A 144,179-nucleotide genomic window follows, 5' to 3' on the forward strand; every position below is an offset into this window, starting at 1 on the left:
GTGAAGTAAGATTTGTGACAGAGGATGAAAGCTCTATTATTTTTCTCTAGACTTTTCTTTCCTTTGCCTCTCTTCACTCTTTCCTTCCCTTTGCTTCCCCTCCCCTCTCCTCTTTTCTCTCCCCTTTCCTTTCCTCCTTTCTGGATATAAACAAAGTCAAAATTTTGTTACTATAAATTTTACATCACAGCTAAGTCAAACGATGTTTTGCCTGAATGTATATCTACGCACTATGTGCATGCCTGATGCTAACGGCCAGAAAAGTTCACTGGCACTATGGACCATTGTCAGCTGCTATATGTGTGTTGGAAACTAAAACTGGGTTCTCTGGAAGAACAACCGGTGCTCTTTACCACTAAGTGATCCCTCTAGCCCCTAAAGCAATTAAAAACAACAGCAGTCAACTGAGTCAAAACCTTCTACTCCAGATCCAATAGCTTCTTTGAAGGTGCAATTAACACTAAGATACAGTTGAGATTCTAATGTAGAAATGTGAATGGCTGGAAAGCATATTAAGCTACCAACTTCCTAAAGTAGAATTATAAAACACGAAAACTGTATTTTTCATTGAAATGCTGGGGTCGCTAACACTGGATAGTTGTTTAAAGTTCTCTGCTGAGATAGTAAGCAATCCAGGCATCCATAGAAAACTTTCTTGGTCTTTTTTTCTCAGTCAGAAGTTGGGTGTGCGGGGTGACCATCAGCAGTGACTGCAATCTCATGAGAGCCTGCATCTTCATCTACATCTATGGATAGCAAAGCATGCAGTGACTTTACTGTAAGGCTTCCGGGCATTTTCTGTAAATTCAAGTATCTGTTCAGTACAGCAGTCCCAGATGGCTGAGCTGAAACAGCTTTCTTGCCCAAATAGTCTGTAGCTAGTTGTTCTTGATATCAAGTGTCCATGAATATAGTTCACAGGGAACAGGAAACCACATTGGTCTTAACTTTTATGGAGCATTTTCCTGTTTTCATCATCAGCCATTTAAAATTCTGAAGAAGTTCACACAAGAAAGGCCTATTGGATACACGGCAAGATCCACCTGGCTCACTGTGATTCAAACTGCCATCTGGACTGTCATAACCTCTGATCTATAGCTAGAACCCTCAGTTCTTTTTTTTTTTAAAATATAACCAAATGTTCATTATTTATTCATGATGAAACAGAAACACAAACATGCAAGATATTTATATGGACTCTAGGACTAGAAATCAACAGTCTAGGTATTTATATAATTTCCTTCTGTTGATATTTTTACTTCATGATAATTTTTTTTTTCAATGCAGTTTATTCAGGAACCTTGAACAATCCTCGGACCCTGGGGAAAGCCAGCCCACAGCTTAAATAGCCTCTGGGTAGCCAGCCCCAGCGTGCCACGTGGGCAATGCAGATAGGTCCACATACATGGAAGCAAGCCAGATCCTCAGCCTTAGCCAAATGTGGAATTGTTCGTGACAGAGAGCACTCACCATCGGGAAGGTGGAAGGCGGAAACCAGCTCCATCTTTAAGGCACAGCATTCCGCAGCTCTCTACAGTTCCCCCTTTTTGTTTTAGACGCATCAGGCAAGAGTGGAGGTCTGATCTCTGATATTAGAAATAAATTGGGACTTTGTACCGATGTTCATTTAGGTGTCATCCATCCAAAGAGCATCAGACCCGTCCGATACCTTTTTCTCAGAGGCGGGACCTGGGGCATCAACCCGCATGCAACCAGACATGCTCTTCTCTGGGTCGAAAGTGGCTGACCCTGAGTGCAGTGCTTAGCCTCGCATCCTGAGCGTAACATTTTAGCTTTTTATGGTATCCAACCATGCTTGGGGAGAATGAAAACAAAGCGACCACCTACAGATTGGGAAAGAATCTTCACCAACCCTTATCTGACTGAGGACTCATATCCAGTATATATAAAGAACTAAAGAAGCTGAAAAGCAACAAACCAAGTAATCCACTTAAAAAATGGGGAACAGAGCTAAACAGAGAATTCTCTGTAGAGGAATACCGAATGGCAGAGAAGCACTTAAAGAAATGCTCAACCTCACTAGCCATTAGGGAAATGCAAATCAAAACAACCCTGAGATTTTACCTTACACCCATGAGAATGGCCAAGATCAAAAACTCAAGTGACAACACATGCTGGAGAGGTTGTGGAGAAAGGGGAACCCTTCTCCACTGCTGGTGGGAATGTAAACTTGTACAACCACTCTGGAAATCAATCTGGTGCTTTCTCAGACAACTAGGAATAGCGCTTCCTCAAGATCCAGCCATACCACTACTGGGCATATATCCAAAAGAGGCTCAAGTACACAAAAAGGACATTTGCTCAACCATGTTTGTAGCAGCTTTATTTGTAATAGCCAGAAGCTGGAAACAACCCAGATGCCCCTCAACTGAAGAATGGATGCAGAAATTGTGGTACATCTACACAATGGAATATTACTCAGCAATGAAAAATAAGGAAATCATGAAATTTGCAGGTAAATGGTGGGATCTGGAAAGGATCATCCTGAGTGAGTTGTCCCAGAAGCAAAAAGACACACATGGTATATACTCACTCATATAGACATACAACATAGGACAAACCCACTAAAACCTGTGCATCTAAAGAAACTAAGCAAGAGAGAGGACCCTAACTAAAATGTCCAATCCCCATCCGGAAAGGCAAAGAGGATGGACATCAGAAGAAGAAGAAAACAGGAAACAACCTAGGAACCTACCACAGAGGGCCTCTGAAAGCCTCTGCCCTTCAGACTATCAAAGCAGATGCTGAGCCGGATGGGCAACTCTTGGGCAGATGAACGGAATTTTAGGTAAGAACTAGGAAATAGTAAGAGCTGGAGAGGACAGGGTCTCCACAAGGAGAGCAACAGAACAAGAAAATTTGAACACAGGGAACTTCCTAGAACCCTCAGTTCTAACTCAAGTAGTATCTAACTTGGCTGGCTTCAGCATTTTCTTCTCTTTCAGCTTCTGGTGGACCAGGAACAGCCTTGGGAGGAATAATGGTCACCTCTTTTTCTTGTTGCCCTTTCTTTTCCAATGTGCCAGTCACAGCTCTGGCCCTTCATGTTCACAACACAATTCATAGGTTAAAAAAAAAAAGAATAATTTTTACTTAAATGAGCCTCTCATAAGATGGTTTTGATGATTCCTACTTTCTGTATCGGTGTTATTCCATCTCCCAGGTAGCCTAGGCAGTACCCACAGTAGCTTTCTTATGGAACTCACTCATGTACTCTTGCCCTGCTGTTTGCAAGAAGTTTCATTACTCACACAGGGCCTCTCCTTTACCTCACTAGCACCTGAGGTCAAGAACCATGGCTTTTGTGTCCAGATTTCTCAGAAATACTGAGGACACACTCAAGACCTCTGTAGTGGTCTAGCTGAAGCACCTTTGTGAGAGGCTGTCTCCATTTCAACCTTCAGGTCCCTGTACTAAAATTAACTATTGAGCCCCTCTGTACCCCTCTCCAAATACCTTCTTACAGACCGTCTTTCCAAATCTTTTAAATAGTCTTTGGGAGTTTTTGATGTCACTGTGGCATTTCTGATTGGGGGATTTGTACCTTGCCTTAACTTTCTGTTACAGCACAGACAGGAACACTGATCAAACTTTCAATGCTTCAGTCAGTTATACACAGGTCTGGGAAGACATAGGGGTTGTGCTTGGTGCCCTTTTAAAGTCTAGATTTAGCAGAGTTCCCATTTCAGGCTTATGCTTTGTCATTTTTTTTCCAGAAATTCGATGTCCATGCATTCTCCCTCCCTCCTTTACTACTGTGATAAAATACTTGATAAAGGTGACTTGAAGGAAGGAAGGAGACATGCTAAAAAGTATGTTTCCCAAGTGATTCTAGGTGCTGTCAAATTGATAACTACCATGCTACTCTTACTCTCTGAGATAACTGTTGAGTAAAAGTGGACTATTTGAACAAGCATTGCTATGGTTGTTCTGGTAACTAAGATGGCAGATAAACGATGAATTGGCAAGTAGTGTATACAGCACGAATTCACTAGATATGAATGGATGATTGAATCCTGTGAGAGACGGAGAGGAGCAGTAAGAGATTTTGTTATACTATTCAGAATAATGATCAATTTAAATTTTAAGGTTTATCTATGTCTTTCCTTTTATTTCTTATTTATTTTTTCACGCCAGGGTTTTTCCATGCAACCCTGGCTGTCCTGGAGCTCAGAGAGGTTCCCCCTGCCTCTTCCTCCCAAGTACTGAGATTAAAGGCATGCACCACCAGGACCCAGCTCCTTTTTAATATTTTCAGACTGTGGTTGACTGCAGATAACTGAAACAGTGAGGGCAAACTGCCGTGCTTTATAGAAATAGCAGTTCAGAATTTGAGTCAAGGTACAGGTACACACATATGCCCATAAACGCACCCCTCCACACATGCAGCCCTCACTCATGTGAACATGCATGCGTACGTATATACATGCAAAATAAAAAAAAAGAATTCAAGTTGAATGAGGTCAGGAAAATGAGTGCTATGTTTGATAACATGGAGCTCACTGTTGACTCACAAGAAAAGTTTACATGTATGTGGAAGGAACAAAAGTCAGATTAGAGACTGGGGGATGAAGAAAGGGAGAAGGTGGTCATTGCCAACTATTTAGTGAAATGAGTGCAATAGTTGGCCAGAATCTTGGAATCAATGAGAAGCTATTTTTATTATTTCATATGGAAATTTTTACCTTCTGAGCTAGTCACCCTTTGAGTAAGGAAGGCGAACAGTTCTTGAGACAGCACCTGCTATGGTTTAATTCTTATGTTTTCCAAAGCTTATATTGAAATCTGATTTGTCATTGTGGCTGTGTGGGGAGGTGGAGCCTCAAGGAGGTGATTAGACCCAGAAGAGAAATTTTTTCCTTTCTCACAGCAATGAGTGCTCGTTCTTTTTGAGCTGGATTTGTTACTAAAGAACAAGTGAATTTAGAGCGAGCCTGCCTTCCCACTTGCCCTCAGCTTTCTGCTATGAGTTGAACGGGCATAAGGCCCTTGGCAGCATTGTCCTTGCAACTTCCCAGCCTCCGAGAGCCACGGGCTAAAATAAAGTTCCTAGAAGTTAGTTTCTAAGTGTTTTGTTAAAGCAACAGAAAATAAACATCTGAAATATCTGTGTTACACGCTCTTCTGAGACATGCTTTTTACTGGATGAGAAAGTGGTTAGGGGAGACAGAGGCAGGTGGATCTCTGGGGTTGAGGCAGCCTGGTCTAGAAAGTGTTTTCCAGTACATCCAGAGCTACACAGAGAAACCCTGTCTTGAAAAACAGACAACCTAAGGGCCCCACTCCCCAAACCAAAAACCAAACAAGCAAGTAAACCAACCAACCAACCAACCAACCAACCAAACGTACGTGATTACCTGTTTCTCAAGTGACTGCACATTGTCTCATTTCAGAAATGCTTAAGACCATTTCTGCTTTCCATTACAAGGTTTAAGTCTTAACATGAAATGATTACCTGCAGTGTTGTGTGTTCTACTCATAGCCGGCCCCAAGAACCTAAAGCTTTGAAGAAAGTAACAGGTCCAATATTTCAGGGACTAAGCTAAAGGTGGGAAAAATATTTTGATAGTTGAAGGACCCTTGATTCCATCCATAAAGCCCTGGTGAGCTAGTGGTTACTTTGTCTAGTAATTCTGGGTTGCCAAGGGAAGCTTTTACATGTGTCTCAACGAAATGTAGGGCTATGCAAAGAGTAGTGTGCTGGACTGAGGTTCTCCCAAAAGCCGTGCCTTGAGTGCCAGTGGAGACTTGAAAGCTCATTTTTAGAAGACTATTTCTAAGATAATTCATGCCGGCAAAAAAAAAAAAAAAATATATATATATATATATACACACTAAGAGAAACATATATGTATGAATATGTATATATATGTATGTATATATATTTATACTAAGAGAAACATATATATGTATGTATATGTATATGTATATATATGTGTGTATATATATATATATATATATTAAGAGAAACATCACCATCACCACTGGTGAGTGGATAACCTGGCTTTTCCAGAACAAGCAAAGGTGGACAGCTTCTAATCTATTCTCTGCTGAACTGAGTTTTGTGCAGCAAACTGGAATTAGTCAAGTTCCCCCATACAGTCCGCACAAGGTGAAAAGTCGGTATAGGAAATCCTTATTGACTTGATGGTACAGCTGTGTGAGGCAAGCAGTAATCACGTTCAGCCTAGCTATGAAACAGAAAGCAATCCGCATGGTCTCCCACTGCCCGTGATAGGATTATATTCTGATTGACTGAAAATGTGGTCAGCGGGAGGATCACTCAGCAGCCAAAGAGGCCGATTTTTCTGATGATCCAGAAATCAGATTTTGATTCTGATGATTAGATATTTTATTATAGTGTTCTCACTCTCAGAGAATGCTACCAAGGTCAGTCTGTCTTATATACTTGGGAGAATAAATGAATAATGCTTTATTATCACAACAAATAAGACAACTAAAGCCTCATGCCTCATTGTGGTTATCTGTTGGCAGCCAAATTCAGCCCTCCTGTCTGGGTGGGTGGTTCAGGATTATGGATGCAGGGAGCTGCTTTTTGGTTTCATTATTTGAGGAAAGACTACAGGCATTTATCTAGAGGGGAATTTAACATGGAAAATATGACGAATACTCAGGGAAGAGTCTTTTTAAATTGATCTCTGAAATGACTCTTTAAGTTTAAACTGAGAAATTTTTTATTGAAGGAGTAATAATGTGCTTGAGCTGAAAATCAAACAGCGTGGAAAAGTGTAAAATAAGTTTGAGGTGAGCCATGGACTGCTCTGCTTCCCAGAGACACACTGTGAATGGGTGGGATTGTGTCCTTATTGTGAATCAGGGGGTGCGAGTAGGGTTTTATAGACTATTGTATTTAATCCTCACAGGAACCTCAAATAGGATATGCTCTTATCGTTCTCATTTTATAAATGTAGAATCAGGCACAAAGAGGTCAAGAACCTCCCTGAAGATCATGTAGGCTGTCAACCGAGGCAGGCCATTTTCAGATGTCATGCTTTCTATCCAGAAGGACACTGACTCTCCTGCTCTGAAATTAGCTGCCTCTGTCCAGACAGTGTGTAGCCAGCGGTTCATAATGGCTGTCATGCACCTACCTGTGGATCTACTTTGCTCTTTCTCAAAGTTGTACTATTGGGTGGTATGGATAGTGTACTGGCTGATTTTGTGTGTCAACTGGACACAGGGTAGCCTCATCAAAGAGGAAGGAGCCTCAGTTGTTGGTATAATGTTCTTTTAAAATGTATATGCCTTACCCTTGTTAATTCAAATACTGATTTCCCCACCCCCAACTCTCTGGTTTCAATCTGGATATTGCATTGTGATACTCACTATAAGCATCCTGTCTCAACTCTTGTGTAAACAGGACACAAATAAAGCAACTAGATACAATGTTGTGCAATGGGAGGAGCCAGAGGACAGGAAAGAGGGGAGGAGCTAGAGAACAGGAAGGGGCGAGAAGGAGGAGGAGCTCGAGGAGAGGAGAGCACGAGGAGAGCAGAGCTGGAGGAGATCTTGGAGGTCGTACAAAACGCAAGTATAATGTGGGAAATCTAAATGTTAGGAAACTGAGGGCTTGGAGGTTTAGGAGGGAGTAAATATTGCCCAGCATTGTGTTCTAGGTTAACTAAAAACCCAGTCTCTGTGTGGTGATTTGGTTATACAGCTGCTGAGGATTAACAGCAGCATTACAAGAAGATAAAACAATAGTAAATATTAATCACCGACTACAACACTCAGTTGAGGAATACATCCATAAAATCCAGTTGCAAGACATTTTCTCAACGAGAGAACAATGGGGCAGGACCCAGTCCATGGTGTGTGGTGCCATTCCTGGACTGGTCGTCCTGGGTTCTATCACAAACCAGGCTGAGCAAGCCAAGGAAAGGCCAGGAAGCAGCACCTCTTCATGACTTCTCATCAGGCCTGCCCCCAGGATCCTGCCCTACTCGAGTTTCTGCCCTGACTCTCCAACCCTTTCCTCCCCAACTTGCTTTTTAGTCATGTTGTTTTTGTTACAGCAAAAGAAACCCTAAGACAGATGGTAAATCACTTAACAGGGTTTCTATTGAAGGTTGTATTTAGATTTTTGACATTAAAATAATAAATCCCTGTATCTGTAATCTAGTGGTTAATGGGCATAGAATATTTCACTTGTGTTATAATGAAGGATCAGTAACAAAAGATTCCTGTTAATTCGTAATATCACCAAACAATGTGTGGGAATTAAGTATAATAAGTCTCCTAAGTGTGTTGCTGGTTTCTAAAGTGGCATCCTATTCTTTGAAATTAGTATTTAATTATTGGAAATGTTAAGCATTTCATGTATTTATAGTTTCTTTAACATAAGTGGTTAGGGTATAATCTTTCTCATTTTTTTTGCAATATTTTCTTTTTTATTCTGTTTAAGCTTGTTCTATGCAATATTTTTTCCAATGACAAAATTTCTATTGCTATCTTTGTCAAAGGAAATGAAGTTTTACGTATTCAAATTTTGAAATCCCTTTGTGGCTACTGGGTTTTGTTTCATATTTAGAGAAGTCTTTACCATTCTCATTTGATAATTAAAGAGTACATTCACCTGCTCATTATTTGTATCTTTTTTTAAAAGAAAATTTGCCTCAGTGAAGTTGAGTTTTACATTATCAGAGTTTTTCATTTGGTGCTAATTGTTATTCAGATGATTTAACACTATTAAATATTTCCTAAACATTTATATACATATAAGAAAATTTATTCAATACATTAGTTTCTCCCTTATAAAATACCTAATATCTGTATATATATCTGTTCTTGTTACAGTCTCATTCTGTTGGCATCCATAACAAAAGTTTAAATTATTGCCTTGATATTGTATCCTTGTATTTGATAAAGCTACAGTCCTCTCGGTTTGCCTCTGCAGAGGCTCATGCTTATTTTTTTTTTCCAGATATGCTTAAGCATCATTTTGTAAACTTCAAAGTATTTCTGGAACAACCGAGGGACAGCCAGATTATTGTAATGCTGCCTTCCTAGTTAAGAATCATTCAAGAATGTGTGCTTTCTACTGACCAAAATTTTCCAGTCTCTCCAGAGAATGTGAAGTTTCTTTCAAAGAGATTCTGCTTGTTTTGAATTGTCTGAACTATAATTCCTGACACAGCCACTGGTGAGGACCTTGTGGCAATGATCAGATGCCCCCTTTTTCTGTGCCATTTCCTTCACTTCTGGCTCCCTGCTTCTCGGTCTTCCCCCTGCTCTACTCAGATTGTGTCCGGGGTAGAAAGACAGATTAGAAGCTAACGTCTGTTTTCCTTCGACTGTTATTCATCCTCTAAGAGGCAGAAATGCTCCTTTCCTCTGTTTTCTTTTTCTGCTGCTGCTTCAAAAATCCTGGAAGATAAGAAGCTGTGTCAACTGTTACTGAAGAAGCTACTGAAATAACCTCTCAGTATTTTAAGGTGTGATTCTGCAGCCCAGCAAATCAAAATGGTCAGGTACACACGGTAGTTTGTAGATTCCTGAGCCCATTTTAGACTTAAAACATCCGAGTATTCAGAGGCCCTGTCTGAGAATCTTTATTTTCAATAAATAGGCTAATGAGTGCTTCATCACCTGTGATCAGCTTGTTAAGAATGTGGCATCAGGTCCTGGTTCCCTATATCTGTGGTGAAGGTGAGCCTGTTCATTTGAAAAAGCTCATAATGGTCTGTAACTCTAGCTTTGTGAATTTCAACACTGGACTCTAAAGATACTTGTGTATTTGTGCATACATGCACACACACACGTACACATGCAAATAAATGATAAAATAAGTCTTTAAAAAATAAAAAAGAATCAATAAATGAATGGATGAATGAATGAATGAATGAATGAAAAGAGTTGAGGCACATCTCCTGTCATACTGAATTTCAATGAGGATGTTCTTCTATTGAAGTATAACTTGAGGTTTGCAAAGAACCCAAAAGATTTCTCCCATTGTTACCCCTGGTGGCAGAAACTCTGGTGCTAATTCCCTTTCCACTTGGACTGAATATACTCTCCCAGTAAGTGTGCGTGGTGGAAGCATCTGGAATATTGTGTAGACTACTGCTAATAAGCAGACTCACAACAAAGACAAAGCCTCCTCTCTATCTCATTGACAGTACTGGCTGCAGGCTGAGAACTTTAGCAACTGATTAACCTCTTCCTGCTCTAGCTTTTTCTAACTTTCTGTGCACTTCATTGTCCCACAGGTCTTGATAAGCACTTTTGTTTTTTGACCTTGACACCCTATTATGTTGACATGGTTGGCCCATGCCACAGTGTCAAAAAGGTCCGTGGTCTTGGAGAATATTTTCTGTTTTATGTGTCAACACTGGTTCATGTGCAGACCATGTGTGCCTTCTTTTTTTTTTTTTAATCGATAAATACAGGACCAAGTTGGTTAGGTATAAAAAAAAATCCTTAATGGTTATCAGCAGGGGGTGGGGGGGTTGGATTTAAATGCTGTGAGCCCAGGGAATTCGAATTATGGGTACACTTGTTAGGTCTGTTTCTAAGGCAAATGTTGTGAAGTTGAAATGCTAATCTCAGAAGTAAGGAGACAGATGTTGGTCAGAGCAAAGACAATGGGAAAAAAAAACAAACACATCATAATAATGTCAGTTTCTATGCAAAATAGTTGAGACACTGATGAAGGCAAATGTTAAAGTTCTATTAGTACTTTTAGATAAAAACGACAGAAGCCAAATTAGACAAATGAAGTATTGTTGTCCTAGGAAATCCAAGAGAGGTTTGGGAGGGCAGTGCTGAGCCCAGGAGCCAACTGTCAGGAAGGCTATGTGTGCTTTTGTCTCTCTCTCTTGAAGGCTGCTATCTTTTCTGTGACAGAGAGCATAGTCTACTGTGAACTCTTAATATGTTTCTGTCTTCCCATTCTTAAATTCTGCTTCTTTCCTGGTTGTAAGCAGACAAAATCCTGAGAGAAGGTTCCAGCTGGTTCACCAGAGAGGCAGGATGTGATAACTAATCTTGATTGTCAGTTTGACTGGATCTGGAACCAACTAAGAGGTGAGCTTCCGGGCAGGTGCCTGAGGGGATTTTCAGGAAGGATTAACTGAGGGGGAGAGACCTTCTGCAGGGTGGGAGGCACCTTCCAGCAGAGGGCAGTACCGAAAGAGGTCTGAGGAAAAGGCTGCTGCCTGCCTGCCTGCCTGCCTTTGCTTCTTGCTAGTGAGCACATCTATCCTGATGCTGCTGCCACTATCATCTGGTGTTGACATCGGAACCCAGCCCCTTTGTCCTACCAGTGTGGGCGGACCAGCAAGAATCCTGCAGATGCTCCACCAGACTGTGAGGGCCGTGTCTTCAGTTGCCTGGGCAGAGCAGCTACCAGCTTCTTAGCCACTCTATCGTACATACAACTACTGTTGGACTCCCTGGCTCTATCGTGCAAGGCAACCTAATTTGATCCTCCTTTGTACTATATATTAATTCTCTCGGATCTGTTCCTCTAGATCGGTGGTTCTCAGCCATCCTAATGCTGTGATCCCTTAACACAGTTCCTCATGTCGTGGTGACCCTCAGCCATAAGATCACGTCTTTGCTACTTCATCACTGCACTTTTGCTACTGTTATGAATCAAAAGGTGAAGAGAGAGGTCTTGCAAAGGGGTTGCAGCCCACAGGTTGAGAACCACTGCTCTAGAGAACCCAGACTGATAACCCAGGATGACATGTAGAAATGACAATTTCTCCAGAGGAGTGAGAGCGAAGTCAGGGTGAGAAAGCGTTCCTGGATGGGAGCCTGCTGGGAGGGAAAGACAGAAGATAGAGAAACATGCAGCTTCAGTTGCCATTCTGCCTGAACTGAATGATGGCTGGTGGTGGCAACAGGAACACCGCTCTCTTCTGGGCTACGGCTCCACTAAAGGCTTTACCCTAACGCTGTTAGGAGGGCAGCTGCGTTACAGCAATGGCTGCTTATTTATTCACTGTAGTGACAGTTACATTTCACGGAGCAGCTGCTGGAGCCAAAAATGTTCAGCAAGGGCAAAATGTGATAAAAGCTCAATGCAGTTTGCTTGCACATTATTAAGTTTTAATTTCTGGTTCAGGAATAAATTTTGTTTTCTGTAGCTATTTTCAACTTGTTTCTACGGTTGAAAAAGAAGTGAAGTATTCCCAACCCACCAATTAAACTGGTTAGAAAACCCTCTTGGATTTAAGACCTGTGTTAACTCTGAGTTGAAACACAGGCAAAGTAGAGTTTATTTGGGGGTGAAGGTGGGGTGTGATGTGCTAGGGAATGAATTTACAATGGGGTTTGAGAGAATATCCATGCTAGCTTCTCTGTACCACGATTTCTTTTTGGTGAAACAGAAAGAAGTTAACACCTTAATGTGTGGATCAAATGAGTTAAAGAAACACAGGACTTGAAGCAGACAGACTGGGTGTTAGCTGTTGCTTTATCGCTTAAACATTGTTTTGTGTTAGGTAAGGGATTAGTCAACAATGGCTTTGTAGACAGCCAGACACTAGTTCAAACAGGAGGGCTTATTTAAGGCTACATTGTAATTGTAGTATCTCAACAAGGTGGACCCTGATGAAGGACAGGTAGCCTGAAGGGACAGGAATTAGGAACGGAAACTGTTTCTTTCCTCAGGCATGTGGCCTGTTTCTCTGTTTCTGTTCATTCTCTGCTCTGTGGGTTTTTTCTTTTGTTTTGTTGTTTGTTTGTTTGTTTTTCTCTCTGTTTGTATCTCCTGTTCTCAGAGCTTTAACTCTATACCAGATCCAAGCCCACGGCTTTGGATTGCAGAGCCTGTTGGAGTATTAGCCTACTGGTGTTTTACCTGGCATTTTATTACATAATAGCTAACTGGGCCACCCTGGGACATCCATTGAGCTATGATTAATGGACTGAGGGATGACATCAAGCCACTTAGGACTGCTCCCTCAGCAGGGGCTGAGGGCCAGACAGCTGCAAGCGAGACTGCGCAAGAAGAGCATCTGAGATCATGTCTGCTTTGGATGCTACGTGTGAATGATGAAACTCCAAGACCCTTCTGAAAATCAATCCCAGGGAATGGATGCTCCAGTCAGCCTCGTGCCCAGAGCGTTTATGGTGTCAGGAGTGCTTAAGAGGCTGTCAAGCTAACTTCTTGACATGAACAACCCAGGGAGGAATGCCAAAGAGGAGCCGCTGAGGAGACCATGTTGAGCCCCAGCTCAGTTCCATCTAGAGCAAGGAGGTAACAGCGACTTTGTGAGGTGTTCAAGTTCCATGTTGAAAAGCATCTTGTGCTAGATCTAAGGTACCTGGAACATAGTAGGTTCTCAATAAACAGCCCTGACTCTCCTTTACTTTCTTTCCCTCTTACACACTGACTGCCATGGGAACACGTCCTTAGGAGGGAAGCAATTAAAATGATTTCCTGTTTTGTTTTGCTTGAGAATAAATGAGAGTAATTGCAGGCAATTGATGGCTATCCAACCAGGTTACTGAAACTTTCCCGTTTCTGTGGGTAAAAGGAAAACCAGGGCCATTTAATACTTTCAATTGATTTCTTGAGATAAATGTTGGCATGGCTTTGCAAATAGCATCTGTGTATTGGACTTGGGATAACGGCAATCTTCGGGATGCTTTGCTGGTGTAGAGGTCTCTGAGAGGTGGTGGTCATGGCAGTGGTGGTGGAGGGAGGGGCTCAGAGGTGCTCATTCGTTATCTGAGCTGCTTCTTGACCTTCTTCAGTATTTAGGAAGGGCACCTGGTCATTCTCCCTGAGTGGCTCCTAACCACACACTTTGTGCTCCAGCTGCAGCCCCCTTACTGTCATCTCTGGAGGCTCCACTAACCTCTGCTGTCCCTCCTCTGTCTCTTTCCTCCAGGCTGTGTCCATCAACAGTGCACTTCCCTGGCTGCGTCTTTAACCTCTTGCCTGTAATCATCTTTCTTCCTTAGTCCTCAATGAAGTTGCTACACTTCACCTTCCCTTAGAAAAGCCTCCTCATAACTTCCTTTCCAAGCTGACTTCTAATTTATTTCCTTCCTTTTGAAAAATTGAAAAAGGATGGTCTTGGTTGATTTTCCCAGCTTCCCTGACCTCATTCACTTTTGACCCAGCTCACTTTGGTCTGGGTACAAAAATCTGCTTTTTGAAGTTATTGGTAGCCACCTATAGGCTAACTTCCACCGTTCCTTGACTAACCCTCAGAACCTAGGTTAACTCACACAGCGCCTAGGCTAATTCACACATCATCTATGTTAACTTACATCGAGCTAGGGCCTTGATGTCTGATGTCTTGAGCGCATGTCTAAGGAAATTCATTGCTTCCTCAGATTTCTGTGGTAAAGATCCTATTGCATGTTTTCCTACCTCTAAGAAGACCTACTTTCTATTTTATGCATTGGTTTCTATTTTATTCTTTTTCTCCACCGGGATACATAAGGTCATTTTCACACAAGTGTCTGATGGACTTTGGGCAAACTTTCTTTTTCTAGACCGAGACAGATGCTATGAGCTTGCTTTCTGATTATGTTTTAAGAATTGATGCTGCAGGGAGGCAAGGCCCATTGCCACCATGTCCACTGTGGCCACCTGGTGATCTCGCCATCCTTCTGTTCGTCTACACATTCTGAAGAAGCTTTGTCTCCTGCTTTCACAGATCCTTACCTAACCAGACACAAGGGTGGATTCTTCTCCAAATCTTCTCTCTCGTCTGTCAGCAGGTTTCCATTCCACTGCTCAACTGAGGTACGACCCAGCAGGACAGGGTGACCGTGACAAGTGGATATCCCTGCTTTCATCCCATCTCAAGAGCCCGGCTTTCCTCAAACACAGCTGGGCTCACCTGCCACCTTGCTGGGATCCCCTGTCCCCTTGTTTCTGAACTTCTTGATCAACTGTGATTCTTGCTTTCTGCCTCTGCCTCAATACAGTCCTCCATTCTTTTCTTCATCACTCCCTTTCCTGTTAACAGGAAGCATGCAGGGAACCGAGCTGCCCTTAGGCAGGACAGTTACTTCATTTTTCTCTAGGGATACAGTCCTGGTCCCTTTAAAGTTCCAAAGGACACTTAGATTGGGGACATGAGACAATTAAAAATTAAATATATTAGTACTTGTAGGAAAAACTAAGAAAAAACAAAAACAAGAGCAAACTAAGAGCGATATACAGCCCACTTGATCCAACAGGCAAAGAATGTGTCCTCGCTCTAGAGGGTATCATAGCTACTGAGTACTGAACTCTGCAGCCAGATGGCTTAGCTCTGAGAAGCAGTTGTATCACTTACTAGCCTTGTGACTGTGAGTAAGTTGCTTTATCTCTTTGTGCTCTGGTTTCTTAATCTTTTAAATGGAATGATAACACTTTTTGTGGCTTGAACTCATGGTGAAACCTGATACCTTTGAGGGGTGATTAGGGTGGACAAGCGGAAGCATCACCATTGAAAAGGCCATTTGCTCATTGGCCTCTGATGTGGGATGATATGGCAAGGAAGTACTGGGCAGATTCTAACCCTCTAGTGGACTTCGTGGCCTCAAGAATGATAAAGAAATACATTTTTGTTCTTTATAAATGATTTCATTTTCTGGTATTCTATCATAGCGACACAAGACCTATTAACATTTGTGAATATTACTAATGCGTGGGAAGTGCTGGGAAGAGTTTGTAGTATAGTAAGAATTTGTTGGCAGATGTTAGCTGCTACTGTTAGTCAACAAATATTTATGATCTAGGTACAAGTGGGCATGGTACTATAATGGCTGTTCAGTGAGGTACAAGGGAGAGAAGGAGGAATGAGGGGCAAAGCTGGGGAAGGGAAGTCTAGAGTGAATCATTTTTCTGAGGCAAACACTGCATGAAATGAAAACAGAGAAGCCAGATTAGACGCTTTTGTGCTCAAGTTTATGTGAAATGGCCATTGGTTTATTTTTAGGCTCTTTCAAGTAGCCTTTGCCTCTCAAAATACAGAGTCCCCAAATATGCATTATTTTTGACAACTTTAAGAGGAAAGAAGAGCAGATCTTAAGATCAGAAAGTGCCTTTGGGGATTATCATCATTTATCGGTCCAGATTGCTAGTCTAAACAGTTCCTAAAGAAACCTGCTGAAATCAGGAAACGCAGTGAGGATGACTCCTGCGCCTGCATCCTGTCATTGAGGCAAGAAATCGAGCATGCTTTTTCATGGACCTCTGCTGGGTCAAGTTCTGGGTCTGAGCTTATCCCAGTTGCCCTTCAGACAAGGGTTTGAAGAATTCCTGCCTGGCATCAATGCCAGATCTGGGAAGTTTTTTATTATTAACAATAACATCCACCATTTACTCATCACTCATGCATCTGACATCACATTAAGTAGTTTATATGTATTACTAAGGTAGGTGGGCTTCATGGATAGTAGGATTTTAGAGTAAGAAGGGGCCTCCGAGTCAATATGGGCTCATCCTTTCATTTGACAAAACAGCCAGCTGAAGCTGTGAAGATTGGGCAGCATGCCCAAGATCTTAGGGCAGCGAATTGTCACCCTCACGCTGGCAGCCTGATAAGGCTGACAGGAATCCATGTGGACAGTATGAAATTACTCAAGCCCCCTCAATCTTCTTCAGCTATTGAGAAAAACAAGTAATTTCTATGCCGTTGCCTTCGCCTGGCCACTGAACAGCCCTGTACCTGAAAAACATTAGACAAAAGAGAAAGCATACCTCCTAAAACAGAGAAGCACGCTTCTTTGTGTTTTATGAACCCAGACTACCAAGGTTTTTGGAAAAACATGACTGCTACAGTGAACAGAATTACCCCCTTTCCTCTATTTTATTGCCATTTATAAGGCAATTATAATGCCCTAAGAACTCAGATACAATAACTGTGATAGCATTTCGTCTGTGTGTTTTGAAGAGAGAAATTCAATGGAAACTCCTGGCTCCTGTAAAACCTAGCTCCTTGTAGTTGCTTCTCACTTGGGTACAAGAAAAGAAAAAGTCACATGGTTTGGGGTGGGGGTGATCTCCCCCTCTGGCTAAAAGGATCTGGAGAACATCCTGAGCACCCCTTCGTTTTTTCCAAACCACTCACCCGCTCTGCTTTTTGCTTGTTGAAAATCCAGATGCTCTGGGCTCGGGTTAGCTCGCTGACTAACATCAGGTCTGAAACACGACTCTGAGCCATCTGCTGCATTTGGGGAATTCAGGGTGGGGTGAGTAATGCATTTTACAAATGTGTCCAAATGGGGCAATCAAGGGAAGGGTAATAAGACTTGGAATGCCTGGTTGGAGCCGAGGGCTCTGGTCGGCTACTCAGTGGCTTTCTCCGAATATTCGCGTTTTCTGCCTCACACTGAGCTTGTCTCAGCTTGCACATCTTACTGTTTTGTCTTTTTTGTGGTTTTGGCAGTAAGATATCTGCTAAATGCTCTTACAGAAACGAATGTTTTAATGGCAACCTGAGGATTCTGAAGCTCAGAAACAGCCCATGATGGATTGAAAAGTTACTATTCTTGAAAGATGCCGTTTGAGCCCCTCAGCATTCTTTGTAACTAACACATCTGGAGCAGCCTTATTGTGATTCTTGTTTCTCTCCTCACTATGGACCCATTTCCAGCCAAGCTGGATGAGTTAGTTCCTTTCCAGCTCAGTGCAGGGGTTTTGCTGTGCTGTGTCTCTATTTTATTGAACATCTGTAAATTCCCAGCTTGGATATGATTCCAGCTATTACTTTAATCTCTTTCTGAGATGCAGTGCTCTAGGTTTTGAGCAGGGAGGGCTGCAGAGGTGTTGGTCTCACTGTTGCAAAAGAAGGGCTGACTAATAACCTGGGGGTTTCCATGCATTCTGGAACGGGGAACTGTTAGGGGTGCTTTCTACCTTAGCACAATGCACCCCCACCAAGAGAAGTGAAATGATTTCAAGTTATGACTGACAGACCACAGAGGGCTGCATATGGTAGGTAAATTTACATTAATTCACCAAATATTTATCCTTTCTGAGAGGCAAGTCTGAGCATACAGATGCTTCTGTGGGGGACAAGGGAGATGCTAGGTAAAGGTGCACCTAGCAGGTGAAACAGAATGTCAGGGCTGACAAACAAACATTTGTGCTGTGGTCTCCATACAGAGTCTCGATGCTAATGTCCGTGGAAGCTGAATCCTTGTGTAGTCCTGTGTTTGGTCTTCCCGTGGTGCATCTGGGCTTTTGACTCATGCCTACTCCTGCTTCTCCACAGGGCATGCTATGACTATAATCAAAAGACCTCCACCCCCTTCCCACCAGCTGCTGTCCCTGTGCTTTCCTAGAACCTTCTGGAGTCTATACCTTGCAAATCTGCTAACTCCAGCCAGGTTTTCCTGCATGAATTCCGTCTCCCAGGAGGGTATCTTCACTGAGACTTTTCCCCTTACCTTTTCTCACAGATGTGTGAAATAATTTCACCCATTCTTACACAATCTGGAATGTTCAAATCTTCTTTTCTTTTTAATTTAAATTTTTTTTCTTTTTCTTCTTTATTTTAAAATTTATTACGATTTATTCACTTTATGTCCCAATTGTAGCCCCCTCCCTCACCTCCTCCCAGTCCCACCCTCCTTCTCTCAGGCCCCTCCTCCTCCCCTGAAAGGGGGAGGTCCTCCTCCCCTACTATCTGACCTTAGCCTATCAGGTCTCATCAGGACTGCCAGGATCCTCTTCCTCTGTGGGCTGGCTAGGTCACTCCACCAGGGTGAAGTGATCAAGGAGAGGCAATGGAGTTCATATCAGAGACTATCTCTTCTCTCCTTTCTAGGGAATCCACATGGAGACTGAGCTGCCTGTGGGCTACATCTGAGCAGGGTGTCTAGGTCCTCTCCACTCATGGTCTTTGGTGCAGGCCCCCCAGGCCCAGATTTGTTGGCTTTGTTGGTCTTCTTGTGGGGCTTCTGTTTCCTCCAGGTCTTTCTATTCCTAATCTTTGAAGACATAGATACTGAATTTAGAATGTTCAAATCCCCAAATTTGAAGTCAATAGGAAAGTCTTTCTTCCACTAAATCTCAAAACAAAACAAAACCAGCACGGTGCTGGCACAAAACCCAGACCTTTTGAACAAGGGAATAGAACTGAAGACTCATATATTAGTCCAGACACCTAGAGCCACTTGATTTTTTGATAAATAAGACAGAAATACACAGTGGAAAAATCTCTTCAATAAATGGTACTGATCAAACTGGAAGGCTTCGTGTGGAAGAATCCAAATAGAACCATATTTATTACCCAGTACAAGATGTTTTTGGATCACTTCCCCCTGGTAGGGATGCCTTGCCTGGTCTCAGGGGATGAGGATATGCCCAGTCCTGATGTGACTTGATATGCTGGGAAGTGTTGATTTGGGGGAGGGGGAGCGGAACTTTCCTTTTCTGGGGGAAAAGAAGACGGAGTAAGGAAGGGAAAGGGGACTGGGAGGAGAGGGTGGAGGGGGCACCATTGGAATATAAAGTAAATAATCTGAAATTAAAAAAAATAAAAAATATAAAAAACCACTAAACCAAACAAAAGAACCCTCCCCCCCCAATTTCAAATGGTTCAAAGACTTCAATATAAAACTAGATGCACTGAACCCGATAGAACGGAAAGCGGGGAATAGCCTTAAATGCTGTGGTACAGGAAATGTCTTTCTGAACAGAGCACTGTTAGCACAGTCACTAAGAATAATTAATAAATGGGGCCTCATGAAATGGAGAAGCTTCTACATGGCAAAGGGCACAGTCATTTGGGCAAAATGGCAGCCTGCAGAATGGGATTTTTTTTTTAACCAAATACACATGTGATAGAGGACTGATATAAAAACATATAAAAATCTAGAAAAAAAATGAACATCAAGAAAACAAATATCCCAAGTAAAAATGGATTACAGGTGTAAACAAAGAACAAAAGGATTATAAGAGGAAGCACACATGGACGAGGAACACTTAGAGAAATGTTCGGCACCCTTAGCCAGCAGGGGAATGCAAATCAAAACTTGGAGGTTTCATCTTACACCACTCATAAAGGCTAAGATCAAGAAAACAAATGACAACTCGTGACGGCAAGGATGTGGAGTAAGGAGAACAGCTATCCATTGCTGGTGGGAATGCAAACTTGTATAGCCACTGTGGAAGTCAGTGTGGTGTTCCTCAGGAAGCTGGGAATGAGATCTGTTTTAGGATGCAGTTATACTACTCTTGGGCACGTACTCAAAGGATATATATATATTTTTTTTTCTAGAGAGATACTTGCTTAACTACATTCATTGCTGCTCTGTCCATAACAGTCAGAGACTGGAAACAGCCTAGCTGTCTGCCAACAGATGAATGGATAGAGAAAATGTGGTGCGTTTGCACAGTGGAATTTTACTAACCTGTTGGAAAGAAGAAATTATGAATTCAGATGGTAAATGGCTAGAAAAAAGTTGTACTGAGCGAACTAACCCAGAACTAGAAATACAAATATGGTATGTATTCACTTATATGTAGATGTTAGCTGTTAAGTCTTTAATAAGCAGGCTATAATGTGTATAATCACTGAGGGTAAGTGTGGAGTAAGGGAAAAGGGATGAGGGATGGACACTCCTAGGAAGGGGAAATAGGACAGATAGTTATAGAGAGGAGGACAGGAATGAGAGGCTCAGAAGCAGAGGAAAGATGCTGGTGAGGGAAGGGAACACAGGGAGAGGCAACTAAAACTAAAGGCTCTTTGAAGGGTTATGTGGAAACCTGATGTATTAGAAGATTCCCAGAACATATACATGTATGCGGGTGATATAAATGAAATCGCCAAATAATGGGAAAATGGAGCCCCTACTGAGTATCTCTTACTACTTAATAAAGCTTCCAGTACTGGGAATGGATTACACTTTATCAAGTTGTTGGCCAATGGGGCCTCATGGAGTGCCCAAAAAACTCAAGCTATTACCAAAGCTATTAATTGCTCTCCAAAAACTGATGGTAAGGCCCTGTTGCTAAGACAACAGCTATAGCACTCAGTGGACTCAGATAAGTCAAGCTAGTGCCTACCCAGAGCCTTCACTCCTATGGACCATTGTTCATGGTATTGGAAGGGACTCTGCACAATACGAAACGTAAGCACCAGCGCAGGATCAAATTCTGTCTGTGATGATGACCCGCCTGCAAGATGAACTAGTGCACTAGTGAGACAGAGCTTTAGGGACTAAATAACTAATATCTGATGGAATCTAAGCTCTATTCCATGAGATGGAACCCATCTGTGACACGTTTTAGGTGGCCTAGAACCTGAAATCAGATAGGCCAGGGACTTAGGGGAAAACCAAATGCTACTGTTCTGCTAAATGAATGTAGGAAAAAAAAAAAGACCCTTAACAACATTCTCCTCCACTAACAACAGATCAGTGCCTTGCTCGACCACCAGAGATATTTCCTCCTGCAGTAGATGGCAGCAAACACAGAGACCCACAGCCAGATAATATGCAGAGAGTGAGAGGCTTTGGAAGACTCAGTCCTAAAACAGGATGTTTCCATCAAATCTCTCCCCTCAGGGCTCAGGGAACCAGGTGGGAGAGGAAACAGATTTTAAAAGCCAAAGGATATGGAAGACTCTAAGGAAGCAAAGCCTCGTAGATGTAACAGGGCTGACACACATGCAAATTTACAGAGACTGTGGCAATATGCAGAGGGCCTACACAAGTCTGTGCCAGATGGGGATCTGTGATAGACTGAATAAGAGTGGCCCCCATAGGCTCATATATTTCAATTAGTCACCAGGGAGTGGCACTATTTGAAAAGGATTAGGAGGTGTGGACTTGTTGGAGAAAATGTGTCACTGAGGGAAGGCTTTGAGGTTTTAAAAGCCCATGCCAGGTTCAGCTTCCAGCTTCTCTCTCTCTCTCTCTCTCTCTCTCTCTCTCCCACACACACGTCTCTCCCTCCACCCCTGCAGATCAGCTCTCAGTGACTTCTCTAGCACTGTCTATACCTGTGTGTTGCCATGCTCTCCACCATGCTTTCTGCCATGATAACAGTGGACCAAACCCCTGGAATTGTAAGCAAACCCCCAGTCAAATGCTTTCTCTGATAAGAGTTGCCTTTCTCATGGTGTCTCTTCACAGCAAAGCAACAGTGACTAAGACAAGGTCCCCGTGCTGAGAGTGGAGGTGATCAGAAACCCTCATCTGTAACGCAGAAGCTATCTTCAATTAATAACCACTAAGAAAGGAAAAGTTAGCTTCCACTAACATAATTGCTAGGGTTGCAAACTGCCACTCTTATGTCCGTTCCAGGCCTAGCAGTAGATGGCTGACATTAAAAACAAAAAGCAAACAAAACAGCAACAACAAAAACCCCACAAAACCTCAGCAGCGTCTTTGCAGGTTCTTTGTCTTGGCCTCCTCCATGCCCCCTTTCTACTTACAGTCCAAGTTATGCCTTCTGGTTTTCTGTTTTATGGGATTCCTGTGTTTGTGTCTCTGCTTCTATATGTGTTTCTTGCACTTTTTCTTTGCCTCTTTTTATTCGTTTGTTTGTTTTATCCTATGTGGGTTTGTTTGTATTTGCTTTACCTTATTTTATTTTATTATAATTTTTAGATACCACTTTGTTTTCTAAAGAGAGACAAAAAGGGTGTGGATTCAGACTGGAGGGGAAGTAGGGAGAATCTCAGAGGAGTTGGGGGAGAGTAATTGTAATGAGAATTGTGATCAAAATAAATTGTATGAAAAATTAATATTCAATAAAAAACAGGGTGGGGGAGACAACATTTTTGTATATTGAAACAAAAAGTATTAAATTGCCAATAATCTAAAAAATCCTGTTATTCATAGACTTTCAAGGCAGATAATATTGTCAGAAGTTATCATTACTTCAGAATGTCTGTTTACCATTGATTGGCTTGTGTAAACTTATTAGGAGTAATAAAAACCGAGTCTGCTTTTAATATGTGGGGAGTATGGAATTTTAACTTCTCAGTTTTCTCTTAGGTCATATGATTTTAACAATTTAAGTAATCAGAGTAGTGGATTATTATTGTTATGCACTGGGTATGTAGATTATTTGTATAACATGTGCTTAGCATGTGACTGGCCCAGATGTCTATATACCCAGCATTAAAAAAAAAATAGTTTCCTAGCTACATTGTCTTCTTTGAGATTTGTCAGGTCAGTGCTGAAATGGATATTTCTTGTGAAGATGTTTCTTTGTTTATTTATTGTTTGCTTATTTATATTAAAGATGGTAATTTTTCACTTAATAAAACCCTCCAAAACAAACAAAAAGTTGACTTCGCTCTGTATTTTAGCCTCTTTGCTAACATGAAAACACAGCACAAGTGAACTGAAGTTATATTCTAGTGGTGACCCTGGCGTTTACCATCTATCATCAGAATAGTCTCAAATTAGATGTTGTTGGATTTAAATGATAAAGAATCTTTTTTTATGCCCAAGGCAAAGTGGTTCCTAGGATGCAGTCTCCTTCAAAAAGCCCCAAATGTAACAGTTTGGTAATAAAAAACAATGTCAGCAAAAGTGGCATTTGTTGACTGTCTTTGGTCCAGGTCCTGTATACATTCTGCCTTCAATATCATCACGTCCTTCCCAGCTATTCTTATTATCCCCTTTTTAGAGAACAGAACAATCAAGGCTCAGCATTAAGGGAATTAACCAAGCACACGGCGCTTGCTGAGTGGGGCAGCTGGGATCTGAACTCATTTCTGATTTCTGATCCCTTTGCCCTCGTTATCATCAGTACCTCTCTCCAGACTTAACTGTAGTCTCTGAGAGAAGGAGCGCTGAGGTACTTATAATTAAAGGGCAGTCACATGGTAATCATGGCTACAGTTCAGTGCCAGAATGGCACAAAACTTTACAGACACCATTTTACTTCTAGCAACTTGGGAATGTCCCTTCTTCAGTCTTCAAATCATGTTAGGTGTGTCATTCACACTAGTGTCACCAGTAAGCACAGATAAAGTCAGGACACGTCACAACTATCTACTGCCAGCAAATACTGCATTCCTGGTAGGCTTCTGCTTGGTTCTGGTCTCTTAGCCCAAGAATCAAAGAGAACAACTTTTCACATCCAACTTTGCTTTTATTTTATTTATTTTTGATTTGTTAACTGCCAACCTACAGCCCCTAGCCAGAACCACAACGACGAAGATTTTGGCTGCCTGACAGTCTTGTGTTATTTAGCTGATCTAATAGGACAGCCCACACAGAACCAAATTAAATTGGAAGACCAGCTCAGCTGTGCAGTTAGCAGTGAGGAAAAAACCTTTCTAGAATTAGTTTAAATAGGGATATCGGCTGGGTGTTCTCCTGTCGTGCCAACAATGCTATATTTCAGAGCTCAGGGTCTTAACTTTAGAAATATGAAGCAATGGAGAAAAGTGGTATTTGTAGGACTCATATCAGGAGCTTAAAGTTTTTGTTAGTGTTCATTCCTGTGCATAGTGATGGATTTCACAAAGACATTTCGCCCAGGCATACCATGCATTTTGGCCAATATCACTTGTATACCCTCCTCTCCTCCCCATCCCCCTGACAGTTGCCTCTCTTCCTCCATTCTTACTTCTGCTCTCTTGTCCTATGCTCATCTCTCTCTTCTCTGCCACGCTCGTGTATAGTTATATGACTTTATCTAAATGAAATCTAAAATTATTAAAGGAAAGGCCCATAAATGGAGTATTTGTCTTCTCAACCTGACTCATACTCACGTTTTTAAATACAGAGATCTCCAGTTACATAATTTCCTGCAAAAATATAATTTTATTCTTCTTTATGGCTGATAAAACTCAATTATGTGATATGCGCCACATTGCCAATCTGTTGACACACTTCTTATAGTATAAGAATAATGCAATTAAATTGCCGTGGAGTAGAGCAGGAAAAGATGCCTGGGTAAATTCTTGAGCAGCAACAGTTTCCCGGGCAAGATCTATATTGCAAGGAGAACAGGGAAGACATGGTCCAGAGATCCATCACCTAAAATGCTCTTTTCCATTTTAGTACTCAACAGTGCCTGCAAATAACTCTGAACAATCACTTAGAAAACAGAATGGAGATGGCATCTACCTGTGAGCCGCCAAGTTGTCGCAATGAGTCTCTGTCTGACCCTGAGCCCACCAGTCACAGGGTGTAAAGGCTGCAACTAACTTTTCTGGCTAACGTTCTAACACTTGCTCTTTTTCTCCTGAAAGTGGCTTGAGATTACGTAAGCCTCACTACTGTCGTCATTATTGCCGTACTGCATTTTCAGGTGAGGATTTCTGATAAGTTAAGTGAAATACCTTGATGGCTTCGGAAGTATCACCTTGATGGCTCTCTTCAGTCTTTGAAAAGGAAACTAACCCTATGTAAAAAAAAAAAAAAAAAAAAAAAAAAGTCTAACAGTGGCTGTAGAAGATGAGGTCTCATCTAATTGCGTCCACTTCCTCTCTAATGATTTCCTCTGCTTGCTAACTGTTGTATTGGGGGATGCTTATTTCTTAAAAGCATCCAGCATCCAGCTTCTGCTTAGAGGAAGCACAGGATATTAGTACTCACTCCTCATTCTGCGCTGCATTCTCAGTGACTGCTAACAAACCCTTAAGTGTCTTTAGTGGCTGCATTTAGAAGATGCATTGACAATCTTTCTCGTTACAGTATTTCCACTGTGCTTCCTGCTGACCAAAAGTTCCCTTAACTAGAAGCATTTCTGCTGAAGGTGTTTTGGAGGTTTTTTTTTTTTTTTCTTTCAATTCTTTTGGGGCTCTTCAAAAGTTTAGGGGAGAAGACAAGATAACATAGGAAAGAAACCATTTCTACATGTCACAGGAAGAGAGGACTTAAGTTAAAATTCATCATCAAATTCAGACTATCTGTAGAGCGTCAGGGAGGCACAAAGGACATTGTTGAAGTCCTAAATCAACAGTGGTGTGAGAGTGGTGATGTCTTAGCCAAATTCTAGCCGCCTTCTTTTGTTGGCCTGGTTTATCTGACTAGAACTGTCCACTTTTTTAGTTAAAGTTGATTTTCTTCCTAAAATCCTTTTTGTTAATTTTTAAGTTAGCATACAGCGTGAAAGGTTTCTTCCTGGCATCTCCTTATATGTATCATTATTCTTTTCTCCCATTCATTCCTCTCCTTATTACCTTCTCCCTAACTCCTAAGATTCCCTTGGTTTCCCAGTTAGTCTCAACATGCACTCTTTCGCTCTCTCCTCTCCCTCTTTCTTCTTTCTTTTCTTTTAAAAATTATTTATTTTTATGCGTTTATGTGTACTCCTGCGTGAAGTTATGAACACCACAAGGAGCCTGAAGAGAGTGTCAGATCCACTGGAGCTGGAGTTTCAGAAGTCGTGAGTTGCCGTGTGTCTGTGCTGGGAACAGAATCTGGATCTCTGCAAGAGCAGCCAGTGGCTCTTAACTGCCGGGCCATCTCTCCAGGCTCCACTTCTGCTTTCCTCTTCCGTTATCCTTTCTATTTCCCACCTCCCTAAAGGAAATTCATAACATGTAATTTCTGTGGAATTTTAGAGAGGTTAGAATTCAAGACAAAAGTGTTTTCTGCCACAACCACCCATAATTTAACTACTCTACCGATTTTTTTTCCATGTCTAAATCCTACTGCACAAAAGTGTACAGGGTGAGACTGACTCTCTGGGACTTTTCTTTGTGGTCCAAATTGTGCAGGGAATGTGTGTTTAGAGCTTTAGCGTGTGAGCTTTCCTCACGCAGTCTCATTTTGTACATCTTGGCAGTACTTTCTTCCTCATCGCATACTCTTCGACCCTTAGCCTCAAGGCATTGTTCTGGAGCCTTCTTCAGGAGCGTTGCTCCTTGTTGTTAGTTGACTCCTGGGCAGTGTGGATGGTTTCGTAAGAAGTCCATAGTGGGCTGTGCGCTGGCTGGACAGCCATGACCCCACTGATGACCGTGAAATCTCGCTTTCTTGACTTTCTGAATGGGACAGCCACATAGAATCTGAAGGAGCAGATATCTCTTCTTGTCTTAGTTGTTTGAAACTAACAAAGTGAATCTCGGGAAAGACCATAAAGTGATGTAAAGAGAAGAGAAAGCAAGCTGAAGAGAAAGAAGACCCCAAACTGTTGCCATTTTACCAGCCAGAGCTGCTCATTGACAAAAAGAGGCTGCTACAAATTAAAAAAAAAAGAAAAAAGCAAACCATCTATTTTGTCATTCTTCATTAAGATGAGTAAACTGTGCTATTGGGAGTGGGTATTAATAACTAGGAAGTATCAGAAATCCTGCCTATTTTATTTTCGTTGTTTTAAATTGGTAAAATCCATTTCTGGCTATCATGCTGACCTATGGTCTGTGATCATCTACATTTGCCCTAACTTTCCGGAGAGTACTATTCCCATCCTTTGGCAGCGGTGCTCAGTCCCCTTGAGACAGACAAGGGACATTCTTTGGGAATAGTGTCTTCCCTCCTTCAAAATGTTTCATGTACTGCAAAGTTGTCGCCATATGGTTCCCACAAAGGTTCTGCCAAAACTCCCCGGGTTCTCACGAGAGCTCCTTCTTCCTCTGTTCTTTTAAGCTCCTGCTGCGGTGGCAGACATGGGAGAGACAGGCAAGCTGCAAAGGGAAGCGAAGTCAAATTAAAGCCTCACCGCCACGCTCGCTCGTGTAGTTGTGGATGGGGGGGTCCCTTCCTCCGCTTGATGAGGTGGGTGTGAGATCCCACAGGACTGCCTGGAAGAGATCCCGTGGAAGTCACTGTATTTTGCTCAGAAGCTGGAGGCAAAGCAGAAGGCAAGTTAAATTTTGTCTGTTGCAAGGCCCCGGGCTGGGTGATGGGAGGGGTACTGAGAGTTCTGAGGGAGAAGTCTTCGGGGGTTTTGAGTGTATAGGGAAAAGGGCGCAGTTCCCAGAAGTGACCCTAAGTCCACAGAAACAACCGACCAGCACGCGGAGCAGAATGCCACTTAGGGATACCACCACTCTGGTTTCGTGTTCTGGCTGGTGGGAGTCGGGGAACAGGCTTTGTGCCTGAGTGGGCGCTGGACCGGCTTCTTGTCTCCTTTACACTACTAAGATTGCTTGGAGTCGCTTCTGTTTCCCAGGGAGAAACAGCGGCTTTTCCCACTCACCACCCTACAGTCTGTATACTTAAGTGAGGGGCAACTTTCTTCTTTTGAAACTTGTAAATTCCTTTTGAGGGTGAACAGCAGCCTCTCATGACAGGCTTGTGGTGTTCCTGCATTATATGCTATCGCTTGCCAGTTTTTGAGTGTACATCCTGAAACTGATTCCTTGAGATCAATGAGTACTTATTAGCAGTGTTGGAGAGGGATTTGCGTTTTTAAAACTTTATGTGTTAGTTTTTTCTTTTTTTAAATCTTTATCAACAACATACACAAATCACCTATCTACATTTTCCTATGACTGTTGAATATAGGTGAGGGGAATTTGTACTTTTCTATTCATTTAAAAATTACACTAAAGATATAAAATCTTTCCATCTAGTCTGGTCTTTCAGACTAGATGTAGCTTCTAGCTTTGACCCGATGTCACTCCTTCCTTGGTTATTGTATTGTTTGGTTCATCCAGAGAAAATTCACCACATATGTCAGAGAGTGACAAAGCCAGATAAAGGTCGCCAAGGAATAGCATTCACACTGGCCCTCACGGTATCTGTGCCGGCTCCTAGGGTGACCTTTCCCTTCTCTGGGAGATGCTTATCATTGCACTCAGCTATGGGGTAGAATTGGCACGTCCTTCCTGCCCCCTCTGCTGAGAGTCCTGTTACTAGCTTGGAGCGTGTCTCTGCTGCAGGTGGCCTGGGGCTTCTACTTGATTTGACTAGACAGTGAATAGCTCTCAGTTCTCGCTCCCCCTCCCTTCCCCTATTAGAACTGTTTCTGCATGTGTGAAGATGAGATAATTAAATACATCCTTGAAGGAGATAGAAAACAATAACACCTTCTGCCTTGACTTCTTCTGGGGAGTGCAATCCCTTGAACCACCAGGTTGTCTTGTCGAATGAGTTATTGTTTTTCAAAATATAGCCTGAATGGCATCCTTTATAATTAAGGCTTCTGGCTTTCAGTTTAAAGTGATATTTGCCAGTAAAAGCCTGCCAAAAAATAAATAAATAAAAGCAGACTTACCGTTAAATATTGATTTAAGCTTGGAAACCGGCTCCAAATTTTGTTATACCAGTCTTGATCTCCACGGCCTCTGGGCATCTGTTTCAATTTGGTCAAATTGAAATGGGGAGGGACAGTGCCAGGCTAACAGCAAGGTGATCCAATATAGCAGGATGAGTCACATTTGATGAAAAAGAGCCAGGCATAGCCATCTATAGGTCCTGAGGACACATGACCTGGCCTCAGCCATCCTGTGGGCTGACCTGAGCCGGTGATTATTTTTATTTTTGAAATGTAAAAACCATGTCAAGTTATCTTGGGAGAGTAGTATGGTTTGTCTGTTTTTCTTTCATCGTCTCTTGCTCTGGGTAAGCTTTTTTCTCCACCTGGTCTGAATGAACTTTTTTTTTTTTAATCCTGTGATGTAGGAAGGGATTTTGTTAAAAGATCGGAGACAATTTCTTCCCTGCTATGAAACAAATTTCTCAATCACCACTCCAAGCTTTTTCTTCACCTATCGAGGGAGCACATGGGTCACCCAAGACTATGCTCCTGAATGCACATGCTTGTGAAATATTATTGTGGGTCTGACACAAGAAGGCAAATAAGAAAAGGGAAGGCTAAAGTTTCCTGAAAGAAAAAAAAAAAAAAACAAAAAAGAAAGAGGGCATTAGAAGAAACTGAGCTCCTCTATTGGGGCAAAGTGCCCGAGATCTATTAGTCTTGACAACCCCACTTATTCCAGTGTCTCTGTGAAGCAAATAAAGGCTGATAAGCAGCGATGAGGAGGGGCACTCGGTTGTATTTCCAGACTCATAAATATTTCACAATACCATTTTCTTACAGCCAGTTATGTTAGTTTGCCAAATGTAGATGCAACTGGATGTTTGAGCAGCGTTAGCGTTTAACAAAAGCCTTCGGAGGCAGCAGACTCTGAGGTGGGAAACACTGAGGTGTGCCTCTGGCTTGCTTGACACTCTACCTGGCTTTCAAACGCATGTTCTGATTCTGGCAAAAGACTTGGTGTTTGACCTCTGGGAACTGCTGTTGTCTAGTTGGAGAAATATATTGTTAGACTCCATCGTGGCTGCAAGGGGTGTGGGTGGGGAAATCATCAATCTTAACTACATACTCCCATTTCTCCTCATTCTCTTGCCTTGGCAATGCCCTTGTGTTTCTTTGTACTTCATCCCGTGGATACTGGAACCAGGCACCAAATAGGAATTTTAATTTGCACTAGAGAGCTGTCTTGAGAGAACTGCCTTTACTCACACTCAAGCACAGCCATCTGCAATTTCCAGAGGCTCAGCCTCACCTACCCGTATCACAGTCTCCAAATATTCAGCATCCTTAGCATCTAACCCAGGTACAACAGGAAGAGGGCAGCAGGCTGTCTCCCCAATGTAATCAAGCCAGAGTGTGCAGACACGACCTGATTAACAGCTCCGGTATTAATTTCTCTTTTTGGTTGCTTGACTCACAGCAAGAACCATGTCAAGGCAGCAGAGAAGCAATTAAATTGATTTTAATCTTTGTCAGAGTAGATAACGTGCTTCTCTCTCTTCTCATTTAAATAATTAGAGTTTCAGTAGGTATTATTTCTGGCTTTAAAAAAATCGGTATCTTAATGTAATAAAACCCTTGTAATTATAAACTTAATGGCTCTTAATAAGTTAATCATGGCTTTTTCACTTAACATGTATTTTTTTTTCGTATTAAACTTTTATTTGTCAGTGTTTTGCTTTCATTAATGACAGGGAAACACAAAGAGTGATGGATAGAAAACAATTCTATCATTTCTCATCATGAAATCTTTTCAACAATTACCTCTTCCTCCCTTTGCGATGCCCTGGACTTAATTTAAGCAATATTTTCAAATTTAGGGGCATTAAAGAGATAAACAAACAACATACTTGCCTTGGTGGTGATAGACTATTTGGCTCTATGAGAATATCCTTCTAGGACAATACATGTTATTAAACTGTGTGGAATGCCTTGAAAAAGAATATTCCATCAAAGTCATAGAGAAACACTTTTTAAAATTACCAGTGGAAAAATTGTAAATTATTTTATTTTCTTTGCTAGTCAGTCAGATACTGGGAAGTTATCTTCTTTCTCCTGGTATTATTATAAAACATATTTCATGTACATTTCAGAGAAAAGGAAATAAGGGCAGAATTCACAGATCCGGGGGCCTACTTCATTACATGTGGAACTTGGGCAGCAAAGCATGTGTAGCTCCCAGATCCCTGTATCACAGAGCTGTGATTAATACCCAGGGCTGGCAAGGGATGAGTGACTGCTGAGTCTTGATGAAGAGCACTCAAGTCAGACTCTGGTGAAGTAGCAAGTTCTTCTCCCAAATGCTTCAAAGATGCTGAGCATTTCTAAGAGGTGAGAGAACATAGCACACCAGACACTGAGTCCTGGGCCGGAAATGCTGACCTTAGGGAGAGACTGCCAGTCCAGAGCTGGCCCCTTCCCTAGTATTGAAGGAATGCAGCCCTCTGGAGAAATTAACTGGTGAAGACTTAACTCTTAAGTTAGAATTTTGAGAAGAGAGCAACCGGTGTACCAGAAATTGCAAAATGCTACTTTGTTTGGGTAGACAGATGACAAAGAGGTATTTCTTGGGATGGTCAGCAATAAAGCAGGCTGTAGCCTCTCTCTTCCCTTGTATTTCTCACGATTTGTTTTATGCCCTTAGCTGCATGCTGTATGAAACACTCAGTAGCCAATTCCAACTACTCCCCAAGGAAACTCAGAGGCACAGGCTGAGCCTGTTATTGGCCGGGACAGAACAGGTCATCAGCATTGATGGAAGCATCTTTGAGGTGGGAAGAAGGACCCTTTAAATCAGCTGCTAGCCATTTGCCATTTGACAGGATTGACAGTATGCCTGAGAATGCACTTGGAAATATACTCCCACTAGAAAGGTAGTGGGAACTGAGAGCAGGGCTGTTACTGAGGACATGTGTGCAGCTCTCTCAAAGGAATGTATCTTCAGTCATTCCTGGTGGAGATATTGGTTATTATTAGGCCCCTATCTAAGTGAGGCCTCTGGGGTCAGCACATTCAAGCCCAACATTTCTTGGAGAAAAAGGATTTTTATAAGAGCATGAAGGCAGGCCAAAGTAGATGTTTCAAGTGTTATCAAGGTGGAGCTTCTGAGGTCCTATTTGGACTGAGGTTTGCGTGTCAAAATTCAACTACATTGACTAGGGAGATGATTCAGTGAGTAAATAGCTTTCTGTGCAAGAGTGAGGAGCCCATAGAATCCATGGAGAGCCAGAGGCATCAGTGTGGGTCTGAACTCTCAGTTTTCTCAATGAGATGGACGATAAGATAGGAGAATCCTTGGAAGCCTGTCAGAGAGCTGGTTTGGCATCTGCAGCGGCAAGCAAGGTGGAAGGTGGGGATTAAAACCTGAGGTTGTCTTCTGATCTTTTTCACCTGTGCCTGGATTTTTTTAAACATACAATTCAGGGAAAAGGAGATACAGAAAAAACATATTCGGTGGCCTTCTTCATTGGCTACAGAATCTCAGCTAGAAGGCATGTGTACAGAGCTCATAGTACCAAGCACTGCCTCATCACAGAATTATATTAAATACCCAGTGCTGTCAAGGGATGCGTGGCTGGTGAACATGCACAGACGCACACCTATCACTCCCTCCCATACTTACACAGAGATAATAAATTCAAACAGGAAAGCCTGCTGTGCTTGAAAAACAGAAAACCAAACCAAACCAAACCAAAAACAAGTGAGTCAAGGGCAGATGGGCATATGCTGGGGTGGATGTGGCGATGAATAGCTGTTTCTGAGATGGTCACGTCACAGGATGGGGTGAGGGCAGTCTCATATTTAGCTCACACTGTGATGGGGTCCCAGCAAACATCACTGCTGGCAGGCACACGATCCTCATGAGGTGAATTATGAGACCCGGGTCAGCACTACGTTAGCAGGCGCTGGGCCAAACACTTCTCGTGTCCCACCAAGCAGTCTATTTTTGTTACACATTTAAACAGAGTAGAACTCCGGAAAAAATATTTCCATGTGGCAATCATCACAACAGAGCTTCAGGGATGGCTACATCAAAACTCCCTTGCAAAGTCTATCTCTACAGCAAAGCACCTGTGATCTTCAGAATAAGGATGAGTTCTACTGACCAACAGCACAGTGCAGGGTAAGGGCCTGTGAGGGAAAATCTGTGGTAAGCAGAAGGATGGATTCTATTGATGGATGATGCAAAGTCCATGGGGCCTCGTTCATAGGGTTCCATTCACTGAGAGATAAAGCTCAGAATTGGGGTCTAAACCATGCTCAGAATTTTGGGGAATTCAGGTGAAGGTTGGCTCTGTAGAATAGCAAAAGATCTCTAGGATGCTGGACAACATCAGTTCCAGCCTTCTGGGTGAATAGGTGTCACTCATTTCCTTCCCTTGAAGGAAAAAGCCTGCATGTTTAACATGTTCTCCATTTTCTGATGCTTTCTGTGAGCTGTGCTTTCTACAACACGGCCAGGGTATTAAAATACCACACAACAGAGGTTATCTAAAAACTTTTCTTGGAATTAAAACCGTCTGCACTCTAGGGACACACACGAAAAGACAGCCTGCAGGATGAGCGGGAATGTTGACAATTCATGTGTCTGATTCTTTTGTACAGAATATATAAAGATGACCAAATATAAGACTGGGATTACAAAGTAAATGAACAGTAATTAATATAAAAAATTAGAAATTAAAAAAAAAAGAATGGGTAAAGTATCTGGACAGACATTTCTCCAAGGAGAAGCTGGCTATTCGTGGCCAATAAACACATAGAAAGATTCTCTTTGTCCCTGGTATTTGGAGAAATACAACTAAAAATCTGATGCCCTTTCATCCTCACTAAGATAACAGAACAAGAAATGTCAAACAATAAGAAGTGCTGATAAGGACACGAAGCATAGAGATTCTAATACACCCGGAATGATAATATTCATTAATAATTGCCACCCAAAATTTGCATCTATGCAACATTAGTCACAACACCAGAGAGGCAGAAACAATCCACCATACATAGAATGACAAGTGGATAATTTGTGGTATATACATTTAATGGAATTTTATGTGAGAAGGAACAAACTATTGGCTCATGCTACAACATGGATGAACTTCAAAAAGGTGCTGAGTGGAAGAAGCCACTCACAAAAGACTCCACGAAACTCCACCAATATTGAATTTCTGGGCTAGGGAAATTCAGAGGGAAAGAAAGGAGATTACTCTCAGGAGACAGGGAAGTGGGAAGATGAAGGTCGAGGTTTAAAGGGTACAGCACGTGTTTTTTGAAATAATAATGTTCTAAAGCTGGCTGTGGAGATGGTACCACATACTCAAACCAACAGAAATGTGCACCCTGTAAAAGCACACTCTGTAGCACTTGGATTATGTTTTAATAAAGCTGTTGGGGAAAAAAAATCCACCAAAAATCCCCCAGAACCTAGGGGTATACTTTGTATTGACAGAGAGTCCCAGGGTCTTCAGTCAAAACGCATTATATCTAGATTTGAGTATTTTCGTGCCTAAGCAAAGATCATCGAATAGGAGATTCTTAGAACGTAAAGCTTTCTTTCCTCAAGTACTGGAAAGGAACAACACCTTAAACACCGCAGGATACCCATAAATATCTAATTTGCACCGCTGCATGAAAAAAAAAACAAAAAACAAAAAACAAAAAAACTTGTTTCTTCCACTCATTAGCAACATTCAAAAATATCGTGTGGCTCTTTGCCTGTGAGTAAGGATATTTACATACGCTCTGGACACCAACTGAGCAAACCCTATTTGTGCCCACAGCATCTCTGTGGCTTTGGTCTACCTGAATTGTGCTTGGAAAGCAGGCACAGGGGGAGATGCTCAGGGACAAACACAGTGGTGGGAGGTGTGAAGGCTGTGTGAAAATTCATTTAATTAGTGCATTTGGAAGTATGGATTTCTGACTGAGTCTAGAAATCAGAATTACTTCAGTTTTAAAACAATACTGTATTCTACTGACAGTAACGTGCTTTTTGTTTTGCAGGGGAATTAGTTATTTGCTGAGGAAAAAGAAAAAACTCAACAAAGCAGAGCCAAGTAAAACAAGCAAAAACAAAGTGCATAGTTATTTGTCTCTGCAATCTTGAACTGCTGATACTTGCGCTTTAGCTCTCCAGTGCTGGGATTGCAAGTCTGTGGCACCAGATCCAGCCAGAGGCAAATGTTAAGTCTTTTTAAGGCAAGAAATATTTTAGCCACATTGGTGTTCTACTACTTAGTAGTTTTCCATGTCTGTTCTGTAAATTCTTATTGAACTTTGACTGATGGACTACCAGAATTTAAGATGTAAATCGGGACAAACTTTCAGTGATCAAAACTAAGACACTCAAACACATAATGGGTGAGATTTGCTACCTGCAGGCCTGACTTACCCTGAAAGATAGTTTCTCAGTGTGGTGCTGTTTGTTACAGGACCTTTCCGCCTGCCCCAAGAAGAAAGCCGGGGGATGTGAGGGTGGTATGGCAAATGGCTCTGAAGAAGAAATGGAGAGTCAGGTGTTCCTAGTATTTTTCGGCGAAGCCTAAGACTGCATTTGGGTGGGTTGAATGCGGAGTAGTTCTGGAGGTTTCCTCATCATGTTTGTGAACTATCTTATTTTCTCCATTCCATTCAGGTGGTTCAGACATACGGAGATTTGCAGTGGCTAGTCATGGAAATCAAGTTTATCTTTTCCATTTCTTGTTCCAAAGTAATCAAGCATGTACAACTGCCACACACACACACACACACAAGTGTACAACAGCTTCTGTAATTTTCCTCCTAGCCTCTCCTCTTCTCTTCTACCACCTGATAGAGTGGAGTTTGCTTTTTTCAGCCTTCTCTCTGCCCAAGCAGATTGTACAGATGAGTCTGAAATGTCTAAATATCCGAAGAACACTTTGGAACATGTGAGATTTGCTTTGAAATCCGAAGTGTGGGGTACGGATGCCATCTTCATCACACAGATGGCTCCTGGAACTTTACAACTCAATTTTCTGCTTAAAAGGGTGCCACTTACAAACCAGCAAATACAGCAAGTGGCTAATTAGCCAAATTAATGAGGGCTTGCTTACTGGAGGTCCCCAGTGCCCTTGGAACTTGGGATGCTTTCTTATTACAATCTGTGAGTGGTTTCTTCCAATTAGTTTTTAACATACAGCTCTTTCCTCTTAGTAATATGTAATATCCTAATACTTCCAAGGGGTTTCAAGAATTAACTCATTAATCCTTATTGGGAACCACTAGAAGACTAAACAAAACAAAAAGAATTAATAGTGTTTCATTGTTTGTTTATTTACTTATTTATTTTGCTTAGCACTAACTTGGGCATATCTTAAGAATTCTAATCTATAGATTCAGAGAAAAATTGGTTAAAAAAAAAAAAGAAAAGCAAGCGTTAAAGCCCCATTCTGAGCAAAGTACAGAACGGAGAAGGAAATAGATGTAGGTGTCAAAGGAATTGCTCTTTACCACAGAATAAGTAATAATGAAGTCGAGAAAAGTCAGTCTTCTCACTTCTAGCTCCTTGTGGGAGTGTCTAAAGGAGACAAGTCCAAGGAGACAGCCATTTATGGACAGAAGCGGAGGAACTGATCACCACGCTAGAAAGGACATGCGAACACCTGAGTGTTTCAAGTAGCCTTGTTCCTACAGAAGTGGCCTTGGCCTCATGACAATATTCTGCTTTAGCTGCTTTTGTGGCTTCCTTTGAATTATGTAAAAATAGCCGTCACCCATTTCCCCACAGCTTGAACACTGTGAAGTGCAGATGGAGATGCCACCAGGCAGACACAGAAAGAAGCTACTGAAGGCCAAACACAGCAAGAAAATCTTGCAAGCAGCTGGAGATTAATGTCCCATGGCACACAAGGTATTCTCTGTAAGATTAACAGCTGACTTTTTCCAGTCAACTTTAGAGGACAGAGAACAGTGGGAAGACACATTTAAAGTCTGAAGAGGGAAAAGTGTTGACGAGATGTCTGTATGTGACGAGGCTAGACTTCAAAAGTAAAAGAGAACTTAAGACATTTCTAGATAAACGAAACCAATGATCAGAGAGATAACAGCTAGTGGACCTGGCCTTAGAAAGATGCTAAGAGGAATCCTCCAGGCTAAAATGAGAAGAAACTAGAGTACAACTGAAAGCTGTATGAAGAGGTAAAGAGCTTAGGTAAAGGTAAATAACTATAAATCTATGTTAATCTGGGCACAATATATAAATATGTTATTTGTGAGAATGACAACATGGGGGGCATCAAATAAGTACAGAGGCAGAGATATTTTCTATTCCATGGAAACTTGTTAGCAATTAAAACTTATTGTGGGCTTAGCATGCAGGTTATAATCCTTTTTGTAATTAGTAAGAAACAGCAACAACACCAAGAACAAAATAAAGGATGGTGGTAGGGAGACAAGTTCAGGTCCCCTTAGGTCCTTTAATTTTCTCTTTCTCTTGTTAATTTTCTCTTTCCTAGTAATTTTTGTCACCAAAGAGGGTGGCCGGGCTCCATCCTGATTGGTGGACAGATAGCAAACATCCAGCAGCTGTTTCTGTGCTTAGGCAAATGAGCAGCTGTGCCTGGATGGCAGCGGAGGACCCATCTCCGGCTGTGGAAAGGGCGTGCGGACACCTGAGTGTTTCGAGAGTAGCCTTGTTCCTACGGAAGCAGCCTCAGCCTCATGACAGTTCTCTGCCTTAGCTGGGAAGCTTAGGTGTCATCCTTCGGAACATTTAAGACTAGTCCTCACCCAAACCCACACAGCTGGAACCCTCTGAGCTGGGCAGACACTGGCACAGGGTATCAGTTGTGTCCTCTAGGACCGCTGGAGCTGAACCTGGGATGGACAAGGGGAAGTGTGCTAGAATGCGTGGCGGAGCTGTGAGGTGGTGAGTGCTAAGCAGTGATACCTGAGGTCTCAGGTCTCAGTATTCCTCTCCTCTGAAAGCATTCTTTTTTTTTTTTGTTTTGAGATTTATTTTTTATGTGTATGACTGCTCTATCTGCATGTACACCTTCATGCCAGAAGAGGGCATCAGATCCCAGTATTGTGAGCCATTCTGTGGTTGCCGGGAATTGAACGCAGGTCCTCTGTAAGGGCAGACAGTGTTCTTAACCATTGAGGCATCTCTTCAGCCCCTCCAAAGCCTTCTTAAGGATGTGGCACTCTGGGCCTGTGACAGGGGTAGCAGCCCAGGAGTACCTGATATGCTTCCATTGTCCCGACAACAAAACAGAACAACTTCAAGCACATTCCTATAACCTAGAAAAGCCATAGGCTGCTAAATCCATCCTGTGAGGAGTTGTGCTGGTATATCCTGCACCGGCACAGAGAAAGAGTTTTGCAGGGACTGAGGGCGGGATTCATCTCCTACACCAATGTATCCAGAAGGCAGTGTGTGGAGTCAAAGAGGAGTGACCTGAACTGGTAGCATTTAATTAGTTTTGAGGACTTCCTTAGGACCTGTTATCATCATCTCTTCCTTTCCTTTTTTGATTTTTGTGGTGCCAAGGATTGAACCTAGATCCTTATGTGCACTAGGCAACTGCCATACCACTATGCTCTACTTCCTTCCTGTATCCCTATGAATGTACATTCTTTCAAAACAAGATCTTGCTAAATTAGCCACATTGGTCTGCAACTCAGTCTGTGGCTCAGGCTGGCCTTATCTTGTGATCTTCTGGCTTCTGCTGTGGAGTAGCAGGGATTGCAAGTCCATACTGCTAAACCTGGCTTGTCACTGCTTTCATGCATCCCTTTTAAAATGAGAATGTCTACTCTATATTCATCCATTGTATTTTAGAAGCACATAACATTTGATTTCAAAGGCTTAAAGTTAGGGGGGAAACTTATCCCTAGGAGGAGCGTGCCTTGAGTTTCACATTTGATGGAGATGAAATTTGGATGAGACCCTGAATGTTTGACTTTTGAATAGGTACTAGAAAAAGGTAAGGCTTTCGGAACTATGGGTGTGGTTCATCTGTGAGGCCATGGAATTTTAAGAAGCTGGGGATGGATGTCTCTCATCTTAGTGTTTGTGCTTCCCCAAAGTTCATACACTGAAATTTAATACCTGTTATAATTGTGTTAAGGGGCTGGGCCTGAAAGATGATATGTCAGGGGAATGGGTATAAATGCTCATATGAAAGAACCCAGAGGGAGTTTGTTTGTTCATTCAGCCTCATGAGAATACAGCTAGAAACACAAGTAGATAATATGTGTTATAGTGAGATTCTGGATGCTAAGTAATGACCATAGAACAGATGGATCTAGGAGGCAGAAAGCTAATCCTTGCTTTACATTGACTTGAATGGCAACCTGATCTTGGACGTTCAAGCCTCTCTGAGCAAGAGTTCTGTGCTAGTCATACTTTTCAAGCCTAAGATACTTCCCTATAGCTTCTCAAACTGACAGAAGCAAACTTCCTCTGTGATTGGATTCCCACCTCCTGGACCTCAGCTGACTTTCTACCATTGTAACTTCTCAGACAGTTTGTCCAGAAGTCACAAGTTATATGAAGCTTTGATCACTTACTATTTTAGCGCAGGAGGTAGTTTTAGATGTTATTATCATTCAAAGGAAAAAAATCACCCAAGAATATTCCTAGTTTTGTCCATCCAAACTAATCCAGGACCTGGGAGTTTCTTCTAGGGCCAGAAGAGAGAGATTTCGTAAGATTTATTATATAGAATGAAGAGCATGCTTAGGTCCAGAAGAGGAGGGAATTATTTTAGAATTAATTTCCTTTTTGAGAGCAGCAATAGGGACATCTTAACTTTTGGAGAAGTGTGAGTTTGAGAAGCCATGAAAGGCTGGGGAGATTCGATACTTGCCCCACTGGTGTGATGACTGAAAATTTGATACCTATCACCTACACAGTCGTTGGGTGGGCAGCCTGTCTGCAATCACAGAACTTGGGAGGCAGAGGCAGCATCCCAGGGGGAAGCTGACTAGCTACACTAGTCAAATCTGCAAGCTCTGAATTCAAGTGAGGGGCCTGACCTCAATATATATGTGGAGAGGAGTCAAGAAAGACACATATCAACCTCTGGCCTACACACATATGTGCACACGCATGCTCCCACACCCACACACGCACATCCTCATATATAAACACATACACACATATGCATGTACAGCACGACACATATACATGCAAATAAATGCCAACATGTAACTTCGAGTTATAGGTCATATTCAAGTGACACTCGGGAATTCCAAAGTATGTCACTTGTGCATGGCTGAGACTTAAGTAAGCTCTCATGTATAATCTTAGGCACTATAAGAACACCGAGTATAATTTAACTTTAAAGGATTGGTCTTTTCCTGGCCTTAATTCTAAGACTCAAATGTCAGATTTTTATTTTGCATTCTCTCAAATTCATCTCTCTCAACTTTGTTCTGGAGTTTTCTTCCCCATGATACCTATTCCGGCATTTCTTTTTTTCCCCGGGTGATGCTAACTCTTTATCGTGTGTGTCACATCCGACTCTGCAGATTTCTGTCATTGATCTGGTCATGCTTGCTTAGAGTCCTTTGTCACCTCAACTGACAATTTGTCCTGTGAGAGCAGGAACCATCTTTGTAGGCTCAGAGCTAGAAACATGGTAAGCCTTTAATATCCCACTGTTTAATGAAGTATCATAGTGAGTTCTCCCATGAGTTGCTACATTTCATTCATTCATTCATTCATTCATTCATTCCATTCCATTCCATGCCTATGAACTACTGTGTTTACGAAATGTTTCTTTTCAGTGGGAAGAAAAAAAACCTTATAAAGGTCCCAGCAGGTTCCCTGCCAGCCCCTGAGTTTGCGTTCTGCGGACTGTATAGTAACAAAAGCTGGTTTGGGGGACAAGAGGCAAAACATCACACAGGATGTTAATAAGTATGTTCTAATTCCTATATGGGGTAGAGGGATCCCTGTTGTTTAGTGTATTTTAAACAAGCAAACAAACATGTGCAACAAATGAAAGCCATACGTGGAGCAGTGCTGAAAAAGTACCGGAACCTCGGGGCCTTCCGTGGAGGCCATCTAGGAATTGTAGCGCAATAGGACAAAAGATTGCAATTAGGCACTTAGTCCTGTCCACTTAGCCTTCCTGCTGCCTGAGATCCTTGCTGTGTTCTTCCAGATAACTTACACATGAGATAAATAAGTAAGTAACAGTGGGTAGTAGTTTTCTTTTTCCATTATTTTTGGCACACACACGTGTGTTGCACATGTATATGTATTTACATGTGTGAGCACACTCGTGTGTGTGTGTGTGTGTGTGTGTGTGTGTGTGTGTGTGTGGATATGCACACATGTGTGTATATCACGTGGAGGCCCAAGGTTAACGTCAGGAAGCATCTTTGATCACTATTCCATGCTACTCACTGAAACAGGGTCTGTTTCTCCATCAAACCCAGAGCTTTCCAGTATGGCTGGCGTGGCTAGCAAGCTTGCTCCAAGAACTCCCTGTCTTTGTCTCCTGGAGCTGAAGTTATAGGTGGGGTGCCATGCCGGCAGGAATTAACATGGGTTTGGGGAGGTCCAAACTCAAGCCCTTATACTTGTGAGACAAGGGCTTTCCCTATTGAGCCGCCTTCTTTAAGTGTTAACTTATCATGTAGAAAAGTATTCAGATTTCAGGCAGAGATTTATTTTTTTCAATTATTTTTAGTTTTTAAAAAATTGTGTGTATATGTGCCTATGAGTAAATATACTCAAATAAGGGCAGACATCTGTAGAGTCCAGAAAGGACATTTGGATCTGGAGTTTTAGGCCAGTTGTAAGCTGTCCGGCCTGGCTGCTGGAATCAGACTCCAGTCCTCCACAATAATAATAAAAGCCCTTACAAGAGCTCTGTCTCTGGACATTTCTTAATAATGATTTTTCTAGAGGTGACCTTGAAGTTCTAGTATGCTTACAAATACCTGGAGGGTCTAGAGTATTTAACAGTTTGAATTTCTGAAACCATCTCCCAACAAACTCTTAACTAATTGGGTTTGGTTGTATGGTCTCCAGAAAATTATTTTAAATGATCAATCATTTTGGAGGTATTTTGATGCATAAGATTCAAGATATGATTTTCGTCAGGTCATTTTTTTGTACTATCAAGAGAAGCTGCAGACTTCTCAGTGTTGTAGAGATTGACAAAGACTTCAGAGATGCTCCCAAGAAGAACATCAGAAACAGTTAGAGTAATGGAAGGATTGATTAGAGGTTTTTACTGGGTTTAAAGGATCTAACTGTGCCTAATCCTTAAAGCTTGGCTCAGCAACAGCTAATGGGAGATGCAGTAATGCTATACAAATATTTGAACAGCATAAGCATCAAAGATGGAGGGAAAATTATTTAGTTTCTTAGAAGACAGTATGAATAAGAGTAGCTAAAAATGACCTCCAGGCTAAAAGGAGGATTATCTACTGAAAGCAAAGTGATTAGGTTTCAGAACAGACTCTTAGCAGAAGTGATAAATCAATAGACATAAACGTGTAAAGACATTGATCAACAAATGAGTTCATTTCATTTATCTTTTAAAGGCCAGGGAAGGATTGACTCTCAGTTTACTCTGTTCTCCAGTTTTGCTAGACAGCACTCACCTATTTGTTCTAACACTTGATTTTTTTTTAGGGTCTTAGCCCTTTGACTTTTCTCTGGAGACATTATTAAATTAGCCAGCTTTGAATATTCAAAGCTGAAGATGATTTTTTTCTTATTTGCTTAATTAAAATACTCATTAAACTCTTACTATCATCTTTTAAGCATCTCTTAAGGTACTAGTCTAGGTTCTGGGTCATGTTCTTAGCGAGTTGATATTCTAATGCATTGCTGTGGTTCCCAGCTCCCCACATTCCTAACTGGGATTGGTTGAATTATTTGTCTATCTTTGAGGTAGAGGAATTTTTAATTCACTACATGGCTGTTCTGGCAAGAGATCACATCCAAAGGCCTTTGAGGTCTGTGTGATTTGGCTAGACTAGAAACATGCCTTTAATCCAGGAGACAGAGGAAAGCAGATCTGAGTTCAAAGGCAGCCTAGTATAGAGCAAGTTTCAGGTAAAGAAAAACTTAGGTTCAGGTTTGCCTTTAATCCCAAGCAGTGAAGGTAAAGTTAGTTTGTAGAAGGAAGCACCCATGTTTGTAAGTGATGTCCAATTAAGTGGCAGCAAAGGTGATGAATCAGAAAAAGACTTGACAGAATAGTTTATGCCCAACTCTCACAAGAAGAGAGAGAGAAAAAAGAAAACTACTTAAGGTGCTATACAGAAAGGAGAAGAGACAGTTTTTACTGGACAGGAATAGAGAGACAGTTTGCAGAGAGATAGAGACAGAGAGAGAGATATATAGAGAGAACAAGTTAGACATTGGTGAAGACCGAACAAGCCAGAGAATGAGAAAGAGATAGATTAGAAAAGATTGTTGGACACACAGAGCAATTCAGGGGCTGAGAGAGAAAGGACATATTGAGTCAGTTAGCTGGGAGAGGAGTTTGAGCCAGAACAGCTGAGTTGAACCAACCAGCCCAGAGCTCGGTAAGAACTAGAAAGGGTGAGCTTTTTAAGCAGTTAGTCTCAGGGGCTAAAAACATTCTAGGCCTAGGTTAGATTGTATCAATGCTAGATACTCCAAGGACTAGGTCTAGGTTAGCAGAAGGAGGCGGATAGACTCTGAGATAACAATTACCTTAGGGGAATAAAAGTTACTCTTACACTTTGTCCTGTCAGGGAGGGCCAAACAGTCCTTCATTTTGAACTAACCCACAAGGCCAGCCCACAAGGACAAGTACAGTTACAGAACTTAGTGAGCATGAGTCTTACCTCGGTTGTTGCTCTTACCCACACTTTCTTACCTCCACTTTCTTACCCACACTTTCTTACCTCCACTCTCTTTATTAGTAACTCAACCAAATCGTCATTCAACTCACCAAGGACTCTCCTATCTCCATTACACCACCAGAGAAGGGCTACTTCCTCTAGTGCTGTTGCTGCCCTCATAGCTGGCAGTTGTGGAGTAGACAGAGAGGAAAAGATGACTGTCAGGTGAAGGAAGAAGGCAAGAAATACTTACACAGGAAATATAGCATTATCTGTTGCCACAACACATGACCTGTTTTTTTTTTTTTTTTTTCCTTCTGCTTTCTGGGCTTTTCTTTCTATTTCCTGCTGTATTGTAATTGTTTGTGACTTTATCTTTCAAGGTTGATTGTCACACACACACACACACACACACACACACACTATAACTACTTACTTACACCCATGTACAAACACTCTGTGCAGGAACGGCAAAAAGTAATTGGAAATTGGCAAGGATCTTGCTGTTCCTCAAATAACGCCCCTCCAGAACCTCACTGGATTTGATCCTGTTTCTCCTTGGCTCTTGCCTAGTGAATTGGCCTCTGGAATGCTTCTTTTCCATCTGTTTGAACCTGGGGCTCTTTTAAAAATTGTTCATTTATTTTTTTAAATTATTATCATTTTTTTTTGTCATTGCCTGCTGGGCCGTGGCTCTGATATTTCACATGAATCTTTTTTTTTTTTTAAATTTTCATTGTTATCACCTGTGAGCCTCCAGCTTCTCATAGCTGCCAGAAATTTGGCCTGTACCCCTTAGAGACCTGCCATTTCTGATTTCTGGGTGTTCTTTCTTATGGGGGGGGGCAAAGTAACATGGGTCATAATTGTTGAACTTGGGGATTGAAAAGGAAGTTTCAAAAGATGGTTCTTGCCTTGAACTTAGACCCACCTTCATCTTGATTGAAGGGGAGTGCTGAGCCATCCTTCAGGATGGGAGCATGAGCCGTTGTTTCAGAGCGGTGAACGATGTATACACAGCCTTCCCTGGCTCGTCATTCTTGGATACTTTGATAGGTGTCATAGCAGGGGAAGCTGCCTGTACTAAGTGTGTAATGCTCTGCTGTAGCCCCAAGCTGCACACAGTAATCAAGCACCTGAAATTCAATTATTTTGAACAGAGATGAGCTATTAAGTATAAAATACACACTGGATTAAAAGAATACTTAATAGGAAGAAAGAATGTAAAAATATTATTGATAAGGTTTTTGCCACTTTCCCAGCAAAATAATATCTTGGAAACATTCGGGTCAAATTGTCTCAATGATAGTAGGCTCATTTTCTTTTGCTGCTGGACAATTTAAATTATGCATGCACTTGCAGACATTTCTATGGCAAAGTGTTGTACTAGAGAAAAAATATCTAAAAATATGTGCTTTTAATTAACTACACATCACAGTCCTACAGCTCCTTTATTTGTATTTTTCCTGGACTGCTTATGTCTACCATTTAAACTAGTTTGGAATTAAGTCATCAACCGTGCTTTAAAAACATCTGGCATGCAACACCCCAGCATCATTATTTTTCCATCATGGCCATGTTGCTATAGGAGCAAAGTTATGGTACAATAAAGCATAACTTGAGCTAATAACTTGTATATGAAAATAGTTACATCTTCATTGTGCAACCCACAAGGCTCCTATACACTTTCATTGCAAACACTAATCCCTTTTATAATGATGCTTTCCCATTCATTTGGCATGCTTTTATTATTATTAATACAACAGTGAACATTCCCTATATATCAGAATACAAGCATCTATTTTAGATAATCAAACTTATAAATCTTATGACTGCTTTACATATAGCCAATTAAGTTCCCTTCCTCAGACTCTTGGTAGACCAGATGGTGCAAAAAAGGATGGCTGGATATCCTTCACAGTGCGTTTGACAGTCACAGGAGCTGAGGAGACTAGTGAGAGGCACATGTGATTCAGTTACCCAACATGCTTACTTTAAACAATGGAAAATGGTTCTAATTCTTAACATGTCCTCTTCAACAGCCATGTCAAATTGCTCAGCATACTTCAGTGGAAATCCTTCCTCACACACGAGCGTGAGGAAGATTATAATCTGCCGTTCCAGGTTGATGAATTATTTTTAAATATGAAGTATTCTAATGACATTTCATACCGTCTATGAGTTTTGCTCTCTTGTCTGTAGCACGCCAGTCCATTGTTGTTATTGGTGGTGTGTATGTGACAGAGAGAGAAAGGAAGAGGGGTGGGAGAGGTAAGGAGGAGGAGGATTCATAAAATTGTAGTGTATGCAGTGTAGCCAACAGGAAAATTGTTGCCACGGATAGTCTTTTGTTTTAATTAACTTTTTTTTTGCTTTACATAAATGTGTATACAAATATGAAAGTTTCCTTGTTGTATTTGTATTCAGAGGTTAAACTATATCTAAGCATTCTGTATTTCTCAAAGAAATTCAGAACTGCTGCCTAAGACATGGCTGAAGACAATATAGCGGAATCACTGGAAATTGTTTTAATCCAGCAAAACCAAGGTCCCCGTAAAGCACAGACCTTTACAAAAATGTAATATTTCAATTTCATGAGGTCCCATTTAGTGATTGTTGATCTTAGAGCCTGTGCTGTTGCTGTTATGTTCAGGAAGTTGCCTCCTGTGCCAGTGAGGTCAAGGCACAGGAGACAACTAACAGGTTTAGTGTGTCTGGTTTATGTTGAGGTCTTTGATCCACTTGGGCTTTAGTTTTGTGCAGGGTGATAAATATGGATCTATTTGCATTTTTCTGTATGTAGACATCCAGTTAGACAGGCACCATTTGTTGAAGATGCTGTCTTTTTTCCATCGTATGGTTTTGGCTTCTTTGTCAAAAATCAAGTAGGTGTGTGGGTCTTATTTCTGGGTCTTCTATTCAATTCCATTGATCCACCATTCTGTTCCTATGCCAGTACCATGCGGTTTTTATTAATATTTCTCTATTGTACAGCTTGAGATCAGGGATGGAGATACCTCCAGACTACCTCATGAAACTGAAAAGCTTCTGTAAAGTAGAGAATAAAAAGTCCTGGAAGGGACAGGAGCTCCACAACAGGAGCACAGAACCAAGAAATCTGGGCCCAAGGATACTTTCTGAGACTGATACTCCAAAGACCATTCATAGAGATAACCTACGACCCCTTCAAAGATGTAGCCCATGGCAGCTCCAGTGTTTAAGTGGGTTCCTTAGTAAGGGAAACAGGGACTATCTCTGACATGAACTCAGTGGCTAGCTCTTTGATCACCTCCCTCTGATGGGGGAGCAGCCTTACCAGGACACAGAGGAAGGAGGACAATGCAGCCAGCCCTGATGAGTTCTGATGGGCTAGTGTGAGATGGAAGGGGAGGAGAACATCCCCTATCAGTAGACTAGGGGAGGGGCATGGGAGGAGATGTGGGAGGGAGGGAGGGTGATATTAGGAGGGGATGAGGGAGGAGGCTACAGCTGGAATCCAAAGTGAATAAACTGTAATTTATAAATAAATAAAATTTAAAATGTAATATTTTTAAAAATAAAAATTCTTGATTTTTAATTATAGTTTAATTGCTATTATCTAAGTGTATGTTGAATGATCTCTTGAATCCCTGTCACCAAAATGTATACTTTATAAAGGTAGGAAGATATGTGTGTGTGTGCATGTGCGCACGCGCCATTTATCTATGTCTGCGGCGTATCCCTAGTGAACACCTAGTATTTAGGTTTTAGTATGATTCTTAATGACTTTTTCAGACAAACTTGCTGTTTTTTTTGTTTGTTTGTTTGTTTTTACTGTGATCTCCCTTTCTTCTGCATTTATTTTCCTTTCCTCTTCTTAGTTAACCCTGCATTTCCCATTCCCCCCTTCACATCACTTTTACCCTGGTATTAACTTCTCTATTGCTCCCCCTTTATCCCTACTAGGGTCCTCTTTTACTTTTCTGGTTCCTTAATCACTTCAGGTTGTATGCTCAATCTAAAAATTTGGAGCTAGGCACATTAGATGAGAGAGAACATGTGATATTTGCTTTCTGGGCCTGGGTTTCCTCACTCAGTAGATGTTCTTAGTTTCATATATTTACCTTCAGATTTCATAGTTTATTTTTATTTTTTGTTACAGCTGAATAGTGTCCCATAGTGTCTATGTAGCTCTCTGTGATGGACCTTTTGTCCTCCTCTGTCAGTGCAGGCTTTGGGGAGAACACGTAGAGTGGACAGTGAAGGGAGAGGTTGTTTTGCTATTTCCCTCCAGCTTGTTTCTGCTGTGGTGGGCATAGTTTTCTACAGTCAACTGAACTGAATTTTGCCCAGGGAATTTTGGCCTGGGTATTGCATTAACTTCAGGTGGGTTTTTGTCACCAACTTTGATTTTTTTTTTTCTGTTGCTTTAGGGAAACCTGTTAAGGGGAATCGAGCAAATGGAACTGTTTTGCTCGTGTTACTCACAATGATTCGCTGTGTCACTGCCATTGACGCTCTCTCTCTTCTTTTACCACTCACCTCTGTGTCTCTTCACTTCCCTTGATCCAACCTTCACTAAGTGACCTCTTCGAATAAGCTGTTTAGAGAGATTACTGACATGTAATGCTGGAATTCTAGGCATTTTTTTTTTTTTGCCCTCTCAGTTGAATTATTTAGTTCAGATCTTTTTAAATATAGCTCATAGCCAGTCATCTCTCAGACAGAATAATATCAAGCCACCTCTTTACTATATTTTAATTCAGTGGCACAGTACATAGTGTAATGAGCTTGGAAACCAGATTGAAAAATAATTAGAGTAATGGAGGCAGACAGTGCCTCCGAGTATGTGTTATGCTTTATAAATTTCAGTTTTGCTGATAGGCTTCGTCTTAACTGAGGAAAAAAAATATAATCTACCATAGATGGTTATCAGTGTTCACAGTCATCCGAGACTACCTGAGATGGTGTTCAGTAATTACAGCCATGCAGTTTCTGGGAGATTCCATCCCCACTAGACCGGCTGTCTCATGTCCCCATTTGTAACACTGTTCATTATAGTCAACCCGCTGCCATCACTCTGGAGCCTTCAAAGGTGTTCTGGAGGCTACTTTACTAGAGGACATGGATAATGAAATAGTTATATGTGACTTGTATTATAATTGCCTCACCTAACCCCCATTTAGCTTGAAAAGTAGACTTAATAAAGGCAGGAGTGAAAGGCACTTTATGTTTTTAATAAGGAGTCTCGTATGGTATTGCCTGCTGTTTTTCATTGTGTGTCTCGTTTCCTGGTTCTCCTTTGAGATACATGACAGAAGAAGTCCAAGCACATGTCTTAATCTTAAGGCTCCTTAAGAATCTATTGCGGTAATCTACCGAAATCGATCGATAACTCCAAGCTAACAGGATGACTTCTAGAGTACATATGTGTGCTTATAGAGTCAGACAGATGCGCTCCCTGGAAAGTGAAGGTCCCCCCATGTCTAAGAAAGCAGAGATTCCACTGTATAATAATTTAATGTTCTGTTTGCAAAAGGTAATTATAAAACTCTCATTCCATCTCCTGCTCCGACGGGCTCAGGATGAATTTAAAATGGATTAAGAGGAAATGGATAAGACGTTCTGTATTGCTGAACTCTGCTTGGTGTCATGATATGCAAACAGTGAGCAGAGCTCAGAAGCGACTAAATACACACTGAAGAGATGACAGGGCTCAGACGCCAGAACGCCTGGATCTGCCAGAGAAAAGGGCTCCTAAAAATAGTGCTAACAATTTACAGAAGAGAAAAATCCTACTGCAGTGTAAAAATCTTTCAAGGTAGAGCTGCTTGGAGCTGCGTGCTCTAAACATATTCAGGATGTTATGTTTAGAGAGGGACGTTTATTTTCTGTGCGTTCATCTCAAATAAGAAAGGGAAACTATCTATAGACCTGTAGTAGGAGATGGAAAAAGACCAGACAGGGAACGGGAGGTGATGCTGCGCCACTAATTAGCTCTATGACATTTATCCAGGCGAAGTGTCTTCCTAGGCATAGTGTATAAACTGGGTAAATGGTATGTAACTCTGGGTGCAGTCTCTACCTTCTGAACGATGTGTGTTATGTGTGTGTATGTGTTTCAGGTAAGACTGAAGTTTTTTAGAAATTCACCTAATTCTAGCTAGATTTAGATGCAAAATTGTTCAAATTTAAGGATCATGTTTCTCTTTCATTTTGAAAAAGATAGATTTTTATTTTATGTGTATGAACCTGCATGTATATATATATATGTATGTATGTATGTATATACTGTGTGCATGCTTGGTACCTTTTGAGGCCAGAAGGGAGCATTGGATCATCTGCTACTGGGGTCACAGGTGGTTATAAGCTGTTCTAAATGGGTGTTGGGGATCCAACCCAGGTTCTTTGCAAGAGCAATGCACTCTCTTAACGGTGGGGCCATCTCTGTAGCCTGTGGAGTCACATTGCTTTCATGTCATTTGGTCCCTCTTATTGTCTTTTAGATCATTAGTGATTTCTAATTCATTCATATTAGAACAAGTTGAATAACAGAGATGTAGAAAGAAAATATTTAAAGTAAAAACAAAAAATCTGCCCTTAGTCTTACAGAACCCCTTATGTGATATAATCATCAATTTCAACAAAATATGCATCATGATGTTTTCATTGTACTTTTTTCTTAGTTTCCTTGAAAAAATTACTTTCTTCTGTATTTAATGACTCATCATGAACAGAAATCGATGTTAGGCTAGATGTGGTCCCTGGGCTTAATTCTGGCCATGATAAAACTACTGTTTATAGCAACTTTACCCTGCACAGGTGAAGTGGAATGGTTGCAAATGACTTTTTGTTCACACTCAAAACTTTGCTACCTTGCCTTTTAAAGAAAGTGTTTTTTTTTTCTCATTCCTTTTGCACATATGCTGCTTTCTGTTAGTTACTTTTCTTGTTGCTATTAAAAAGAATATCATGACAGAAGCGACTTAAGGAAGGAAGGATTTATTCGGGCTCATAATTTGAGGTTACAGTGCAGGGTAGGAGTGCAAGGTCTTTCTGAATCCAAAGTCAGGAAGCAGAAAGAGAGGCCCACAGCTGTTCAGTTTTCTCTTTTTTTTTAAAAAAATTTTTTATTTATTTTTTATTTTTTTAATTCAGGCTGGAACTTGAGCTGGGCTCACAGAATGATTCTACCTACAATTAGGCAGCCTAACCTCATCAAAATGCCCAGAACTTTGTCTCCGAGATAATTCTAATGTCTTGTCAAGTTGACAATCAATATTAATCATGTCATTGCTCCTTTTCCTTTCTTTAAAAAGAGACATAAACGGAATTTTAGGTAAGAACTGGGAAATAGTAAGAGCTGGAGAGGACAGGGTCTCCACAAGGAGAGCAACAGAACAAGAAAATTTGAACATAGGGAACTTCCCAGAGACTCATACTCCAACCAAGGACTATTCATGGAGATAACCTAGAACCCCTGCACAGATGTAGCCCAGGGCAGTTCAGAGTCCAATTGGGTTACATAGTAATGTGAAGAGGGACTGCCTCTGACATAATCTGATTGGCCTGCTCTTTAGTCACCTCCTCCTGAGGGGGAGCAGCCTTACCAGGCCACAGTAGAGGACAATACAGCCACTTTTGATGTGAACTGACAGACTAAGATCAGAAAGGAGAGGAGAACCTCCCCTATTAGTGGACTTGGGGAGTGGCATGCAAGCAGAGGGAGGAGGGAGGGTGGGATTGGGAGGAGAGGAGGGAGGGGCTTATGGGGGGATGCAGAATGAATAAAGTGTAATTGATGAAAAATTTAAGAAAAAAGGGAAAAAAATAATTTAAGAACCTTAAATGACTTTCAAAATTGGAGGAAAACATGGAGTTAGTCAATTGGCATGGAGCACGTCTCGCCCCTGGGGGCAATGGTCTCCTGAACCTACTCAGACCTCGGACACCACCACTGCTAGTTCTAGAACTGACGCAGGATGTTCCAACGAGGGGTTAAGGCTTCTCATAATATTTCCTATAAGCCCACACCTGTTTGTCTATATCCCCCATTTTTATTCATTATTAGCCAGATAGAGCCAAGTAATTGTGGTAATGATACTTGCTTTTTTGCCCAATGCTGGAATGCTAGTAAATTTAGGTATGCCCTGGGTACTTGCATGCCTCACTGGGTGCCTGTGCCCATTGATGCCCCTCACGCTATGACTCTCTTCAGACAGAAAAGGGATCTGGGAACTACAGCCACCATTGTTACTACCATCTCATTGACAGCTGTTGGAGCTACCACCAGGGCATCAGCCATGAGTCATACTGGGCAGACTGCTCAGACCCTGAATAATCATTTAGCCAATGTAGCTCATGCCTTAGTTGTACATAAAGGAATTAATGCTCAACTAAAAGGAAGCTTGATGGTGTTCAATCAGAGGATTGACCTCTTGCAGGAGCAAATTGATACCCTATGGCAAATCGCTCAACCTGGCTGTCAATGAAAGTATGCTGGACTTTGTGTCACTAGCATACACCATGAGAATTTTTCCTGTGCTGCAAATCTGTCTAAACAATTGTCGAGCTATATTTTAGGTAGTTGGACTGGAGAATTCGATACTACGATGGAGCAGCTGAGAGTGGCCATTGTCACAGTAAATTCTACCGGAGTAGACGCAGGACTAGCCACAGGATTATCAACATGGATTGCTGCAGGCCATGAATCATCTGAAGGAATGGGCGGGCATGGGAGTGTTAGCAGGCCTTCTGGTGTTGGTCTCCTTGGTTTGCCTGTGGTATATATGCAAGATTAGAGTCCCACAACAGTGTGATGCAGCCATGATCATTCAGGCCTTTACAGCCATTGAAGCAGGACATTCTCCCCAAGCATGGTTGGCTACCATAAAAAGCTAAAATGATACGCTCAGGATGCGAGGCTAAGCACTGCACTCAGGGTCAGCCGCTTTGGACCCAGAGAAGAGCATGTCTGATTGCATGCGGGTTGATGCCCCAGGTCCCGCCTCTGAGAAAAAGGTATCGGACGGGTCTGATGCTCTTTGGGTGGATGACACCTAAATGAACATCTGTACAAAATCCCAATTGATTTCTAATATCAGAGATCAGACCTCTACTCTTGCCTGATGCGTCTAAAACAAAAAGGGGGAACTGTAGAGAGCTGCGGAATGCTATGCCTTAAAGATGGAGCTGGTTTCTGCCTTCCACCTTCCCGATGGTGAGTGCTCTCTGTCATGAACAATTCCACATTTGGCTAAGGCTGAGGATCTGGCTTGCTTCCATGTATGTGGACCTATCTGCATTGCCCCCGTGGCACGCCTGGGTTGGCTACCCAGAGGCTATTTAAGCTGTGGGCTGGCTTTCCCCGGGGTCCGAGGATTGTTCAATGTTCCTGAATAAACTGCATTGAAAAAAAAAAAAAAGACATAATATTCTACAGATGGACATGTCACTGAGACCACTCTTTTGGCTCAGGTGATTAAGTTTTCAAGTGGAGTTCAGGTACTATCAGATTCAGGGACCAAGATGGTCTCTTCAGGGTCTGTGGCTTTTTTTGTAAGCTTCTTTCTCAGACATGTTCCCTCTTTGGTCATCATCGGTTCTGGTCGAAAGTTCTTTTTTTTTTTTTTTTTTTTTTTTGTGATGGTAAGACAGCTCTTTTCTTTCCTTCCCTCACCCCCTCTGGTTGCTGCAGACAGAAACTACAGTAGTCTGGTGACCAAGCTTAGATCCTTTTGGTTTCTGAAGCTTGGTGCTTTAGAAAACTTTTGGGTTGTGATGAAGCAGAGATACTTTCTCAGACCTTTTTGCAGTTGGTTACAGGGGAGGAATAGATAGAAGGTGACAAATGTCCCTGTAAGCAACTATTTCCAACAGTGGTTTTACTGTGAGGGTGTTCTGGACTTTGGACCTTGGTCTAAGTATGGCTGGCACCCTTACTAGAGAGAGAGTTCTTTGTACCTGATCAGAAAGTTCATCTGCTATGCTACGTTTCTTCGACTGGCATCATCGTGGTTATGATTCTATGTTCTTTTATAACTGCTATCTGTTACCTTTTCTTCTCTTGTGACGCGGCACCTAATGGAACTTCCTCTCACTTCTAGTGTGTTCCCTTTCTTACTCTGGTAAAAGTGCTGAGCATTTTACATATGCTAATCCCCTGCACAGTCGATGCCATTAAAAGTCTTTTTCATCAATTTGTCTATTGACTTTATAGACCCTTTTGTTCATTGAAAAAGGAGAATGTGTTTAACAACACGAAGGAGCCATTTCTAAGTGAATAAACAAATCTAAGCCTTTTTGACTGGAAAGGCTTGGGTGAAAGCATTATTGAAAATCAGGTTCTTCAGGATCACCAGAAGAAATTGAGTTATTTAAAGAGTGTGACAGACCATGACCGGAGTTCCTCTCTGCTTCTGTTGTGTGAACTTTTCTTGAGAGATTTGAATAATGTTTTTATGCATCAATTAAAAATAAATTATTAAAAGTTAAGTAACAATAAACATATAGCAAAAAAGCAAAGACACACGAAAGCTTCTGGGGGTGACAGGTGTGTTTACTGCTAAGGTCTTGGGTGGTATCAAGGGTGTATACATACATTGCATATGTTAATATGCCTCAAAAATCTGAAAGGGAAAAAAAAAAAGACTGTTTCTTGTGAAAGACCCAAAATACAGGAACACTTATGAGATCAGCCTACAGAACTTTCTTGTGATGATTTGCATTTTTTTCTTAAATCATATTAAAAGACAATTCACTTTACTTTTTCATGTAATTATACAAAGGAGAAAATAGTATATGTGTGCTCATATGTCTGTTTGTGTGTAATGGAACTTGTTTGCATCGTAATCTTAAAGATATAATCAAATCAGTTTTGTGTGTTGAGTAGATTCACAAATGGACATGCATCAAAAAGCAACTAGGAAATTTGGTTCATAGTATTTTCTTCTTAAAATCCCAAGTATGAACTTTTAACATAGTTTTAATTATCCATCAACATAATATTCCTTTAGATAATAATGACATCGAGGCAAGGCAGCATTGTTTTAAGTGTTGCCTACCTATAGCTTTAATTTTAATTATTTTTTGAAATTAAAATATAATATACATTATTTTCTCCATTTCTTCTTTTAACCTCTCCCATGTGTCTTTCCCTTGCTCTCTTTCTCAAATTTATGCTCCCATTTTTAAAACTGTTGTAAATATATATGTATATGTATAGATATACATATATATAATACAGATGTATACATTTTACACAAATAACGTATGTATGTACACACACACACACACACACATATATATGTTGCTACATGTACAAATATAACCTGTTCAGTGTGTGTAATGTTACTTGTATGTACATTTTCAGGGTACTGGATAATCAGTTGCTGTTCTTCTCCCTGAGGAAGACTCTCTCCTGCTCTTAGCATTCTTTGGTTGCCTGTAGTTCCTTGACTAGGGTTGAGATCTCATGAGGGTTTTCCCTTTTATCTTAGCATGTGTCCTAAAAGGTTATCGTGCCAACCCTAGACAGCTCATAGAGGCCAAAGCTGGTAGAACAGTTGGTTGCTTTTCTCAGTTGGAAGTTGTCACGGCACCTCCTGCCACCATGAACAGTCCTTAAAGAGGAGGCTTTCAGGTCCGATGTAGTTTAGATCCTCCAGGCTCTGTGTCCTGGAGCACATGGTGTGTTCAGCCATAGGGAGTTGCCTTCAACTTCTGGGGAACAACGAAAGGCAACAATATTAGTCTACAATGTTTTGGGAGTCTCTTGAACAATCCTTATCAACAAACTCAAAATGGGGCTACTCATGCTTGCTGCTGAGGTTTTTGTTGGTCTATGGCTTCATTTTGTGGGGAGCATTGTCAGCTCAGATGGGAAAACTGAATTTAAACAATTATATTTATAGGTATACAAAAACCTATGTGTATTATATATACTTTTAGGTAAATAGATAATAGTATGATCCCTGCTACTCATAACCCTTTTTCTCTGCGGTGATGAGCATTAACTTATAGCCTCACATATACTAGGCAAGCACTCTACCACTGACCACTACCTATAGGTTTTTTTTTAACATTTTTAAAAACATTACTTTTATTCACTTTACATCCTTGTTGTAGCCCCATCTCTACCCTCCCAGTCCTCCCCTCCTTCCCCATCCCCCTATTCCTCAGAAAAAAAGGAGATCCCTTTCCCATCCACCCCGAGTGGCCGCTGTCCTGGTGAGTCACCTGGAGACAGACCTATAGGTTTTAAAAATAACCACACGACAACCTTTCTGAAATCAATGGAAGCTTTTAACAAAAATGTGTATCATTTTCCTTTGCCTTTTCTGCAGTTCATCAAGCTGTCTGTCCACAATCCCAAGCCCACCAAGAGGGACACAGGATAGCCCGCTCAAGGGCTGCATCCGGAGTCAGCGTTTCTGTTGCTAATGAGTGCGTAAGCGAAGTGATGCGTGTGTGACTTCCTGCGATGAGCAAATAGCCTTTCTGGTTAGTGTAGCATCTCACAAAGAAAGAATTAGTAAATGAACATGACCACCCAGTCTCGAGGAATCTGAGCAACGAATTGTTAAGCATTTGCTGAGTGTACGCGTGCCCTGTGTGAGCTGCACCCGCGGGTTCCACGGTGTCTTCCTCAGTGTCGTGGAAGCCACGTCCCCGGCACTTACGCGTCTGGCTGCCTGGTGCCAGTTAATAGAGAATTCCGCTGCTGGGAATGCTAAAGCAAGGCAAACTAACCCTAGCCTATAACGGATTCCTCTAACTGTCCCTGCGAAACAAGAGCAACAGGTACCTGAGACCCTCCCTCCCCTCCGAGTAATTTAACTCATGAATCTTAGCGGCCACCAGGGAGAAGTGGATGAGGAAACAGAAGAACAGAAGACCCTTCTCTGAGGACTCCAAGCCAGTAAATGGAAGAGGCAAGATTACAGGAGCCTCCCCTCCAGGGCCATTCTAATCTCCATATCCCTTTGCCTTACAATTTACAATTTACTGCCAGGTGGTGGTGTCACACCCCTAAGACACCTTCATTCATTTCAGCATCCTGTGTCAGCGAGCAAATTCACCTCCACCCTGGCCTACTTCACAGGTTGCAGCCCCTGCAGTATCAGAACCTGCTGCAGCTCGCAGGGCTTCTGGCTTCTATGCCCGTTGGCAGCCTGAACCTTCACATTTAGCCCCACCTGTTTTCTCTTATGCTGTTCACAGTGGGGATGAAAAGCAGCTGAGATTCTATTTTCGTGTATTAATTGGTCCCATTACTCGGAAACCTTTTAAAAATAGAGCTCCTTACTATTCCAAGTTTAGCAATCTGTTCGTTTCTTTTCTCAGTCCAACCCCTTTAATAGGCCTCAGGCTCCACCTTCCAGTGTGCTCCGGTGCCTCTGGGGAGCCCAGGACAGGCCAAAAGCTTCAAAGCATGCTCTGCCCATAGAACAGGGCAAACAGGCCCTCTCCTTCAGGCTCAGCTGCTGCTCACATGCTTCTCACGCTCCATCTTCTGGCTAGAGTGTGGCTTGCTGCTTCCTAGAGTGGCTGATGCAGGCCTTCAATTCTCTGCATAACATACGGAATCGTTGCCCAGCTTGGACTCTGTCTCTCGTTAGAGAGGTTATCAGCAGAACACATTTCAAAGCAAAAATGGAAGCCACAATTAAGTTGTGATGTCACAGAAGGCATGCTACTAAATTCAGACATCTAGGATTTTATTTTATTTTGAGATTTTACAACCTGAAAAGTATGGCCCTAATGCATGGGCTTGAATTTTACTTATTTAATAGCTGACACTTATTTTACTTTAAATGAGATTTACTTTTATTTATGTATACGTATGTTTATGTGTCTGCATGCCATACGTACGGCAGGGGCCTGCAGAGGCCAGAAGAAGGTGTCAGCTCCCCTGAATCTAGAATTATAGGCTGGTGTGAGCTGCCTGAGCAGGGTGCTGGGAACGAAACTCAGGTCTTCTGGGAAGGCAGCAAAGTGCTCCTAACCACTGAGCTATTTCTCCAGCCCCAGCCCAACAATGGTTTAAAAGAACTTAAGTTTACATCTATTTTATGATCATGATATTTTTGCCACTAATTTATTTGGTTCTAGTTTTGTTCCTGATTTTTTTTTTTTTTAATGAAGAAAACCAGGTCTTTCCCATTGATGGTAGAAGTGGATGAAACACTAGATTCTACCTTTGTTGGGAATGAAACAATCAGCCTCAAATTATGTCATGAAAAGGCTCTCTGCAACTAAATTTACACTTGTCTTAGCAAATGAGATTTTCAACAACAAAGACTATTCAAAATAGTGACATGGAAATTTAAGAGGCACTATGTATTAAGTCTGTGTCTCCAGTTAGTGATGCTAGAGATTTTTCTCACACCGAACCCTGAGGCAGTGCACAGATTAAGGAGTTGTAAGCACCAGGCCACATAATTTGATGTGATTTTACACTTACTGTTACTCATTCTCATTAATCTGGCCACATACCATCCTTGAGAAATCAGGATTATATATTTTAATTTTCCTTATATCCACATCTCTCTTGGCTGAGAAGACTTGTAATTTGTAACAACTAGGTGAGTAGAAATTAATGACCAGTGCAAGATAGATGGATCTTTGAAAACATTAAGGAAAATCCTACTGATAACTAAATTTACTATTTGGCTGCTCTCCTATAGATGACAGAATAGACTTGAGTTCTTTGTTTCCTTTTTACATTTCCTTTTTCAAGGGTGTGTGTGTGTGTGTGTGAGTGTGTGTGTGTGTGTGCGTGTGCATGTACATGCCACAGCTTATGTGTGAAGGCCGGAGGACAGCTTGTGGGTGTCGGTTAACCCTTTCCACTATGTGGTTTCTGCAGATTAAACCCAGGGCATTAGGCTTGACAGTGACGTGCCTGTATCCACTGAGTCTGGGGCCATCCTACTGACCCTAGATTGTAACTTTTTGTTTTTTAAAAAAAATAGTTTTTTATTATTCTTAATTGTGTGTGTGTGTGTGTGTGTCTAACATGGGTTCTGAGAGCCAAATTCAGGTCCTCTGAAAGAGCAGTATGAAGGGACCAACACGCAGGTTCCACACTCCTGTCATGTCAAACAGTATGAGATTTAAAGGCCATAAACGATGCAGGGTGGATGAGCACACGAACACTTTTCCTGGGCTTCTCGTTGCGGCAAGGTTCGGTGTCTCCCCAGGAAAACTGCTCTTGCTCCGTTTACCCCTAGTGAACTGGATGTGAGCTTTTGGAGTCCACTTCTCTCTGGATAAGCTCTGGGCAGCACACTTCTCATCTGTCTTTGTTTGATCTTGTGGAGATATAGCTCTGGTTTGACTCTGCTTTATTTTGTTACCCGAGGCAGTTGACAGTTAATAACAAATAAATGAGTGGGGCTGACTGAAACTATTTATTTTACTCTCTCCAAAGGATTATTGTAATCATTTTTTTATGGATTTAATTATGTCTTTGCTCCCAAATAAATTGGAATCCTAATCCTCAATGTTTTGGGGTGTGACTTTGTTTGGAAGTTTTTTTTTTATATTTTAATCTTTTGTGTATATGTATGATCTATGTATGTGTATTTGTGCATGCATATGGTGTGTGTATGTGTATTGTGTATGTGCGTATGTGCACATGTGTGCTTGTGCTTGTGTATGTGTGTGTGTGACAGAAGATACTGTCAAGTGTTGGTTTTCGCCTTCCACATTGTTAGCTTCTCTATATACCAGACTAGATGGTCACTGCGCTTGTGGGGGATTTTTCTCCTGTCTCTGTGTCCCATCCCATCACTGTAATTGTAGACATGCCCTACCATGCTAGACTTTATGATGGTTTTGGGGACTTGAACTCAAGTTTTTCTGCTTGCAAGCATGAAACACCCACTGAGCCATCTTTTGAGATGAGTCCTTAGCCCTTGAGATAAGTTCTTAACAAAAATGATCAAGTTAAAATGAGTGGACACTAATTCAATGTAAGTGGTATTCTAGAAAAAAAAAAAAAAGAGGAATTTGGACCCCAAGAGCTACATGGAGTGACTGTAGATGGGAAGATGCAATTTTCTTCCACAAGTCAAGGAGAGAGTCCTGGAAAAGGCCATTTCTTTTGCAGTCTCAGAAAGAACCTACCCTGTGGACACCTTAATTTTGCACATCTAATTCCAAAGCAAATAACACAACACCTTTGGGTTAAACCACCTACTCTGGATTTGTTTCATATGATGGTCCTAGCAAGCAGCGAAAGCACTTTCTCTGCTTCATTCCATGAGCCTGACAGTATGTGCCTCGGCCTTCAGGCACCTTTGCCAGAGCAAAACTTAGGTTCTGGTTCTGACAGTTACTTGAGCTAAATAGACAAGTAATTTTCTAAGTTCTCAACACCAAATATTAAGGTACTTGCAAGTATAATTGTTCCCTCACATTATTTCTGAATATGGAAAAAAAAACCTCATTTGAAAACGTTGTTTTCAAAAACGTTAGTGAGCCAATTAAATACACAAGCTTCTGCGTTTTCCCTGAATTGTGTCAATGGAGCTAATGATGAGCCCAATGCCACTGCTTTCTGGCTTTCCTGTTTGTTTCAGGCCAGGCTGGCAGGTCTATTATTGCATTTAAAAAAAAAAAAAAAGAAACAAAGAAATAGAGAATGGTCATCACCAGTGTGCGATGAAATCATTGATGAGCGTTTGACAGCCCATAATGTTAGTCAGATGTTTTGTTTTCTCCCGGGGTGACATGGGCAGGATGGTAATTATAGCATATTTGAAATTATTGCTTACAGGAAAATGACTCATCTTGATCTTCAGAACTTAGACGGGGACCTGGGTATAGATACAGACAAATATCTTTCTGTTTATGGCTTTCCCTGAGTTATGAGTCTACCAGATGGAGGCTCAGTTTCTTCAGAAATGTTTACAGTGTATTTTTCATTTTAATGAGGTGTCTTGGTGAATTCAAAACTAATATTTTACTCTGACACTTGGTATACAGTGACATGTCATCATGCCACATACAAGCTAGCCGGGACTAAAAGTGAACCACCGTCGGTCTCCAAATAGCTATGGACTGTGCATTACCCATGAACAGGCACAGTCTCTTTGCTGGTGTTCTTGCCATTTTTTACTGACCTTGTTGGAGCTGAGCACCGCTGCAGGCACCCTTAAATTGATGCCTCGTGACAGCTTCTCAGTTGAGTAGTCAAACAGCCAAATTTACTATAAGTTCTTTTCCTATTCTTTCTGGCCCATTTGCCTGACTAATAATAGTTACTGTTATTTCTTGACTGTACTAGTGACAAGGCAGTCACTTTTTATCTAGTGTGTGTGCATGTATATATATATATATATATATATATATATATATATATTTATTTATTCAGACAAAACCATCCAACTTATAGGAAAAATATTTTCAAGAGAAAAAGAAGTTAAATTGGGCATGTGCTTTTAATTGCTCATTATGATTATAAGCTTGACCTCGCTCACATCCACATTAAGGGTTATTGATGATCAGTGCTAATGTCGATCATTGCAGGGTGGGGCTGGTCTGCTGGTTGAGTTTTCAAGTTGTTCTCCATTTCACAAGCACCTCACCTTTCTGTTCTAACATGGCAATGGAATATTCTGGCCTTTTATTCTGGAAATGGAACATTCTGGCCTTTCTTTCTTTCGGTGGGTCTCAGCTCCAGAACCTAAGGGTTTTTTTTTTTTTTTAAATCTCAATCACCTCTAACTCTGTCCATGAACATAGTAGACAGCAGATGTCTACAAAAAGTTTTTCATTCTCTGCTTGTCTTTCTACATGTTCTATATCCATAGGTGGTATCCATTCATTAGTCTTTATAATGTCTATAAAATGCCTATGAGCATATGTCCTGTTTCTGAGACTATATCTTCAGTTTACATATGATTGTATCTGCAATCTCTTAAACTCCATATGTTGAGTTCCAACACATTTTGTGCAGAATGTTCTAGATCTCACTGAGGTTTGTTACACTCAGTATTTTCAGGCCAATTTCTGGTCTGTTTTCCCTGAAGCTCTTTCACATCTCAAAGAATACGCCTATATTAATAGAATCACCACCCCTTTAGTCTCCTAATCGATAAAACCATGCTCACCGTCAGTGTCTTTCTTTCATTTCATCAAAATATATTGAGTTTTCTCTTTTTGCTGTGCTCTGACTTCTTGAGCCCCACTGCGGTTGCTTTAGTTTATGTTATTATCTTGTTCTTGGTCAATTGAGATAATGTATCTTATTGTTAGCCATTTTCTCTTTCAATTCTTCAACAACACTCTCTCCAGAGTTAACTTTCTATAAGAAATTCGATCGTATCAATGCTCTCAGAATCTGGCAAGTTCTTCCCTTTGATTAGTTGCCACGGTGGCACTGATACAGAAGGGCATTCATTCGCAGACTCGGCTTGACGGCTTGAACCAAATTTCATTCCCCCCTCCTTCACTACGTTAAGCACAGTTGGTTCCCTTCATGGTAGATTCTTTGTTATTCACAGCAGTTCTGCTAATCCTGACGTCCCCCTCTGCAGAACATCGCTAAGTGTCCATCTGCTTGCACTGAAAACCCAAAAGTCCCGACATGGCCCTTAAAGCTCTCCTTATTTACACAGAATCCAAAGCCAGATCACAACTCTATGCAGTGGACGTCCTAGCTATACTCAAGATCTTCTGTCACTGTGATTGACAACCTGAGAAACAATCACCATTTTCCTGCAATAGAGTCCCGTTGGGTTACATAGTAATGTGAAGAGGGACTGCCTCTGGCATAATCTGATTGTCCTGCTCTTTGATCACGTCCCCCTGGGGGGGAGCAGCCTCACCAGGCCATAGTAGAGGACAATGCAGCCACTTTTGATGTGAACTGATGGACTAAGATCAGAAAGGAGAGGAGAACCTCCCCTATCAGTGGACTTGGGGAGTTGATGCATGCAGAGGGAGGAGGGAGGGTGGGATTAGGAGGGGAGGAGAGAGGGACTTATGGGGGAATGCAGAATGAATAAAGTATAATTGATGAAAAATTTAAAAAAAAGAAGAAAAAATATATTCCATGTGCACACACACACCTATGTATACATAAATATACGTATACATGTATATATGTGTATATACACATATGTTTTATATGTTATTGTATGTATATGTATATATACATAAAGATATAGAGGACATGAATTTGAAGAAGGGCAAGGAGAGGAATCCTACATGAGAAAGGTAAAAGGGAGGAAAGGGAAGGAGAAATGATGTATTTATATTATAATATCAAATAATAAAAATAAAGAAAATTAAAAAAAAAAAAAAGAAGCTTCTTTGGGGACCTCCCTATAGTCCTGCTTCTTTTCCATTCTCCTGTCTGTCACACGGCTGCCTTCTGGAATGTTAGTGCATCTGGAATGTGTATGCTTTGAGCTTTTACAGTGAAAAGGCTGTCCACACATGTATCTCAGGTTAAAATGTAGACATCTGGAGTTGGCTCCTGCCAGTTCTCCAGCTGCATGTCCCTCCACTCAATCTTTAACTGCCCTCTTTCAAATTTCAATGACACCACACTTCTTTCAACTTCCGTGTCATCCCACGCTCCCCTCTCCTTATTTTACTTCCAGTCTTTCTGTGGATTACTGCCCCTCCATCTTTTCCTTACTCTTCACCAGGCTCCCCCCTGCTTCACTGTTAAGTCTCAATTCAGGGTAATCCACTGTGCTGATCCACTCTCTCCATCCCCTAATACGCTGGGTGCTTTTCTCTGTCAGATGCCAACCGTGGCTAACCGTAACCGCTGGTCTCATCGGTGTTCTCGTGTTCCCCAGCTAGACTGTGAGATGATGAAGATGGTCTTGCTGGTGTCGGCTGGCACAGTGCCTGGAAGGCAGTGCATTTCTGATAAATAATCACACAAGGCACTCTAAGGAAATGACTAAGCAAAAGAGTGGACCCGTGCACAGGGAATCAGCACTTTCTCCAGTGTGAAATGTGTTTTTTCCCTCTCCCACGTGATCCATATACCTTGAAGAATATGCTAGGGTGTCATGTTTTATTTGAAAATCTTACCGATTTCTTTTACTTCTCCTCCCTTCTCCTCTCCCTCACGTGCAGATTAATTACTTTCTGTCTTTACACATGTAGTGGAATAAATGTCTAATATAGTACATTGAAATTATTTTTTATATAAACCTTATGAAATAAGGATCTCAAGGACTAACGACCACAACCTACTCACTTTGGTTTCCAAGTAAACTTTTGGCAGATTTCCAATAGACCACAGGTACAGGATACACAGATGAATGACTGAGTGAGAAATACATGAATTAGTAGGTCTAAACTCTCTTTTTCTGGGCTTTATATCCTTCTAGTTGCCATTTTGCCATTTCTAATATTTCTGGCTTTTTGGCTATTTGCTCCACCAAACAAAGCAAATGTGTCTTGCTCAAGCAACATTTGCTCCCTTCCCTGAACCTTTCCATCTTCTCACGTGGCCTATCAACCCATACCCAAGTGGGAATCCCTATCCATATCAACCTCTATTATGGCTACCCATTTATCTAATGTTTTCTTTTACTTCTTAGTCTTCTGTTTGTAGAATTAAAAATTTCACACAGTATCTTGTTTCTTTGCTTTCTGGGACATGGTATGTCTTAAAAGATATTTTATAATCTCACTAGAGACTCTTAACTCTGTCAAGTATCAGTTGTGCCCTGACTGATAAAGCTCTAATATTTCCAAAACCCATTAGAAAAACTTTCAAAACCGTGGCTTGTACATTATATGTGTCATAGGTCAGTTAGATTTCTTGCCTACTTTGCTTGACTTTGGGACCCAAGCGGAGAGAGCAGCGACTGTTTGGACTATTGTTAATTAGTTCTGCTGCTGGAAAGAGAGTGCAGTACCTTGCCCACTGGCTTGTAAAACTCTACCTGGAAGTGCTTCTGCTCATCTGTAAAACAAGTCATTTTTGCCACACCACACCCCACTCGGGTGGAGCAACGTGACATTTCCATGCACCTGGGAAGAGTAGAAGGCTTTGAAGAGCAGCACTGACAATCACTTAAGACTTCCAATCCCTTTGAAGGTTCGTATAGTACTGTACCCCAGCACAGGGCTTTGAACATGTGAAGAATCAGGAAACGCTGACTAACTCTTAGTTTGACCTACAGCATATTCATTCCACAATTCCGCCTAGAGCTGATTTTGAGTGGTGGTTCTCTCAGAGATGAAACCCAAGCCTTAAAAAGACAAGGAAACGAGCTGCTCCCCGTATGCAAAGGCGAAGCCACTGTCGGCGCTTCAGCCCTCTCTGAACTTGGCAGTGATAAAGACCTCACTAATGGTGTAGATGAACTTGATATTGTGGCCCTATTTAAAAAGCACTAAATCCTCCCAGCTGGAGATAATTGATGAAATGGCTATCTCACAAAGTTTCTCTGGCTGCCACTAACAATGTTAAATTAGATGACCGGCAGTAGCGTTTTGAGGTGATGGGAGCCATCTGATAGCAGAGAATAGAAAACAGAAACAGATAAAAGAGACAGAATTCTGTAAGCCGCGGTGTGAGTTTTCTGAAGTTTATCCTGCACTACCTTAAGAAGTTGAGTTGCTATGATAATGAATGTAAAAATGTCTGGTACTGGAAAATGTGATGTATGTGCGGAAGGATAAATGTAGTGTGAATAGAAGTACCCAGAGGTGTTTATCATGTCCTGTTCCCTGACAGGTCTCTTAGTACTCAGCAAACTGCAATGACAACACTGGTACAGGATGGACAATGTAGTATATTAGTAAGATAGAAATAAATGCCTAATCCCATTCTTTGTAAAGTGTAGTATGAACCCTGGAAAAGCACCTAGCTCATAAGGATGCTGTGATGTTAACTAAGACGGAGAATGAGATAAATTTAGTTCAGGGTCCAACACTCATTAAATGCTAGCTACTATGAGTACTATATTTTAAATCTTATTCTGGTTATCATTTCTTTAAAGATTTCGGTATTTTGTTTTCGGAGACTGGAGAACTAAAATTCTATCCTTAATAATAATTCAAAAGAGAATTGCCTTTCAGAAGTGGGTGTTTTCCAAACTGCTATTTGTGACCGTGAATGGATGATGAAATCAGTTTACTAAATCTTGGCAAACTTTTAATATATATATATATATATATAACAGAACAAATATATATATAATATATATAACAAAACAAAATGTTGAATGCATTCTGCATTCTGAGAACAACTATTTTTTTTATTAAAATTTTGTTTTGTAAACGTAGCCCTCAGCTTTAGTAATGTGAAAGTATGCTGTATTAGAATTAAAAGCGCGTTCCTTGCCTTGGATTGTGGTTATAGAGCCTAAATGTCATCATTCTAAATCAATGTATATAAGTGTCAGGCCCTCATACCCATGGTATTGCAGTTGACTTTCTCCTGTAGATAACTTCTGAGGAATATCCTTATGGAGTGTATTTGACTTACATGAATGTAAAAATACGAAACATGTAGACAAATTGTTACATAGGGATTTGGGGGCAAAAAATGTAGTAGGGGAAGAAGCTGGAGAAATAGCTCTGTGGTTAAAAGGATTCTTCTTCCAGAGGGCCAAGATTCAGCTTGTAGCACCCATGCTGGGTGGCTCATAAGTACCTGTATCTACAACCCCAGGGGTATCTGATGCCTCTTCTCTTCTTTGCAGGCACTCACCCCACTAGCACACGTGAAGAAATACAAGAATAAATCTTTTTAAAAAATGTAATTCATTGGGCAATTTTACCTTGTCCTCCTTTTGCCCTCATATCTGGTTATTTTTTTCCATAACAGTTCAGAGTGTAGCATATTCCAACACAAACTCCTGAGCATCCTTTAAACGTTTTCTAAGATGGGCATGATGTAATCTAGTGGTCTAGTTACCTGCTTATATCCTCAGCTCTCATAATTCAATTAGCTCCTCATTGCTGGGACTTCAAGCTTTGATTTTTTTTTCCTTTTTTTTTTCAATGCAGTTTATTCAGGAACCTTGAACAATCATCTGACCCTGGGGAAAGCCAGCCCACAGCTTAAATAGCCTCTGGGTAGACAACCCAGGCGTGCCATGTGGGCAATGCAGATAGGTCCACATACATGGAAGCAAGCCAGATCCTCAGCCTTAGCCAAATGTGGACTTGTTTGTGACAGAGAGCACTCACCATCGGGAAGGTGGAAGGCGGAAACCAGCTCCATCTTTAAGGCACAGCATTCCGCAGCTCTCTACAGTTCCCCCTTTTTGTTTTAGACGCATCAGGCAAGAGTAGAGGTCTGATCTCTGATATTAGAAATAAATTGGGACTTTGTACCGATGTTCATTTAGGTGTCATCCACCCAAAGAGCATCAGACCCGACCGATACCTTTTTCTCAGAGGCGGGACCTGGGGCATCAACCCGCATGCAATCAGACATGCTCTTCTCTGGGTCCAAAGCGGCTGACCCTGAGTGCAGTGCTTAGCCTCGCATCCTGAGCGTATCATTTTAGCTTTTTATGGTATCCAACCATGCTTGGGGAGACTGTCCTGCTTCAATGGCTGTAAAGGCCTGAATGATCATGGCTACATTACGCTGTTGTGAGACTCTAATCTTGCATAAATACCACAGGCAAACCAAGGAGACCAACACCAGAAGGCCTGCTAACGCTCCCATGCCCGCCCATTCCTTCAGATGATTCATGGCTGCAGCAATCCATGATGATAATCCTGTGGCTAGTCCTGCATCCACTCTGGTAGAATTTACTGTGACAATGGCCACTCTCAGCTGCTCCATCATAGTATCGAATTCTCCAGTCCAATTACCTAAAATATAGCTCGACAATTGTTTAGACAGATTTGCAGCACAGGAAAAATTCTCATGTTATATGCTAGTGACTCAAAGTCCAGCATATTTTCATTGATAGCCAAGTTGAGCGATTTGCCATAGGGTATCAATTTGCTCCTGCAAGAGGTCAATCCTCTGATTGAACACCATCAAGCTTCCTTTTAGTTGAGCATTAATTCCTTTATGTACAACTAAGGCATGAGCTACATTGGCTAAATGATTATTCAGGGTCTGAGCAGTCTGCCCAGTATGACTCATGGCTAATGCCCTGGTGGTAGCTCCAACAGCCGCCAATGAGATGGTAGTAACAATGGTGGCTGTAGTTCCCAGATCCCTTTTCTGTCTGAAGAGAGTCATAGCGTGAGGGGCATCAATGGGCACAGGCACCCAGTGAGGCATGCGAGTAACCAGGGCATACCTAAATTTACTAGCATTCCAGCATTGGGCAAAAAAGCAAGTATCATTACCACAATTACTTGGCTCTATCTGGCTAATAATGAATAAAAATGGGGGATATAGACAAACAGGTGTGGGCTTATAGGAAATATTATGAGAAGCCTTAACCCCCTCGTTGAAACATCCTGCGTCAGTTCTAGAACTAGCAGTGGTGGTGCTCGAGGTCTGAGTAGGTTCAGGAGACCATTGCCCCCAGGGGCGAGACGTGCTCCATGCCAATTGACTAACTCCATGTTTTCCTCCACTTTTGAAAGTCATTTAAGGTTCTTAAATTATTTTTTTCCCTTTTTTTAAAAATTTTTAATCAATTACACTTTATTCATTCTGCATCCCCCCATAAGCTCCTCCCTCCTCCCCTCCCAGTCTCACCCTCCCTCCTCCCTCTGCTTGTATGCCACTCCCCAAGTCCACTAATAGGGGAGGTTCTCCTCTCCTTTCTGATCTTAGTCTGTCAGTTCACATCAAAAGTGGCTGCATTGTCCTCTACTATGGCCTGGTAAGGCTGCTCCCCCCCAGAGGGGGAATTTTAGGTAAGAACTGGGAAATAGTAAGAGCTGGAGAGGACAGGGTCTCCACAAGGAGAGCAACAGAACAAGAAAATTTGAACACAGGGAACTTCCCAGAGACTCATACTCCAACCAAGGACTATTCATGGAGATAACCCAGAACCCCTGCACAGATGTAGCCCAGGGCAGTTCAGAGTCCAATTGGGTTACATAGTAATGTGAAGAGGGACTGCCTCTGACATAATCTGCTTTGATTTTTTTTTAAATGAAGAGTTTCCCAAGTATAAAACAAAAGTTGGCAGATGAGACTTAAAAATGTTTATGTCATAAATGACACCTGAAATAGTTTTCTTTTCTGGCTCACAAGCTTGAGTGTACAGGTTGCCATGTTCTTTAGACTATGACAGAAATGACAGTATCCCTCACAGTTGCCCTGGGTCTTGCATGGCTTCTGAATCCTCTGCTAGGCCATTGACGGCATACCAAAGCACCGTTTAGTTTACTGAAGGCATGCATCCTACTTTCACAAGGTTCTTCACTTAGAACATCTCAGTCCATAGTCAGTAAAACCTGTGCTCAGGGAACTCTTTCCCTTCAACCATGTCATTTGGGATCAATTTTCTCTCATGTGCTTTTCCAGCATCCTTGGATTTTCAAACCACCCACAACATTTGCTCATTGGGAAACAAACAAACAAACAAACCCAGCCTTAGGTCTGAGAGGACCTAACTGCAAGGTCTGGGCATGGTGCTTATCTTCTGAGTTCTGGGATCCTTATGGTTTTTCCTTGCTCAGTGTCAGTACCAGTAGTTCTTACCATCTTTCCTGTCTATCAGGATATCCACATGCACAGCTCATCCTTGACTTAGGTTAATGCATTTAAGGTGTTTCAAATGTATGATGGTGCGAAAGTGACAGAAATTTGCTTGACACCACACCCTGATGAATTTTGAATTTGAACTTTTGTCTGGCTTTACTGACAGGCAGTACAATCTTCTTTATTTTTTCAATTAAAATTTATATATATATATATTAATTACAGTTTATTCACTTTGTATCCCAGCTGTAGCCTCCTCCCTCATGTCCTCTTCCACCCTCCCTCACTCATCTCCCCCTATGCCCATTTTCATGTCCACTGATAGGGGAGGTCCTCTTCCCCTTCCATCTGACCCTAGTCTATCAGATCTCATCAGGACTGGCTGCATTATTTTCCTCTGTGGCCTGGTAAGACTGCTCCCCCATCAGGGGGAGGTGATCAAAAAGCAGGCCACTGAGTTCATGTCAGAGACAGTCCCTGTTCCCAATACTAGGGTACTCACTTGGAGACTGAGCTGTCATGGGCTACATATGTGCAGGGGTTCTAGGTTATCTCCATGCATGTTCCTTGGTTGGAGTATCAGAAAAGACTCCTGGGCCCAGATTTTTGTTGTTGTTGTTCTGTTGCTCTTCTTGTGGAGCTCCTGTCACCTCCAGGTCTTTCTATCTCCCCTTTCTTTCATAAGATTCCCTGCACTCTGTACAAAGTTTGGCTATGAGTCTCAGCATCCACCTTGCTGGGTAGAGTCTTTCAGAGGTCCTCTGTCATAGGCTCCTGTCCTGTTTCAATGTTCATCTCCTCCTGGTCCCACCCTCTCACCTTCTTTCCCCCTATCTCCTTCCCCTAGTCTTCAGAAAGGGGGATTCCTCTTCCCTTACCCACTAGCCACAGGCTATCAGGTGTCTTCAGGACTGCCTGCATACTCTTCCTCTGTGGCCTGGCAAGATCCCTTCCCACCTGGGAGAAGTGATCGAGGAGCATGCACCAGAGTTCACGTCAGAGATAGCCCCTGCTCCCCTTACTAGGGAGCCCACATGGAAACTGAGCTGCCTATAGGCTACATCTGAGTAGGGGGCCTAGGTCCTCCTGTTGCATGGTCCTTTGTTGGTGCATCCCTCTTTGCAGGCCCCCTGGTGACACGTTTGTTGGTTCTGTTGGTCTTCTTGTGGAGTGCCTGTCTCCTCTGAGTCCTTCTATCCCCCCCACTCTTCCATAATCAACTCTCCATATCAACTCTCTTGATATCTTCATGATAGTCATATTTAAATAATCACTATTTAATAAAGGTTGTTTCAAGTATTTGTTAAATAATTTTATATCTTAAACTTGCTCACACATTCAAAGTAGGTTAGGTATTGTTTATGTTTAATAGATACCACTGTAATGACTTATAAACAGCAAAAGGCAATGAATGTCTCTAGGGGTCTCCTTTTCATCTTTATTGTTCATTCTACCCCTATTTGTGTTTGTTATTCACAAGTGGTATCCATTGACATCTGTGATTTTTTTTTTCTTCCATATGTGAAGTCTGCCTTCCATCAGGTACTGTTTCTTGTTCATCCTTTTCTTGGGCTCTATATGCGGGGCTTAAGGCACCTCTGTAACCATTGCTGCATTGGAGGACATATTTGTTTGGTTGATTTATGAGAGTTAGGGCCATTACTTTAATGGCTTGTTGCAGCATACACATGTAAACATCACCTGATAAATACTGCTGCTTTGGTAGCAAATTAGAAAATTACCAATTCGTTGTATCATTAAGCATTTTCTGCATGTTTTTGTTCTCTCAAGGAAAATGAGAGAATGTGCACATTTTGTAGTCTCTCCTATTGCTTGTGCATTCAATAATAAAACAAATATTGAAATTCACTAGCTCAGCTATTATTTGGAATAACCAATTATGGGTTCATTGTATTATAGTTATTTTAATAAAAATATAATCGGTTCAAAATACTTGGCTTGATCTTCCCATTGAGAAAGGAGATTATTTTTCACTCTGGTAGCTGCATTAATTTGTCTTGCTACTAGAATATAATCAAGAAAATTAATTCCTTCAAGATTTTTTTTTCAGACACTTATTTGTGCAAGTAAATGTGCTAAGGCAGTGGTGACGTTTAAGAAACAACTCCAGTCCTTCAAACACTTGCAAACTGAATGATGAGACAGGGCCGAGTCAGTACCTGACCACAGTGCAAGCATTTTGGATTTTTAAAATCACTTGAAATAATGGGTTTTTTTGTTTTGTTTTGTTTTGTTTGTTTGTTTTTTATGACAGCCTGGCTAGCTGTTTGCCAAACTGGCATCTCTCTTCTACCTTGGCAATTCATTAGGTCATATTTAGTATTTTCAGGTTCTTTTGCAATTATTTGTGAATCTATGACTATATTCTGACCAATGACATATAGATAGACATGATACATCCCATAATACTGCTTGCAATCTTTTGTTCTTTCTCTTATGTTCTCTGTTGCCTAGCTGTTTATACCCTAAGTTGTCTAAAAGCTTTATATTAAAGATGTTTGTTCCACTGTTAGCTTATCTGTGTGAACCATGGATGATGTTAAGTAGCCTATTACTAACTGTTGAGCAAGAAATAAATCTGTGTATGCAAGAATGACATTCTGAGGTTTAACTGTTACAAATTTCTAAGAAAAAAAAATCCAATATGCTAATGAATTTATAGTTTCAATTTCCTAGTAATATTTATGAGTGTAATTTCACTTTCTGGGAAAATTATGCTTATTATATATTTGAACCATCACCATGGAAGTTCAGTAAAAACTTGATTGTACAAATGAAGACTACCTCAAATTTCAAATGGCTTGTCATTGCCCCCTAAAGAACTATGAGGAAAGGATAAGATAGTGAAGCCACAGAAGAGCCCTGTGAGTGTATGGCAGCATTGCAGGTGGAGAAAAATGATTACTTAGACGATGTTTCCAGTTTCCAGTATATTGAAAGACCCACATCAGGTTTTGGTATAGACTTGGATCTATTTTTGGTTATTCTCCTTCATTGTGAGGAAAGAGACCATTAATGAGCGTTAAACCAATAACTCAAAGAATGCATCATTCAAAAACAAACAAACAAACAAACAAACTTTTTTAACAACCTGGCTTTAGCCAATTCTGTTTCTCATTCCAGTATCTGGACTTCTGTTTTAATTTTCATTTGATTAAGATATAGAAGAGGGAGGGTAGGTGGGACTGGGAGGAGGCGAGGGAGGGGGCTGCAGCAGGGATACAAAATGAATAAATTGTAATAAATAAATAAAATAAAAATAAAATTAAAAAATTTAAGGACATCTAAAAAAAAGATGTAGAAACATTTGTCTTTTGGCCTATGACTTTAATTAGATATTTGAGTGCTGGATATAAGTCGATTTGAAAAGCTGAATGTCCTTAAAGATGGGAGTTGGAAGGTTTTTCGCTATGTGCAATTATTCACTGAAAAGCTAAGAGGCTTGGTGGTACTCCCCAGGAGGGAAATGTAATCTCATGTCATTAACTATATGACATTTAATGATGAATGCTTCAAGCATCAAGAAAAACTGGCATCTTTTAAAGTCAGTCAATAACTCCAAATCATGCTACATTATAATTTTATTCATACTTGAGTGACTCTGTGATAAAGCATTTGGCTTCGTTTTGTGAATTTCTAACTGTTTTCTTTTTTGTCACTGACAGGAGAGACATATGTTTTCTTTGTGGCATATTTTTACAGAAGTACATGTGATATATATATATATCTGGAAGGGAAGTTTTTAAATTTCTTGCATGTCAGAAATGTCTTGATTTTATTCTTCTACTTGATTGACAATTAACTGGTTATAGAAAACTAGGCTTCAAATGATTTTTTTTTTCCCTTAAGACCTCCAAGGATTTGTCACATTGTCTTAAAAACTCGGAATTCATGTTTTAGTAAACCTAACCCAAAATTCCAGTACCCACATTTTAGACGTTCCGTTTGTGTTTGTAGTCTGAGACTGTAGCAGAGTATTTGTAAGTTTGGGACTTTATGCTTGACCCTCAGCTAGCACAAGAAAAATTTGTGTCTGTGTGTTTCTAAGCTCATGAACATCATCTCAACTTGTTCTGATCTCTTCTCATTTATCAGTTGCTCTTTGTATTTTCTGACTCAGATGATAACTTGCGTGGTCACCATCTGGGAGAAACGGCCTTCTCTTTCTGTTGTTTTGAGACTATCTCGGAGGTCCTGAGTTACCTTAGGCCCTGACATCTATGTTTTTATAGACAAAACCAAATTTTGTTAATGACTGGGCAAAATGAACTGCTCCCAGTTATCTTCTTTGGGAAGGTGGAGGTGACTTTCTGGCTTGGCTGTTCAGTAGGCTTTTCTCTGTTGCTCCTCCTGGTTGCAAACCAAGACGCCATTCTTGTTCTTAGTATATATGCATTTCAAATTTGGAGCCCCTTTAGAAGCTTTAAAAAAATTCCCATTTCTCTTCAACCATCTTCATTCTGGGTTTGTATATCTTTATTCTGTTTTCCTATGAATGTAATCAAACATGCTGAGCTCTCATATTAAATTCCTATTTCTGAGAAACAAAACATCAAGACTTCAGGACTTTAGTACAACACTTACTTTCACAGTGTTTCTAGACCAGAATTCTGACCTCTTGGGCCTAGCAAATGCATCCCTCCCCTATTACACAGTCACCCCTGAGTTCTAATTATTACCAAAATTAAAGATGAAATTAGGGAGTTGTCTAGTTGCTGCTTTCATTGCAAGTTGGTTTGGGAAGAATCTACTTCAATCTCATTTACACTCCTAGAATGTTTCTAGGACTGACTCTAGTGGAACTAGAGCACCATTTTCTGGCTTGCAACTCTTCCTTGCCATTTGCATGCTGCTGGGACTTCTTAACCTCCTTAATAGGGGTCGCAGTAACTATGTTGATTGCATGAGCATCTTGACTTCCTATAGCCCAATACAGAAGTTATTATGATAAATTTCTGCTCTTTCAAGCTTTTTTTTTTTTTTTTTTGCTTTACATATATTTCTTCAAGTTACTGGATGTATAAAAATGCAAAAAAGTCATCTATTTTGGTTTAGAAAAGTCCCGACCCATCTTTTGGATCTCTATGATTCTCCCATCAGGCTATTCATTGTCTCTGACTTGTATGGACCATGATGCTCTTTTCCCTACTATCTGCTGCTGGACCCAGCTTCCTGAGGTCAATTACCTCTGGAGTACCCATTTAGTATATATATCCATATATACTCATATAATATACATAATATTTAATATAAAATATATATGGACACACATATTCCCAAACTTTTCCTAATATCCTCCTGGAACTTGTCCTGGCATTCATTCTGCACCCTAATTTTTATAACAAAGCCTTATCGTTTGTTGTTTGTGTTTTATTAGGTCACATGTCTCTGTTTGGAAAGTGTGTCTAGAGTTCCAGTTTTTCCATAACTATACACTGCAACAGTACATGTTATGTCTATTTGGGTGCCATCTGTAGACTTAGTACTACGCTGAATGACTCTCTATGTCATCTTTAACTACAATCTTTTCAATGAAGGGTCATCATTGACTACCACAGATGAGGAAACTGGGACTGTGGAGCTTGTTGTAGGGTTTAATGCTATTTACTAGATTTAAACAGGCAGAGAATGGTGATGATTCTAATTCAGGTTTAACTCTCTCCAAAGCAGCATCTTTACTCATTGTACAGTTGCTCTTTGCACGTCTCCCAGACACATACACTCTCTTTTCTCCCTCTCTCTCTACCTCTCCACCCCCCCTTCTCTCTCTCACACACACACTAAATTAAAAAATAATGACAGTGGAAAACAAGGTTAAAGTTCGTTTTGGGAGAGATCTCAAGTACTCAGCCTTGTTTCCCCTTATGTACATCTTTCTGACGGCAGTGCCACTGTCTTCCAATAGTTACACTTGAGTGTATCACAAATTCATATTCACCTGCATAAATTCTACTCCAATTATTTCCAGAGTTGATCACCTGTAGTCAGCTGAAATAGGGACAGCCAAACCTAAACAGACCGTAGGACTGAAACAAACAGCATGGCAGTTTAGAAACAGTGGTTAGTATAACTTTTATGAGAACAGAGTTGAAAATTCTGGAAACAGCCCAGATGCCCCTCAGTTGAGGAATGGATACAAAAATTGTGGTATATCTACACAATGGAATATTACTCAGCGATAAAAAACAAGGAAATCATGAAATTTGCAGGTAAATGGTGGGATCTGGAAAAGATCATCCTGAGTGAGCTATCCCAGAAGCAGAAAGACACACAGGGTATATACTCACTCATAAGTGGATACTAGACATATAATATAGGATAAATTATATTATATTAATATTTTAATATACATCTAAGGAAGCTAATCAAGAAGGAGGACTCTGACTAAGATGCTCAATCCCCATTCAGAAAGGCAAAGAAGATGGACATTGGAGGAGGGAGAAAACAGGGAACAGGATAGGAGCCTACCACAGAGGGCCTCTGAAAGGCTCTACCCTGCAGGGTATCAAAGATGCTGAGACTCATAGCCAAACTTTGGGTAGAGTACAGCGAATCTTATGAAAGAAGTGGGAGATAGTAAGACGTGGAGAAGACAGGAGCTCCACAAGGACAGCAACAGGCCCAAAAAATCTGGACACAGGGGTCTTTTTTGATACTCCAGCCAAGAGCTACTCATGGAGATGGCCTGAAACCCCTGCACAGAGGTAGCCTATGATAGTTCAATGTCCAAGTGGGTTCCATAGTAATGGGAACAGGGAATGTCTCTGAAAGGAACTGGTTGGCCTGTTCTTTGATCACCTTCCCTGAGGGGGGAGCAGCCTTGCCAGGCCACAGAAGAAGACAATGCAGCCACTCCTGATGAGACCTGATAGACCCAGGATCAGAGGGAAGGGAAGGAGGACCTCCCTTATCAGTGGACTGGGAGAGGGACACTGGTGAGAAAGAGGGAGGGTGGAATTGGGAGGGGAGGAGGGAGGGAGCTACAGGGAGGATACAAAGTGAATAAACTGTAATTAATAAGAAATTTTAAAAAAGAGTTTATAATCATGAAAAAAAAAGGAAAATTCTAAATTGTGTCCTAGGAAATAATTTATTGGGATATAAAGGCATGTAGAGACTAATAGAAACTGTCTCTTTCTCTGACTTCATACAGCAGACCCATACATCAGTAAAAACGGGTATTGGTTCAGTTTGTTTGCTAAGAGGTACAGAGTTACATGGTGGGCAGTGGTCTGAGGAATCTTACTGGTATAAGTAGTTTCCATCTGTTCATTTTCAACCAGTAGCTTTAAAACAGTAACATTGTTCTTTCCTAAGTTATGGGCCTATGTGCCTAAATTTCATAGAATCTGGACAATGGACTTGCCATGACCCTCAAATTCTTTCATTCATGAACACCCCTCTGAGGTTTTTTTTTTTCTTATCAGTTTTTTTAAAGTTGTATAAAGAGTGGTGAGAGATTTAATGTGCAAAATATCTGTGTGAAATTGCATGACTTCCTTTGCAGTACATATTTTTTATTTGGTCTAATTATTTGATATGAAGAAATTCCTGGATGAACTGAATGACAAGTTCAAACACTGGCTCCACAGTAAAGTGATGAGATGGAGATGGTTGTAAGAAAATAGCCAACGTGTCTATTGGTAGTTTCACATCAAAAATGACTAAAGGCCTGGGAAGATGTCCTGGCGAGTAAAAGTGCTTGCTGTTGAAACGTGAGTTAGAATGCACAGCACCCGAGGAAAGGACTGGCATGATCAAAACTGCGTGCAAGCCAGGTGTGCTGGAGGGCAGGAAATGTGAAGAGACAAGGGGATGGAGAAAGAAAGGTTGGGGGTGGAGATGGGAGTGGGAGGGCGTGTGGTAAGGGTAGGGAGATATCAGAACCTTGCTAGTAAGGCAGTCTAAGCCAGGAATAGTGATCTCTGGGTTCACCAAGAGACTCCCTGTGAAGAAAATAAGGTGGACACAACTTTAACTTCCACATGCACGCATAGCCTGGTACACACACCCACAGCACACATGCACACACATGCGTACACCACACATGCAAATAATTTTAAAACCAATTAAGTGACATGGAAGGCTGTAGCAAGAGGATTGTAAGCTTAAAGCTATCTTGGGCAACTAGAGAGAACTTATATCAAATAACTTGTTTTGAAAATTGCTGTGGATGTAGAACAGTGGTTGAACACATTCCTTACATGTACAAATCCATACGTTTAATTTCAAATAAAATGGTTAATAACCAGTAGGTAAACACAATCATTTTGAACCCAGTGGTGGTTTAGTTTTAATGTCTTCTCCCAGTATGGAATATGATGCAAAAGTTATTTTTTTCTTTTTATCTTAAGAAGAAACAGTATCTTTTTTTGGTTTACTAAGCACCACTACATAGGGATAATTCTTATTAAATAACTAAGAACCGTTTTGTTTGTGTGTTTGCAGTGATTGGAATCAAGCTCCTGGCCTTGAAAATGCTAGGCCTTGAAATCCTCTACCACCAAGCTTCACCGGCAGCTTTTCTCAGGAAATAATGAGAATTTATTTTGCAATGGTGAACAAAGACCAAACAAAGAAACAAAAACCACAATTAACTAAGAAAGCAGTTAGCTGGAAATATAAGATGAAAACGAATATGTTACCGAAAATAAAATAAAGGCTGACGTCTGAATCTATGTTACTGGCTCAGGCTTTGTTGACAACCAAATTTAGTTCTTTTGAGGAGACAATGGATAAAAGGCTCAATTTGGGGTTAATAAAAATTGAATTATAGATGAAGTGGTTCACTGTGGCACACAACTTTATTCCCAGGTCATCCAGATGTGGACCTAAAATTGCAAAAGAAACACAATGATGCAAGCTCCGGGAAAGTGGAATTTAGACCCTGACTGTCTAATGGAGTTGCAGGTGTTGTGGGTAGTGACAGTTCCTGGAATACAGAAACTGGCGTGGCTTGAATTTGAAGTATATTGATCATCTTATTCATAATCACTGAAAACAGTTCTTCCTGCTGCCATTTTGGCATCAATACTGTCCGCACAGGAAACCAAGAATTCTTGGTTTGCAATGTGACCTGGCTCTCCCCAGTAAGTTTTTTTTTTTTTTGTTGTTGTTGTTTTCCAAACTCCATCCCCTCCTTGACAGTTCAGTCTTCCTCTATTTTATTTCAGCCAGTAGATCAAAATGTCATGTATCGTTCTAAAATATTTGAAAGAAGAACATTTGTTTCCCCTTCGGTTTCTGGCTACTAAAATTTCCAGGGCACGCCCAGCTCATTTCTTTGGGCAGGATGCATGAGTGCATAGGCCACAAGGAAGGTCCCCTTGGAAGAGAACATATGTCGCCCATGATCTGGGAGGACAGCGTGTAAATTGTGACCACCTGAGCAACCAAGGATGGTTGACACTTTATGGTTCACCTTATATTTATTTCAACCAACACTTTGATTGTGTGTCTGTTGAATGACTCAAAATATTCAAATCTCTACCCGGATTCAATCAGATATAAGGTATGTGAGCCTGTTGCTAAATTTAGGCTTCTCTGCTTTGGAGGTCAGGTCCCATCATTCCTTGGGTGAGTCTTTCAGTGCATAACATGAATGGCTGAATGACTCCTGTAGGGGTATGTTGGCTGTATGTCTGTCTGGTACCCTCTTTCTGTAGGGCACCTTGAGCAGGCGTTTGGTAACAACCATATATGAGTTTGCAGAGAGGGCATTTTACATATGTGCCATACTTCCTACTCCTTTTATTCAAACAAGAAAAGGTATAGCAAAGATTTCTCTTTCTTTAGCCATTTAATAGCTACCCTGCTTGGCTGTGGGTGGTATGACCCGCACAGGGGTGTGACTGCAGAAAACACATCTTATTCCTCCTGGAAGACTGAGTTGAGTTCGGTCAGTCAAAGCCTTGGGGAGGTGGTTAGCCTGGGAGCAGGTATGAAGGAAGTAAGAAAGGTTGGTCGTCTTGGGGGCTTAGCTCTTCGCTATACTTCCTAAGGTGTAAATGCCTGAAGGAACCCAGTGTGCCACGTGATGTACCTCAACCTCACAACGCAGAATGTGGTGGAACTAAGTTAACTCCTCATTACAATTTTTCTTTTTTTTTTTTTTTGTAAAATAAAATTGTGTGTGTGTGTGTGTGTGTGTGTGTGTGTAAGGTATATATATATATGTGTGTGTGTGTGTGTGTGTGTGTGTTATATAGGTTGTACATATCTGCAGTTGAGTATGTGCCACAGTGTGCGCCTGTGGAAGACAATACTCAAGATTCAACTCTCTCCTTCTACTATGGTCTTGTGAATAGAACTCAGGCCACCAGATTTACTCATGGAGCCATTTCATAGGCCCTGGAAATTGTGATTGGTGTGCAAGAACATATATAGTGCTCTTGTGAGGAAAAGAGGCTTAACTAGTTTTCAGAAGTGAAAAAACAAAATAAAGGCTGACTTTTGAATCTATGTTGCTGGCTCAGGCTTTGTTGACAACTAAAATTAGTTTTTTGAAGAGACAATAGATAAAAGACTCAATTTGGGGTTATTAAAAATTGAATTATATATGAAGTGGCTCACTGTGGCACTCAACTTTATTCTCAGGTCATCCAGGCGTGGACCTAAAACTGCAAAAGAAACACAATGATGCAAGCTCCTGGAAAGTGTGGCTTAGACACTGAGTGATTGGTGGAATGGAATTGCAGGTGTCAGGAGTAGTAACAAGGATATCAAGATTGGTGGAGGAGAAAAGAAAAACCTTGCAAGGGTTTCTTTCTTTTTTTTTTTTTTTTACTGGCTTGAAGCCAAAGCCAAGAAAGAATTCTAAGAAATAAAATTGTCTTATAAAGAACAGTGTAAAATACCAGCCAGCCAGATGACAGGACCCTGCAGTGTGCCTTCAGTAGCCCCCAAAGAGGCTGTTTATGAACCATTCTGTTCTGAGGCTTTGAGTTCTTTACCAGTCACTTACCCATTCATTATTCATTTGTTAACGTATTTCTTCTTCCTTAAATGTCAAACATATTTTGGGGCTGGTAATAGGCCGTATTGTTAAATAGTCCTTAAAATCAAGACGTATGAGTTACACTTTTTGAAGTGAACCTTACGTGAAATATTCTCACAGGAAACAAAGAGTAGAAAAGTTGTCAAGAGACCAGAGAAGGTATGAGGAAGGGGATGAAGAGAGCTTTGTTAGCAGGTAGAGGGGTAGAGTTGGATAGAAGGAGCAAGCTACTTACGCTATTTAGCATAGGAAGATGGCTGCAGTTAGCAACAATTCAGTGACCATTTTAGAATAGACATGAATCAACGCTTAATGAAAAAAAAAATACCCTGATTACCTTGACTTAGTAATTATGTATTGAAATATCATAGAAATGTGAGGAGTTACCGTATGCTAATTAAAAATTGTAAACATTATAGAAAATAAAATTCTGTGGTTTGTATATGCGATCTACATTGACAAATGACTGTGACTGTGTGTCTGTCACTACAACCCTGGCATTGTCACAGCTGGGTCGCCCCAGGAGCTCCCTAGTTTTACTTCAAAGTTGTTCTCCTCACCTTCCACCCACCCTGTGCCCAGTCACTCTCCAAGTTCTTTTTTCTTAGAATTCTATACAAATCTAGAAATACATAAATAATAAATTATCTCTGGTCTGGCTCTTTGCACTTAACACAATGTTTCTTTGATTCGTTCATTTTATTGCAACCAGAGAGTTGGTTTTTCTTCTGTATTCATTGAGAGACGGCACTAGTTAAGTGAATACTCCAAAGACTGTTCATGTTAATGCGGATTCAAACCATCTCTCGTTTCGATTATTGCAGATAAGCTGCTGTTAACACTGACATACGACTCTGTGTGAACACAGGTTTTCATTTACTTTGGGGGTTAGCTAGGGATGATGATGTATGCTATTTAACTTCGTGGATAACTGTCGAGTTGTTTTCTAAAGCAGGAGTACCAGCTACTTTATGTTCTCATTAGCAATGTAGGAGAATTCCAGAGGACCCTTAGTATTGCCAGTGCTTTAAACCATCACATTTAGTAGGTTTTTATTTGCATGGCATTTTTTAAAACTTACAATCTAGTGACTATTCATTTTGCAAATTTTATGTACTAACCATCTATTGAACCTATGATTTATAATTTTTTAAAATTATTTGAACACAAATGCTAAAATCTTCAGTAAACTACCAGTCCTGGGCATATACCTGAAAGATGCTTCACCATTCAACAAGGACATCTGCTCAACTATGTTCATAGCAGCTTTATTTGTAATAGCCAGAATCTGAAAACATCCTAGATGTCCCTCAATGGAAGAATGGATACAGAAATTGGGGCATGTTTACACAATGGAATAATACTCAGTTATTAAAAACAAGTAAATGATGAAATTTCAGGCAAATGGATGGAACTAGAAAATATCAGCCTGAATGAGGTAACCTAGAAACAGAAAGACATGCATGGGATATCCTCATTTATAAGCAGATATTAGTTGTATAAATATATGATAAACATACTAAAATCTATAGACCTAAAGAAGCTAAACAACAAGGAAGACCCTAGGGAAGATGCTTCAGTCTTATTCAGAATGACCAACAGGATAGACACCAGAAGCAGTGGAAGAGAGGGAACAGTATGGGAGCCTACTATGAGGGTCCTCTGAAAGGCTCCACCCAACAGGGGATTAAGCAGATGCTAAGACCTACAGCCAAACTTTGGGCAGAGTACAAGAAATCTTATGGAAGAAGGGAGGGGGGAATGGAAGGACACGGAGGGGACAGGAGCTCCACAAGGAGACCAACAAAACTGAAAACCCTGAGCCCGGGGGGGGGTGCTACACAGACTGAGGCACCAACCAAGAACCATGCATGGAGAGAACCTAGACCCTTGCTCTCATGTAGCCCATCAGAGCTCATTCTTCTTATGGGTTCCTGAGTAAGGGGAGCAGGAGCTGCCTCTGTCATGAACTCAGTTGCCTGCTCTTTGATCACTTCCCGCTGGTCATGCACCCTTGCCAGGCCACAGAGAAAAAGGATCCAGGTAGTCGTGATGAGACTTGATAATCTAGGGGCAGATGGCGGAGGAAGAGATCTCCCCCTTTTAGTGGACTAGGGGAAGGGGATAGGGAGGAAGAGGGTGGGAGGATAGGACCAGGAGATGGATATGGGGGCTACAATCAGGATATAAAATGAATAAATTGTAAAAAATACAACAACAACAATAATAACAATAATTAAATACTAGCAAACCAAAAACTACAGCCCATTACAAAAATTATTTACCCTGATCAAGTGATCTTCATCTCAGAGACTCAAAGATGGTTCAAGGTACACTTACAGTAATATGAAAACCCCACCAAGAGAAGAACAAAATCCTATGACCATCTCAATAAATGCATAAAATAAATAACACACTTTAATACTATTCAACATCCTGTCATGATAAAACTCTAAACATTAAATACTGGGTGAAGTGTTTCAACACAATAAAATAACAAATGACAAGTCAATAATGAGCATTCTACCGTATTGGGATTGGTGATAGCCTGCCTACTAGAGCAAGAAAAAAAGGCATGGTCTGTTGTATTACCAAGGTCTGGTAGTTTCAGTGTAACTTTTCTGTACATACTTTGTTAAATAAGCCCCCTAGTATTTCGTATTTTAAAGCTACTGTAAATGATAGTGTTATTTTTTTTTTCAAAAGCTCCATCTTCAGAATCATTGCTGGCATGCAGAAAATAAGATTTTTTTTTTTTAATGCACATTAACTTGTATCCTGCGGATAAACTAAGCCTACTTACTTGTTCTATGAGCTAGAATTTTCTATGTGGGTAGTCAGTTTATCATCATATTTATGCAAAATAGTTTTAATTTGAAATACTTTTTCATTTTTTTTTGTTTCTCTATTTTATCTTGGACACTTAGAAGTTAAATATAATTCTGCTTCTAAGTACAAGAATATAAAATGAGAATAGTCACACTTCCCTTGTTTCTTATTTCTCTCATTAATTCATTTATTTGTTCACCCCAGTCGCAGCACCTTCCCACCTCTCCTCCAGGCGCCACCCTCCCACCCTCTTCCTCCATCTCCCCCTCTCCTTCTCCTCAGAAGAGGGGAGACCCCATACCGACCGGCCCCAACACATCACGCCATCTCAGGACTCAGTGCACACTCTTCCACTAAGGCCAGACAAGGCAAACAAAAAGAAAGTGGTCCAAAAGCAGGCAACAGAGTCCGTGTCATAGATAGCTCACGCTCCAATTGCTAGGCCAACCACAGTAAGACCAGCCTGTCCATAAACTATGTACCTGTAGGGGGCCTCGGCCCAGTCCATACACGCTCTTTTTTTTGGTGGTTTAGTCTCTGTGAGCCCCCACGGTCCTAGGTTAGTTGACTCAGCTGCTTTTCTTGTGGAGTTCTTGTCCCTTCCGTGTCCTTCTATTTTTTCCCCCTACTCTTCCACAAGATTCCCCGAGATCCGCTTAAGGTTTGGGTCTCAGCAGCTGTTTCAGTCTGCTGCTGGGTGGAGCCTCTGGGGAGACAGTTAAGGCTAACATCCTGTCTTCACGCACAGCAGAGTATCATTGATAGTGTCAGGGGTTGGCTCTTTCCCATGGGGTGGGTCTCAGGTTGGGCCACTCTTGGTTGGCCCTTCCCTCAATCTCTGCTCCATTTTCATCCCTGCACATCTTGTAGACAGGGTAAATTTGGGGTGGAAGGTTTTGTGGGTGGGTTGGTGTTCCCCTCTCTTCTCTTGTCTCTGATACATAGTTGGGGCCATTACTTGAGTCTTTCTCATTAAGCAGGGCAGTATCTTTTAAATTTTCTTTTGATGCTCTTTAGCAGGTGATGAAAGTTCCCTTTCGTCCAAAGGAGGCTAATAGTTTCTCTTATAAGCGTGGAGGGGATTTTGTCCAGCACCTTTGTGGCATTTCCTAATGCCTAATGGTTGCGCCGTTCCCTCTTTGGATCGGTTAGTACAATGATCTAAACAATCGAGTTTTTTTTTTTTTTTTTTTTTTTGGTCTGTAGTACGACTTCCTTTTAGACCACACGCTTCTGAAGAGAAATGATCTGATCTTTGTTTTCCTTGAAAGTAGATTGTGGGTCTTTTCTCCTGTTCTTTTACAATCGTGTTTTTATCACTACTTTTCAGTAGCTTGCTATGTCTTGGTCTGATTTTCTTAAATTATTATTATTATTATTATTAGTTTCTTGACTCAGTGAGGTTATGATTTTCAGGAAATTTGGGACAGGTGCTATTGGTCCCCCCCACCCCCCGCAAGAGCTGGAATTGTCTCTTGATTTTTTTGTTCAATGTTGAATACTCAGTCTTTCTCAGTCTTGCTGTGTTTGTGTTCCATGGACCTCTGTAGGGCAGGCAGTGCCCTACACTTCTGTAAGGTACGCTCTGAGATGTGGGTTCTTCTGCTCCCTGATCTTAGCAGTTTCTTTCCCATATCTTTCTGTGTTTATATCCACGTATTAACTGAAATCTTTTGCTTACTCTTTGCAGCTTTCCAAATATGTTCATCAAAGCCTCAGTTATATGCTTCTACCCCAGAAGGCTTTCTCTGACTGTATGATCTTCCATGAAATGGTTTTAGAGTTGTCATGTTGTATGCCTTTAAAACCCTGAAACATGAAGAGCTGTATTTATTCCTGTATTTTTTTCTCTCTCACTAGAGTGTAAGTGTTATGGGAACAGAGACTTTGTTTCACTAATTTCCTATTGTTCAGTGCCTAACAATTTCTAGCACACCGTAACACCCCATAAATGTATTCTGGGGCCTCAGTGACTTCAGGAATCCCACTTCCGAAACCCAGTGGGCATCATTAATGTCCCTTAATTTTGTAGTACAAATCTATGGGTTCCCTTCAAGTTTATTTCCCTTCAAGCTTCTATTACTGTCTCTTTCTGTAAGTGATGATTTTGAAATCTTGTCTTGTGTAGTCTTTTTGCTTTTTCTTTCTCCACATGAAAGTTTTACTCTTGCTTCAAAGATGTATTCAGAATCCATCTTCCCTATAAAGGTCACATTGCTTTTCTCTGTTTTATTTTTCCCCATGGAATCTGTTTTATTGATGGTCTACATAACATTTTGATGGTTTATTTTACATTATATATGTTTTGATTCCTTAACCACACTATAAATTCCTCAAAGCCAAGAATTATATTAATCATATTATATCTTCCAAGCACTATTGATTGAAACCAGACTTTTAAGACAAACTCTATGAAGCTCAGTTTTTATGTAGATACATAAACATTATGAATTAGCTGTACTGTGTGTGTTTATTCACTTAAGAGGTTATTTTAACTGTGTCAATCATTCTATAAATATTTATTAAGTGTCTTCTATGTGCCAGGCACTACTTTCAAAATGCTGAGGTTATATAAGTGTTTAAAACAGCTTCAACAACAGAATCTTTGACCTTTTGAGCCTACAGTTTTTTTTTTTTTTTTTTTTTGCGAGTCGACAGCTAAAAATTAATTTAATAAATAAAATATATCAGTTAGGCAGTAATGTCTGTAAAGTGAGACCTTCAAATCGGAAAGGAAAAGGATGTGTCACAAGCTTAAGCTTTAAGCATTACTCTCTCAGATCTTATAAACATCTGCCTTACTTTTGTGTAGCTATCCTGACACGTGTGTGCAAACAATAAAGCATAAGTATGTGGAGCCGAGAGGGAAGGGGTACAAATGGACATGGTTCAATGTGGAATAGTTGGCGAACAATAAATACACTCTTCTAACTCTGACTATATTGGGTGTGCTTCATCATGAGCTGTAGTTATTATGTTAACAGAGCCTTGAAGCTGCTACAAAGAAAATTTCATCCTTGATTCTAAACACATATACTGTTTACTCCTCAAGTTGTTTGCTGGGACCTGGTTAGATTATGGTTTTCTGGTATCCCCTATTCCATCTCATTCTTCTGGAAATTCCCTACATCCACAATGTCTTTAAATAGTTCTTTTGATGTACCTTCCCTCAGAGCCCGTTCTACATGGGCCCTGTGTTTGGACTCCCTTGTCGAAATTGTAGTCTGTTCTTGGATCTGTCCACCAGGACCTATTAACCGGAACATGGTACGATTTTAGATTCAGCATTAATGTTTATTGGAATTATGTCAGTTTTAATCATTTGCATTACATATGAGCTCCAACTTTCCTAATCTTACAATCCCAGCAATATGCTTTCATTTCCTGGATCCCTTTAAGAAACTATCTCTTAGAAGGAGGTTGAAAACTGAGTGTTAACACTGTTTTTATAGCGCAGACTAGAAACGGAAAGAACAGTATGGGATCAGCAAATGTATTGGCAGCAGAAACATTAATGATTATAAAAGGTAAACATCTATTAATTCAAAAATCCTAAGTTGTGAAGGAGTAATGGATTTCAAGCTAAGTATTACCCATAGCTTGAAAATGTATGATAAAAATATAATTCAATAACATTTATAAGATTCATATTTTAAGGATAAGATTAATTTCTATTTGTTTTTCATTTTTATAAATGTCAAAGTATAATGTATTATGAAGAATACAGGGAATAGAATTTTGAAATTTCCTAAGGCATTTATAATTTATCAGAGCTGTCTGTCTCTCCCTATCCTCCCCAAACAGCTGGATATTTTTGGAATAAAATCATAAAATAGAATCTATTCAAGATTTAGATAAGATGTTCCTCGAGCTTAGGAAGAAAGGGAGAAAGCTTGAAAGCTATGTAACATGTCCCTGACATTTTTATTCTCATGGTTTTTTTTTAAACATGATTGTATGTCTGTTTATTTATGTAACAGATATTTATTGGGAATCTGGATGCATGCCAGACGCTAATCTAAGGGCTGGGGATACAGTCATGAGGAACATAATTCTCCCCTTATGGTGTTTGTAGCCCAGTGAGGGAGATGTACAATGGAAAAAAAATATAAGACACATACTATGCTAAATAGCAATCTGGGCTTAGGAAAACAAACCAAACCAAAGCAACCAATCAACCAACCAAGAAATAGGGTGACTTAAGAAGGCTTCTATGAGAAAATTGGTTGAAGTTAATACTCAAAAGAAAAGAAGTGCAAGACCCTTGTTATCTGGGGATAGGATCTCTGAGGTCAAGGATAAAACAAGCGCAAAAAAAAATCTTAGGAAAGCAGGCAATATGCTGAGGAGGGTTGACATGGGGGGTGTCTCCTCTTTTCTGGGAGGAAAGAGAGAGGAAAGGGGAAGCAAGGAAAGAAGAGACTAGGAGAAGAGGAGGGAGGGGTTACCCTTGGGATGTAAAGTAAATAAACTGAAACATAATCTTAGGAAAGAGTAGACCTGGTGTGAAGACTAGCAAGAGACCAGTGTGCCTGGAATGATGATTCCTCAGTGTGTGTTTCTTTCACCTCTTTTGCCTGCATGACTGTAGGACCCCTGTTGGATGCTATGCAATCAAACAATTAACACTAGCTAGTGTGACAGAGTAGAAAGAGCAGTGATTGTTAGAAGGACCTTATCCTTTGACAGAGGCTCACTGAAATGAAACAATCCTCACCCTCACAACTTCCTACTCAGCCTTTACTCACCCTTCTCAGACTTATGCATTGCATTTTGAGGGTGAACTACGTGCAGCCTAGGCCTTTGAGCTATCATTTAGAAACCAATGTTTGCGATTAGGAAGGACTTAGTTACATTTTCTGTGTACAGAAGATACCAAAGCTACGAAGCTTTGTGATACATAGTAATCTCTGTCTCCCCCATCAAATTCATGTTATAATTAAATCCTAATGCAATAGCTATTAAGATACTGAATCTACTTGTTTCCTGAGCTTGGATTTTCCAGCCTCTGAAACCTTTAGAAATGAACTTCTATTATTTTTAATTCAATATAAAGTATTTCGTTAAAAGTACTTTGAAAGACTAAGGTTTGGACAGTAGAGGAGCTTGAGTCATTGGAGTGACCTATAATCATCTCTTTCAAGGATACATCAAAGATAGTCTCTGATAAATTGTGACCGTTATTTCTCACTTTCTGGCTGGATGTTACTTTACAGTATGTAAAATCTCTGTCAGTTATTGCTCATAAGGCCCATTAAGCATGATTTTGCCAATGTAGCTGACATCAGAATGTTCTGTGAAATGTCACAATGATCAGAATCTCTTTAGGTGAGATTATGCCAGACAATGGAAGGGTTAGCATTGACTGTGAATATACCCCACTGTCCCTGTATGGTGACAACCAACACTTGTGCTGAGATCTGTGATTTAGAGATAAAATGAAGGTATTTGTCAGAGCAACGGTTACACACCAGTGTCTCACTGAAGACTGTACCTGTAGCAGTGGCTGCAACTGAAACTCTTACCCGAACAACTTTATAACAACTCATGGTCCTTCTGCAATTTGCATGAGTTCAAAAAGCGGGATTAAGTTGGATCTGCCATGTGGAAGTCTTGAGGAATATTTTAGAATACGATTATGAACCTTACACAAAGGGTTCACAGCTTGCCTGTGAACTCGCTTAGAGGAAATCCAGGTGAGAGAGGTGCTCTACATTGCTAGGTACCAAGACTGTTCATTATGGCCCCCAACATGGAATATTAATTAATAATTATCTGTGAATATGTACATATTATTTGGTGTGCTGATTTATGTTATCAAAATGTTGTAATAGATTAGACATTTGACAAGATATTTTTGGGTCAACTCAGATTGGCTTGTCGCTGTGGAAATTATGCTTTGACTAGTAGTTAAATGCTATTATTTGGCCCTGAATATCTCAGAAATACATCATCCTTTCTAAAATTAGGAGACTCATTTTAATTATCATCCTGACTATCCTGAGATAGTCACCTAACTCAGAGCTTTTCAGAAAGATGATTCCCCACTCAGTAACACATATCCAAATTCCTCAGCAAAGGGGATGGACTCTTGAATGTTGTGGCAGAGTGTTAAGGTATCTTCAACATTCCTATTTTTGTCAGCAATTTTTCCTCCAGTTTTATGCCAAGGAAGATTTGCCATCTCACTCTGACTAAAGCAGGGTCAATTTTGGGTACATATTTCAGAAAACCATCAGTGGGCTGGACTCCCTTACAATTACTTCATTCTCTGGTAAGTTAAAGCACAGTAATGCGTTTGATCTGGTCTAACATTGTATATAACCAGTCGGGTATGATGCCCTTAGCACCTGTCCTCACAGATGTTCTTTAGCTTTCTGCCAGTGTGCATTTTTAAAGTCTGGCTATTATTTTGGCATCTGAGTTTTCTTTCTCCAGAAGCCACGTGACTTTTGCCTTCTTGGAGCATGTTAGGAACTGGTGCTGGTGATAGGTTTTAAGATAGTGCCTGGTTGGGGTTGGGAACATGCCTCCATTTAAAAGGTGGCACCTTTTCATGAAGTACCATCAGGTAGGTACTCACGTGAGGGAAAACCACTATCCTCAAAATGCAGGGATTGTATCTGCTCATAATTGAGGCTTAAGGATATTAGATTAGAAATACTCATCCTTGTCCAAGCCCAATAAATACATTCCTTCAAAGTTTCAGTTATCTGCTACCTGTGAATAACATCTGAGCTTTCCAATTAAAACTTGGTTCATCTAAGTTAATCTTATATTAAACAGTCCTATAATTCGTACAGCTCCATTTTGGGTTTGCTCTTCAGTCCTATCTACTTGTGACTACAAGAAATAAGACTTTCTTTTCTAGCCACTAGTGATACTTTCTGGTGCTTGGTGACTTCATCTTAGAAGCTGATCCCTCGATCCCTTGTGCTTACTACTTACTATTCTAATTAGGATGATAGTTATTGAATTCTCAATCAAAACTTTTGTCATGCAAAGTCTTTCATTCACTAGATAATCCATCCTAAGTAGCCATAGGTAACGATTTATGTAACCACAATACTGTTGAGAGTACTGAGAGATGCTGAACTTCTGATAGTCTTTGCATTATCTGTCAAGTTTTAGGATTATAGGTTTGTACCATTACACCTGATTTATTATGTGATATGGATATAACTTCCCCATCTTCCACTAGCTATGTTAACGTTAACAAGGGCAACTCCAAGGGAGAGTCTTATCTTCAGGGCTTTAGAGTCTTTGTACCTTATCCATCAAGGTCCAACAGCAGCTCTAATAGATAGTCCTGAGGGGAGCACTGTTGGAAAGAGTGAGCAGCTTGGCCTATAATTATCTGCTGTGGTAGATCCCAGTTGCCACAGAATGTAGTTATTGGACAAAACAAACACATTATGTATTATCTCATAGTTCCTCAGGTTCCTGAATCCAGGAGTGCCTTTTCATGAGGTTGCAGTCAGTCTACTGGATAGGGTTGGAGTCTTCTTAATGCTTGGCTGATGGGAGAAGAACTTGCTTCCAAGATGGCCCAGTCACATAATAATTGGCAGGAAACTTCAGCTGCTTAACAGAGTTGGGCTAAAGAGCTCAGTTTCTTGCTACACAGGCATCTCCACAGGGCTGCTTGGGTGTTCGCATACCACAGAAGTTGGCACTCACAAAGAAGAACCTAAAAGAGTGAGCAGAAAGCTGCTGTGATACTTTGCGATGATCCTGTCACACCCGTCACATTCTGCACATCAGAAACAAGTACCTAAGCCCAGCCATACTCAATGAGAAATGAATTATGCCCACCTTTTAGAGAGAAGTGTTTGTGATATGTACAAAACCAACACAGGGTAGGACTGGAGGGCTGAAAAGGCTGAAACCGAACTCTAAGGCACACACAGTACCTGTCAAAAAAGCTGAAATTGGGGCTGAAGTAATTAATAGATCTGTTCTCCCTCAGACATCAGCTGATTGACCTGTGTGGCCAGTGCTTTGATATTTGAGTGGTACCTATTGAATAGCTGCTGGGTGATCTCTAAGGAAGTGACCATTTGTCCGGTATCCAGACCTTTGAAGGAGAAATGGCGCGAGACCAATGGCCTGTGGAACTGGCATGTTTTTGCTCCTCCTCTGAAGTAGCATAGCCTACTGGAGGTTGTGTTATAACCCTTCTCTGCTGCTGGAAAGAAACTTACAAGAACTGTAAATAGAAAAAGAGTGCGTCTTCCCTCCTCCTTGCCTTCCAATTTCACACCAGTCTCTTTCATTGACAGAAACTAACAGGAATCTATCTGGCTAGGGAATACTGAGAAAGCAGTGCAAAGCAACACTGTACAGATGGGTTGATTTGGTGTTGAGAGACAGCAGGGCAGTGATGTCACACCAATTTTGTCTTATGATTTTCTTGTAGACAACTCTTCTCAAGTCACTCTTCTTAATTCTCCACATTGAGCTATGAAGGACACCATACCTTTTTCAGATTCCCGTGTTACCCTTTCTGGTAAGTAGCTGATATGAATTGGGCACTCTTTTCCCCTGCAAGTTACAGATTTGTTATCAGTGGGTTTTAATCGGATGAAAGTTTGAAAAGTTGAAGTCACTTGTGATTATCATCTCTTTATTTATTTTATGGGTATGGATATTTTTTGGCTTTGTGTACATCTACACCTCATGTGCATGCCTGGTTCCTACAGTGGTTAGAAGATGAAATCAGATGTCCTGAAACTGGAGCTCTAGATGGTTGTGAGCCACCCCATGGATGCTGGGAGTTGAACCTCTGGAAGAACAGGCAATACTCTTAAATGTTTAAACAACTCTTCAGCCGTTCATGATCTGTTTGTTACCCCGATGACTAATTTACTGTCTGGGAAAGGGGATGTATATGATTTGGACACCTAGAAGTCTCTATCAAGCCATTGATTATGGTTCACCCCGCCTTCTGCTCTCTCGGCAAATCTGGGCATACACAGTTGATCAGTAATGTCTGCTACAGGCAAAATGGCTAGACCAAGTGACTTCCTTAAAGTTTTCAGCTTTGGGGAAGGTTGTGAGTTGGACTCTCTTTCGATGAATGGCAAAGAGTACTGTCTTTGCATGAGTGGTCCTGAACCTCATGCTTTTCTGGACATCTTTGGATCAAAGAGCCCCAAGCAGACAAGTTCCTCCCATGACCTTTGTAAACCATCCACCTCATCGCAGCTCTTTTGGCTATCCTAGATAGGTTCTGTTCCCAGTGTAAATTCTGAAAGCTATGTGCAGGAACTCAGAGATGACCTGTGATTTGGTAACCAGGGAACACTTGCAGGCTCAAAGGGCAGAGCAGTGCAAATAGGTCTCCATATTAGTTGGACCCATGCTCTTTACATATAGTCTCACCATACTTTGTATGTGCTAATATTTTTTTGTCTTTTTAAAGAATGGCAAATGCTGAAATAAATTTAGTAGGCACAATCAAGAATTTAATGGAAAAAATGAGTATTAGAAACTAAAAGGTTTCTCAATTTCTCTTTTGATATATGAGCTTCCATCTGGTCTGACCTGTTATTTTCTGGCACAGCTATGAGGAAGGAAGAACATGCCTTTGCCTCTAACTTTCCCTTTTAGGGGTGCTCTTTCCTCATTCTCAGATGTGATTTTGTGTCCTACACTGAAGGTGACTGTATAACCTGACATATAAATGATTTCCATGAGCATCTATTTCTCCTCCGAATAGCCAACTGGATGGGTAATTCCCTCCTTTTGGATGGCTCATAGATTCACATTTCAAATGCCCCCAGAAGAGCTTCTGATTATCTTGGTTTTGCCACAGCCTTCCTAATCGGTTGTCCTAATCTGTTCTTAATCACCACGCAATAGTTGCTAATGTCTCACAAACCTTCAGTTGTTGCCTTTGTTGTTCTCATTCTGCAGAATAAATATATTAGCAAATTATCTTGGCTCCATAATTCAGACTCTAGCTATACCACACTGGCTCTGTCACTGCTGCCCATGTCTGTGCTGCTATCACCTCTTACCCTGCTCATGTAATAACCACTAGGTTTGTCTGCTTCTATCTGTCTCTCCATCAGGATATTCTCAACATAGTCTCTTCTCTAAGGATAAATGAAAGCATGCCTTTCTTGTGCTCAAAATCTTCCCTTAGCTTCCCATCTTATTCGTAGTGACACTGTCTCTTCACAAAGGCCAACTGCTTGATGACGTGGCCTCCCAGCAACCATGTGAAGTTCACTTCTTGCCCCTCTCTCTCATGTATGTAAATGTGTGCTTTTATTGCTCCTTTTCTTAAGGACTCAAATTCTTTACCTTCCCATTTGCTTTTTCCCTCTGCCTAGGAAACTGTTCTTACTCAGGTAGCTGCAAACCTTTTATTTCTCCTCTTTCAAGCCTTCTTTCAGGTCCTACCTCAGTGAAGATTTCTCTAATCACAGATATTCAAATTGTGTCCACTTAAACCTCTAAACCTCAATCTCCCCTCCTCCATGGACATGTTCTTATCCTCCTTTCTGATTATGTTTTTATTCATACTGTTTATTAAACATTTGACACAGCCAAGCAATCAAGCAGAAAACACATTTTACTTATGTGTTACTGAGAGCTCTTCACTCCCTAATATCATACAAGCTATGTGAAGAGTTGGGTTTGCTTATGCACACGCACATGCACACACTTATTCAAGACAGGATCTCACTATTGAAACTCTGGAGTGTCTGGAATTCACTAGGAGACCAAATGGCTTGTCTTAAAGACACAGAGAGCCCCCTACCTTTGCCTTGGGATGGAATAAAGCCAGGCAATTCCACAATGAGTGAGGCCTGGGTTTTTAACTTTTATTTTATTCACATGACTCACCTTTTAAGAGGAATGTTTGACACATAGTATGCAGTAGATATTGGTTGGATGCATAAATATACATTAACACTTATCTCGTTAATATAATGTAGTGGTTAGATTAGGTGACCAAATATTCAGCTCTGACTCTGTGATGATGAGGCTCTGGGTGAAATTCCTTCTGAGCTGCAGAAACAGTCTATACATTCATCATATGGTAATGCATTGTAACATATACTAGCCCTGGATAGTCAAAATGAACGCAGCCATAAGCCTCCATCCTGGCCTTATTGATCTTGATGAATATAGGCCAGATACCAACATCTACCTAGAAGGATTTGCATTTTAAAATGATTCCTGTAGTGTGTGGCAAGCCAGAGGTTACTATTGTTTAATAGAAATCTTAATGCGATTGTGACAGCAGTAGGAAATATTTGACAGTTCATCTTACTGCTAGAAACTGTGTCCATTTTGTACTTTCATGTTTAACTCTAAACATTGTATAAATCTCAGAGATCTAAACATTCTAATTACAGATTTTATAAGATATTTTCTCTCAAGGTTATTAGAATTTTCCCCTTGCCTTGGTTTCCTTGAGGTTTAGAAGGTGGCTGTGAAAATAAAGTCATTGTTAGTTCTGTATTCATACAGGAACATTTCAGGTTTATATGGAGAACTAAACCCTCAGTGAACTCTCAGAAGCAGAAGAATTAACCCACGAGGCTGCTTCATACCTGTACCAGAATTTGATAGAAGAATAATACATACTTCCTTATCCTGCTGTGACATTGTTACATTAGAGAAAAAAAATATGGAGTTAAAAGAACATAAAGAATGGTGACCAGCTTCCCAGTTTGCTGGTGAAGGATGACTTTTATTTATTCATTCATTTAACGAATATCTGTCGAGTGCTTGTTCTAGCCCAGAAACTATCCTGTGTGTCACTAATACATATAATTCTTTTTTTCTGGAATAGTTTGCCTAAATCATTCAACTCATTCAACATTGATTGGATGTTAGATGGATGCCAATACAAGTTCTATGTTCTGGGTACATGAATTAAATTGTTTTGGTCTTTGACTTTGGGGAATTTCTTCTCAGAAGAAAGGAAGCCTGTTTTAGAGATTTCTGAAAAGTATGTGAGGGGGGAGACATCAAGGAAGGTATCAGTCGTTTCTGGGAGTCGGTTAAGATACAAAATCTGTCGAGAAAGAGGGTGCTGGGGATGAGTCTTGGTAAGTGAGTAGATATTTATTGGGATGAGCAGATGGGGAGTGGAGATAAGGAATAAAGAGCAGAGGTGGGGAGCTAGGAAATCTCAAGGAAGAGCCAAGGATCTGTAAGAGTTTTAAGGTCAGGACAACTGCTAGGCCAGATAATGTAGACTCTCCTTTGTCACTTGAAGACTTTTGCTCCTTTCTTTCCCATAAACTATAGAGAAAGCATTTGAAGGTTTTTTTTTTTTTTTTAAGAGGGTAAGTTACTTGAGCTCTTTCGGCTTTTAAAGATCATTGTCACTTTGGTGCCACTAGGAGAATGAATTAGAGGAAGAGAGATTAGAGCCCAAGAGACAGTTGGGTGGCTACTTCCAAGTTTGGACAAAAGGTGATGCTTACTGAGCTCAGCTATCAAAGGGGAAAAGAGAAGAAGGAATAAGAACCAGAAATGACAAGGGCAGGGTTTAATGAATGGGCCTCGGAGACAGAGGGAGTTAAGATAGAGGGAGGACTAACATAAATTTTCTTTGTTTTCTGATGGGAGTAAAGGAGTAGATGTTGTTATTAAAATATATATAGGCAAAGTATTTAGCTCTAGCACTTAGCAGGGAGTATGAACTTTCTAATTATCAAAATCTAAAGCTCAAGAAACAAGTCACAATGCTTCAAATTTAGGTGTCAAGCCATAATGAGGAAGGAGGAAGGACATGGATTCTGTCTAGCTAGCTCTTGCCCAGATCCTCCATGTCTCCTATGGAGACCATGAAACAGGGAGGAAAGAAGAGTCATGGTCTTGGGTGTGAATCTGGTTCAGGGATGTACTATTTGGTCAGGCCAGAGCCTTGAATGCTTCATTCATCAGCATGAAGACTGGGTAGGTAAGCTCAGAGGCCCTCAGAAGCTCATTCAGTGGTGTTCATACATGTCAAAGGTTTGAGAACTGTGAGCATATCAGGGTGTTGTCAAGACAGACTAGTCAAAAGCCTTCACTGAAGGACTTCCTAGACACTGAAGTCAGGAATGGGTCCACCATCTGAAATAGAACCTTACGGTGAGGTAGGCTAAAGTTAAGATCTAAAAACTAGGGTTCATGAAAGCAGAATGACTTAAAACGACTTAGGGTGTGACTAAGCTTTAATTTCATGGGTGAAGAAGCAGGGAGAGCCTGCTTTGGCCGAGATGACCATCTCCATGGAGCATGGAAGGCCCACAGAGGAAATGATGAGAGCCTTTTCGGCCTTGCTTGTTTTCGTTTTCAGTGGTTGAGACTTAAAATTGAAGTTTTAGGTTTTTTCTTCCTTTAGCTTTACATTTTGATGCCAGTTTTAAAATATCAATTTCCAGTGATGAAGTGCTATGGCTTAATTTTGTTCTCATATTTTAATGGCTTTACCTCCAAAACCACAGCCTCCACACCTGTACTTACACAATACAATTAAAGCCCCTTTAATGGTTCTAATTCAGTGTTGTTAGGATTAATCTATCCCAAGACATTATCTAACTGTCCCTGTAAAGATGGATACCTCACTTATTTTATCATTGTACTTTGTATCAAATACAGTCCATGTCCAGTTAATTGTGAAGAAAATAAATAATTACTTACGGAAGTGACAGCAAGTGTCTCTTTAGATGCCAACACATTTTGTTTTGAAATTGTCACAAGTGCACTGTCCTTGGAAAGGAAATCATTTTATTATCCCTACTTAGCACAGATGTGAGCTGAGGAGATGATATGAGCAAGGTTACTCAGCCTGGAAGGAACGGGACTAAAAGGGGGTTGGGCTTCTGCATGCCCATCCCTTTCCTCTTCTCTCTCTGTTGCAGGGCTTTCTCAAGAAAATGCTCCACTCCCACAGGAAGCAGCAGATCGTGCTGAGCCCTCTGGAAAAATATGGCGTAAATGAGACTTTGCCTCTGAACAGGGAAGCTGGGAATAGAGGTGAAAAACTACATCCATTGCCAATTTTGTATAGAGTAGCCTGGAAAATCTAACATGTTATAGAGACACCACTGAGCTCAGCTTTCCACGGAGGGCAGGTCAGCAGTAATCCCGGCATTATGTGCTCTCAGGCCTGTGACCACAACATAAACACCAGTGAAAGAGATCTCACGGTCCACTTGTGCACTCCGGTTGAAAATGCAGGTGAGGCTGTGAGACACCAGGGTCGCTGGCAGCCTCAATTGCCAGGGAGGCCGTTAAATATTCATCTTGAGAGGGGATCATTGGGGTTTATAATAGGATTCGCTGCTCGCCAATTTTATTTTCTTGCTTCACAAAAGAGGCTTCAGTGGAAATAAACTCCAGGTCCAAGTTTTAAAAATTTCATGCTAAAGGGATATAAATGTTATTCACTGTAGCAGAATTTGGTAAGCTTTTAGTAATGAGCTAGTGAGGTGGGGCTTTCAGAAAGTCAGTGCCTCCATGGATGGATGTAGCGGGGGTGTGATGAGGGATGAATGTAATGGGGAAAATCCCTTGCACTGTTTGGGGGAGCAAGAGCTATTCATTTAGATTCTGTGGGGTGAAGCATAAAGAAAAATGTGGGGACACGTTTCTTTTTCTTTCTTTTTTATCTTTAGGGAATATATACTTACTTTAACTGCCAGACCCACTTCCTAAGTAATGAGCACTCCATTGGTCCAGGGCCTTGGGATCAATTTCCTCCTTGCTACTACTGAACAGGGGTGTATTACATAGCACAAAAGTTAATGGTGGCAGGAAACAGATGCTAATACCTGCACTTGTAACATCTTAGGAACTGGACTTCCTCCCCCCTGCTTCCTGCTGTTTACACAAACTCCAGTGTCTCTGATAATAACCCTTGTTTCCCCCACTTGTACACATATCAATTTATTCTAAAACCCCGACATCCAGTTGTTCAGCTGCATCTCCCAGGGCAGAGATGCTCTCTCTAACCCCCTGGCAGAGATCACTGCAAAAAGGAAAGCCTCTGTCTTGGCCATATTTCCCATGAAAGGGGGCACCAAACAACATCCGCTCACTTCTTCGTCCTGACACCCATGACACATCTCCCTGGTGACAGAGCACACCTCTGGCCCATCAGGCATTAACAAGAAACAAACACCAAACTCTGGCATTCTGCCAAATGACCTTTTTGTGTGTGCGTCTATTCTGCAGTGCCAGAATGGAATATGCTTGAAGGTAGTCATCACACTTCTCCATCATTTATATTCCACAGGATATATCTTTTGAGAAAGTTTATTAAATACTAGGCACAAATAACTACAAAACTTCAATGGGATGACTCCAGAAATACTTTATCCTGTTTTTTCATTTTCTTTTTTTTTTTTTTTTTTATTATTTTTCTCTTTTGTGGCTGTTGGAAATAGGAAAAGGGAGGGTAGTCATTAGGTGGGGGAAAGACATTTCTCTAAATGTCAATATTTATGAAACGCCATTTTAAACCTTTATAAATGATTATCTTCCTCAGTACTGATGAGGCAGTTTCACAATGCTGCTCAATTTATTTACTCAGGAGACCAATTTATTTCAGTACCTCTCTACTAACTGTTTGCATTGACATCTAGGTCTGCTTTGAGCAAGCAACTGTGACAAGTTGTTTATTGAACTGTAAACAGGTATTGTCTGAATCTAAACAATAGCTTTATCTAATTAGGAGACCCTGGGCATCATCTTAGCCCCATGTGGCTATTCTAAGCCAGCCTGGCATCTCTCGCAGATCTCCCAGGCCTTTTAAAATCCCCTTGTTCACAGCAAAAGCCTCCATCACAAAGTGAAGAATAATCCTCATTTGTCCTTTTACTGTACGTACCAGTGTTTTGTGCAAAAAAAGAAAAAAGAAAGAGAAAGAAAAAGAAGAAGGAGAAAGGAGGACTGCCTGCAATAAACTGAGGGAGGGTGGCTTGATTCAGAATGCTTGAGTTAGGAAAGGAAACCATGAATGAGATGTAAAGAGAAGAAGAGTATGAATAAAGATGAGCGGGGTTTGCTGCCTAAGAGGTAAAAAATGCCTTGTGTAAACTAGAAAGTGCCTTCCTACCCGAACGGAACTCAATGAAATGGTGGTCATGAGGTTTTCAGGCAAAAAAACAAAAAAACAAAAAAACCAAATGTAGGTGTGATAGTGGGAAGCACACTGAGAGGAAAGAGTGGGTGGGGGGAAATTCTTGGGGTTCGGACTGAAATGGGAGGAGTTCAAAAGCACTGGGGACCCATGTCTTCCCTTTCCTGGCTATTCCTTTTTGTCTGAAGATGCTAATTGAAGGCAGCAATCAATGCCCTTTGTTTTCAGCTGCCACCACACCCCTGCAAGGCTATGCTCAATGCTGGGGGGTGGGCATGAGTAAGGAAGCTTCATGATATGGTAGTATTTCCTTCTTTTGGAAGGAACGGATTAATTGCAATTTTAAGGGGAAAAAATTTCACCAGAGAGAAATTTGGAGGCCAGAGAAGAGAGAGAGATAGATAGACAGACAGACAGACAGATAGATGGCCCAAGGATGCTCCACTGGTATACACCAAAGAGAAAAAGCTGTGGGAAAGTGAGGAGGCTGATGTATTCTTTTTTTAGTCACTGTATAGACATTGCTGATTTCACCATAAAGCCACGTCTTTGCATTCTTTTTGTCTCTCCTCGGGCATTCGGAGTTGCTTTTCAGCTCGCTTCCTTAACAATTTGTGTAATTGGTTTCACTCATGGGGAGGCCCAATTGGTGGGTTCATTGTGAGGGGCCTCATGAAATATGAATCTATTTAAAAATTAATAGTAGATCAATATTAATTCAATAAAATATTTTAATCTCAGGTATGAATCTTTCATACCTTCGCACAGACATGCAGATTTCAGAAGCCCATTTGTGTGTTTCTGACAGGCTGTCCAGTTTCGCCAGGACGGCACTGAAATTATTCCTCCTTGTACCATGTGCTTCAGGCTCTCTCAGCTAGAGCCGTCCAGGTCAATGGTGATGTTTATTCAAACTGCTAAGGGAATGCAAATGAGATGTATGTCGCAGAGCAACCCATCCAAGTTTACCTTGTTTAATCGAGTTTATGGTTTCTCCCGTCTCTGCTCGGAATCAACCTAAGGAGACTCTCACATCATCTTATAGGTTAATCCGTGTTCACGCCAGGTTTGACTCATATCAAACCTGGCGTGCTGAGGCACCCGAAGGCTTCTCTGACAAGGGGCTCTGAAGAGATGGACTGCTGCTGCTCTCATCGAAATGAACCAGTTGCACCCGGCTGATAAAACCAGAGATTTACTGGAGCAGACAAGCCCCAGCTTAAACAGGCTTCTCTCTTTACTGCAGCCCCTCTGCCGCTCGAAGCAGTCATCTCTCATGTCAGGTGTCATCAGCTAAAACAATAGAGTGGCGTCCGAGTCCAGCTGAAAAAAGGGTGATGGCAGATGGCAGACAGGCCATGCTCTCCCTATCAGTAGGGCTGGGTCTACAGCATCACTCTGAGTCCACGCCAAGAGGCCAGTTGAGACTCCAGTGCAGAACATAAAGGCTTAGAACTAAGGTAATGAACAATGAATTAGGAGGTAAAAATGGTCTCAGTACTGATTCAAGAAGCATTGGGTAATGGCTAAAGCAATAATTTTCATCCTGTCCGGGCTTCTACCTCCATTTGTCTTTAATATATATCCTTATCACCTGATACCTAAGTTATACTGGCTCTCAATAAAGGAAAGTGAAAGCTGAACACATTAAAAATTTCTTCAACTATGGTTTCTTCTTGAGGGAGCAATGGGAAAGGAGGTGATTGAATTACTGAGGATTTCTATGCCCCGGAGAACAAGTCTACGTAAGTTAGCATACCCCCAAACTGGGAAACAGACATTATGCACACAGTAAAGGATTCAGGTAAGATGCCTAACAGATAGGAACTGAGTCCGTCGCATCTCTATGTTTCCCTAGGGTCTCACAGAGTCTTCTGTGTAGCAGGCCTCCGGTGTATATCTCGCTGAAGGAATAAACATGTGTACAGTTGTTTCTGACATTTATTTAATTTGCCTTTGCAGCGTTCGCTGTACACAAAGCAGGTGTGTATTTCAATCGGTGCCTTGGAATGATATATACTCTCAACTTTTCTGTAATTTATTATCGTATTTTCCTTTTAGAAGAGAAGGTTGCAGCTGTGTGCTGCGGTCATATATCCAAGCTAAGCGAATGCCACTGCATCAATCAGTCCCCTTGACAGGACTCTCCTCCGTGTGTGGGAGTGCACTTCTGAGGGGTCCCCTGGCACCACTCCTCCATGTCTCCTTATTTGATAAGTTGGGTTATTTCTGGCTGTAACCAATGGGTTCCCTGGTCCTCTTCTGCAATGCTGCTAAGTGGGAAATGTATTCAGTACGTGTAGAAGGGGCAGAGGGTAGCTATTAAATAGAAGCGGTATTAATAGGTCCGCTAGATGTTCTGCTTTGCCTAGTTTGGTTCTAACTCATTGCATCCCGAGCAATCCTTTATTTGAGAGCAAACAGGGGTAGTTGGTTACTGTGATGGCTGGAATGAAAAATGCCACTCAGCCTACTCACAGACTGATCCACAGATGGTAGCACTGTCTGAGGAGATTACGGAACTCTTGGGACAACAAGCTGTCCTAGAGGAAACACGTCACTGGGGGCAGGCTTGGAGAATTTCTGGCTTAGTTTCACTTGGAGGTGAGATGTGAGTGCTCAGCTTCACACTGATTCCATTCTTACCTTTTGCAGTCTTCTCCCCCCATTAGGGACTCTAAGTCTCTCCAATCATAAGCCAAAATAAACTCTTTCTTTCAGCAGTTGCTTTTGGTCATGGTATTTTGTCACAGAGACAGAAAAGTAACAAACACCCTAACCTTGGCATTTAAGATGTCAGGGTTTTAACCTCTGTAGGCTACAGATGAATGCTGCATTTCTTGAAGCTACTTGGGTTAGAAGACCAAGAAATATATAATAATAATAATTAAATTATGTAGAGATCACTTTCCTGGTGTTCTTTTTCACATACATTTATTTTTATTGAACATAATAATTTTACATATTAATGGGGTTTGGTGTTTTTTCCAGCATGTTTACAGCAAGCATGGATCATATCCAGTTATCCTTCTTCCTCTCTCCCTCCTCCTGCCCTGCTTCCCTTCACCTTTGCTAGTCCCTAGTAATCACCATTTTACTTTTAGGTAGGTAGGTAGGTAGGTAGGTAGGTAGATAGATAGATAGATAGATAGATAGATAGATAGATAGATAGAGAGATAGAGAGATAGATTGCTTGATTTTTAACATTTTCTTGGTTTCTACATGTGCAAGAGAATATGTTGTTTTTGCCTTTCTGTGGTTGCCTTGTTTCACTCAACACACTGTCCTCTAGTTCTGCCCACTTTGCTGCGAAGAACATTTTTCCATTTTCCTTCTAGCAGACTGAGAAAGAATCCGTTACGTCTATGTGCCGTATTTTCTTTATTTCTCCATAGACATGAAGGGTGAGTGCATAACTTAGGTCTTGAGAACAGTCCTACAGTAATGGGCATGGAGGTGTCTCTTCTGCACATCCACTTTTCTTTCTTTCTTTCCTTCTTCTTTTGAAGCAAATCTGAAGTAGACGAGTTCAACCATATGGTACTCTTCTATCTTGAAAATATCTATACTCTCCACTTCAGTGCACTGAGGTTCATGGATGATATTTAGAATTCATTTTCAAAAAGGATGTAGGCTAGGGAGCGCAGATTGACTAGCAAAGTGGAGGTGGCACAGGATAGCCCCATGGTGGGGCCAGCAGCACAGGATAGCTCGATGGTGGAGCCAGAATCCAACCCTAATGGCCTTGATTCTAATCACTCAGATAGGCCGCTCTGCGGTTAATAGGGACTAAGGTGACCACAGCATTGCCTCTTCTCCCAGGCCTGTGGCTTTGTGCATGAAGCTGTCATTGGCTTTTGGGGGACCACCTGAGGCTGTTACACAAAAAACTCCTAGTTGCCATGCCTTCCTTCCTTGTTTTCCTCCTCTACAGTTTTTTTTACCTACTACCATCTTTGGTGTGACTACCCCTTTGTCCAAGAAGCTGAAAATCAGTGTTTCCTGGGTTGTCTGTGCATTTGTGTTTGTGTGTGTATGTGTGTGTACAGATGCTAGCATATAGGCAAAAAGAAGGTCACGCATGCCCTTATTCATATCTAACATCTTTTCTTTTAACAGTTCTCTGTACCCTGAAACTTGTCTATTTCTTCTAAATCATCTACAATTTCTAAAGGAAAACATAATTCATTGTCCTGTTGCCTAAAAGCAGCTGTTGCAGATGTTTGGAGAGAAGGTGTCTGTAAACACCCTGAAGGTATGACACTTTAAAGGATGACATGCTATTTAATAGTAAATGTTTGGATTTTCCAAGAATATAAATTTCTTTGTAAATCAAGAGCTGTATGTCTTACCCGGGAAGCCAAAGCGAGGCCACTTTTAGCTCAGCCTCATGAACTCAGGCAGACAACAACTTTCTGCAGCTTTGTTCTCCTTAATTAGGAAGTGGTGTCATGTCCTGTCTATCATGCAGGGCTTGAGGGAGGTTTGTTTAGTGGTGTCTTAGTCACTGTTCTTAGTCAATAGTTCTGTGAAGAGACAGCATGACCATGGCAACTCTTATGAAAAAACAAACAAAAAATAAAAAAAAACAAAACAAAACACTTAACTGAGGCTTTATAGTTTCAGAGGCTTCATCTATTTTCATCATAGTAGAGGATATCAAATAGGTATGATACTGGAGCAGTAGCTGAGAGATCCATCTTCATCCACTGGCAGAGAGAGAGAAAGAGAGAGAGAGAGAGAGAGAGAGACAGAGAGACAGAGAGAGACAGAGAGAGACTGGTCCTGGCAGGGTCTTTTAAAAGCTCAAAACCCAGCCCCAGTGACATACTTCCTCCAACAAGACCACACTTCCATATCTTTCTAATCCTTTTGAATAGTATCACTCTCTGCTGAAGAAGCATGCAAACATGTGAGCCTATGGTAGCATTCTTATGCAAAATATCACAACTAGTATATAAAGTGACAGTCTTTGACACATACTAATGGCTCTATAGGGCCAGAGATGTGGCTCAGTTGATAGTTTGCGAAGTATGCATGAGATTCAAGGTTCAATACATTGTACTCCATTAAGCAAGTATGGTGGCATATGCCTGTAATTTTCAACACTTGTGAGAGCATCACGAATATCAGAAGTTCAAGGTTATTCTTGACTATTTAGGAAACTGAAAGCTGGCCTAAGACCTTGTTTTACAGGGTGTTGTTGCTTAGTTGCTAGCGTGCTAGCCTGGCATGTACTTGGTTTTGGGTGTGGTCCCCAGCACCACAAATGAGTGCTGAGTAGATAGTTTTAATCTCAGGATGTGGGAGATAGAGGATCAGAAGTTGAAACGCTATATAACAAGTTATATGCTGTAAGTTATCATGTGCCAAATAACAAGTTCAAGGTCAGTGTGGGTACAGGATACCCTGCCTCAAAAAAAAAAAAAAAAAAAAAAGTGACATATAAATAAATAAATACTAAACTAAATGAGAGGGGTTCACAAATGATAGCTATTAAAAGTAAGAGGGAGAATTTAGTTCAGCTTGTGAGAATGCTCTTACCTATTAGCAATAAAAGGCAGTCTAATGGGAAACTCTGGGACTAGGTATGCTCTAATTCACTGGAGACACTGAAATTGCCTGGATTGTTCTTTCTCTAGGATCCAATGAGTCGGATTTTTATACAAAACAGAAATTCTCATTATTTGATACATGGCATAAATGGCTGAGAACTTCTCTCCTAAACTTTTAATACAAATACTGAAATTAAGGGAAGCATTTTCCCAAGTGTTTTCAGGAGATAAATGAAACTGGTGGACTCAGGTAACAAGCACGGAAGAGCATTTGCTCCCGGAGTGGATAGGACATAAACGTCGCTTCCTTTAGAAGGATGCCTCATGCCCTAGGTGTCTAGTGTGACCCGGAAGGAGATGGTGAAGATGAGTACCAGGCATCTGGGTCTTTCTTCCTCTTTGTCCTTATGGCCCTTTAACGTCTGCAATTCTTAGGCTTGGGGTGACTTCAGCTGTCAAGAGGTTAAAAATGGCTACCACTGCGCATTCAGCCTTGGGGGTGGTTCAGGAGAGGGTAGACTTGAGAGTAAGAAATGGTCACCAATGCTTGAGTGCTCTGACAGCTCTTTGCTTAGTCTTGTTGAGATGGTATTTGAGGAGACCTGATAATTCCCCCTTACACTGGTGTTTGAGATGACTCCACCTTTGATGACTTTGAGGTGTTTGTATATTGTACAAAAGAGGAAGGGTACACTTCAGTAATGTTAATTGCAACAAGCACAGTTTTGCTAATCTTGGCATCTCATAGTTTTAGCAGAGGCTCCTAGCTATAGGGCTATTTGTTTAATATCGGGAGCAGTTTTCTTCATGGTGTGTGTACGTGTGTGTACGTGTGTGTGCGTGTGTGTGTTTATCTGTGAGTGACTGTATGTACATGTGTGAAGGAGCATGGGGATACTAAAAGACAAGTCAGGCCTTGTTTTTGTTTTTCAGGCACTATCCATCTTTTTTTGGAGATAGCATCTCTCAGCAGCATGGAGCTCACCAAGAAGGCTAAGCTGGCTAGACTGGTCGGTGTTCCCTAGGGATCTGTCTATCTCCACCTTTCCAACCATGGGATTACCAGCTCACTACACCACACCTGGTGTCTGGGGATAGAACTCAGGTTTTTATGCTTGCAAGACAAATATTTTATTGACTGATTCATCTCTACAGCTGTTCTTTATGGTTTTTATATTTTTAATAAAGAGTATCTTTATTTCAATGGATGATGTCTTAAATATTATTAAATTGCTTCAGGAGACCAAACTTACATGTGAATAGATTTAAAGCATAAAGAAAGCCACACGTGGATTGATCCTAACATTCCCCAAAAAGTCTTTGTTGTTGTTATTGTTTTTTGTTGTTTAATAAAATGGTTTTTCTTCTTCTTTTGGTACTTGATTGAATTTCAGAACTTCAAAAATTCTTTGGATCGTCTGGTTGACCTCTAAGTCCTTTCCACTTATCAAACTCTCTTAATTTCTCTGAAATAAAATACAGTGGATTTTTAAGGAGAGGCTTTCCAATTTACCTTTAAATTCCCCCCTACCATTAATCTGGTAACTGCCATTTTAAGATTTCAATTTCAGTGGGACTTTTTTAAAATTAAAATATAAACTAATAAGAGAGGGAGGGCGGGGCTGGAAGGAGACAAAGGAGAGGGCTACAACCGGGATGCAAAGTAAACAAATTGTAAAAAAAATACATTTAAATATAAAAACTGCAATTTTACAAGAGTGTTACGGTTAAAATTTAAAAAAAGAAAACTAGCTTATTACTATTGTAAAAATGAATTAATATTACTTTCCTTTAATAATTTGATGTGGAAAAAATAACATATGAAGATGGAATGACAAATGAACACGGGGATTCCAGAAGGGTTGCTCCAAAATCAATGGATTATAGTTATTTTTGTACAAGGGTTTAAATCTTGTTATTAAAATCTTATTTCCTATAATTATTTATTGATTGATTATTTTATATATTTCAAGACATATCATTTAGAATAACCATTTAGGAAAAGGAGTCCATGGCCAGATGTTCAACCAAGCTGACAGAAGGGCTTAGAAGTCACATAGAAAACAGTGTGGAGTCATAGGCAGTAATATGAACAGGACGACTCTACCAGACCAAGTTTTGGGACAATAATATTTGGTCTTATCAGAATTCAGAAGCTAGGTTGCCAAGTGGGAGATGGGATCACAGCAAGGAGAGAATATCTCATGGGATATAGCTCCTTTGGAGTTACTCCTTGGTAAACCCCAAATGAGTTTAGCAAAGGTAGGCTAACTGTGATTCTAAGATGAGGAAAGAGGGAGTGAATTTACCTGAAAACCTTTCAGCAAATGGCTGGATTAATGAGAACCAGTGGAGATGTCACCTGACTCAGAGATATATGAGTTCCCAGAGTCAGAGAAGAGACAGCTGGCCTATTGTCAGGGAGCAGCTGAATAGCTGCTCCAGAAGGATGGCTGATTGCGGTGATTACTCTTTCCTCGTGGCTGATTTCCTGAAGGTGCACTGTATCCACCCATAATGGGCAGGAAGTCGTTCACTGTCTTAGTCAAGGTCTGAAACACAACAGTGTGTGACAGCAAATGTCATGTTCAATGTAGTGGTGCTGTTTTCATCCTGGTAATCTGGGATCTGAAGAGCCCATTGAGTACTGAGCACATTCATTCCTGAATGATGGAGACCAGGTGGACTCAGCAGAAAGGGGTATGGTAATGCTAATGTGAAACACCCCATTTGTAGGCAAAAAAGAAGAAAGGCAGGAGGACAAGGCCCATATTTAGCACTTGTATGGATCTGGATACTAGCTAGCGGGGAGAACATGAGCCAAGGCTCCACAGATATGCTACTGACGGCTAGAAAATTCAAGTGCGAACTTTGAGTGATTTTAACACTGGAACTTGAAACAAAAATCTCAGAGAAAAGATCAAGTTTTTGACAGCATAAGATTCAGATTAGTTACTGTGGATGGTTTAGCAAGATGAGGGAAAGTTTTATAAAGAGGGTCCAGGTACAAGCAGAACACCGACATTTTCTAGAAGACTCATTAGCGCTCGAATGAATAGGGCAGGGAAGGCAGTGCGGTGCCTGACCAGTATCGCACACTTTGTTGTTTGCGTCTTTCAATGCTTTATATTTCACTCAAATATTTATCGAATATCTACTTTGTGGAAAATGAGTAGATGTGGTCCATGCTCCTGAGAGCTTATCATCTGCAAGGATGTATTGACTGAGACCAGAAATCCTGAAAGAGATACATGCAGTAGGATGTGAAGGGTCCTGGGAGCAAGCATATTTTGGAAGAGTACCTAATCCAGATTAGATAAGAGGAGGTTGAAGAAGTTAAAACCCGTTAAATAGGGCTTGTGTGATAAGCACATTTTTTTTTTCTGGAAATATACAGCTGGGAAGATATTTAAAGCAGAAAAATATTAGTATTCGTTGATTCTTATAGGCAAGGGGAGAATGATGTTTTCGGGACTAGAAATTGATTCATAGTGGCTGGCGAGTAGACGGTTGTGTGCACAGTGTCAAGATAAGAAGCAGAGGCGTTAACAGGCTGAAATTCCGTATTGTGCTCCATAAGCCATATTGGGGAATTTGCACTAAAAGTATTCATTGACTCTTGTCTCAGTTTGACAAGTAGTTTTGAGTACCTAGGTACAAGTAGTTACTTTTCTCATTGCTGTTAACCAAATACAAGAGTCAACCTAAAGGAAGAAAGGTTTATTCTGGATCATGCTTCAGAAGGGTCCATCTTAACAGGCAAGGTAGTGGTCCATAGCTGTGGCCATAGGAACACGCTCACATTCCAATAAGATCAACAGAGAGAGAGAGATGGAAGATGCCGGCATTTGGTTGGCTTTCTCACTTTTTCTTTGACTCAGCATAGGCTTCTGATTCGGGGGTTGGTACTGCCCATATTCATAGTAGGTTTTCTCAGAGACTTCTCTGGAAATACCCGCACAGACAAATCTACATGTGTATCTTGTTAATTGGTGTTTCTTTAATCTATGTGAAGTTGACAGTTAAAATTATCATCACAGTCCGTATCCTATAGAAGCTTGGAATGGATGATAGAGATAATAACTGATGATAGAGTGAGGTAAGCCAGCCTTCTTGGCTCACAGAACCTATAGCCTGTTTGTGTGTGTGTGTGTGGGGGGGTAATGCAAAAATTCATTTCATGAAAAGTTCAATGCCAGTGGATTGATAGTAACAAATGGCGGCTGGGGAAACATCAGCAGGGACACTTAGATTGACATTAACAGTGGGCATCCTAATGAATCAGAGTGGACAAGCCCTTCCAGAGGACAAGGCATTAGTTCAAAGCCTATCTGAAGATACTGGGGCATAGAAGATGGAAGCAGGGTACTCTAAACAAGACAAGAGCATGTGCAAAGAACTCTGGGCAAAAAGAAGATACCTCAACTGAAGACAGGAGAGGATTTTTCTGTGGCCAAAGGTTTGGAACCCGAGGGAGTCCTCAAGAGCTGTGGAAAGAATATTTAGAGGTAGGACGTCGAATCTTTTGGCATTGCTATATGATGCTGTCATTTACATATATGAATCAGTCTCATCCATAGTTATCCTGGGAAAAATGTAGCCTTCAGATTACAATTGGTAGAGTGTTGATTACTGCACATACGTATGAAAAAATTAATTGATTCACTTTATACATATTAGAAACCAAAATTTAAGTTTAATTGAAAAAAAAGATGTCAATATTAATACTAAGGATACAAAGAACCAAAAGATGTAAACCATCAGCAAAGCTTTTACTTTGAGCCATCCTATAGAACCTGTCTATTAGTCCAGGGCTGTTCGTACTCTGCTAGACTATTTCTAGAAACTTCAACCACTGTGTAGTTTACAACTAATTGAAATGTTTTCTCTCCTTCTGGGCTTCAGAGTCCCTTTGTGCTCCAATTACACGAAAGTGAGGCAGCTCCTCTCAGTAGCTTTTGGGTCGTGTGCAGGGAAGCACAGCCTCTCTTCAGGGCTTCCTACAGCCAGCATTTTCCTACCACAACTCCTCAAGAATGGCAGTGCAGCCTGAGACTGCTTTATCATTGGGATTCCTGTCCTCAGGATTGCTAGATCCATTCCCAGCATCCCTTTCTTTTTTTAATTTTTTAAAAAATTGTTTATTCCCTATACATTCCAACTATAGTCCCGCCCTTCCTGGTCCCACTGTCCTTCCCTTTTCCCTGTATCTACCCTCCCTTACCCCTCAGAAAAGGGGACCCCCCACCTACCCATCCCAGCACAACAAGTTGTATCAGGACTGAGACAACCCTGCCAAGGGGAAGTGATCAAAAAGCATGCAAGAGAGTCCTTGTCAGAGATAGCCCCTGATCCCCTTACTAGGGAACCCACATGAAGATCAAGCTGTCTATTGGATACATATGTGTAGGGGGCCTAGGTCCAGTCCACACATGGATCTGGGTTGGTGCTTCAGTCTCCTCAAACCTATCTGGGCCCAGGTTAGTTGGCTCTGTTGATTTTGAGGCACTCCTGTTTCTTCCGTGTCCTATCCTCCCTCCCACTCTTTCACAAGGCTCCCTGTGCTCTGCCCAATGTTTGCCCGTGAGTCTCAGCATCTGTTTCAGTCTGTTGCTGAGTGGAGCCTCTCAGAGGACAGCTACCCAGCATCCTTTTCTACTTGAACGATTCTTGCTATTTAAAGTTCTTCACATTCAAAAGCTCTTTTGCCTCCCTACATTCCAGGATAATTTCAATCCTGCAGATATTATTTTGGGCAACATACCACCATTTTAAAATGCAATTTTCTGATTCAGGGGACATGCATTCAGGGTTCGCAGCATATTGGCCACAATGAACACATATCTATCAGTAAAGGCAAGGTGCATGGGTTTCCCAGATGTTAGCTATCTTAAGAAACTCTCTAAACCTTAGTTAAATGACCGAATATGCTACTTTGATATTACCATAATGTCTTTGGGAAAGACATTTATCTGGCTATGTTTAATTTTCTAAGGCTGCAGCTTCAAGGGAGAAAAAAAAAAGGAAGAAAGGAGGATTTATTTGTGCAATACTTTCTGGTGTGATATTTTTATTTTGTATTAAACATACATACTACATAAATCCAGGGGCTCTCCATTTTGTCATACTTCGGGAATATTTAAAAATATCACATTCTATCAGCGCTTACGTGAAAACTTGTTTACTGTGTTTCTTCCCGAGCTGAGCGACTCTGGAAGCTTTCTGACTCGGAACAAATCACACACACACAAAATGAAGATAAAATGCCTACATCCAGGTCAAGGCAAGTAAATACTGTCACCCGTGCCACTGGAACTGAGGAAAGAGCTCTGGGCTTAGAGGAAGAGGAGCTAGGTTTCCAACACAGCTGTATAATTAGTAGCTGTGGGACCTTAGGTAAACCCAAGCCTTGTTTCTGTCAAAAGGCTGGGACAATGGGTTCATGCCTTACTTTCTGTTTGCTTTGTCCATTTATGAATATATTTACTCATTATGCAAGCATTGCCGAGTGCCTGTTACGGGATAGGCATTTTGACGAGTGAACTCATTGCTCCTGACTTCATAGGTTGTTGTACAAATGAACGGAGACAATCATACTGTTTTAGTCAGCGTTCCGTGGCTGTGAAGAGACATCATGACCGCAGCAACTCTAACAAAGGAAAGCGTTTAACTGAGGCTTTCCAGAGGTTTAGTTCATTCGCATTATGGGGCGGGGGGGGGGGGCGGGGGGCGGCATGGTGATATTCAGGCAGACATGGTATTTGGAGAAGTAGTTGAGGGTTTTCTATGTTCAGACCCCCGGCAGCAGGAAGAGAGGACACTGGACCTAGCTGGAGCTTTTGAAACCCCAAAGCTCAGCCCTAGTGACAAATTTCCTCAAACAAGGCCACACCTACTTCAACAGAGCCATAGTTCCCAATCCATTCAAAGGGCGCCACTCCCCGGTGACCCAAACCACCACGTATACTCAGTGCTGTCATTTCTAAAGGCCACAGGATGCAATCTGGCTTTCTTCTTGTCAGTTCTGCTGCGCATGCAGCATGGATCAGCTTACCTGGACTTAGGTCAGTCCTCCCACGATCCCCCCGCTCTTGGCTCTCACTGGTCCTTATAAACACACGACATAACCAAAGCACATTGAGAAACTCATCCTTTCGGTAGCACAGGCCAGTAGTCCCAGACACTTAGGAGGCCGAGGCAGGAAAATAAAATGCTTAGGACCAACCCCGGCAACTTAGTGAGATCCCGTCTCAAAACAAAAAGCACAAGAGAGACAAAACATGAGAGAGAAGCATTTTCTCCCCCTCCCCCCCAATTTACTCAGTTTAGTACCCAGGCCAGCTTCCTCAGCTGAAGCTCCCTGCAAACACAGGTGGGTGGGTACAGGTGTGCTTCCTAGGTGATCCAGGTCCAGTTAAGGTGACAGCGAAGATCACGCATCACAGCCAAGGCCACCGCTCAGGGGTAAAACACCTGCCCAGCATCTGAAAAGCCCCGAGTTCTACCCTGATACCACGAATCAAAACATAACAAAATACAAAACTCATCCAAATGTTAGATAACATGTAAGGTGCCTGAATGGGATTCAAATCAAGGGGAGTGGGGAGGTCATGTCAGAAGTCTGTGAAGTTTCTTGCAGCACAGGGGTCCATGTATGCAGCAATGCTATTTACTGTTACCGCCATCAATGCTCATCGGTGATGCTATAAAACAGGCTCAAACTGTAACTAGCAAACTAGAAATGAATTTAGTTGGGTTTCTGCTGGACTCTCACTGTGACGCTCTTGTTTTCTGGGTTAGGCTTGACACTTCTGCCTCTTTTCCCTGTGGGCACATCTCAGGGAGGGTCTTTGGAGGTCATGGCTGGACTGTTGGTAAGCATATGATTTTAAAGAAGGAAAGGAATGGTTTCATTGGAGAATCACCGTGTCAAGAGGGTTGTGTACCTCCTTGATGTTGAAAATGCCAGTTTCTCATAAAAAGGCAAAACCCTTCATTTCGAAAGGTTGAATATAATGTTATTTAACTAATTTCAAACGACTACCTTTAGGTCACTGAGAAAGTCTAAATCTGAGAAGAGTCTCTGGGGCCTGTAACATTTTCATTTGCTTCAAGAATGGCTAAATTTTAAGTTGTTTTAACCTCTTGCCTTTTGATATTTGGCTCCTCTGACAGGAAGCGTCTGTCTACTGCAAGAGATCTGAAGTAACAGAATGACCTCCCTAATCAGGGATCAGTGTCCATTACACTCTTGGGAGCTAAGCATCAGGTATGTATACTACTTTGATGGGTTTACTGGAAAATTTATGAAAACTATAAAGATTCTGAACATAGTTTAACAGGATGTTACCAAGCCCACCACAGCCTCATTCAAACCCTCTTTCAAGTTAAACTCCTGCTGTGGTGGTTTTTATTGTAAAAGTCTTCTTGGCTTGGGGACATTTTACAAATGACAGTAGAAACCTCTCCCTTTCCATTATGCATGTGAGAGTTATCTATGTCACCCTTTGTAAAGGAAGTTTGCTCACCTTTATTGATATGTGCCATTTCATTTAATTAAAAACACCATAACTGATTTCTTACTCCCATTCAATTTTGCATAGCTATTTGGATTATTTCCAATTAAGTGGTGGTTAAAATTGCTGCTTTTGGGGCTTGGCAGGCAGTTTAGTGAGTCTGAGGAGTTAGAAGTTACCTAGGTTCCTTTCCTGTTTGTCCTGTCTCCTGCCCCTCCCTCTAGACGCCATTCTTACAGCATCTTTATTGAATTTGATAAAAATAATTTGCTGTCTAAATTAAAAATAATTTTGGGATCTGGTCTCTCCTTTCCATTCTCTCCTACTAAATAAAAGATTGTTGCTCTGTGTTCCTTAAGTGTTGATAAAAATTCACCAATAAAGCCCTGTGGATTTGGGGAATTTTTGATTGCATATGTTTAATTAAATGACTCAGTTTAATTAGTAGTTAGGGTTTGTCATATTCTTTTTCTTTCTCTCCCTTCTTCTCTCCTTTTCTCCCTCCCTCCCTCTCCTGGGTCTTCTTATATAGTCCAGGAAATTCTCCTGGCTCATCATCCTTAGCATTAAGATTATAGGTGTAACAGTTATACACTACCATGTAGGCTCCATTTTTTTCAGGAACTTCTAAATTTTGAAATTAACTGTTGTAAGCTCTCCACAATATTTTCTTATGAAAGTATGATACTTGGCAGTGATGACATTTACACTCCTGAGTTCGGTAGTTTATCCCCTTTTTTTTAGATTGATGAATCTTGTTAGGAGTTTATGAACTTTAACATTATTTTTTCAGAGAACAAATTTTGACCTTTGTCGATTTTCTCTGTTTTATGTGCATGTTCTGGTTCACTAATTCGTACTTTTGCCTTTAAGTTAAAATTTCTTCTGACTTATTTGTACTTAGGTATTCTTCAATGACATCAATGATACTTGTTCACGTTTTGAGACTAAATGTATCCTATAAGCAATGCTTTTGTTACAGTCATACATTTTACTACTTTTTGTCTCACTGAGGTTAGGGAATTTAGCTTCTTTTGTGGTTTCTTTTGGCTATACAGTGTGGATATAGCTTTTCAAACATTTGGGGTTATCTAGTTTTAAAAACTGATCTCTGGATCAGTACTATAGAGAGAATACTCAGTCTTTTGATACATGTGGAGCTGTACTTTAAATTTAATTTTGGCGTGTTTGAGTGTTTGCTTACATGTACTCATATGTACTGTATGCATGCCTCATGCCCACAGAGACCAAAGTAAGGGTTGATTGCCCTAGAACTGCAGTGACCAATGGCTGTGAGCTGCCATGTGGATGATGGGAATTGAACCTTGGTCCTCTGTAAGGATACCAAGTGATGTTAGCTGCCTGGCATTTCTGTGGGTTCTGGGGGTGATCCAAATGGCCATCTCCCTGCTTGTGTGGCAAAAATTTTATTCACAAAGCCAACTCCCCAGCCCCAGTTGTTAGATTTCTAAAGTTTACTTTCTTTGGTTCATATTTATATGGTACACTGGGCAGCTGTTGTTTATTTTAGCATATTTTCTTGGGTTTGTAGATGATTTTAAATATTAATGCTTGGTGAGGAAATAATCATGCAGAAATAAAATAAAAATCTTTTAAATCAATCTAAAGATGTAAGTCTGCACATCAATTGATCTTATATTATTTAGCACTCAGATTGCTAGTAATCAATACCAGTATGCACCCTAGGGAAGTTATTTCTGAACTCGAAGGCAAAACAGATAAATGGGTATTAAAACAAAACTCAAGTCATATACAATGGGAAAAAGACCAAACTGGCATTAGAGTTTCCTCTACAAGTTCAAAGTTAGAAAATGATACTGGTTACATTCTAGAAGAACATTTGACCAAATAATTTTCAGTGATAATGCTTGCCCTCAAAGCAAAAAGGACAAGGAATTGTAAAAACAAGAAAACTAAATTTAACTGGCTGACCTAATCCCATCAATAAAGAAATGAAGTAATAAGACATTCTGAATAGGAGAAAATAATAAGAAATACCAGTCAGGGGCATTTCATTCATTTAAATGTGGAACTGAAAGTTGAAATGGGGTCTCAGTGGAATGTAATTGCTTTAAACATTAACAGTGAGACAGTAAGATAGAAAGGCGGGCTGAGGCAAAAGGATAGTAAGCTATTTTATGCCTGAGGCTAGAGGACTTGAGTAGACTCCATCTAAAATCAAAAGAGTTAGTTTTGACATTTTCCACAATACTTTTAATTTACTTTAGAGAGATTTTCCAAAATAGCGTGCTTTTGATAAAGAATTGTGTGATAGGGGATGGTTTCCCCCTTCTTTTGTTTCTACATTTTTTCTTTTTCATTTAATTCAAGTAGAATAAAAGCCACCACCGCAAATGTGAGGACCCAGAAAGCCTAAACAATGATGTCTGGTTATTAGCCAGTGCTATTTTGGGATGATTAGTTTGTGGAGTGATTTTTAAATGTTTTCATTGTTTGATTTTATTTTTAAAAATAAGGACATGTATCATTTTGGCAAAAATCTCCTTTTTTTTTTTTCCAAGTCAGAGTGCAACAGAACCATCTTCATCCACAAGAGTTTTTTTTCCCCCCTCACCTTTCTCTAAATTACTTTCACAAAGAAACTTTATATTTTATCTTAAAAGAAGTCACTGATTGAATTATTCTTTGTCAAGGTGTGCCTAATGTGATCAAGTTTTAGTTGGGTTTTGCTAATGAAGAGTGAATTCTTTTCTGAAGCCATTCCTAGCACTCAGCACCACTCAGTGTAACCTTTCCTACCCCAGCCTTTCCCGTTTCAAGTCAGGTCTGTCATCTCATCCTCTTAGATCTACGAGCAGACAGTGAGTGTCACCCAAAAGGACACTCTCTGAGGAGCGGATGGCGGTGGGATGCTACAGGTTTGAAAGCCCATCAGACTGACAGCTGTTCTGTGTGCTTCCACAGTCTTGAATTAAAATGCAGGGTATCCTGTTTTGTGGTGGGAGATATGGAGGACTGGAAAAGCTGCCTTGCAATTATTGAACGCCTGGTGTATGCCAGACGCAGTGGCAGCTACCCTATCATTTATGCTAATCTTTTTTCCCCATGGTGCATGTTGGGAGCTAGAAACTCAGAGATCAAAGGTCCTTGTATGTCTCTGCTGCCATGCAAGTGGGTGTTCCTGTCAGCATTTATACACTTCTTATTTATTGTGTGTGTGTGTTTGGGTGTGTGTGTTCATGATGCTCTTTTCCCCAGTTTGGGTATGTATGTATAGAACCAAGAGGCTAATGATGAAAAGTCTTCCTTTTCCTTTCCCCACGTTAGTTTTTTGAGGTAGGGTCTCTTATTGAACTGCTGCTCACCTATTTCACTAGAAAAGTTGCCAGCAAGCCCCAGAGACCCACCTGGATCTGCCTCCCCAGTGCTGGGATTACAAGCACATTCTGGCCTCATCTGTGTATTTTCGAAATCGGGGATTGAATTTATATCCTCATGATGGCAAGCCATCTCGTTAGGTAGTGTGTATTTTTGAAACTAAAGCAAAGTTTTGCCATGGAAATGGCAAGTTATTGCTACAACCTCTTTATTCCAAAAAAAAAAAAATTAAAAAATCATTGCAAAGGCAACAGAAGCATATATATCTACTTAGAATCACAATTTAATGGAAAAATGAAATCGAACCCCCAAAAGAGTTAATTGCTCTAGCACTAATTAATCATGTTGTGGGTGAGGGTGGTGCTGCTGCATCCTGGCGAGGAGCCTGTAAAAATGAGATGATCTGTCACAGGCTCCCAGAACACCATAATTAAGGTCTGATGTGTGTCCCAGTCAAAGAACAAGAGTAAACTGTTTAAACAGCATCCTTTGGGAAATGGTATGACCACTGTGTGTTTTCAGATTGGGTTGATTTCATCTCTGTCTGCTTCTGAGTCGGAATTAGAACCTCCGTTTAGAATTGGCAGCATCTCCCATCCAAGACTCCTCTCTGCTCTGCACAGAGAAGAGGGATGAACCTGTGCCCTGTGCATGTTGTGTGCCATATGTGTTACAGCCAGAGACTGGCCACAAGGCTAATTTTTGCAACAGGGAAGGGATAATGACCTCATCTCTTGCTTGCATGTCTAATCTCGAAACCAATCACTTATATGTGCTAAGTAAAAGGCTGTGCTCTCATGGAAGAATACACAAGTAAATGAAAATATGTTGCAAAAGTATGTTCACATTTCATGTTTCATTTCCTAACCGCTACTCAGTCAGTCAGTGCTCTCAGGTAGTGATGCTGGGAATTCACACATGGAGGGTTCATTTAGCCACAGTAGATTTTCCTTTGTAAATAATGGCATCACCTGAATGCCCTTGCTTGTCTTGGTTCATTATTTTCTTTGCTGGTACCATTAAACAATATTTTAGCTGCCTATGGCCTAAACAGCATAACTAATTAACAAAAAGTAGATATTGTCACATTCCTTTTCTATTTTTAATTTTTTTGAGATTATAATATAACTACAACATTTCTCCTTCTCTTCCCTGCCCTCCCAAGCCCTCCTATGTACCCCTCCTTTCTTTCTTTCAAATGTATGCCCTCTTTTTTCATTAATTGTTGTTGCATTCATATGTGTCTATGTGAGCAATATGTTTCTATGCATGCAATATATTTAGAAATATATATGTATATATAAATATAATATAATCTAAATATAATCTGTTCTAAATATAATCTGTTCAGACCGTATAATGTTACTTGAATGTATGTTTTCAGGGCTGGTATTGGTATTGGTATTGGTATTGGATAATAAGTGCTGTGCTCTTTTCTGGGAAAGATTCCTTCTCCCCCTTTCAACACTGCTCAGTTGCTTGTGGATTCTTGTCCCCCTTTCTCTGTGAGTGTTTCTATTGGTGTTGTACATGTTCAGGTCATGTTTAGGCAGCCACGTTGGTGAGTCTTCCTGGGTATAGTTTCTCCCCTTTCTCTTTTTACTGCAGTTTTACTCAACTCATTATGTTTCTTTGTTTTATTGTTATATAATGATTCGTCATTTGTACTAGGGGTCAACCTTGGGAATCCATATTCAGACCCAAAGAGTCTTATAAACAAGAATTTTCATATTTTATTTTTAAAAAGTGTTTATCACAGCTTCTAGATAAAAAGGTGCTTAATATTTTAAAAATGTTATTGTTTTCTGTATGGTACTACAGTACTTACAGGTGCTATTCTTTTTATGTTTCAACAATGCTGTAAAAACTGTTTTGTAACTATACTGATTTTATATTGAAAGATCTGAGATCAGATATAATAATTTGCCCAAGGCCATAAAGAAAAGGGTTTTATACCCAGGTCTCTTAACCACAAATACCAATACTTTTTGTTGTGATGTACCCATGTCCCCTAGAAAGACACGAATGATACCCTGAAGTGCACACTGCAGAAGGCCTCCTATTGACTAGAAAGAAGCAGGGGCTCTTGACCCTAGCGTGGTCTCGGTGGTAGCAAATTAGCAGAACATGTCTCTTGTCTACATGAGCAGAATTCTAAATGGCTGAAGTCAATGACTGAAGGAGGTGTGTTACAGTTTTGTGCTCCTCACATGTGCCTCTCTATTCTGAGGGCTGGCATTTTAGGTGGAAGTAGAGCTAAAGGAATGAGAGGGATGCACTGCACTTGTGCAATGAGAGGGATGCTATTTTCCTCATCCCATTCCCTCCTGCTTCTACTGCGCTTTCAAAATTCATTTAAATCTTATCGCTCAACCATATCTACCTACCACAGTGCTTGCTCATTCAGTCCATTTTCTACTCTAAAAGGTTTTACACTTTGTGGACACTGTGGTGGTAAATGGACCAAGATCATGAACTGCTTCATACTTCCTTAGGTGATCCAGAACTCTTTGGAGAAACTCTGGCCTCTGGTGCAGTATTTTCATCCAAAAGAGTTTGGTTTTCTATGATCTCAGTGGTGTCTAACAATAAATCCTGAACTACATGTTTAGCAAAAGCAGGAAAATGGATGTCAAGTCCATTAATCACGGATGAAAAAAAATCTGGGTTTGAATGTCAACCAGGCATTAGCCTTGTCCTGCACCATAAAATCTATTCAGATGACCTTCCGATTAGGGCCAGATCATTTTTCTGCCTGGAGATATTTTAAAGCAGAAACTGGCCATTCAAGTGTAATAATCTTGCTGATACTTTAAGCTGTGGGTACTTGGTATTTTGACATAAGCAGATCCACAGGAAGTGTTGCACTCTTAGCTGTCGGCTGGACAAAATCACATGCACGATCCATACAAACCCACTTGTTTTCTAAAGCATTTGCATCCACTAGATGAGAAGTATTTGAGAGTAATTTCAAACAGTCTGATAATATCCATTCATGACTGAACTACTTATTTAAGATTGCTTTGGTGGGTGGGGTAAGCAGAATGGTGTTCACCTCTCACATTCCACATAAAAGTAAGTGCTGGGAGAGAAATCGAAATCATAGCTATCAAAAGGGATGTGGCATTTGTGGCCGTGTTAAGGATGGAGTACTATCAGCCACTAACCATTTGAAAGTTGCAAATGACTAGCCTTTTCAGAACTCCTGGTATAAATGCACAACTACGCCATCAATACACTTACAACCTGTGAATCGCTAAAGACTTGCGAGGCAGCATCTTCTCCCAGGCAGATGCTGCCTGCATTCCTCTGCTCTCCCAGTGGCTTTCAGAAACACAGCCTGCTTCTTGAGAGAGGGAGGATAAAGACTCCAAAAGGCTGAAATTAGAGTGGCTTTGATATGAAATGCATCTTAAAAATGTACTTTAGTGCTGTTGTAAAATGAGGCTATTGTGGTGTTTGTCATAATTCTGTTAAAAAATGAGGCTATTTCAACAATGATAGAGGCGCCGACTGGGGAAGGAGAATGGGGAGCTATTGGGATGTTTGATGATATCCTCTGCCTTCCCAGGCACTGGGAAATTCCACAGTTGTCATTCACATTAGCAGAATGTAGAACATTAGCTGAGTGATACAAGGTGCTCTCAAGGGAGGAATCAGTGTTTCTCTGCCCATCTCATGAACCTCCAGAGTGCCACATTGCTAGAGGAATTAGTGAGCATGGAGAAGGATGATGGAGACACTGTGATTCTACAGTGTAAGACAGGCAAATCCAAATAACAGGGATAGAATAAGGCCTGGAGGCAGCCCCTCCGGCCACCTAATTCTGACACCTACAGTGATCCAGTTTTCAAAAATATTATTATTTGAAATTTCATACACGTATAATATGAAATGCGTTCATAGCTACTCCCCCATCTTCCCCTTTCAACTTCACCCTGGATAAATCTGCCCCAGACTCCCACCTGCGTGGTTTTCCCTCCTGAGAACTTCATGATCTCTTTCCTTTTAAAAATAACACGTTATGTTTAGTCAGTGCTTCCCATAGGTGCATGGTTGTGGGTCATCCACTGGAGCATGGATAACTATTAAATAACAGTAATTCTCCCTCTCCCAGCAGCTACCAACTGCAAATAGCTCCCCAGGGATGGGTGTGGCCTTGAGGGCTCCTTCTTACTCTATGCTGGGTTTGTTGTGTCTGGAGGACAGCATTTAGCAGCATCCCTCTCTGTTCTCCAGCTCTGCATCCTTTCTCACCCTCTTACTTGATGCTCCCTGAGTGCTGGTGAAGTAGGAGGGGCTAGATCATAAAGATGCCCTGTCTTCTTCTATTATTATTACTATTATTATTTGCTAATGTTGTCTCCCTAGGCCAGGGCTCTACCACTGACCTAAATCCCCAACTTCAAGATGTCCCATTTAGGGCTGAGAACTTATAGTCACTGCACTTAGTTGCAACACTTTGGCTAACAGCTTCCTTTTCCTGTTTTGTACATGCCAGTGTGGATATGGCCACTTTAAACACAGCTTGGCTTCACAACCGCTATCATTGCTCTTGTCCTCCTCCCATGATCATCCTTGGAAGAAACTTTCAGAAGGAGAGAAGCAAAAAAACCAAACTAAACTAAACCAAACCAAACCAAACCAAACCAAACCAAACCAAACCAAACCAAACCAAACCACACCACACCACACCAAACCAAACCACACCACACCAAACCAAACCAAACCAACCAACCAAACAAACAAAAAAACCACACCGACTTGCTCACCCCCTGGTCTGATCAGGGCTTCCAATAAACAGGTTCTCTCTCTATCTCCCCCATCTCTCTCTCTCAAACATTAACCTCTGTTTCTTTTAGAAGCCTATTGTAAAATTCTAAGGTTTTGTCCTATATGCACTCAAAGTTCCCAAGCTTGAAAATCAGTGTCATGCTTATGAATATATTCTATAGGACATACAATTTTCTTACGTTCACTTAAAAAAATTGGTCATGTCAGGTAACTTCTAAATTGGTTTGCACATTGAATCATGGAGAACACTGGCATTTTAATTACATGTATTACTACTTTTTTTTTTCTGTTGAAATGACCTAGGGACAATTTTTTTTTTTTAATCCAAGAGGAACAATAGTAGAATAGTCTTCCAGAGGCAGGAGAAGACCTTGTGTCCCAGAAGCAATTTGTTGAGAGTAGGTGACAAAACAAAGTGACATCCTAATTACCATTCCTGAGGCAGGAGATTGCTGAGGGGGAAAAGGGGTGAGCCTGAAGCTGGGCCCACACTGTCATCTAAGGAGCATCTCAGGAGCAGGAGAAATGACTGCGGAAAACACCTTCTGCTTTGTCTCAGATTTGAACCTTATATTTAGGTTTTTATTACTAAAAATATTTTTATTATTCTTTGATTTAGATAAATAAACAGAAGCTTAGAATGGGGATTATTTTAGTCAGCATTTGGCAGAACCCTGCTGCGATTGATATTGAAACCAGTGTGCTAACTTTGCTTTAAATCACGTGTGTGTTCGTATGTGTGCACATGTGTGCATGTGGATATGGAAGCCAGGTTCAACCTCAGGTTCTATCCACAATGTTTTTTTTTGTTGTCTCTCAGTAGCCTGGAGTTCCCCAGATAGGCTTGTCTGGTTAGCTAGAACACACAGGGGATCTCTCAGTCACCACCCACCCAGTCTGAGTGTTTCAAGCTTCTTCTCACCACACTTGGCTTTATTTATGTGGGTTCTGGGGCTTGAACCCAGATTCTCCTGTTTTCTAGGCAAACACTTTAATCACCAAGCCATTCCTCCAGCCCTTCCCTACATCTTTAACAACAACAACAATAACAACAACAACCACAACAACAGCATTAACAAAACACTAATTTTCAATTTCAAGAAAAATATGAATACAGAGACAAGAATAAAATATCAGAACTCTTGAGGTTGAGTTAGGCATTTCAAAGACAGGCTTGCTGAGAAGCTGACTCAAGATTCCACAAATAACAGTTGGCCTATGAGTCATGATACTGAGAGCCTTCTGGCACAATGCCTGAGGCCAAAACTGTGCCATTTGGGATACTGTTTTTCCCAGTGTGGGCTGAGTGCCGACAGAGATCTGGAAGGACCTGAGGGTCTGCTGGTGTTTCATGACCTCGGGGGCTGGGGAGGCTCACGGACATCAGTCATTGACTCTCTCTTTCTTTTATCGATGTTTCTCTTCTCTTCAGCCTACTCCTTTTTATTTTTATTATTTATTTATTTATTTATTTATTTTTAGTTGTGACTCGCATTGATGAAAAACTCTCATAAGAATAATTTTCCATTTGGGTTCCATTTATGTACTGACGTGAGGATCATTAAACAATGCATTCATTAGAGAAAACCAAAATATGATCGTCATGGGTTACTGCACCTATTTCCTGTGCTGCCAAGACGAGCCCCAAGCTGATTCGAGGGATGCAGAGTCTTCTTGTCATTTTAGTTGTCATCACTAATGATACATAATAAGAATCTGGACACCCGCTGAATTGAAAACAAGCTCCAGGAGGTGGCCATGATCTGAGACAGGATGGACGAAGCAGCTCTTTCGTTCTAGAGAACAGCTGTCACATCCCATCAGCGATTTCCTTCATTCTGGATCTAGTCTCCAGTAAGGTTTTTATTGTGAAACCTTTTTCCCCCGCCTCATACAGCTTTTTTTTTTTTTTTTTTTTTTTTTTTTTTTTTTTTTGTTGAGCAATGAAAATAAAGTCTTTTATTTTGATAAAACATTGGTGATGGAGGTGAGGGATCCCAGCCACCACCCCTGCCAACTTGATATTTATACTTACAAACTGGCAATGAAAGTCAGGTACCAGCCTGTTTTTGTCACTCTATACTGAGTGACCATCCTTTTCTCTCTTTCCAACATAGGAATGCTGCCTTATTTTATAGAGTGCCCTGCGTATAGTACAATTTTTCGGGTAAATTGAATTCTCTTTTTCAATTCAGCCTCATGCGTGTGTGCATGTGCACGCGTCTGCAAGTGCACACATGCCCAGACACCCCTGAATTAATATTAAAGGGAGATAGTTGCTCTGCATGCCATTTGTCCTGCATAGAGACCTGACCACTGAAGGGAGATGCAGACCCTTCTGACCTCGCTGCTTCGTGTTATTTGATTTCTTAAATTAATTTTTTATTTGTAATCTCAGGTTTTGTTGCCCTTGGAGAACCCTTCGAAAGAGCAGTCAGAGAGTCGACTCTAGTGTGTAGACAGGCCTATGGAGAATAGGAATAATAACTTAGTCTGATAAGCCAAATTTTAAATTCATATTTTAAAGGTCAGAAGTACAAATTCCATTAAATTTGGACTTATGGTAAATGTATTTTAAGTCTTCCCCCATCTTTAGTTCAGAAATATGGAAGATTCTTTATGACTCAGAAAATTTTGCACACGAGAGGAAAAAAAAATGAGTTGTAAAATCAAATATAATAGCTAGGCTTAAAAACAAGATTTTATTCACTAAGCAACCATTTGTTCACTGCAAAACAAGTCGTATCTAGAGGCGAATAGACACATTTGTGATTGAAAAGTACTCATTTGGTAGAAAAACAAGTTAATATTGGGAACAGTATTTCTGTGAACCTCTTGATGTGACACAGTGGTTCAGTTTTGCATAAAATCTAGGGAGTGGGAGTAAATTGGCTTTGAGAATGGAGACTGAGTAGACAACAGGGAGAACTTCATGGGCTTTTCCCATGGGCTTTAACTTCCACGTTTTCACTTCCCTGGCTCCCCTCATCTGTGGTCAAGCAGAAATTTGGATATGTCCTATTTTTACCCACCTATATACCTAACTCCCCAAGATACCTCCTGAATTCTGTCCCTCTTTGATCCTGGATGAATTGCTGAATTGATATTGATCTTAGTTTCCTGATTTTCTCAGGAGCCTAGTAATTCATTCCAGGCCAGTCAGAAAATGAATGAATGGATGAAGGTGGGACTTGTCTTTAAAATCCTATAGTAATTGGATAGAGTATGTCCTAGGTAAGGCTATGTTCTAAGTAAGACTTCAAAAGGCTTCATTATCTTACATATAGAATGATCACCAGAAAATTCTGTCTTGACTTCAATGACACCTGATGCCTTTTAAATGGCTTTCAATATTGAACCCTGATGATAGCCTCATGGCTATGTTCCTATGTCACTAATTCCCGGGGACACAGTCAGGATTAGGATACATGCTCTATTCTGCTTCACCTTAAAATATTTTTCACATGCCTTGGAGTCAACGAGACTGAATCTTCTTCTCCAAGAGCAATGTCCTTGAACTAGTAAGGTGTGTACTTGAACTCATTGTTTGGTTTGAAGTAGACTGGGATGAGGATAAGAGAAATCCAAGTGCCCTCTGAGGCCGTCAACTCCAATGATGTCTCAGCACTTAAAACACATATTGTCACAGCCATGCAGGCTCCATTTCCCCAGAGCTCTCTTTTCATCTTCCTTTACTCAAGCAGTGGTGACCTCATTCTTTTGTTGCCATCCTTGTGTCTATGGAGGAGTCTTTGACTAGAACAGAAAGGTCACTTGTGTTATTATAGACTATCAAATGACATTGAAAACCAGATTATTGCGTTTACTGGTGATGTTGCCCCTAGAATCTTAAATGCAACATTTCATGTCTCTGAAACGCACACATGGATTTAGGTGATTACATGAAGCATGGACTTATTGCCTCTTTTTCAATCATAAAAATTACATCACAAGATTTTGGTTGAATTTTTTAATGTGTTTTTTAAATTAAAAATAATTTTATGTGTTTGGATATTTTGTCTGCATGTATTTCTGTACACCATATGCATGGCTGGTGCCCAAAGAGGCCAAAAGAGGGCATTAAATCCTGTGGAGCTCAGCTTAAAGACAGTTATAAGGTATACTATGGGTGCTGGGAATCAACCCAGGTCCTCTGGAAGAGTGGCCAGAGCTGAGCCTGACTTGCTGAACTATCTATCTAGACCCTGTTTCATGTTCTTGTATGTGTGTGTGTGTTTTAATTTTTTATTAATTATTTATTACAATTTGTTCACTTTGTATCCTCCCTGGGGCTCCCTCCCTCATCTCCTTCCAATCCCTCCCTCCATTTTCTCCTCCTATGCCCCACCTCTAGTCCACTGATAGAGGAGGTCCTCCTCCCCTTCTATCTGACTTTAGTCTATCAGGTGTCATCAGGACTGACTGCATTGTCTTCCTCTGTGGCCTGGCAAGGCTGCACTCCTCAGGGGAGGTGATCAGTGAACCTGCCAGAGTTCATGCCAGAGACAGCCCCTGTTCCCCGTACTAGGAAAACCCATTTGGAGACTGAGTCTATAGGCTACAACTGAGCAGGGGTTTTAAGTCCTCTCCATGCATGGTCCTTGGTTGGGGTATCAGCCTCTGAAGGGTCTCCAGGACCCAGTTTTTTTTTCTCTGTTGGTCTCCTTTTGGAGTTCCTATCCACTCCAGTTCTTTCTGTCTGCCTCTTCTTTCATAAAATTCCATGCATTCTGCCCAAAGTTTGGCTATGAGTCTCAGCCTCTGCTTTGATACCTCAATCAATAGAGTCTTTCAGAGGCCCTCTGTGGTAGGCCCCTGTCCTCTTTCCTGTCTTCTCCTGCTTCCAATGTCTGTCGCATTTGCCCTTTGAATGAGGGTAAAGTATCTTCCCTAGGGTCTTCTTTATTGTTTAGCTTCTTTATGAATATAGATTTTAGTATGTTTATCTTATATTATATGTGCAACAACCACTTATAAGTGAGTATATACCATGTGTATATACTTTCTTTCGGCTTCTGGGTCAATTCACTCAAGATGATCTTTTCTAGTTCCCACCATTTGCCTACAAATTTCATGATTTCCTTGTTTTTAATAGCTGAGTACTATTTCATTGTGTAAGTGTACCACAGTTTCTTTATCCATTCCTCCATTGAGGGATATCAAGATTGTTTCCAGCTTCTGGAAATTACAAATAAAGCTGCTACAAACATGGTTGAGCAAATGTCCTTGTTGTATACTTGAGCATATTTTGAATATATGCCAAGGAGTGTTATAGCTGGATCTTGAGGTAGCACTATTCCTAATTTTCTGAGAAAGCGCTAGATTGATTTCCAAAGCGGTTGTACAAGTTTACATTCCCACCAGCAATGGAGGAGGGTTCCTTTTTCCACAGCCTCTCCAGCATGTGTTTTCACTTGAGTTTTTGATCTTAACCATTCTGATGGGTGTAAAGTGAAATCTCAGGATCATTTTGATTTGCATCTCCCTGATGACTAAGGACATTGAACATTTCTTTAAGGTTTTCTCTGCCATTCTATATTCCTCTGTTGAGAATTCTTTGTTTAGCTCTGTTCCTTATTTTTTAATTATATTACTTGGTTTGTTGGTGTTTAACTTTTTAAGTTCTTTATATATTAGCCCTCTATCAGATATAGGGTTGGTGAAGATCCTTTCCCAATCTGTAGGCTGTCATTTTGTTCTGACGACAGTTGCCTTTGCTTTACAGATGCTTTTCAGTTTCATGAGGTCCCATTTATTGATTGTTGCTCTTAGAGCCTGTGCTGTTGGTGTTCTGTTCAGGAAGTTATCTCTTGTGCCAATGAGTTCAAGACTCTTCCCCACTTTTTCTTCTAACAAATTTAGTGTGTCTGGTTTTATGTTGAGGTCTTTGATCCACTTGGACTTTAGTTTTGTGTAAGGTGGTAAATATGGATCTATTTGCATTTTTCTATATGTAGACATCCAGTTAGACCAGTAGCACTTGTTGAAGATGCTGTCTTTTTTTTTTTTTTCATTGTATTGTTTTGGCTTTGTCAAAAAGCAAGTATCCATAGGTGTATGGGTTAATTTCTTAGTCTTCTATTTGATTCCATTGATCCTCCAGACTGCTTCTTTGCCAGTAACATGTTTTTATTACTGTTGTTCTACAGTGCAGCTTGAGATCAGAGATGGAGATATCTGAAGATCTGTTGTTGTACAGGATTGTTTTAGCAATTCTGTTTTGTTTTTCCATATGAAATTGAGAATTGTTCTTTCAAGTTCTGTAAAGAATTGTATTGTTATTTTGATGGTAATTCCATTGAATCTTGCTACATATAAACTTAAAATGGGGAGCAATCACGTTTCAAACAAAAGATATGTAGAGTTCATCTAAACCAGAAAAAAAAATATCCTGACTGTGTTGACATAAGAAACACAGGTCTCTCTCTCTCTTCAAATAGGATGACATTTTTTATTCTGTAGCCAATTATGAGTGACAATTCCAAAGTAATAACAGTTTGATGAAGTTCTTTTAAAAGTATAAATGGAACAAAGAAAGTCATAAATCAAGATACTTTTCAAATGCATTGGCAACACCAGATAGGCAGAGCCACTGTAGGGAAGGGTGAAGACTTCTGCCATAGACCACAAATGTTACCTGGCAACATTCTCAGTATTTTGGTTGGTGGATGTGAATGGGTTTGTTAATGTATTCCAGGACAGTTCACAAAGATATTAGGTCTGATACAGAGGTGGACAAAGAATGGCTATTCAAGGGTCTAAAAAGAGCCCCCAAATACATTGTAATTAGGTTCTGTACCTTTAACACTCTAATTTCCCCCCAGCTTCTGAAGGTCTACACAATTAATAATCAGCCTTCTAGAAGATTGTCCATAAGATGCAGATTTCTTTCCAGACTTTTCATTCACAACTGTTTTTTTTTTTTTGTGGTGGTGGGACTGTGTTCTATTTTCTTTATAATTATTGGTAGCTTAATGACAAGCCTACATATATGCAGAAGTCGTGTATATGTGTGTGTGTGTATCTGTGTGTGTTGAGGCAAGATTTCTCTATATAAATGTATCTGACTTGAAACACACAGTGTAGATTAGGCTGTCTTTGTCCTTGCAGTGATGCCAAACCTCTGCTTCCTAAATGCTGGGATTACTGGTACTATCAGACCTGGGTCCTGTCCCTCATTCCTCCCAACATCCCCACCCGCACCTTTTTGTTGTTTCCTTTTATCTTCCTTCCTTGCTTCATTCTTCATTTTTGATACAAGGGGATGTGTAGAAAGAAGGTCACAGGAGAGCAGCAGAGACCCATTGGTTGGGGGGAAGTGCCAAGAGCAAAGACAAGGAAGGTTTTGGCATTGACAGGCATTTGCTTCAGCACATGGCCCCTGAGCTCTCCTGCCGATTTCTGTAAGGTGGAGTTGTCAAACATCTGAGCTCATCCGCTGATGCCTGGGAGACCAAGAGTATACGGGGCATTCATTCTTCTTTCCACAGATACACTTCTGATGGAGCATTCACGTAAGATACTAGTAGCCAGGGGTTGGGGTTAAAAAATCATTCTATTCCATTTGTTCCCCTACCACAGAGAACACAGGGAACTTGTAGTATAAGATGAGGAATTATGAGCAAAATGCAAGCTCAGATTCTTAATTGATCTCCTGGTCTCTGTGGGTTTAAGTTAACTATTATGAGTGAGTCCCTGCTGTATTGTTTTCTAATTAAGGCATATATATGTCTAATGAGATTTCAGAATAATAAGGCATTTATAATACTTTAATGAAGGGCATTCTTTTCATCTTTATTTACTTAGCAGCATAATCAAGACCAACTGAGAAAGGTTAGCAACGGTCAAAGGAAATTGATGAAGAGTGTCTATTAAGGGATGGAACATAAGTACGTGGACTATGGTTAAATAACGATAAGTAGGATGTGTTTATTAAAATGATGCAGGGATTTTATACCTTCATTCTTGATGTCTCTTAGTACCTGACATTATACTGCTATGGTTTCCATGGAGACGGCACACACTCTTCCTTTCAGCTGACCTGAAGTTCAAGCCCTGCTGTTGCAATAGAAATTCTAAAAAACCACTTCTATCTTTATTAAAAACAAAAATACAAAATCTATGCAAAAAGGAAAAGGAAAAAAAAAAAGAGGACGAGAAAATCCATTGACTATATTGCAGTAGAGGAAAGAGAATGTGTGCTATTTTCATTAAGATGGAATCAAGAAGCAACTTGCTATGCTGGAGGTTGAGAGTGTCTGTCATTTTCTTCCCCTAAATTACCTTAGAATTGATGCCCCTGAGCCTGCCTTAACATCTGCACCTTTCATTTCTAATTCAATATGCTCTACTATTTTTAGTTTTCTGGAAATCTGTCTCTCTCTCTCTCTTTTCAAATTTAAGAACTTGCTTCTATGTGGCTCATACACACAAATGTTGACATGGTGTATGAGTTGATTTTAATAAAGGCAGGCTTACTTTGGGGAAGGATTGCTGAGATAAGCTATTTCAGAGGAATAAGAGCCCAGGAGCTGGATCTCCATCTGCAGCTCTCCTTTGTTTGGCTTATATGGTAAGATGGTTAAGAAATGGAATATGTCACTTCTAAAGGTCTATGCATATTCTTGCACAGTCAAATGGTCCATGCCTGACTTGCTCTATCTGTGGGTGTGGTCCTCTGGGATTTGCTGCATTCTGACACCTGTGTTCATATAGTTCCCAGGTCATCTTCGGCAATATTACTCACACCCCATTAGCCAGACATACAAAAGCAAGAAAATGAGGATGATCTTTTCTAGAAGTCTTTACTGAATGGCATTCTTCTCTCCATTGTTTTGGTTTGGTCAGGATTATGTACTGGTAAGACATAGGCTGGTGGGTCTGGGGTGAAGGCCAGAGCATAAATTGCTTTTTAGGAATACCAGAGCTTATATTTTCATCACCAGTGTAACTGACAGGCTTGTGCAGTGGTCTGCCCATAACTCTGCCGAGTTCAAAAGAGACAGAGACAAGAGATTTCTGGGACTAGCCAAATCAGTGATCTCCAGATTCAAGTAGATTTTCTATGTCCATAGTGATTGAGGGAGATAAGCCCATGTTAACCTCTTGTTCCTCCATACCAACACAGACACAGACATAGACAGACACACACACACATGCACACACATACACACACACACACAACACAAAACAAAACAAACACGTGAACAAAACATTCAAGGAAGATTATGTCAATTGTCATTAAGTGTGAGATATTGTCTTAGTCAGCGTTCTATTGCTGTGAAGAGACACCATGACCATGACAACTCTTATAAAGGAAAGAATTTAATTGGGCCTGGCTTACAGCTTCAGAGGTTTAGTCCATTCTCATCATGGCAGGGGTACAGGGCAGACAGACAGACATGGTGATGAAAAAGTGGAGGAGGGTTCTACCTGGATCCGAAGGCAACAGGAAGAGAGAGAGAGAGACTGGGCCTGGCTTAGGCTTTGAAAAATCTCAAGGCCCACCCCCAGTGACACACTTCCTCCAACAAGGCCACAGCTGCTAATCCTCCCAATAGTGCCACTCCCTAAGCATTCAAATATATAAACCTCCGGGGGCCATTTTCATTCAAACCTCCACAGACAAATATTCAGTTTCTAGGTCAGACTAATTCAGTTCCTCCCCAAGCATGCAGGCTGTATGGCGGAGATGTCTATGGATGTAGCATTCCGAGGAACCACAAGATTATAATGGCTAGATGCTTAGGAAACAACTATTGCCCACGGTAAGATGTTGACTTGTGTTGGAAATATGAATCTCAGGTCAAGTTTTCTATGGAGCCCAGCATCAATATTATCCATTACGTAAATAAGTGAATTGTGGGGTGTGAAATTGAATGCTGGGCTTGATAGAGAGTCTGGCTAGAGTGAAGTTGATTTTCTGTCTTATGTACAATTCAGACTCAACAGTTTAACCCTTTTTAAATTGTAGTCTGTTCTTTATATCACACTGTCTCTCCTATAGCACTTCATATTTTTTTTAAACCATACAATAAAATTAAAATTTGACCTGCATTGTGTCGATTGTTAAATTTGTCATGGGCTCACTACCATGAGCTAAAATAAGCATTTTTCTTTAACTTGCACATTCTGTGTACTGTGATTTTAGCAACAGAAAATAATCTAATATAAACTACTGACCTGTCAAGATGCATGCTAGGAGTCCGGTAAGGGATTTCATCTTGGTGCTCTGATTCTGTTCTCCACCAGAGGGCTGGAGAGCAAAGGAATCAAGACTCCTCCCACAGAAGGACCCCTTCCTAGCTCTGGGCAGAACTCCATCAGCTTATTCCAAATGAACCCCCTGTTGTGGTCTCTTTGGCCTTGAACCTGACACACAAATGGCTTCCAGAAATAACACAGGAATAAAATTTTCTATTGTGCTGCATGTAATTCCCAGCCAGAAATCAGTAATGACTGTGTAAAGGATTGTCTTTATGAGATTTTTTTTTCAGCCGTCACAATCTTTGACTTTAATTTTAGATGTAGTTCCCCAAGTCACCCAAATAGTTTACTCTGCTTATGTGGCTACATAAAGAATGATCAGCAGCAGGTATGATGTTTAAAATGCTGACAGCCTGTACAGTCTGGACACAGGCAAACTGAGCACAGGCTGCCTGGGAACTGGCGTGTCACCCTGCATGTGTGAATGAGCTGGGCCATGACCTCTGATTTCCCTTCACCATCTGTAGATGAAGTAATACCTGTTTAGAGTCTACTGGTATCCTCTTCTGTCAATCAGGAAAATCTGTCCCTCGTGGAATCAAGTGACTCCCTTAAAGTCATACAATATTCCAATGTAAGTCAAATCAATTCTGGAGCCCACATGCACAAATCCCATTGTGTTTTGTTTCATGCAAAGAAACACAGCTTCTAAGCAAAACTAATTCACACATATCTTGAAATATTTTTAAGTCTTTCTAGGACATAACATAGAGGAAAGAAAACTCATAAATAAGAGCTAAGGTATCCTTTAATCACCTCTATTTCTGTTCTTGCTATTCTGCAAGACTCTGTGTCTCTTCCTCCCATCACTGTTTCTAAAAGTCATCCAGAAGCCCCATTGGTTGGGTAGGTTGAACAGTCACTTTTCTTACTAGGGGAAGTACTGTGAGATTTTCTATAAAGGTGTATTTGGTCCAGAGATAGCGATCCAGCAGAATGGGAAGTTGTATCCCCTTGCCTCGCCAACACAGACTCCTAATGCCCTATGCAACAAAGCGCTTGAACCAGCAAGCATGTAGAGCTGGTTTCCTTGTCTGATCACTTCCTACTGAGAAATAATTTTGGGAGACTGGCCCACTATACAGAAAACCTCTCGGTACTAGAGTGGACACCACCAACGTGGTTCCCAGCTCTGGACAAATGAGGAGTACATCTGCTTTCTGCCCAGCACACAGCGAATACACTGTGAATATTTACTGAAGGGGATGCATAAACCTGATGATAAATTAAGAAGCAAGTTAGGAAGAAAATGAAAAGAGGAAAAGGGAACAGGCAGTTTTCCATCTTTCCTCCATTCCTTTCTTCTCTTCTTTCCCTTTTTTTTTAACCTATCAGAATGATTTCAGTTGGCCATTTACATCAGAGAAAGTGGTTGATTGACTGACACTTCTGCAGCTCCCGGTGATTTATTTCTGCACTCCATCTGTTTCCTCTTCCCATCACTTTTCCCTCCTCTCTTTTTCACTGTATGCATGAAAGAGTAATTTTCCATTACGGTGTTATTTCAAAGGTCGCTGACAGGGTGGCAGTGAAATGACACGGCTAAGTGATACAGATTTTAATGACTTAATGCTCTCGTAATTTCTAATAAAAACATCAGTAGAGACAGGGTGATGTTTCAAAAGACATAAAAATGGAACATGTATCATAGTAAAAGATGTTTGCGCAAAATTTCCGTGGCAGGGAATGGAGCCAGGCAGGACAAAGTTTGTACAGGCAGGTCCATAAAATAGATGCTACTAGCAAAAGGGGAAAAGTCACATCAGAAAAAAAAATTCAAAGTATGTCAGAAGGAAAAGAATAAAAGAAGATGACAAAAGGAAATAAAGGTGGACTGGCTTTTTAACAGGGAAAAAGCGCAAATAGGAAATTACAGAAAGAAAAAGGAAGGAAGGCTTGGCCCATCTTATGAGCCAGGCTTGGTGACAAAGGGTAATAGCTAGAAGAATGCTTAAAGTAATAATAGTCAATGAGGAGAGATAGCGCAGGAAAGCAATATGCCTCAGAAAACCCAGAGTAGCAAAATCGCTGCCGAGCACAAAGAGAGAAGACGGAGGTAGTGCAGGCTGGCTCGCAATTATTTTTGAAACCTCATGGAAGACTATTAGGTTCCTAGGAATTTGAAAAGGGGGAAGGCAGCATGAAATTTTTATTTTTAAACCCATGATGAAACTGTGCTAAAGTAGGTCACAGAGAAGAATGCCTGAATTTTGGTGGTCTTCCTTGGCACCTGGGAAAGCCCTGGAGAGATGAACAAAACGGATGAGTGAGCCCAGCTAGCTTGTCTCCGTAGCTCACGCGTGGGTCTCTAAAAACCTTGGGACAGGTGAACACCCACTGTTACCCCTGCACACACATAGCACCCACTGCGCACCAGCTGATGCTTCACTCACGGCTCTAAGACGGTGAACTCTAGCCCCAACTCTGGAGAGCGTGGAGAATATGGGGAGCTGTCTGCTTAAGTGAAAGCATTCACTGGCTGAATTAACTACACATGTTCTTTCACGTGCATAGAAATAATGTGTTCATTGAAAATGTGAGCTGTACCTAGGCTCGCAGGTCAGGAAGTAAACCTGTTGGTTACTCTCAGTTCTCAGGACGAAGGGGATCCTGTGCTCTGGAGGAGCCGCATGGGAACCACAAGTGTGGGTCATGAGATCCGCGGAACAAACAGGCAAGGCCAGGCAGACAGTCTCAGGGGTTGGGTTTGCCCCTGAAAACTAGGCTGTGCCTCCCTGTGCCTGGCCCTGAGGTTATTAGGAAAGTCGTTCAGGGAGAGGGTGGGCTGTGGGCTCTGGATTGGTTTGAAAAGGTGTCTCTTGGGAGGGGCCCTCTTCCCAGGAACAGTGGCGGGGGTGTGTGAGTGTTTACTGCCCCGGGTCCCTCTGAGAACATTTTAATCTCTAGGATAATGGTATCAGGAGTGCTGTCTTTTGAGAGGCAGTCGAGTTGTTTGGATAACGGTATTAGGAGTGAGAGGAGTGAGTAAAAGCAACCAGAGGGATCCCTGCTGTAGCTCCAAGATGGCTATGGAGCGCGATGAGATCAGTTGTCACCAGAACTCCGTCGCGCAGCTGCCCTGATCTCAACTCGGACTTCCAGACTTGGCAAGAAACATCTCCCCTCTCGCTTAGGCACTACCTAGCTTATTACACTGTCTGTTTGCTGCAGTGCTCTGGGGCGATTAGGTAGGCCGTAGGGTGATACAGGAAGCAGGGAGCAGAGGCAAGAGGCCACAACCACAGACAAGTTGTGGCCAGAAGATGAGGGGCCGAGGTTCCGCACCACACTTTCCTAGAAGGTTTAAAGTTGGTGGGCATCCAACTCGCCAGCTTGCTAAAAGCAGGGTGAATACGATCAGCCTCGACCGTCATGGCTGCCAAGGGACAGTCGCTGTTTCGATAGAGCATCCCGCTGTGCCCCTGCAAAAGGCCCACACTAACGTGGAGGATGTGCATGAGTGGAAAAAAAAAAAAGAGCTGTGGTTGCCAGAAGCCACTGAGAGGCTTTTAGGAGCGACCATGGCATGGCGCACCCTCACCGATCCTTATTAATGGCCGGGCTGGGAGAATTCACCGCGCGGCGTGCTGTAGTCCCAGTGTTCGTCATTCATTATTAACACTTTTCTGCCTACTGATGTGTTAATTTTTCTCTAACATAGGTTCACCTCATGTACTTATAAAGCCAGCTGATTAGTAATATATGGTTATATTCTTCATATTTCTGGCCGCATTTATTCTTAAAACGAAAAAGTAAAGAGATCAGCAGGCAGTTAATACTATTAGTACAAATAAGATACTACACATTAATTGTTGTTTATTGTTATTTTACGTTTTTAAATGGGGAGGAAAATAAATGCTAGAGAAATTATGTGACTAGCCTACGGTTATACAATCGGCAGGGGGAATAAGCCAGCACCAGGGACTGGGTTCCTCAGGCCTGAATCCCAGTCCTGTCAGTGTTCTGCCGTAATCCACTGCCAAGACCTCCCAGACTTCAGATGATCAACTCACTGAAATACTTAACACAAAAAAAGTAAATTACTGAACCTTCTGGGCCCTATAAATAGTTTCTACCAGTTCCAACGCCCAGCCTACAGTTGAGGATTCCCTCCAGCCTGACCTTGGGAGAGAGTTGATACTGGTGGTGACAGGATTGCAGAGTCGTCTTCCCGAACCACAGTTCAAGATGGCTGCTTCAAGCTCCTTACCTCCCCTTTTCTTACTTTACTTTCTCTTTCCTCTAGTCTCTCTCCCACTTGCTTCTAGACCCTCTCTCGTGTATCCCATCGAATGACTGGCTGAGGCCAAGCAGCCACTACTATCTTTACAACAGAAGTAGGATGCCACTTGCTCAGCCTCACTGAAAGCAACTCTGGCCCTTAGACCCTAGGGTACAAACAAACACAACAAAAAGCCTAAACAAACAGAAAGTCTCATGAGCTGCTTCTGGGGAATATGTTTCACTTTCTGTTGAAAGAGACACGTACAGGAGGAGACATTCTGGTCAGATTATTTGCTCCCTCGTTATTGCTTAGAAAAAAAAAAAAGACATGATACCGAAACCAGCAGTCACTTTGCTACTGAGAGGCAGTGATCCCAGGAGTAAAAAGACAAAGCCAGGTAGTGGTGTTGCACGCCTTTAATCCCAGGCGTGGGAGGCAGAGGCAGGTGCATTTCTGTGAGCTCTATGCTTACCTGGTCTTCAGAGTGAGTTCCAGGACAGCACCCCAGGGCTACACAGATTAAACCCTGCCTTGGGGGGAGGGGACAAAAACCAAACCAAACCAAAAAATTAGAGTTAAGAGACAAGAGCTGTCAGTGGCACAAAGAACTGTGGGGAATTCAGAGAGTTCTGATGTCATTGAGCAGCTATAGGAGATATCCACCCATTGCCATGGACCTTCTGTTAGGCATGAGGGACAGCCTGCTGTTGGTTAAAACCACTACTGGCTCATATTTTCTCTCATTCAAGCTAAACGAGTTCCCAAGCGATGCCAAAGTATTATATAAACCTCATTCATTGTTAAAATTTTATAATTAGTTTACTTATCTAGGTCTCTGTTCTCACTAACTCAGATTACACTAATGCTCTAATTCGTTTAAGCAGTCCACGGGAAGCCTGGCTCTAAAGACTCCTCTATAGTTGCCATTATTGTATTTACTCTGGACGAGTCTCCCTCAATCAGACAACGTTATCACCGTGCCTTGCGGGAGGCTCTATGGAGAGTTTTGCCTGGTTGCTGGCATTCTGGTTCTTTTGAATGCTGTGTTATTCAGCTCCCATTCTTAATTTCGTAAGTGAAGGGAGCGGGCATCGTAATCCAAGCAAACCAAAGCTTCCTCGTTCTAAATGTTTATGCATTCTCGTCTAGGATGAAAAAATTGCCTCGATATGTGTTTCAATTGGTTTGAAGAGTATGAGAGAATTAAACCTTACATGAAATTAGTCATTAATATCAGATGTTAACGGAGAATCTTCTTTTCTTATGTCTATGAAGGTGTGTGCAGCATTTTCTCGTGTGTTGTTTTGGGGGCAGGTCTAAGGGTTGTCTTTGGAACACAGTGTTACAATGTGGAAAGGCTGAGGGGTCCGCTTGGATGAGGTACCTAGCTCATGGGCTCTCAAGGACTGTCTGTATACCACCTCACTCTAAGTATTTGAATAACTTTGCTCTTGTCTCAGTTTTACTTGTAAAGAAGTCATAGTTTGCTCGTGGGAGACACCTTGACTGAGGCTGTAGTCATGGTCTACGGCATTTCAGAGTTCCTGGCACACTGGTCTGTCTCACAGCCTTGTAGTTGTGCGTCTGTAGCTCTGGTGTCTTCTTACCTAGGAAAATGGGGGGGTGCCTTGTATGAAGGGGAGAAGGTTTTGCCTTGCAGATATTGAGAATCCTGTACTCTGTCTTTGCATCTTTCTCTGACCCCTCAAGGACAGCAGCAAAGACACAGGAAGACTAACCCTTATTCATAGTCCATTCACCAGGGAATATTAAAACTGGCAAGCAGCAAGAGGAGTGGAGTCCTCTCTGAAGTGGACTTTATTTTCTGATTTTTGAATCACTTTCCCCTAGCTGGGCTGTCTTGTCTGGCCTCAGTGGAAGGGGATACACTTAGTTCTGATTTGACTTCATGTCCCTGGGTGGGTTGATACCACTCTGGAAAGCAATCTGGCGCTTTCTCAGACAACTAGGAATAGCGCTTCCTCAAGATCCAGCTATACCACTCCTAGGCATATATCCAAAAGATTCTCAAGTACACAATAAGGAAATTTGCTCAACCATGTTTGTAGCAGCCTTATTTGTAATAGCCAGGAGCTGGAAATATCCCAGATGCCCCTCAACTGAAGAATGGATGCACAAATTGTGGTATATCTACACAATGGAATATTACTCAGCAATAAAAAAACAAGGAAATCATGAAATTTGCAGGTAAATGATGGGATCTGGAAAAGATCATCCTGAGTGAACTGTCCCAGAAGCAGAAAGATGCACACAGTATATACTCATTCATATAGACACATAATATAGGATAAACCTACTAAAATCTGTACACCTAAAGAAACTAATCAAGAGGGAGGACTCTTGCTAAAATGCTCAATCCCTATCCAGAAAGGCAAAAGGTTGGACATCAGAAGAAGGAGAAAAGAGGGAACAAGTCAGGAGCCTGACACAGAGGACCTCTGAAAAGCTTTGCTCTGCAGACTATCAATGCAGATGCTGAGACTTATGGGCAACCTTTGGGCAGAGTGCAGGGAATCTTATGAAAGAAGTGGGAAACAGTAAGATCTGGAGAGGACAGGAACTCCACAAGGAGAGCAACAGAACCAAAAATTCTGAGCATGGGAGTCTTTCCTGAGACTGATACTCCAACCAAGGACTATGCATGGAGATAACCTAAGACCCCTGCACAGATGTAGCACATGGCAGTTCAGTATCCAAGTGGGTTCCATTGTAATAGGCACAGGGACTGTCTCTGACATGAACTGATTGGCCTGCTCTTTAATTACCTCCCCCTGAGGGGGAAGCAGCATTACCAGGCCACAGAAGAAGACAATGCAGCCACTCCTGATGAGACCTAATTGACTAGGATCAGAAGGAAGGAAAAGAAGACCTCCCCTATCAGTGGACTTGGGAAGGAGCATGTATTCAGAGGGTGGAGGAAGGAAAGGATTGGGATGGGAGGAGGGTGGGAACCACAGGGGGGATACAAAGGGAATAAAGTATAATTAATAAAGAAAAAATGTAAAAATAAAACAAATAAAGGACAAGAAGTGGTGAAAATTAGGCCACATACTCCTTACTTTTCCAAAGGGTGGTCAACTTGATAAAACTTCTGAAGGACTTTTGTGCTGGTGAAGACTCTCCCAAGGAGAGAATATCTTAATATCTCAGGGAAGCATTACCCCAAGGCAGAGTTACTGTTGGTGTAGTTCTGAGCTGGCCATGGCTGTGCACCTCTGTAGTTACCGAATCCAGAAGGCTGAGTCTGGAGGATCATGGTTTTGAGGCTGGCCCGAATTACATAGCAAGACTCTGTCTCAAACAAAAACAAAAAAATAACCACACAAGCAAAACAAAAAACAAAAAACCAACCAAACAAAAACAAACATACAAACAAACAAACAAAAACTAAGTCCCAGTTCTGATTTCAGTAGATAGGAACTGAAGTTGGAGGCCACCCATGTTAATCCTTAGTACCCTTATTCTAGTTTTATTTATGTTACTGTCATAGAGAATCCTGACTTAAAGAGACTTGGGGGTGAGAGGCTTTATTTTAGCATACACTCCCAGGTTACAGACCTTTATTACAGGGGAGTCAATGCAGCAAGAACTTGAAGTTGGTACTCACATCACATCCAAAGTGAAGACTGGAGAAAAATGAATTGTACCAATGCTCACTTGCTTTTGCTTAGCATGATTTCTCTACTTTTACTCAGTTCAGGACACCCTGCCTAGGGAATGGTGCCACCCACACTGGGCTGGTTTTTCCTTATTATTTAACTTAAAAAAATTTTCCACACAGACATGTTCACAGGACAAATCAGTGTACATAATCTCTCATGAAGACTATCTTTCCGGGTAGCTCCAGGTTGTTCCAAGTTGACAAATATTGCTGAGTCTCTTCCCCCTCCCCCCACCTAAACAATGGTGTAATAACAGTATATAATGTGTAATACTTTTAGGAAAATTGAGACCATAAATGAACTTCTGGCTCATTTGGTCAGAAAAAGCTCCAGGTAGCAAAGATCCTGGTAAGAGCTAACCCCTTCTCCACTCTCCTTTTCTTCCAAAGCAACTTTCTAGGTCTGGACTTGTCTGTCATTTCTCTTCTACCCACCGCCATGACAGGACACTACCATCCTGGGTTCTGCTCTACAGACTAAGTGGAACTTAACTGTTTTGATTCCAAATCCTGCATTTAGAAGTTTTCTCAGAAATTTTAAAGTTGGTAAGTATGGTAGGCAAAATTGTTACCAGCTTCTTTCACAAGAGTTAGCATCGTGTGTCCCTTTCTAGGAAGTGGGCGTAACATGTATGCTTCTACATCTGAGAAGTTAAAGAGCCACCTAGGTACATTTCTCATTTGTCTACTCCCCCCCACCACATCTTTCTCTGTGTCTGTCTCTCCCTGTCTCAGTCTGTCTCTGTCTCTGTCTCTCCTCTCTCCTTGAGACAAAACCACTTTCTTTTCAGATGGTATAGCTAAAATATAAAAGAGACATACCCAGGCTACACAGGACTTTGTGTGTGAGAAAAACAAAACAAAACACTCTACAAGACAAAACAAAATATTAAGAATTTGGGTAAAAAAATATTTATAGGGTAAAGATTAGGCAAGTGTTTCTCAAAGTGTGGCCCCAGGAGCCCCAAAGTGCCCCTCAGGCCTTTGGGAGGCATTTGTTATGTGAAAATTTTCTCCACAGCAACACTATTCATTCATTCAGAACAATGTAACTCCTGTTTTCAGAACAATGTTATTTCCCCTCGAAACTCTCTTAGGATGAAGAAGTTTCCAGATTCTATAGAACATGTGATGATGTCACTGCTCTCACAGCCAGTGGAATGTGTCCTTGGGAATTGCTTGTGTTTAAAGGAGTTCTGTTTTGATTTATATGTGTTTAGTACTTACAGAAACAGCCCATATTAACAAAATCATTTTGAGACTCTTAAATGAATGTGAAGAATGGAATGAAACCTTAAGATAAAAATATTTGAGAGTCATTGACGTGGTCTATCTTGCCTATTACAGAAAAACTATGGACAATTGAAAGTCGCATGTGAGATTACTCAGTGTCTTTGGTTTCAAAATGAATTTCATGTTTTGTTTTTTTTTAATTTATGAAGCACTGCAAAAGTAAAGAATGGGAAATAAATGCATTTTAATTCAGTCAAATTTTTTTCTTTGTCAGTGGTGGAATAACTGATGCAAACTTAAAATTTTGATGGAATAATAAAATGTTAAGGGCAGAATTTAAAATCATGGATCATAGGAAGATGAGGCATACCAAATGAACTGTACGGTTGGCACATTTTACTCCTCAGTATGTCATTACAGTGCTTGTTAGTAGTTTTAACTTACAGCATTAACAAGAATTTTGGTGGATAAATTATATAAGCAGATTGGTTTAGGAAACTGGCTGTGTTTGTCTTTTCTAATTAATTATTAAAACAAAAGGATTAAGTTTTAATAAGTACCTGTTTTCCACTGTATTTCTTATGTGTATTTAACAATTATTACTAATCCATACAATCCATAAACATTTCAATTATAACCCTCATTTTCAACCTGAAATTGACATTAATTATCAGAACTAGATTTTGGCTGAGGTATGGTTTATGTCCAATATCTTTACCTTTTCCACACTGCCAAGTTGTCCTGATGGGATCACATCAGGCTAGACAGAGATGGAGTTATCTTGGTTTTAAGTGTAGTTGTGGGAATTTCCCTGACATTTTGGTTGTCAGAGAGTGTCCCTGTAAGATAGAATAATCTTTGCACCCCAAAGATCTAGTGTGCACACTGAGTGAAGTTTTGCTGCTCTCTGCACTTCAGTTTCAGCTCACCTATCTCCAGGATCTTCTGTAACACCTACTTGCTTACAGATTTTTGAGGCTTTTTTTTTTTTGGTTAAAATCTATCAACTCACCAAGAATTTAGTAAGTTCCTTCTTCCTGGGAGACATTGACCTAGACATGGAAGTGGACGGAATCCACAGACATCACCACGTCCTGGAACTTATGTAACAGAAGAAGCTGAGATTAAGCAAGATTACTACATAACCTATGTAGGCTATGTGGGGATATGGTGATAACATATGTTACTACATAACGTATGATAGGGATAAAGGTTAATGAGAAGAAAAGGAGACTTGGGGGTAATGAGATGAATGGTGTAGTATTAGTATACATACATTTTATATAATAAACACAATACACAATATGTATATATTTCTAAGCAGGCTGGCTGGAACAGCCTCAGTGGGAAGAGGAGACGTGAGAATGGGAAAGTCTCTTGGGTTTTCAGGGGGAGAGAGTCTTAAAGAAGATTGGATGATAAGCATGAAGCCTGGCCACAGGAACTGCAGGAAACAAGATGTCTAGCCCTTGCTGAAACTGAAGGACTGAAAGCTTAGACTATTGTGAGGACCTGGAGCTCTGGTATGAGAGAGTGGAGTTCTTTTAGGATCCAGGATTGGAGGGAAGGCGTGATTTGTCGAGGTCTCTTAGGGATGCTCCGACAGGCTAAGGTCTGTTTTGGTTTTGTTATTAGCTTTTCTTGCCTTTGTAACTTCACTAATTTGATGCATTATAATTTCTCTTTCTCATGTTGCTTTCTTTCAGGTCCATCTTTAAGGACCTGTATGTGTGTGTGAGTGTGTGTGTGTGTGTGTGTGTGTGTGTTTACATGTGTGCATGCTGGCATTTGTATATACAAGTGCACTTGTGTGTTTAGAGATTGCGTGATTAGAGAAGGCAATGAGCTATCTTCTGTGACTCTCATCAATGTTCCTTTGAGTCAAGACCTTTCACTTAACTAGAGACTCACTATTTTAGCTGTGCTGGATGGCCAAGAAGCTCTTGGGCTAGAGAGATCTATCTACCTCTGCCTCCCACTGTTGGTGCCACATAGGCACATGCCGTCATTGCTGGCTTTAAGGCCCATTTTGCTTTTTTTTTTTATTCTAAAATCTCTTCTGTTTCTTTGTCCTACCCCTACATGTTTAACTGACTGCGTATAGCGATTCCTCACACCTTTTGTTGTTATCCTCTGCTGTACGTACTTGTTACTTCTCTAAACTCCAAGCTTTTTGTACATAAGGGCCATGCCATCTTGTGTAACACTTGTTAGTGTACTGAGCTTGATTGCATTTCAAAGAACACTTTCATGGGAGGAATGGACAGGAGGAGAGGCAAAGATGTAGTGAATGTCTTTTGCTAAAGAAACAGTGTATTTTGGGTCTAAAAATTGTGTTACTGTGGAAACAGATTTGTTATACATTCCTATCATAACAGAAAACATAATGATTCAACTGCTTTGGGCTTAAAATGGGCTTCACTGCTTTACTATCTTTTCATTTAAAAGTTCTCATAAAATTGAATATCTGAGAAGGAAGAAAAAAATCCTATAAGTAAATGATGGTGGGATATAATAATTTTAATAATACAAGAGACAGTTGTAATTTTGTGTTTCTGAAGCACAATCTCATATAGCCCAGGCTAGCCTTAAACTCATTTTATAGTCAAGAATAACTTAGAACCTCTGATTCTCCTACCTCCCAGCTGTTGAGATCATAGACATGTGTCACTATGCTCAGTCAGTTTACGCTGTAGTGGGGATTGTCCCCGAGCCTCCTGCACAGTGGGCTAGCACTCCATCAACCGAGCCATATACCCAGCCCAGGAGACACAATTTAGCTATCCACAGACAAATACTGCCTCATCTCCCCTGAGAGTGAAATCATAAGCAATATGAGCAGCTGTGCAGAATGCCCATGCAGACATGAATCTGCTCTGTTGGCAGAGTCTTGTGCCCTCCAGTTTGATGAGAGGCCCACTGTTGCTTATTATTTCGTTCAGGGCCACTTTACACACTGACTTTGCTTGCATACTGCCACTGGCATTGCTAGCTTCATTTATTTATTATTCCCCATCTACCATGGTGTGGAATATAGCAGGAATGAATGATGCCTTTGAGTCACACAAGGTAACAGGCTATT

General features: G+C 40.9%; 1 long non-coding RNA gene across 3 annotated transcripts; it reads left to right on the forward strand.

The window, feature by feature from the left end:
- The first annotated feature begins 36,867 nt into the window (after window positions 1-36,867).
- On the forward strand, window positions 36,868-106,327 carry LOC132656915 (uncharacterized). Of its 3 annotated transcripts, none has more exons than XR_009594721.1 (6): window positions 36,868-36,992; window positions 91,787-91,876; window positions 97,245-97,563; window positions 100,512-100,926; window positions 103,586-103,721; window positions 105,955-106,327. It is a non-coding gene; the product is annotated as an uncharacterized LOC132656915 (long non-coding RNA). The 3 variants fall into 3 exon arrangements; XR_009594722.1 differs by having other exon boundaries at window positions 100,713-100,926; XR_009594723.1 differs by lacking the exons at window positions 97,245-97,563; window positions 100,512-100,926.
- Window positions 106,328-144,179: the final 37,852 nt, after the last annotated feature.

This window comes from Meriones unguiculatus, chromosome 10 (genome assembly GCF_030254825.1).
Source record: "Meriones unguiculatus strain TT.TT164.6M chromosome 10, Bangor_MerUng_6.1, whole genome shotgun sequence".
NCBI lineage: Eukaryota > Metazoa > Chordata > Mammalia > Rodentia > Muridae > Meriones > Meriones unguiculatus.